The 104,117-nt window shown below is 46.0% G+C and overlaps 7 protein-coding genes and 2 long non-coding RNA genes across 18 annotated transcripts; 3 read left to right on the forward strand and 6 right to left on the reverse strand.

The window, feature by feature from the left end:
* Window positions 1–6,070: 6,070 nt before the first annotated feature.
* On the reverse strand, window positions 6,071–12,054 carry LOC110365095 (uncharacterized). Its single transcript, XR_010472304.1, has 2 exons — window positions 11,986–12,054; window positions 6,071–7,756 (listed from the first exon to the last, which is right to left on the reverse strand). It is a non-coding gene; the product is annotated as an uncharacterized LOC110365095 (long non-coding RNA).
* Window positions 12,055–17,600: 5,546 nt separating this feature from the next.
* HOPX (HOP homeobox) lies at window positions 17,601–25,858 on the forward strand. 3 transcript variants are annotated; one of them, XM_005510975.3, is made up of 3 exons: window positions 17,601–17,897; window positions 22,532–22,707; window positions 25,147–25,858. In XM_005510975.3, the coding sequence occupies exons 2-3, from the start codon at window positions 22,564–22,566 to the stop codon at window positions 25,222–25,224; spliced, it is 222 nt and encodes a 73-aa protein (XP_005511032.1). In that variant the 5' UTR covers window positions 17,601–17,897; window positions 22,532–22,563; the 3' UTR covers window positions 25,225–25,858. The 3 variants fall into 3 exon arrangements, with proteins under 3 accessions (XP_005511032.1, XP_021154776.1, XP_005511031.1); XM_021299101.2 differs by lacking the exon at window positions 17,601–17,897 and adding an exon at window positions 20,863–21,064; XM_005510974.4 differs by lacking the exon at window positions 17,601–17,897 and adding an exon at window positions 22,187–22,283.
* Window positions 19,851–22,028, reverse strand: LOC135579365 (uncharacterized). Its single transcript, XR_010472303.1, has 2 exons — window positions 21,853–22,028; window positions 19,851–21,744 (listed from the first exon to the last, which is right to left on the reverse strand). It is a non-coding gene; the product is annotated as an uncharacterized LOC135579365 (long non-coding RNA).
* A 1,349-nt stretch (window positions 25,859–27,207) lies between the features above and the next one.
* Window positions 27,208–37,080, reverse strand: SPMAP2L (sperm microtubule associated protein 2 like). 3 transcript variants are annotated; one of them, XM_065061548.1, is made up of 9 exons: window positions 35,776–35,945; window positions 35,314–35,347; window positions 33,078–33,128; window positions 31,965–32,087; window positions 30,510–30,647; window positions 30,090–30,210; window positions 28,886–29,011; window positions 28,200–28,375; window positions 27,208–27,606 (listed from the first exon to the last, which is right to left on the reverse strand). In XM_065061548.1, the coding sequence occupies exons 1-9, from the start codon at window positions 35,819–35,821 to the stop codon at window positions 27,492–27,494; spliced, it is 930 nt and encodes a 309-aa protein (XP_064917620.1). In that variant the 5' UTR covers window positions 35,822–35,945; the 3' UTR covers window positions 27,208–27,491. The 3 variants fall into 3 exon arrangements, with proteins under 3 accessions (XP_064917620.1, XP_064917621.1, XP_064917622.1); XM_065061549.1 differs by lacking the exons at window positions 35,314–35,347; window positions 35,776–35,945 and adding an exon at window positions 36,942–37,080; XM_065061550.1 differs by lacking the exon at window positions 31,965–32,087.
* Window positions 36,080–43,256, reverse strand: ARL9 (ADP ribosylation factor like GTPase 9). Of its 3 annotated transcripts, none has more exons than XM_021299082.2 (4): window positions 42,260–43,256; window positions 41,290–41,458; window positions 38,368–38,543; window positions 36,080–37,262 (listed from the first exon to the last, which is right to left on the reverse strand). In XM_021299082.2, the coding sequence occupies exons 2-4, from the start codon at window positions 41,303–41,305 to the stop codon at window positions 37,083–37,085; spliced, it is 372 nt and encodes a 123-aa protein (XP_021154757.1). In that variant the 5' UTR covers window positions 41,306–41,458; window positions 42,260–43,256; the 3' UTR covers window positions 36,080–37,082. The 3 variants fall into 3 exon arrangements, with proteins under 3 accessions (XP_021154757.1, XP_064917624.1, XP_064917625.1); XM_065061552.1 differs by lacking the exon at window positions 42,260–43,256 and adding an exon at window positions 41,836–42,181; XM_065061553.1 differs by lacking the exon at window positions 42,260–43,256 and adding an exon at window positions 40,077–40,151.
* A 219-nt stretch (window positions 43,257–43,475) lies between these two features.
* On the reverse strand, window positions 43,476–59,643 carry SRP72 (signal recognition particle 72). Its single transcript, XM_065061545.1, has 19 exons — window positions 59,462–59,643; window positions 58,340–58,460; window positions 56,451–56,574; window positions 54,589–54,732; window positions 53,720–53,831; window positions 52,534–52,565; window positions 51,798–51,922; window positions 51,649–51,706; window positions 51,325–51,456; window positions 50,820–50,948; window positions 50,224–50,296; window positions 49,611–49,675; window positions 48,522–48,617; window positions 47,953–48,056; window positions 47,289–47,366; window positions 46,500–46,637; window positions 46,211–46,248; window positions 45,734–45,893; window positions 43,476–43,729 (listed from the first exon to the last, which is right to left on the reverse strand). The coding sequence occupies exons 1-19, from the start codon at window positions 59,568–59,570 to the stop codon at window positions 43,555–43,557; spliced, it is 2,013 nt and encodes a 670-aa protein (XP_064917617.1). The 5' UTR covers window positions 59,571–59,643; the 3' UTR covers window positions 43,476–43,554.
* Window positions 59,644–60,584: 941 nt separating this feature from the next.
* On the reverse strand, window positions 60,585–66,272 carry LEPROTL1 (leptin receptor overlapping transcript like 1). The gene is made up of 4 exons (XM_065061554.1): window positions 66,058–66,272; window positions 65,537–65,612; window positions 64,059–64,245; window positions 60,585–63,012 (listed from the first exon to the last, which is right to left on the reverse strand). Exons 1-4 carry the CDS (start codon window positions 66,071–66,073, stop codon window positions 62,896–62,898), a joined length of 396 nt encoding a protein of 131 aa, XP_064917626.1. The 5' UTR covers window positions 66,074–66,272; the 3' UTR covers window positions 60,585–62,895.
* SARAF (store-operated calcium entry associated regulatory factor) lies at window positions 66,220–75,171 on the forward strand. Of its 2 annotated transcripts, none has more exons than XM_065061547.1 (6): window positions 66,220–66,571; window positions 66,998–67,173; window positions 68,267–68,657; window positions 71,669–71,777; window positions 72,625–72,743; window positions 73,167–75,171. In XM_065061547.1, exons 1-6 carry the CDS (start codon window positions 66,442–66,444, stop codon window positions 73,190–73,192), a joined length of 951 nt encoding a protein of 316 aa, XP_064917619.1. In that variant the 5' UTR covers window positions 66,220–66,441; the 3' UTR covers window positions 73,193–75,171. The 2 variants fall into 2 exon arrangements, with proteins under 2 accessions (XP_064917619.1, XP_064917618.1); XM_065061546.1 differs by having other exon boundaries at window positions 66,413–66,571; window positions 71,672–71,777.
* Window positions 75,172–87,281: 12,110 nt separating this feature from the next.
* REST (RE1 silencing transcription factor) lies at window positions 87,282–103,798 on the forward strand. Of its 3 annotated transcripts, none has more exons than XM_065061543.1 (4): window positions 87,282–87,469; window positions 88,681–89,591; window positions 95,113–95,196; window positions 98,294–103,798. In XM_065061543.1, the coding sequence occupies exons 2-4, from the start codon at window positions 88,691–88,693 to the stop codon at window positions 99,985–99,987; spliced, it is 2,679 nt and encodes an 892-aa protein (XP_064917615.1). In that variant the 5' UTR covers window positions 87,282–87,469; window positions 88,681–88,690; the 3' UTR covers window positions 99,988–103,798. The 3 variants fall into 3 exon arrangements, with proteins under 3 accessions (XP_064917615.1, XP_064917614.1, XP_064917616.1); XM_065061542.1 differs by having other exon boundaries at window positions 87,289–87,469; window positions 88,678–89,591; XM_065061544.1 differs by lacking the exon at window positions 87,282–87,469 and adding an exon at window positions 87,820–87,834 and having other exon boundaries at window positions 88,678–89,591.
* Window positions 103,799–104,117: the final 319 nt, after the last annotated feature.

Consider the following 104,117-nt stretch of genomic DNA (forward strand, 5'->3'; position numbering starts at 1 on the left):
CCTCTCTGCAGGTGCTGCCGGTGGCGGGCAATTACCTGGGCAGCCTCTGCTCTGGCCCTGGGTACAGCTGTTTGGAGCTGTAGAGGTGCGGGCAGAGGGCAAGCACTGGTCCCTGGGCTCCCAGCCTGCCAGGCTCTGCTCCCTGGCGGCATGCTGGTGTCACCACCTCAGGCTGGCGCCTAAGCGTCACTCCCCACAGCAAGCACCAAGGCAAAATCAGAAAACCCAAGACTGGTGTAGAAGGGTGCAGTCCAGAGTGGGTTTGGAGGACCTTCTGCAGGGAGGGGGTGTGAGCACCAGGGCTCCGTCCTTTCCTTCACCTGCCTGTGGGGCACGTGTGCACATGGCCTTTCCTACATTTATTCCCTTCTGTTCTGCTGAACACCTCTGTTTTCTGCACTTTTTTTGAAGTAAAATGTATTTGTTTTATCTCTTGGCATGTTGGTAACATGCAGACCTTTGATCCAAGGCAAGTGGAGGCTCCAGCCCTGGCTCCGGACAATGGGTCTGTCAGGCTCTGCTGGGCAGCGGCTGCACAGCACACTTTGTGCCTGGTGAATGGTCACAGGTCAGTGGCTTTGGTTTTGAAAAATTATAATGCTTTTGTCTTACAGTTCCTTTTAAGGGTCAAAGCTATCCCTATCTTCCAGCACATTCCTGCTTTTATTCCCTTACTGCAAAGACCAATCTTTGAGGGAGGGATGCCATGTGTGGCACAGATTAGGATAAAGCAGTCAGTCACATGGAGATATGAATACGTGGATGGAAAAGAAAGATGACCAGTGCCTCCCAAAAAGTGATCAGTTGCTGGTGGAAAATCGATTTTCTCTATTGGTGGCAAATTAATTTTAGAAAGTTCCTGTGTGCTCCCAGCTGTTGTCTCCACATCCAAATCTGGAAATTTTCACTGTTTCAAATTGTACCAAATGCCAAAGCAGTTGCGTGCTATCCATGAATTAACAAGTGGATGGAAACTATAAGCTGTTTCTTTCTGTATTTCTATTTTGATAACTAACTGTACTTGCAAGGGAACTTTAACCACTCCAGTCTTGCTAGTAGTAGAAATGTTCCTTCAGTATTGGAAGAAAGTGTGGATAGCATTGTATTTATTTTTGCAAAACTCAGAAAAAATAGCTGCTTTTTTAAACACCACTAAATGAAACAAAAATAAAAAATAGCATGTAGACTTACAATTATAATCACACTAGGGTGCTGCTCCCAGCATATGAATGCTTAAGTTATAATCTTAGAGCTGACTTTAAATCTCCCTATTTTCCTGCATATTTGAAAAGTGGTGAATTCAGTACTGTATGTAATTACTCATTAAACCTGCCCCCAATATCTGTACTTAATTTTCTGTAAGTTAAATAGTTCTGGCAATTCCCACAGGTAAATTTAACAGAAAGTTTTGTGAGGAAGTGCAGATGTATGTCACAGAACCTACTTCTTTCTAGTCTTACCCCAGATGAGATACCTCTCGTTCAGTAGAGATCTGCAGAGAAGATGGGTGGAATGGTTCCTGTGCCTGGGAATGTCTAGAACACGTTAGAGCCTCCAGAGATGAATACCACCTCACAGTAACTGTCCCTACTGTCTATGAAGACTAAGGGAGAAGGATTACTATGTAGGAGCAGAAGTTTCCTTATCGTGGCCTGAAATAATTTTGACAGGCATTTGATACACTTTTAAGTAATGTTTCAGCATTTCTTATAGTGTATTTTATTATGAAGTTAGGTTCTTTCTTTACGTAGTGCCATCTTCTCAATGTGCTTTGTAATGATGAAAACTAAAATGTAGAAAAATAAATTACTCTCAGTACTGTCAACTGGATCCCTTCAGAGCTGAATATAAACCATCACTTTGTATGCTTTCCCAAATTCAAAAAAAAGGAGGGGGCGGGAGGGGGAAACTGTTGCACTCCAATTTGGCATTTATGAACCTTTGTAGAAAAAAAGTTGGTGTCTCAGAATTTCAGTATGGTGGATTTTGTGGTGCACATGGGACAATACTAGAAAAGCTTGATCATATAATATCTTCATCCTCACACAAAAAAAAATCCTTTCTCAAACTCAGGAAAAACAAACAAAACCCCACCAAAAATACAGTAAGGTACCCCATCTGGGCTTTTATGAAGCTTTATAGCTCAAAAAGTTGGTGAATTTCCATATGATGGGCTTAATTTTTGTTCTAAGTTAAAATTGTACGTTACATTTAGGACAATGCTGGTCTTATTCCTATGAAGAACAGGACTCACGCTTCTACAGTAGGACTCTAAGCCTTCCTATGATGCCTTAGGATAAGGCTTACTTGTATGAAGAGTCCTCACTCTTATGGTTTAATCTGATTGCCTTTCAAGACTGGGGATCCTAAAGTTCTCTTGGGTGTGACAGAAATGTATCAAAACCATCATGCTTCCACTGAAACATCTGAGACTCAAAAAATATTGCTGGCTGTTGAAACCTGTTGTCTATTGGAGAACATGTATCCAAAGGTGCTGGCCATTAACAGTCACCCATGAGAGACTTCTCTCTTTCTCTTAGGTACCAGTGTAGTGTTCCTATATTGTTCCTATATACTCCTATATAGCCTCTCCATTTGTCCTGGGTGGCACAGAAACACAAGCAGGAGCAGAAGGGAGAGATCTGACTGGTCTAACTGGGAGACGCATGGTCTGAGTCATGTGGGACACAAATCAGAACAAAGGGCTTGAACTTGTGGATTTCCATCTTGTTGCCTAGGCGGCAGCATTCATTTTCTTTTCAATCTCATTTTATTTTGTTCTCTCAGCAGGGGTGTAGGAAAGACTTTTTATTAATAATTATCATTTGTATGCATAAATGTTCTGTCAGTACTGGGTTTTTTTCATCTTTATTATTAGTGTCATTGATAAACAGTCAACCTTATTTACTTGACAAAGATAACTTGCTTTTTTCCTGATCATTTAATCAAGTATGTTTACTGAAAGAGCCTCTACAGTACACCATTTATTCTGTGGGCAGATGCCTCATAGATGAACCTGTGGCATCCAGTGCTGTGCATTGGGTTCTGTATGAGCTTCACAATTTTCTAGCTGGTCACGTAGCAGTTGCTTCATTTTCTAAACCCTAAACATCTATAGAACCAGCATCAGTTTCTGGAGAGAATGTTCTTAGCTACATAACCTCAGAAAAAAAAAGTAATTTTCCTCTGTGATTGAGTCTCATCTTTGCATTGAAGAAAAATTAAGTGGTTTTTTTGTCAGCTGCTGAGAAATTATTCAAGACCAGGACCAGGAGTGCGGCAACCAGGAGGGGCAAACAGGGGTATGGCAGTTAGCATGGCAGCTGTAGCACAGCACGTAGTGCAGACAGGACCAGCAGGGAGGACCCTGTCACTTCAAGTGGAGGCTGCAACCTGCTAGCAAGGAGCTAAGAACAGCAGGAGGGGTGGTATCCACCCAGCAATGGGCTGTGCCTTCAGCATCCCTCGCAACCCTTTCAGCTGCAAGAGCTGATGCAACCACCCAAACTGAGCTCACAAGGGAAGATGCAGCTGTCCAGGTCTCAGGCCACAGAGCATGCCCGAGTTTCTGCTAAGGAACTGACGGCAGCAGTGAGCTCACCTGTGGGCGATGTGCCCAAGAGAAGGAGCTGCTCAGCCTGGTGACAGAGCTTCGGGAGGAGGTGTCCAGGCTGAGGAGCATCAGAGAGTCAGAGAAGGAGACTGACTGGTGGATTCACACTCTATCATCCCTGAGGTAGAAGCCATCCATGGCACTAGAGACAAAGAACCCTCTACCCTCTCACCACAAGGCTGAAAGAGGAGACCCAGGAGATGGGGGAGAATGGAAACACATTATTGCTCGGGCCAGCAGGCAAATAGACCCTCAGCCTGTCCCACCTTCCCGGGCGCCTGTACACAACAGGTGTGTGGCCATGAAACTGGATGGGCAGAAAACTATGTTGCAGATGAAGGCCCTTCTGAGATGGAGGGGACATCTAGTGAACCTACGCCTCACATTAAACATCAAACCCATCAAAGCCACTCATGTTAAGACAAAAAGAAGGGTAGTTGTCATAGGTGATTTTCTTCTGAAGGAAACAGAGGGCCCAATATGCTGACCGGACCTAGCCCACAGGGAAGTCTGCTGCTTCTCTGGGGCCAGGGTAAGAGATGTGACTCAACATGTCCCTGAGCTGGTAAGGTTCTCTATTACCCACTATTGGTTCTTCTTGTTGGCAGTGAAGAGGTAGTAAAGAGAAGTCTAAAGGCAATCAAAAGGGATTTCAGAGCCTTGGGGCAGCTGGTCAATCAGGCTCAGCTTGTATTTTCCTCAATCCTTTCAGAAGCAGGCAAGAATACAGAATGGAACAGGCAGGCCCAGCTGATCAACACGTGGTTCCAAGACTGGTGTCATCAGCGGAACTTTGGGGTTTTTAACTGTGGATTGGTCTATTCTTCACCAGGTCTACTACTTTCCTCTCACAGAAGAGGAAAAGGGTATTTGCTCAGGGACTAGCAGAGCTGATTGATAGGGCTTTAAACTAGACTGGAAGTGGGCAGTACCAGGCCAGTCAGAGACAAGCCACAGGATGGCATACCAAAGCTTGAGGAGCTGCATGACAGATTGTTCAGGCTGCGCCACGAGGTGAAGAGCACAATCAACTACACTTCAAGTGCTTCTACGCTAATGGACACAGTATGAGGAAAAGGCAAGATGAGCTAGAAGCCTTGGCCCAGCGCCAGGGATATAATTGGCATTATTGAAACCTGGTGGAATGAGTCCTGTGATTGATGTGCAACGATGGATGGATACGGGCTGTTCAGAAGGGATAGGAAGGGCAGGAGAGGTGGGGAGGTTGCACTGTATGTAGGGGAGGAGCTGGAGTACATGGAGCTGGCAGCTGGTGATGGCAAAATTGAGAGCCTCTGGGTAAGGATTAAGGGACAGACAAATAAAGTGGATGTTGTCATGGGTGTCTACTATAGGCCACCCAGCCAGGATGATGACACTGATGAGTTATTCATTAACGAACTCGGAGACGCCTCTAAGTCACCTGCCCTTGTCTTTATGGGGGGCTTCAACTTGCCAGATGTCAACTATCATACAGCTGGTACAATCAGGTCCAGAAGGTTCCTAAAGCATCTGGCCAATAATTTCCTTGGTATAGGTACTAAGGGAACCAACCAGGAAATGTGCTTTCCTAGGTTTGCTTCTTACTAACAGAGAGTCTCATGGGTAACCGGTGGCTGCCTTGGCCACAGCTACCACAAAGCAGGCAGGTTTAAAATCTACGCTGACAAGAGGAAAACTGCCAGCAAGACCTCAACACTGGACATGAGGAGAGCAGACTTCTGCTTGCTCAGAAAACTACTTAGTAAGGTCCCCTGGGCAAAAGCTTTTGAAAGTGCTGGGGTTTATCAGTGTTGGTCACTTTTTAAGTACAACCTCCTAAAAGCACAGCCAACCTAGCACTGCTAGGTGAGTGTATTTCAAGGAAAGCAGGTTCTGGAAAGCCCTGACGGCCTGGATGGTGCTCTCTTGCCATGCAGACAGGAGCAGCGTGGTGATGGGGATATAGCTCTCCAGTGGGCTCTCTCTGCTCGGACCCACTGTGCCCACCCCATTGAGAAGGGTTCCCTGTGACCAGGCCATAGACTGAAGAAACAGAAGACATGGCCCTACACTAAGCTCTCTCTGCAGAATACCTTACTAACCAGGACTAGGTCTGAGCCGAGAAAAGAGCCTTCGAAGAAGGAAGAAGAGTACACCCAGGAAAGCCACACTGGCTGTACATATCACCAGCCAGGCAAGAGATGGGCACATAGACACTCGGAACAACACAAAGGCAATCCCACAAGCTCTCTTTCTGCTTTAAATAGCCTCACATTGGCCGTGAGCCCCCAGGACCTGACCTCACTGCCGATAGGAACTGGCACCCCCAGCCTCTTGTGTCCCACATACCACTCCCTTCCAGCAGGACAAGGAGCAAACACACATGCTGCAGGCAAGAGCAGGAATTCCTTAAGCAGTGGCGCAGGGACAGCTTTTTTGGCTCAGGTTTGAGGGATTAACGGCACCGACTCTCAGTGCGGGTGAACCAAGAGACATTTTATTTCAACAAGGCACTTACATTTATAGTCAGTAGCTGTTGTACACGTGTTTTAATTGGCTTATGCCAGCTGTTCACGGACTCAAAGCTTTCTTGCGATTGGTCTACTTAATCTTTCACGTGCTCTAGCAGTTTGGCTAACACATTATAAATATATTTTCTTGTACAAAAACGGTCTGATTTCTCATTCTATTTTGGTCAAGGTCATTCCAGTAACTCAAGATGACTGTCTGTAAGATATTCCACAATTTCCCCTTTTTGTTTTTCAACTAGGCATAGACCTTTCATAGCTTTTTCTACTGTATGTTGTACACATTGTAAGATACAAGGGACAAGCATTAATATTACTAATACAACCATCAATAGAACTAGACCATTTTTTATTAGATCCTTAATCCATCCTGTAATACCCCAACCATGCAACCATTCGTCTAAACCCCAGTCTTCACAGGTTAATTTCTTGGTCATATCATCTAACCTTCTAAACGCTTTGTGAATTGATTCAGAATGATCAGACAAGTTCATGCAACACATCCCATTAAAATCTTCACAACCGTGTCTTTCCGCTAACAACAAAAAATCTATGGCAGCACAATTTTGAAGCGTAGCATGTCTAACTGAATCAACGTCTGCTAAAAGCCCAGACAATGCTGAGGAGGTGGTGTTAGTCTGTTTTGCTAACCAACATCCTAATTTGTTAACCATATTCAAAGCATTTGCTACTGTGACTCCGGGTGCAAAAATGGAGGCCAATACAGTTTCACTCGTTCCCCAAAATTCTATATTATCCTTACAATCTTTATCAAAGGCGTGAATACTTCTTTTTCCTCTTTTAGGCATTAAAATGGTTGATGTGTTTGGAGATAATAAGGTTAACCTCCCTAAAGAACATGGCCCTTCTTTTATGTGGAAAGGAATCCCTTGCCAGGCTCTATTGCCACAAATTAAAAATTCCTGGGGGTAATTTCAAAGGGGTGTTGGTGGCCTTAGATACATTGGGACTGGTATAATTACACCAAAAACTCTGATTGTGATATACAGCTGATCAGGCGTTTATCACTTGCACAAGAGAGGTATTTTTTCCTGAAGAATAGAAATATAGACAAAAATCCATTTTTAATGATCCTAGTAACTCAATTTCTTGGGGTTCCAAACTACCCTGTGGTAGGTCTACGACCCAGCCATCCCAATTATTTGTCACATTTTGACCACCAGCCAGCTGCCTCTTGTTTTCGGGGATAGGCCAGGTGTCTAGTGGAACACCAACCAAACATGTTGAAAAAGGATTGCCTGGAGATGCAGTAGCTAAACAGGGTCTTGACCTGTGATGTTGGCTAAAGTTATCCAAATATTAGTCTTTGGTTGAGAGGGAAGCCAAAAAGCATTGCTTAAGTCCAACAATACTAAGACAATCCTTACTACACACTGTAATACCCACAACATCATTGGCATGCTGTATAGATAATCAGAGAGGCTACGTTACATTGTCCCAAAGGGTTGGGATTAGTCAATTTTGGATCACCCCTCGTTGTTGTCGTCTAGCTGAAGGTCAGATAACAAATCAGTTTCACCACCAGGTGCCGCTTCTGCTTCTTCAACTGTTGGCTTGAGCTTCTTCAGGAATGGTCTGACACAACGTGCTGGCAACCACTGCGAACCTTGATCTGTAACGAGACAAGCATAACTTCAACCCCATGTTATCAATAGATGTGGCCCTTCCCATTGGCCATTAACTAGCGATTTGACCATAACTAACGTAGGTTCTTTCTGATTTAGCATGTTTTGGGTCATACTTGTAAAGTGTTTCACTATGGGGAATTTGGGCTGCACACTTAGATATAAGTGATTCATCACATACAATGCTTTTGCCAATTGGTTTTGTGGTGCGAGAGTGGATCTGAGTAACAAACAATAGGTGTCTGCGAAGCTGTAATACAGTTTACAATGATACAAACATTTCAAAGTGCTGCCGTTGTGAGATTTCTTTCTTGTAGCAAACAGGTTTGCACCTTCCAAGCACATTCTTATGGGACATGCAACTAAACAGAATTATCAGAAAATGCTATTTGAGCTTACAAATTATTTAACAAATCTTGACCCAGAAGAGGTATAGGGCTCTCTGGCAAATACAATAATACATGTTAAAACTTTGTTTCAAATTTGACAGTCCACTGGTTTAAAAAAATGGCCTTTCTTGCTTTCTTTCCCATGACCTCAAAAACTATCACGGTGAATTTACTAAGAAGTCTCTTACAACCAGTTAACCGCCCCCCCTCCACCACCTTTTTTTGTTTGTTTGTTTAATTTCCCAGCTTCATAAGAACTACAGATCTGCTAGGGATGCCTTTACATTTCACCCTCAGACTTCTTCATTCAGTGTTACAGTTCTCCAGCAGCAACATAGCTTGGGGTGGATGCAGGGGGGGTGGATAAAGCCTGTCTTTCGCTACTTTAGCAGCGGACGGGCAGGTTTTTCTATTTTTTTTGTCCTTTCTCTTCTTGCTGCAGTTTAGACACAGCCGAGGCCACACAGGTGGCGTAATTGCTGGTGCTAAGTGGGAGCTGCCAGGCCCTGGCAGACTGCTGGGTTACAACGAGCTGAGTTTATCTTGCAGCTTGACACAGGCCTGAAATTTATGTTCAGGCCTAGGATATTTTGCTTTTTTGTTTTTCCATTTCATTCCAACCATAATACACCCCATATGCAATTCCAATTAGCTCAGCAATAGTTACTTTCCTTAGCTCCATGTACCTTTTGCAATTTCTTAGAGGTGTCAAAAACCAGCACATTAACCATCAATACATTATTTTCATTTTCCTAGATCCAAATCCGTTCATATTCTAATGACCTTTAAAAACAACCTCTTCCAAGTTCACATCCATCATAACATTTAGTTTCCTTTCCCATATCTCCAACTATCCCATAAATTAAATGCAAATCAGCTTTTAACAACTTAAATTATTTTCTGGTCTTAAAATTATTGGATAACCAGAAGAACAAATTAACTTACAGTACCATACTTCATCCCCTTTTTTCCAAAGTTCTGCAGAACAACATCAATTGCAATAGAGCACTATAGCTCAGACCATAAAATTACTCTAATGTGTAAGGATGCATCCTAAGGGGGAGCAAGGTGGTATTTTAGTAGCAGAACCGGTTCCCATTTTGTAATTATCTCCCCAAACAAAATTCTTTTGGCACCAAATATATATATATATGCAAACTAAAATACTGAGCTCAGATATGCAAACCAAATACCGAGTTCAAATATTCCAATGGATCACAATTACACTAATTCAAGACAATATCTCGATTTTTGCATTGCACCTTTGAACTGCTTACTGCCCAGCCAGGTGGAGGCACCACTGGGTCTCCCTGACAAAACAGGTCAGTGTGCGCTGGAGCCCCATTCGGCACCTGCCTCCACCACCGCCGCAGCAAGCTGGACTGGGCAAGGCTTTTATTAGTGTCTCATCTGGTGTGCTACTACTGTTATTCCAAAACCAAGATTCTTTACCTGGTGTGCATACAAAAGAGCAAGGTTTAGTATGCCAAGATGAGACACAGCCTATCACGGAGTTGCACAAGTCTGAATGCTGGAATAAAGTTAGCATGCTAGAAAGAAAAGCAACAGCTATTACATACAAAATCTCACCACCACATTCATGCAGCAAAGAGCTAAATTACTCATGGTCTTCTGTATTATCACAAAAAGCACATTTTGAGTCCATAGATTCTCATGATTTAACAGTATGTGAACTTATTGTACCATATAACAGGCAAAGACTTATTAAAACTGTAATATGCTTAAACAGATACCTACAAAGAAAATGGGTTAATGAGGAAAACATCTATGACTACTGTGTTATCAGTTACTCTTTTTTCTTTTTTTTTCCCTCTTCTTGCTTTAAAAACAACATTAATTACAACAAAGTGTTATACTTAAAGGTACTTAAAGGTTCTATTATCTGCCCAGTTTCCCAATCATCTAACTTATACAGCAGCCACCACTGATTTCAATATTTCACAAGATCCTCTTTCCTTATGTTTCCAGGTGCTTTCCTATGTTTTAAAACACCTCCCAATACTGATTTATTAAGAAACATGACTGAAAACAGTCATTTCTGACCCCATCTCATAAGTAAAAGCCATAAGAAGAGGGAGGGAGTCGGGGGAAGCACAGGGCTGCTTGCAGCATGAGTGGGAAAAGTGGGAAGAAGGTTTACAGTGCACTTACACAATCAATACCACAAAGAAACAACTGTAACAACAACCAATAATACAATTAACTCACATTCCTGACAAGCTGCTTGATTTTCGGAGAGGCAGTACACAGAAGCATGTAATATGTACTGTAAAACTCACAGATAACATGTTGATAGTAAACACTAGCATTCTCTACTGCTACTTTCAACGTTAGTGCTTCCTTAGCTTCTAAGATTTCAACCTGCCTATTGATGGCCTCTTGAAGACTGTCAATAAATTGCATGTAATTCTCATTGGGACCCTGTTTAATAGTCGTAAATTATTTGGCTGCTTTGTTGGTTTCAGGCACCTCTGTCATAGCTTGATATGCAAGGTCTGCTGACTGCCTCAGGATTTCAGGAACTAATTGTGCCTGTAATTGTGGTGTGCTGATTAGTGTCTCTTCCAAGAGTTGGGGGATACCCGCCCCTTTCAACGAATCCCCATCGTTTCGTCCTAAATTATCTATAGCTGTTGCCTTGCATAGGTCTAATTTTGCTTTTTCTTCATCTGGATCAATTACTTTTATATTGTTCCTACCATGAAAGAAGTTTGAGACATTGAACTTATCCAGATTTGTTGGATCCTGCAGTGTCATGATGTCTTGTCAAGTAAAGGGCTCATCTGTTAAAAGATCCTTGTAGCTCTTTGGTTTTATGTTCAGCTGCTCAACTGCCTCATAGGCAAACACATTTCCAGTTGTCTTGATGGCCACAATATGGGAGTTATTGGTGAATACAGTGAACAGCACTGGACAGAGGTATTTACCTTCACTGTTTTTAGCAAAATTCAGCTTTATAAGTGATTTGGCATTTAGCTTTTCTCCTGTGAATGGATTGGTTCCATATTTCTTTATCCCAGGAACAATGCTCAGTATATCAATCAAAGACTGTCCCATCCAGTGTGCAAACTGGGTACTGTGAGAATGGTGCAGACAAACCCCAGAATGTAAATGTTCTGCGTAGCTCTTTTATCAAGAACCATTGAAATGAAGTCCATGCGTTTGGCCCCTGATCGTGCACTATCACAGGAAAAGCTAATGTGGCATCAACGTCGCCCAAGTCAATCACCTCTTCTTGTAACAACCACCATCAGATTCACAGATCAAAATCATGCTCTGAATGGAATGGCAGAGCAATAGGGACGGTGGGCTCCTCTTTTGCTGCAGGGTTGGTATCAAAAGGTGGCAATAAAGGTTTAGAAGTTGCCATGCGATGTATAGTCACATTATGGTCTGTTAGGTCACGCTCAGAATCTTTTTCAATTATATTGATACTTAACTCCGCACGCTTTTCTTGGTCTTTGCTGACATCTAATGGGGAGCTCAAAGATTGTCTAGCTGCTCCCGCTACTTTCTTTTCTGCTTGTATAGCTTTAAGACCACATTGTCATTATTTCTTTTGCTGCAAGATCACCTTTGGAAGCAGTTTCTCAAATTATAGTCCCTGCCTGTTCCCAAGTGTCTGAATCAAAGACTGCTGCTACTGTTGTTGAAGCGCCATTTATTTTAAGCCATTTTAACATTAGTTTAACAATACACTCTTCATATTTTATTCCCCACTTTTGTAAAATTTACAAAAATAGTTTCACTATAGCTTCTTCTTCTACAAAAAATTAGATCCCATATTTAACTATCCAGCCGCTCACCTGTATTCGTTATACAGTGATTACTCAGGTGCATTTTTCTCTTCTTCTCTTCTCTTCTTCTCTTCTCCCCTCCCCTCCCCTCCCCTCCCCTCCCCTCCCCTCCCCTCCCCTCCCCTTTCTCTTCTCTCCATTTCTTTTTCTCTTCTGTTTCTTTGTTTCTCGATCAGTCCAGCTGCTGAGATGATCATTCAGCTGGAGTCTCTCCAGACGCTCGCTTCAGCGCTTTTTCGACCCTATCACGCTGGGTTCACCATTTGAGGGATTAATGGCACGGACTCTCAGTGCAGCTGAACCAAGAGACATTTTATTTTGGCAAAGCACTTACATTTATAGTGAGTAGCTGTTGTACACGTGTTTAACTTTCTGTTTTAATTGACTTATGCCAGCTGTCCACGCGCTCAAAGTTATCTTACGATTGGTCTACTTAATCTTTCACGTGCTCTAGCAGTTTGGCTAACACATTGTAAATATCCTTTCTTGTACAAAAACAGTCTGGTTTCTCATTCTATTTTGGTCAAGGTTGTTCCAGTAACTCAAGATGACTGTAAGATATTCCATACAGGAGTTTGTGCTTGTTTGAGCCTGCTGGGCTCTCCCATGGGTTGAGCACTCTCCAGCTGCTTGCCTGTGCAGCACAGCACACTCCTCCTCCCTGGAAAGTACCTCCATCCACCAGCCCAGTCACTCCATCTTGAGAGGGGTGAAAGGAGCATCATCCTCCAGCCAGGAGTCTCTCTGCCAGACATGTTGGACACATGTCTGACACTGGAGTGCCCCAGCCTCCAAAGCTGGAGCAGGGGGGAGTTCCTAGGAGCAGGGGATGTCCCACTGCAGATTATTTGCTCCCTGCGGCAGTGAGGCTGCCGGAGCAATGAGGGAGCCAGCCACAAGCACCTCTGTTGTGCTCACCCAGCTCTCCCCAGGGCCAGCCATGCAGAGAAGGCTGTTGGCAGCTAGCACCCAGGTAGCTGTGATGCCTTTGTCAGTGTTGACTTCTCAAGAACAGCAAAATCCAGGTTTCTGAAGGGGAAAGCATTTTAAGTTAATTTCACAGGGCCCCTGAAGCCACTCTCTGACACCTGGCAGACAGAGCAGAGGGCCCGTCTCCATTACAAGCCCTTCCCTGTTCACTGTCACTCTGCAAGTCATCTTGCTCATCTGCCAGTGCCATGGGAGCCTCACAGGTGCCCCTGGGCCCTGCAGCGATGTCCCATCAGCTAGTGGTGTTGGGGTCATGCCTCAGTGGGCACCCATTAGGGCAGCCCTGTGCCACCTGCCCAAATCGGTCTGACAGAAACCTGAGGGACTGCTGTATGCCAGGTACCTCCCGCAGCTAGAGTACCCTCCCTGCCCCTTGGAGCGAGCAGCACCTGTGGGCTGCCCGGCCTGGGACAGCACAGGGGAAAATGTGGTCCTTGTCCCCCACAGTGATGGCTGAAGAAAGCGGTTGGAATCGAAGGCACAGCTACAGGCTGGTCTGTGGCCATGCTCACCAGCTATGGTCTCTCATTCTCCTCAGGGCAGGCCTTTGGGACAGCCTGGCTGCAAATGGCATGTTGGTTGCATGCTAGTGGTCTGGCAGAGCTCATTCCTCCTCCAGGGAGGGATAACGTCCTTTCATTGACCTGTATAGAAATATTTGCGTCAGGACTTCCAAAACTAGGCAGCTTCAGCCTAGAGGTTCAGACCAGGAGGGAATTTAGCAGGCGTTTTCCAGCCTCTCACCTCTCTGAATCATCAAATCATAGAACAGTTTGGGTTGGAAGGGACCTTCAACGGTCATCTAGTCCAATTCCCTGCAATGAGCAGGGACATCTTCAACTAGATCAGGTTGCTCAGAGCCCCATCCTGCCTGGCCTTGAATGATTCCAGGGATGGGGCATCTACCACCTCTCTGGCCACCTGTGCCAGTATTTTACCACCTTCATTGTAAAAAATTTCTTCCTACTGCCTGGCCAGAATCTCCCATCATCTAGTGTAAAATCATTACCCCTTGTCCTATTGCAACAGGTCCTGCTAAAAAGTCTGTCCCGTAGAAAAAGCATGGCCACTCGAATCTCTGGAAGGGTACTTGCTCCTCTTCACACCCCTCTGGCATTCCAGGAGTAGAGAGCAGATCTGCGTGCCTCCTCTGGCCTCTTCCCTGCCTCTCCCCAGTGCCAGAACCCACATTTTCCCGGGCTCACACAAGTAATGCCCTGCTGGCTCTCTCCTCATGCTAGGGCACGTTCTGCCTACAAGCAATGGTAGTGCTGCTGAAAAGCCTCCTGGCAAGGAACTGCATGTATCAGCGCCTCCTTTAGTCATTTTGAAACAATCTGATTAGTAAGAGGGAGAAGAGGGAGGAAGACTGTACCCCAGGCACAGATTGCACATGGAAATACCAATGAGATGACACTGTTCTCTGAGAAGTTTTGGAACAAGTGGAGAAGCCATAAAACACCACAGTTTCCATCCACGCATCTGTATCCCACGGTCAAAAAAAGGCAGGGATCTTATTGGAAGTCACCTCTGATTCGTATCTGTCTGGCCTGGACCAGTTCTGATGCTGAGGAGAGACAGGCTGAACCTTGCCCACTAAAACAAAAGGAAAATGCATGAAGGAGGGCACAGCTGAGGCAGCTGCTGAGCCCAGGAGGGCTGCAGGCAGCCCTGCTCCAGCAACATGGTGACGAAGAGCTGCCTCTGCCCTCCTCCTTCTCTTCCTCCTGTCTGGAGCATGATCTGAGCAAACACTGTGTGCTGCTGGCTCCTGGGCTGCAGCTAGTGCTCCTGCTCTCCCAGGGAAAAACTGATCAAAAGATCCAATCATTCAGTCAGGTTCTTCTGTTTTGGGGTATTTGACAAAAGCAATTGTTGGCTGCACCCAGCAGTGTGGCTGATCCCTTATGCTATTCTGGGACAAGAGGGTTTTGCAGGTAGACATCTCATCTGATTAGATGCAAGAGTTATCCTGTGAGTCAGTGCTGGCTGGTTAGGAAACTCTTCTACAACTGAAGGGAAGCCAAAAAATTCTGTAAAGCCTAGTTTCCAGCCACATTTTCTGGGTTAGTAGCCAGAAATCCCCAGCACATCAGGGGAAAAAAAAAAAGGAAAATAAAACAGAAGATTTTTTTGTGGTTTTCCTTTGCATTGTTGTGCTCAGGGGAAGAAGGGAAGGTTTTGCTCTCTCTCTCTGACAGTTGTGTTGTGGGGGAGTCTCTGGAACACACACCCTTTTTAACTCAGATACTTAGAAAAAGAAAAAAGTCTCTGCTTAACACCCAGATAAAGAGGTGCTGGTACTAAGCCTTATTTTCAGGAAGAAAATCATGGCAAAATTCATGAGAGACACACACATGCAAAGGAGGCAGCATGAACGAGTCAGAAAAGCTGAATTATATCCCATTCTCTCCTGATGGCTTGGCAAGTTGCTTCCCCCCTCTCCTCTTCATCTTTTTTTTCCATCCTATCTCCACAGAGAATTAAAGGGAAAACATTTGGGCCAAGATGGCCATGAGCTATGTGTCTGATGTCCCCACAAAGTGACTGCAGCCAACATGTTGCCATAGTCCAGGCACTGGACTATTCAAGCCTCTGAGACAGAGGTCCAGAGGAGTGGAATGATGAACACAGGCTGCAGCTGCCAACTCCTCACCATCAGCGTCATGCAAAAGTGTCAAATGCACATCACAAACAGCTGTATTTCTTCCCTTGTAGGGAGGAAAACTCTGTGATGGACCTGGATGTACCCTGCATTTTGTTCTATTTAATCTAACTCTCCTGACAAGGGGACAAAACTCCAGTACTCTGATCCTCTCCCAGAAAAAAAGAAATAGGGTCTGAAGGATTTCAGGATCAGAAAAGCATCAGCATTTGCCAGCCAGACGCAGATTCCTGAGGTGACTTTCGCACTGTCACTGCAGGACTCGTAGCAACTCTGTAGCCATTTCAGTGGCAGGTCTCAGCCTGAAACACGTTGCTGCCAGCACTACCAATGCAAGCCTGGGCTGGGTTCACAGGCTAAGGAAAAAGGGGTTTTTCCACATTAAAGACTTTCTCTCTGTTGACAGTAATAAACTAGGGAAGAAAGGAGCCGATCCTGTTCCTGTGGCCAAGGTTACTCACATTTTGTAATGCTTGGGACACCTGCATGGAAGAAAATAAAAGACAGCATTCAAACACAAGAAAATCTTTCTGGGCCACACTATCTTCCCACCTGTACTGTCTCCAAGAGTGGACAAGAGCAGGTACCAGGGCAGAGCATAGGCATGGGGCAGGTGAGCAGCAATATCGACCAGAGCTCACCCAGGCTTGTGGCAGTATGCAATTTGGGGCCTCTGGGTTCAAAATCCAGGGCTGTGCCTTGCTGCAGGGGTCTGCTCCAGCCCCCTTGAATGCACCCTGATCTGCCCAGCCCACAGCTACTGGAGCAATCCCATTGGACACGTCTTCCAACCCACTTGCCCCCACCCATCGCTACCCATGCTCCTGTCACTTAGCACCAGAGATAAACAGGGCATATCCCCTTGGCCGGCTGCCTGCCCAAGGCATGCAGGATCAAGTCTTCTCCCAAAAAGCTCCTATAGCAGCCACCAAACAGCTCGACTTGGTTTATCAGGCAGTGAGGCTGTTCGTGTAGCAGAAGCACTCTTGCTTGATCCACGTCATCCTGCTAGGAAAATTGGCACAGGTCTGCCTGCCCTTTGGCGCAGATCTCTTCACAATCCCCTTGCCTTGGCCTCTGTCTCCCCCCACATTACAAAACCACTCAATCTTCAGGACAGTTTTGGCTCATTACTAAACATACGGCAGGTTTCTCGCCTGGGTTTGTCCAGCCACTTCTCCCCAGGGCGAGAGCTCCCTGCCCCTGGCTCCAGCTAGCTCCACAACTTTTTGCATCCAGTGTCAGTTTTCCTTTTGCTCTGGCAGATAATCTCAGCCATCGCAACCTGTATTCAGTTTCTCATGAACCCTTTCTCCAGCCCCTCTGATTTTCCAGCATCCCCTTCCAGCTGTCTGTGAGCTGAGAGAAAATCAGCTCCTCCCCACTGCACCCCACCCCACAAGATGCCTCTTTTTCAGCTGCTGTCTAATGCTTCCAGCCCACCCCACTGGGGACTGCAGATTCCCAGTCACTTTAATCGAGGAGAGTACAGGTCTTTGGCAGAAGAGGATGCCCTGTCCTCCTCCCCATCCCCATCCCCAGCCAGGCTCCTACTCTGTGCCCCTGTGCACTTGGGTTGCAGCAGCAGGCTAGATCCAGGACCCAGCCCTGCCCCTAAACCCAGCCTGGCAGTATCACAGGGCTGATTAAAGCAACAGCAGAGTCAGGAACCTTAAACGTGGACAAATCATTTGCAGCAGACTAAAGCGAGATGAGAAGCCAGCCCTGCACAGCAGTGAGTGCCTCCATCAGGGAAGCCAGGAGCGGGTCTCCCCGCAGCAGGGGAGCTGGATGCAGCCTGGCCGAGGGGGCTGTGCTGGAAACCCCAGATGAGCAGGCAGGCTCAGCAGGAGTAAGATGAACAGCTGAGTGTGGTTTCTGCCACACCCTTCCTGCACCCTTCCTGCACCCTTCCTGCACCCTTCCTGCACCCCTGCAGGGAACAGTCCCAGCAGCCCTCACCCAGGGCCCATAGGACAGCATCCCCCAGCCCAGAGCGTGGTGGGATGAGCCCTGACGGCTCCCAGTGCCACCCGTCCAGAGAACCCCACAGCCCGTACAACCATGAGTTGAGCTCTGCCAAGAAGAGTGGATGCCAAACCTGAATTACCAGCCCAGAGAGTGGCTGTGGATCCCAGGAGCTCCTGTGATTTGCGGCAGGTTTTTCAGGTCCCCGCCTGTCACACACACACGCAGATACTTAAGCAGTCACCCAAGGACCTGCAGGGTTCTTGTTTTACACACCTCTGGTCCCTGCCAGCTCCAGGTAAGCACAGGCTTTGAGCTGGGGGTGCTGGGGTGGATTTGCAGTTGGGGATGGGTGGGGGGATGGAGGGAGGAGCCGACCTGCATTTGCTGATGCTGGGGAGGTTGGAGCAGCACCCAGCAGGGCTGTGGTGGGAAAGCTTCGTGGCTGGGGCAGAGAGAGGGGCACACAGGCTGACAGAGACCCCAGGGACCTGCCTCTGCTTCAGCAGCTGCTGTGCTCTTGTTTGCTTTGTTCCCATTTTGATATTATCTTCTAAAATGCTTAACGGGTAGTTTACAGGATGCATGACAGGTGTTTTTTCCTTGTTTATGATAGGGTCCATTTTATTTTTAAAGCCTCCATCCCACCTTATCCTGTGTGCGACGCTGACTGATGTTATCCACAGCCACCCCACAGCAGGAGGCCAAACAAAGCTCAGGACAGGACACGGCTCTGCAGCAGAGCAAGGGAGGGCAGGAGGGTTCATTTGCATTGAGAACTGCTATTTTGATCCCTGCAGTGGCAGGAAATAGATGCAAGCTAAAACCAGATGCGGATGCTTCCAATCGCATCCCACCCCTGACAGTGGGCAGAGCACTGGGGAAGGGGTCAGGAATCCAAGCAGTGGAGATAGGACCCCATCAGCTGGGCAGGAGCCACTGCTCAAAGAGCTTGCCAGGGGCTTCGAGTGCAGTAAATTGTTTGGAAGCTGCACAGCCAGCCAGCCAGCTATTGTGTCTGCCATTCAAAAAAAACAAAGCTGAGCAAACAGAGATCGTGTCTTTTCTGGAAAAGTGGCTGCTTTCTGCCTGGATGGTAACTGCTGACTGCACTAGCAGTGCTGGGCAGGCACGCTGGGTGACAGAGGGATGTCCTCTCCCGTCTCAGGCCGGAGCTGGGAGTCCTGTTAGAGACCCCTGTCTCTGGGGAGCTGGGTGCAATGATGGGACATAGGCAATACAATTGCAGAGGGCGGTCTCTCTCCACCCCACAGCTCCTACCTCACATCTAGGTCAGGTCACTCAGAGCCTTGTCCAGCTGATTTTCAGAGATCAGCAAGGACGCAGGTGGCCGCACATCTCTGGTTTCTCTCCCAGTGTTGGATTCCAGCCCACCATGAAGACTTTTTTTTTTTTTTCCGATATCTAATAAGACTTTACCATCAACCACTGGCTTTTGTCTGTTCACTCCAAAATGTCCCTGGAGGTGCATTTAAATGTCCCATCAGCCACACTAGAGCTGCTCACAGCCCCTCGCAAGCTTCAGCCGGTGGCTCCTCTCACATTGCTCCACCTAAAACCAAGACAGTTAGTCATAGTCAAGTGTGAATTTCCCAGGCCTCTTTAGCTTGACATGTAGGACAGAGCAGGTGTCACTGGTGCTGTGGTTTCACTGTGACAGTGCATCTGGCATTGTCATTTCTGCCTGGGTGAGTAACCCCCTGCCACCACACTCTCATCCCTGTGCTGCCCAGGGGACACAGCGGTGGGCACAGGTATGGGTCACAGAGATGAATGGCAAACACAGCCCCCCAGCTTTTCTGAAAGCCAAACACATACTTTACATCCTGTGTACTGAAAAATACTTTTTTTTTTTTTTTCCTTGAATGCCTGCAAAAATTTAGGCAGAAAAAAGCAGATAGCAGTGGTGCTTTTCAGCAGCTGAGCAAAACAGTTGTAGTTCTACATATTTCTGCCAGGCTTAAATAAATGTAAGCAAGAAAATCACCTCTGCAGTACAGGGGAGAGGTCCTGTGCAGCCTGAAAGCTGGGCTCCAAGGCTGGGTTTAAATGGGGCTCCATTTAAGCGGCAAGTGGGTAAGTTGTAGTCCAGTGGCCAGCTGGGACATTTTAGGGACTCCTAGTGACCTCAAGACCTGTCATATACCCCTGATTTTTAGCACCCAAGACATGCCAACACTGCACAGGGCCATGTGGCTCCTGAAAACCTCCAAGGCCCAGTGGAGTGATATGTGGAGACCTGCAGAGCCCTCTAGGACCCCCAGGGTTGTGACCTTCTTCTGAAAGCCATCTCACAGCCTTGAGAAGCAGGAACTGTTCCCCTTCCGGAACAAAGGTAGAGGGGAGACAAAACCATCAGGCATCACATCCTGCGTGCTGGGGCACCCTGAGCTGCCAGCAGGTAGAAGATACTGTGTCCTACGGGGAAACGCCTCAGGAACCTGGAGATTATCAGAAATAGAAACAGCTGTGAAGATGAAACATGAAAGTTGAAGCACGTGTTCCCTATGCAAATCAATGCACACGCGTTAATGTACATTAATGCAGCAGGCTGCAAATAATTATTTAGAAACCACCAGGACATGTTGCTGCTGGTGGCCCAGGCTAGATGTATGATCCAGAGGTGATGAGAGCCCTGTGGTGACTGGGCTTTCTAGGAGAAGGATGGGTAGCTCAATGCAGTGCTGAGGAGAGGAAGGACTTGTGGCCTGAGCCTGGCCTCGCCTCCTCTTCACTTTGACCTCATGGAAACTTGGCAGTCACAGTGCTGGAGAGCAGCACCTCAAGTCCAGGACATCTTCTCCCCCTGCACCATTTCCAAAGGTTTCCAAACGCCCAAGGTAGCCCCAAAGTGGCCGGGTGAGCAACATTCATCTGGCCCCCACCTGCTTACATGCACAACGGACTGAACTTTGTCTGCCCCTTCCTATCTGGCCACCTCTGAGCTGAGCTGATGCCAGGAAAGCCCAGGCAGCTGTTGCCACACCACTTTGCAGACAAGGCCAGCTCAGCTTGCAGCACCTGGAGTTAAAGATGATCAGTCCCCAGCCCATTCAGGGTGGTGGATGATGCTGTCTATCAGCACACTCCATGACACTCAGAGGTGCCTTACACAACCACTGTGTTACAATCAGTATTTACCAAGTGACTCAAGCAGAGTGGGCTGTTTCACAACCAGCCCTGGTCTATTTATAAGCCCCTACTCAAATGACAAAGGATCCTTTTCCTTAGTCAAAGCAACCTCCTGCAGACAAGGCTCAGTGGGGACTTTCCTTTTTGAGGTAAAGCTCAAAGAAGAGGATCTCTCCAGCCTCTCATGAACAGGAGAGCTGGCTCTCTGCAAGCTGCAAGGCAGTTTTGGAGCGGAGCCCCCTCCCAGCAGTTCCATCAGCAAGTGAGAGCCCTGGGGCATTCAGTACACCCCAGAGTACCAAGTGGGTTAAGGTGAGTTCTCCATCAGCCAGGAAAGCAGCTGGGTTTAAAGCTACACAGTAGGGGTGCAGTCTGGGTTACAGCCCAGAGCCAAAGGGAAAGAGAAGCTGGACTGCGAGATGCAGGCACTGCAGGCCTGCAGCTGAGGAGGGGAGCTGTGGCCCTGAGGAGTCCCATGGCTGGCCAAGGACTCCTGGCAGCGCTGGAGAGCCAGCAAAACCAAATGGCCTGTCTGACAGAGATGGGACAGGCAACTTGGACAGCAGGAGAGTTGATCAAGAAAGGCCACATTTTTGCATCCAGCTCCTCCCCTGCCACCACCCCACAGCTTGGTTTCGGAAACAACAAGATGATTCAGTGTCAAGGGACTTCTGCATGCTCTGTGGGGGCAACGCCTTGTGTTTTAGTTGGGCGAATTGGCAGGCTTGACCTTCTCCCACAAAGGAGCAAACTTGTAGCCCTGCAGAAGAGAGATATGGGACTTACCCAGGATGTACTTACTTGTTTTGCTTGTGCTTTTTTGCCAAGTCTGCCAGAGATTTGTGCAAAGCACAAGTGGAACAAGTCTCACTCTGGAGGAGAATGTGGGCTCCTTGTTTCTGCCATTGCTGGGAGCATCTAGCACCGATCACAGCCAAAGGCAGTGAGGGCTTGGGCAATGGACATGCACAGGGTACGGTCCTGACCCTTCACTTACAAAGCAAAAAACAAACCATTCGGCCATACTCAAGAACAACATTACTAACTGTTTATGCCCATGGCTGATAATGTGAAATACTAGTCAAAACAAAGCAACTCACCTGCTTATCACCAGGTTTGTGTGAGGTCTGGCCATGCTGCTAGAAGGAGGACCACCAGGACATTGATCAGGAGGAAAAATGGGGTGATTGCTGGGTTCAAGCCCATGCTGCCAAAGGATCCTGCATCCTCTGGTTTGTGATTCCCAGCACAAACTTGCCTGGTGGCTGGAGAGAAGAAAAAACATAAACATACTAGGCTAGATGTCAGATACTGTCCCCTCACCCAGAGGATAAATAAGGCTTTATAACTAATGTCTTTAAATTATCCCCCCCAACATGCCTGTTGCTGTGACATCACTCCAAAGTGACGCCCAGGCCTAAATATGGCTGTAAACAGGAATTGTCCCCACAGGAGTCACGCTGACTATAAATACACCAACGGGGGAACACTAAGCAGAGCACAGGCTGCTATTTCCTGCCAGCTAAGGATGGTGAGGCAGCCCAGCTGGGTTCTGTTGGCGTGCAGTCATCACAGTGGGGAAACCGAGGCAGGAGCTGCCGGGGGGCTTGGGCTCCCAGCTGAGCTCCCTGGTGTGCCTTGGGGAAGAGAGTTGCATCCTGCCACAGCCAGAGGCCACTGGGGAAGGGGGAGCTGATGGGGATGGGGATGGCAAATCTGAGGCTCAGCAAGTGTGGCCTCACTCCCAGCTCAGGCAATGATGCCAGCCCTTCTCTGCAGCACCTGGCCCCATAGCCCTGCCCCACGAGGAGATGACCACTGAGAAGCCAGTGACTCCCACTGAGGAGCAGCTGGAGATCCTGGAGTACAACTTCTGCAAGGTGAACAAGCATCCTGACCCCACCACGCTGTGCCTCATCGCAGCTGAGACCGGGCTCTCAGAGGAGCAGACCCTGGTGAGTGTGCACCCCTCACCCCTGCCTTGGTACCAGCCCTGCTCCCCTGCATGCCTCTGTGCCCCACACACTCCCCCTGCATCTCCTGCCTGTCCCATCCCTGGCTCTCCCCTGCACCCTTCTGCTCCCCACTTCCTTCCTACTGCACGCCCTACACCCCCCTATGCCCCATATGCTCCCTACTTGCACTCTTTGAACACCACATACTCATTACAGCACCTCACACTGCACCCACAAGTCTTCCCTGTAACCCCCGGTGCATCCCCAACCCCACACTGCACCCACAGAGCTCTACTGCACCACCACACCTCCCTGCACCCCATTTATCCCCAAAGCCCCTTCCCCTGCAATCGCTGCCCCTTTGTCGCACAGCCATGGCTTCCCACACAGCAGCCCTGTGCCCCGCTGGGATCTTTGCAACCCCCTGCCCAGGAGCCCCAGCCCAGGCTTGGAGACCAGGCTAGTGCTTCTTGCAGCTAGAACAAGGACATGTCCTGGGGGTCACTGCCTGGCTGTAGAGCCCTGAATATGCAGTTGTGGGTGCTGTCCTTTCCTTCCAACCCACATCTGATAGCCTTGGGTGCCAAATCCACTGCTGGCTTTACAGTCTGAGAAAACTACAATAATTTAAAACACACAGGATAGATTCAGCTCCTGCAGGATGTGCTGTGGGACATACTCAGGCTGTGCACACTCCTCCCCACTGCAATTAGCTAGTTCAGCATCCCCAAGCACAGATGTTAAGCAAGTCTGTCAGCCTCTCCAGGAGATACAGACACCTCCAAATGTCCCTCCACAGGGAAAGGCTGCTACTGTCTGGGACCTCCACTGAGCCCTATGCTCCATTTGGCTGCCTGTAGGCTACTCCAGGCTTCAAAACAAATTCCTTCAGGTAGTAGTGCAGCCATTTTTTTATGCAGGTGTTTTATAAGCTACTAGACCCACAGCAGCACTGATGGGTATAGAAAAGAAATCCAACCCACCGAAACATTAGCAGGATTTTGCAGAGAGCTGCCAAGCCTGTCTCTCCCTGGGCACAGACAAAGGGATATGAGAATGGAGCAGGCAATGCCAGCATTTAGCCTGTCCCAGGGAAGGCTGCTGGTGCAACATCCATTGCACCAATAGTCCTTGGCTGGAGCGGAAAAGGAGACCCCTCTTCTACTGTGCTTTCGTGACAGGCAGGTACCACTGCTTGTTTGAGGCAGCAAGGAGGCAGTACCCCTGAAATACCTTTTCCTCCTTAGAAACAGCACTGCTCCATTTTTATTTTCCTGAAGCAAGTTGTAAACACAGGCCGTATATGCCCAGGACAGCTCTGGAAATGTCTTAAAACCTTTCCTGATAGCCATCTTTTTCCAGAAATACAGGATGTTCCTAGAGATCTGGAGATGAAGGTCATGAGACTGGGATGGTGAGCTGCAAAGTGACTGCATTGCGTATGACAGAGAGAATCACCTCTCCTGACATCTGGAGTGCTTTATGAGCTAGATATAACAGTCATTTTAATAAACAATTTAGTTAAAATGAGATGCAAAAAGGTACTGAGTCAACAGGAGACGGTGGTTTAGGACAGGAAGCAAAATTTTGGGGAGGAGGCAAGGCAGGCAATCATCTGACTGGATATGGTCCAAGACAGTGCTAGAGCGAGAGCCACTCGCAGAGAGCACCGTGCTTCTATCATTACGAACCACAATAGCTTCAAAAATAGCCATGAACAAATATAGCAACAAAATGAGCAGCAACAAAGCAAATCACAGGCACGTTCCCAAATAAAAGGCTGAGCTGTGCTTCCAGCACACAGGAGTTATATCTCGCTTCTGACGGAGGTGGTGTGGCTTTGTCCAGCTGCATTTTACCTAACACTTGAAACTGCAATTGTGTGGAAGTGGCATCAGCAGTTTTGGGAGCTGGCTTAGAGGTGCTAAGTCACTACAGAATAACATAGCCGTGCATATTGCTTGAAGATAATTTTTAAACCATTTTTAAATATCTATTTGTCCTTGAATTTGTTGAGAGTCACTGTGTTGTCCCTCTCATGCTTTCTGAAGCAGGTCAGCTTTTGATTCCTGTCATTTTTGGCCCTGCAGTGATTGTTTCACTGCTCCAGCCATTTAAAAAGGCACCATCCAGCAGCTCCTTAACCAACCTTTGACTCTGCAAGAAAAACCTGGACTCACAGCAATACAATGAGGACACACCCATGCTCTCAAGGTCTGAAGTAAGCAAAAGAAATGAATTTGAGAGAGGTGCAGACATAGGTAACAAGGCCACTTGGTCAGGAGCAGCTGTCCTGCTGCCTGCACTGCCATTAATTTCTCTCACCTTGTCCCATGTGCTGACCACATCTGCACCTTTAGCAAGGTTATTTGGAGGATTCACTCAGTGAAGTGCACTTAATCTCTGTTTTGTTTTGCTTTGGTTTGTTTTATTCTCCAGAAATGGTTCAAGCAGCGCCTGGCAGAGTGGAGGAAGTCTGAAGGGCTGCCCTCAGAAAGCGGGTCTGTCAGGGACTAGTGGATGCTGCTCTGATCCCCATGCCTGCTGGAAACGATGGTGAAACTCTTCAGAGTGGGTTTCTTTGGGGTTCTTCTGTTGCAATAGGTTTTGAGATACAAAGTAATACCCTGCTATTTAACATAAGTTTTATTTAAAGTGTACATAAGCAGGAAAAAATATTATTATATATGTGTGTGTATACAGATTCTGAGGGCTGCATAACCTGCCTAGTGATTCCCATCCATATACAGGGGTTGCACAGCGCAGGGCAATCTCATGCCCTTGTCCCAGGCTTGCATAAAAGCTGCCATGAAAGGTTCAAATGTAGACTGGAGAAAAAATATTTCTTTTCCTACTGATCCCCAGAGGCAAAGTATGTGTGCTAGCTTTAATATACAAGTCAGCCAGAGAGAAGGTACCTGGAAAACCAGATGGGTTGTTCAGGTGATCCTGGTTAGCTCAAGATGCTTGAGTCAGCTCTGGACGTTGGCAAAACAACTGCCTACACCATAAGCAGACCAAGCCAAGTCCCCCTTGAATGCATTTCTCACATTTCTGTTAAAGGCCACCTAAGGGAAAGAACTGGTCTTTACTGGTCTTTATTTTTTTTTTCTCCCAATGTGTTAATAAAAAACAAAGTTTTTGATGGGAAGAGCTGTGTTATGTCCCTGCTTGTGCTCCCTGCCCCAGTGGCAGGAGGCAGACTCCTCTGGGAGGGCAATATTTCTCAAAGGCAGCTTCACTGGGCACCTTGGGTTTTCCCTCTTGCCACAGGGACCACCCACAGACACAACTAACCTCCTCTTCTAGGGCACCCACAGGTCCGTCCGTGGCAGCCCACACAGCCCCATGCACAGCCCAAGCCCTGAGGTGGCAGAGGCTGGTGATGCTCGGGTTGCCCACAGAGGTGGGGAGCAGATCCCAGCCTCCTTCTGGCCATTTTCAAGCCTGAAGGATGCAGTTGTGCTGGGGTGCTTGCACAAAGCCCAGACTCTCATCCATCCTGGTAAAGGACAACGCACGGGCTAAAAAATAACCAGCCCTGTTGCCAAGTGACCTTACCTCATTCAAAAGGGTTCATAAACCCTCTGCTCAGTGGATTATTGAATCAATTAGTGGATCCTCTGATTAATCCTCTTCTGGTTTGTGGTCACCTGCATCTACTCCTTTGGAAGGACAATCAGCTTAACACAGGGAAACTTAAGATACACTGGCACTGAAACTACCACACGCTTTCATTTATGGCTTTTGTCCCTTGCTAGAGACCATCTCTCTTGCCTCAGTATCTCCAGCCCATCACCAGTGGTTAGATTGCCAGCGCAAAGTCCACCAGACCCACAGGAAACAGATAAAAGCAATCTTTCTGTGCCACATCCCACACAGGCTGTGTCGTTTCCCTGCAATGCCGCTGCCAAACTGACTTGCCCTCAGACCCAGCTGGAGCTCAGAGTTTGTTCTGCGGAGTCTGGCACCTAGATCTGTTCTCTTCTTAGTTTTTGCCACATGCCTTCTCCCTTACACTGAGGGGAACTCTGCTTTTTTGAGTTTGCCTACAAAAATCTCAATGCAGAGCTCCATTATTTTGTCGAGGGTCACACAAGTGAATAACTGAACCGCACAGATTTAACCCATCTGTAAAACTTGTATGACAGATGCATACAAAACAAAGGTCTGGAACTGCCCGTTCTCCTGGCATTTGAGAAAATGGGCCCCAAATCCAAGTCAACTCAACTCACATGCCACCCCATCATTTCCAAGATCAGTACCAAAGCTTTGTACCTTACCAAATCCAGCCCTGGATCTGGAATTTTGCAGTCTTTTGTGTTTCTACTTCTGTCACAAGCACAAAACTTTGAGTGTCACTAAGATCTCTAAACTTTAGCAAAAATTTTGAAACCCAAGCTAGGAGTTGTGTTGCATCAACCTACTACACATCGTTGGCTTTGGTTTGCCACGCTTCTTTATGTGAAAGAACAGTTCCTGTGCTGTCTTCTCCTAGCAGTTGTTTCACTACTTCTTTATTGAAAAAAAAAAAAATAGTGATAAGATAAACTCCAGACATAACCCATCCTAGGGACAGAGTCTTCCCACATTAGGTCAGATTCTGCTCACTTCCCCTGGGGACTATTTTGTTCTCAAGGAATGCCCATGTTCCTGTTGGGTGCTGCCTCTGTGCCATGTTCAACTAGGTTTTCCAGCCACAGCACAGCCTGAAGAGGGTGATGATGTTCCAAGGGGTGATGACAGCAGCCAGCATGAGCAACAGTCTGTGTTTCTGTGGGAGCTCAGCGCTTAATTGGTTGAGCCAGCTCTTTGATCCGAGGAGAACAAATTGCCCTCTTAGCAGTCTCCTTCACAGTGAAGGCATCTGGGTTGAACTGAGCGAAGCTCATAGGAGGCCTGGAGGAGAAAGGACAGAGCTGGTCAGTTCTGATGGGAGCAGGGGAAGCTCTTAAAGCCACCTGCCAGCTGACACACCTCTACCTGGGCCCTGCCTTTCCCTGTCAAGGGAGGACAAAAGCAGTCATGCCTTCGCTGCCATCACCATGACAGCAGTGAGGATCTGCCCCATCCCTCACTGAAGCTGTCACAGCCACTACAGCCAGGGCATTCCCTCACCCTCTGTGAAACATTTCCTGCAGCCCAGGCTGAGGCCAGCTGCATCATGCTGGTCAACATGAATGTGCTGCACTGTGCTACGTGTCAGCTGGTTACTTTTTATAACTGCAATTAATAATTAAGTAATAAATAAGTAATTCCTACTGGAATTAGAAAGTTCCTATTTCTTCTCTTTTTATTCTCCTTCCACATCAAAAATGCTTTTTAAACCACAGTTCATGTAGCATTATCACATCCAGCCATACAAAACCTATGCATTATGGAAGAGCAGTGGCTACATCACAATGGCCAAACCCAGATCAACAAGGTGCCACAGCCTGCACAAAATGGGCTGATAGTTGACCATTCCCCCACAGCAGGGAAGCAGCACCTACCTTTTACAAGGCTGAGCCAGTTCCACAAGCCTTGGTGTGGCCACTGCTTGCTTTGCAGCCTGTGTCACTGGCCACTCAGCACCCCGCATGGGCACAAAGTCAGGATGCAATCTTTTTGCCATAGCCAGCTCAAGGGTCCGAGGGCTTGCAGTTGCCTCCTGAGCAAACTTGGAAACCTGTGGAAGAGTGGGGAGAAAGGTCCTTACAGATGCTCCTGGCATTCAAGGGTGACCAGCCTACAGTTCAGTGTACCCAGGTTCACTGCTGCTGACTATGCACAGACGGGACATGATCCTGTCCACAGTTATGTTTGGCAACAAACAAGCTGTGGAAGAAGAAAACCCCTGCCTGGCCAGTCCCACGACCTGCCCTCTGGTCTCCTCTTACTCTTAGCCCTTTGTCCAACCCATCCTCCAGCCCTAGAAAGCCCTATTAGACACTTGCCCATCTCTCCCCATCCCCACAACAGCAGGCTAAGCACAGGCCTGCCCACCTGCTGGGAACCAGTTCATGCTCTGGGTGGAGGATGAATCCTGCTCTCCAGCCCAGGAAGCAGCTATATCAGCCTCATGGACAGCAGCACAACCAGGGCTGCCATGAAGAGAGTCACCAGTGACTGGGCACCCAGTTCCCTCCTTTCTGCCCAGCGTCCCTGCCATGCACAGTCCCGGGTGATGCTGCCTCACCGGACGGATGACAGCTTCAGGACAGATGTTCTCATAGAAGCTGGATGCCTTCACGACCCGGGGCCCTGCGAGACACTGTAACCGCGAGGACGATCTGGCCAGGACGTTTGTAACCTGTGTTGGCACCTGCATGGGTTCAGAATGGGGGAGGGACGTGCAGACACAGAGCTTCCCCACGGCAGCCCATGGGGATGCACTCCCTCTCCAAAGGGACAAGCACCCAGCACCCTTCCTCTACAGACATGGTCACAAGAAGGAGCACTCTTACTTTCCCAGCACTCATTATTTTTCTTTCATCCAAACTACAAGGTAATCTTGATGCTATTGGGATTTGTATGTCTTCACCAGTATTGCTTTTTTCCCCCACTGTCACCCACTCATAGCCAGGAGAAGCATGCCTGTAATGAGAGCCTGTGTAGCCAGGTAAAAGTGCAGAGAAATTTCTTCCAGAGTAGAGAAATGTTTTTCATATTTATCTTCCAGACTGCATCAAATAATCTCCTTGCTAAGGAGAGATGCTCAGATTTCAGGGTAAAAGTGCTGGTGCAGTTAACTGCATTGCTACAACAAATGTGATTACTGCTCCAGCACACAAGACTTCTTCCTCTGTTTTTCACAGGGTTACTGATGCCAAGGCCCACTCCAGCACAGCCTCCCCTATTTCCCAGCCCAGTGACAGAAGCCAGAAAATTTAGCCTTTGTCATGGAAATGAGTGTAATCTGAGATTGCCCCAAGCCCTTTCACCCCTGCCAAAGCAATGACCCACGTAAAAGGAGCAAGTTTTGAAAAACATCTCTAAATTAGGCTTCTGGCAAAACTCAAAGCATACATAGCATTCGCAGGCTCACCCCCCCTATATACACAGATACGAGCACAGCTGCCCAACTATAAACGGGACTAGGAGCTAAACAGGCCATTCCCACCAGGCTTCTCCACTTTCCCAGGCTGCTTTATCAGGGGATGCAGCCTCAAGGCCTCCCTTGGCTCTCCTGCTATTCTAGACTGCTCCAGCCTGGCTGTTTTCTGTCTCTCAGCAAGGAGATTTTCAAAGACAGCACCTCACTCCAAAGAGGCAGTTTCTCGCAGTAGCTCAGTCTCGAGCAGAAGAAGATAGCTCTCCCTCCCACAGCACACACGGGCATATCCAGGGGCAGGACACAGGACAGTTTGCTGCATCCAAGTCTCATTCAAGCACCTCCTCACCTCTCTGGCCGGCTGGAACTCTGGGTGCAGCATCTTTGGCTGGGCAAGCTTCTGGATCCATGGGGTGGCCTTATAGTTCATTGCAGCTGGTGACACAGGCCACCCAGAGGACTGGCGAAGTCTGGAAGCAGAGAGTCATGGCACCACCACTCACAGATATTCCCCCACACTGGTTAAACCAAACTGCAGCTGGGCTGTTTAGGCCTCATGTGCTGCAGCAGAAGGTAGCTATGTCTTATGGTCACTTCCAGTGTAGAACTCATCCCATGAGAGAGTCCAGAGGTCCTGATCCCCTGGCTCTGCATTTTGCCTTCTGTTATACCCATCCTCTGTTCCCATATTTATTACTTTGAAGCTACACTGATGCTACAAGACCCAAGGGCCTCCTCATAGCACTCTACAGGTTTTCTGGCCTCTCACCTTTGCTGCAGGTAAGCAGGATGGCATTTTTTAGGTTCAGCCAGCTTCAACAGCCGGTCAGAAGGTAAGCCAAAATTCACTAGCAGAGGACGCTCCCAGATGGTTGATTCCCGTCCACAGCTATACAAGAAGAGAGGTCTTGAGGAACAACACAGAAGAGTTAGTAAAAGGCAACTGGCAGATGGTATCCTAAGACTGGTTAAACATCTGTGCCTGCTATATGTACGAAAGCTGGCAACAGTGCACATGGAAAGGCCATGAACAAATAGGCATTTACACTTGAGATTTCCTGACTTCAAAGGTAAATGCTGTTTGCATAGGCAGAATCCTCTTTTAAGCACCCTCAGTGCATTGCTTTCAAAGTCTAGGCCTTTCATTGGACCATGTCAAGAAGCCAATCTACAACACAAACCTGGCAGCATCTCTGTTGTTCAGCTCTGCCAATTTAGAAACCCCTTTGTTGCCATGGCTTAACAGCACCTTATGCTCTTGCAACTCCTTTCATCTTGGGATCTCCCCAGGCTTGCCTAGTGCATGCTTATCCAGCTTTCCATGAGCCAAAGCTGTTGGCAGATGCCTGTCATCACTAGAGAGGTGAGCAGAAAGCAGGAAAGACTGTCAGACAGACACTGTCAATCAGATACAGAAGCTCTCAGGAGGATGAGAGCCCCTGAGTTGTTGACAGTGGCAGAGGAGGGAAAACTACAGACACCAGCATCTTGACAACCCTCAAGGTAGAGGAAAGCCAGGAGTGCAATGCAGTTTTATCTCCATTCTCATGGCTGGGACTTCTTACAGGCTAGCAACCACCATCCTGTCTCCAGAAGAGCTACAGATGAGTTGCATCAAGTAAAGCGGCATCACCCATCTCCACTGAAGCTTATATTTTTTACACCATTTTTCACTCCTATTCCCAAACATGGACTGCTTTGACTGGTTGTTCACCATGCAGGAACAGCAGAGGTTTAACTGAAGGCAAGAGACCTGGATTCCCTCCAGCCAGCAGGATGCTGTGAGATTTCTCTGTTCGTAGCACTTCCTAACTTTTATCCTCAAGATTTAAGCCAGGCCCCAAGAGGATGTGGGGGATCAATAATTGTGTCCAGGTTCCTGGCTGGACTGCATCAGCCCCAGTACAGACTGGGAACACACTAGGGACACACAGTCCATCTGTATGCACAGGTGCGACACATACATGTTTCTATCAAGGCATTCACACATGCACATGATGACTCTGCTTGCAAGTTGAAGCAGAGCTGTTGGCTGGATTTTTGTTGCTGTTGTTACAGCAGAGGAACATGTTCTCATGTGCCAATGGCATGAAGCTCCCTGTGAGGGAGCCGTGGCAGGAGAGGACATGGCTTCTCCCCTTCCCCTGGAGCCAGCACATCCCCCTAATTAGAGAGCACCATCTGAGCTGCATCCTTCCCCAGGATGTGCTACCACGTCACTGACCTGCACTGGTTCCTGCTAAAATCTTTCTTGGGCTTGGCCAGTGCCACTATCCTTGGGGATGGTTGAGCTGTCGCAGCACCCCGTGAGGGGGTCCAGATTGTCTCTTGGTTTCCCCACACAAGCCTGGCAAGAACAGCAAGGGGGTGAAATTTTAGAAACATGCGCAAGTGTCAAATGTACTTGTTGAGGCCATCATTCCCTACCTGGGATGGGACACACAAATAGTCCCTATGGCTCCCCACAGCAGTAAAGTGCTGTTGCCACCCCCTGACCTTCTCTGGCACTGAATTTCCTAACACTCTTGAGGTGGTTGTTGTCAACTCAAAAAGAAAAGAGCCTTCAAGTGATGCATCTGCTTTTGCAGCTTCCAGTGGATGTGCAGAAAGGGTCATTTCATTACATCTCTGAAACCCCTAGGGGAATTTCATGATTGCATTTTTCTTACCTCACCATTACCACCTAACTATACCACAGATATGACAGTAAAAATAAAAATAATGTTATGGTCAGGGTGTGCCATGGAAAGTGGGTGAGGTTTTGCAGCACATTAGTGGTTATTCTCCTGTGCCCAGGGCAAATTTGGAGTTGCTCATCCCCCACTGAGAGAGAGGCCATGGTGGGAAAGGGTACCAGGGTAGTCAGGACAGGGAAATGGGATTGCAGAGCCTTTTTCAAGCACAGTGACACCCATCCAGACAGTGGAAAAGAGATGTTATCAAGAGACCGTTGCCCTGGCTTGTCAAGCCATAGCTTGACCCCATAATGCAGACAGCAACTCTGTTCCTAAAGCTGGATGGTATCCTCCAGGATACAGCAGCCTGTGGCTCTGAGGTCCCTTGTATCACATCACCATCCTACCCTGCAGCACCTCAGTGGGGCAGCTCAGATGGGGCAGCAAAAGCAAGACTCGAGTCAAGCCCAGTTTTTTGATTGAAAACAAGAAAGAGCAAACTGAAGAGAGTCCCTCATACACTGAACATCTCAATCTGTCTTTTTGGAGCTGCTTCTGCTCTTGAGAGGAAAGCAGTAGCAAGACAAAGGCAAAGGGTCTGCAGTGGCCAAGGCCCCATCAGGCCCCAGCCCTCAGGCACGGCTGTCTGGGCACCTCCTTACCTGTGAGCATTTGCACAAGCTGCTGTCTTGGGTTCTGCGAGTTCTCGTATCCTGTCAAGATTGCAGAAAAGGACAAATGAGCCATTAAACATACAGTTAAACCAACAAAGCACAAAGAAGCTACTGCTGTACTCAAAGCCATATAACACACTCTGGAACCCCCATGCTTTTGCCTCCATCCCTTGGGAGAGTGCATTTAAGGGAGCTCTCTCTCCAAGTAACTTTACCTCCATTCAGTCTGCCTGTGGATTTTTGTGCAATCTCTTGGATTACAAAGACACAAATTTTCAGTTCTGCCCTCACTGGAAGGCTCCTTTGTGACACAGCAGGGTGAGAGGGAAGGTACTTTTCTGGTTAATAACACAACATGCAACTCCAGCAGGTAAGAGATAGATGATCTCCCAGCCTACAGGAGCCCAAGTGAACAGAAACACCTGTTATCAACACCCTTGCGGTTTACTAAAAGGCACCATGGAGACAACACTGTTCCTACATGCCTTTAGGAGCATAGATGAAGACATGTTTTTTATTTATAGTTTTATTTCAGTCTGTTTGGCACAGAGTTCTTAGATGCCATAAAGACACATGAATATACATGGTCTGTGCCCTAGTAGCAGCACTGAAAACATTTTTACTGAATATTCACCAGGTTAAAACTTTTCAGAAAGATCAGATATCACTGACTGCTTCTGCTGATCAAATGTCTCAGGCCTGAAATCCAAGTGCCTAGGAGGTGCTTGTGCTTTCTGAGCCTTTGTACAAAGAGCAAGATGAGACGACACCAGTGCCAGAAGTGCATTGCAAAACTCCTGGTGTCACAGACCAAGCCCATAACTACCCCCTGGGGCTGCAGATGCCTGGCCCCAGCCAGCTGGGGAACAACCACACGATGGGGGCACCTGTGGAAGTGTCCCACCATAGAAAAAGCACAGAAGGTGATAGCCTGGGGCATTACTCCCCTGCTTAGTATCACCCAGCAATAAGACAGCATAGCCCTAAAGAGAAGGGACACCAATAGGGAGGGATGTTTGCTGACAGAAAACAATCTGTGCTTTGGGGACACATCTGTGGTTTCTCTGATGGGGCTGATACTCTAGCAAGGCACTGAGCCCCAGCAAACACTTCCCAGAGAGCTCAGCACAACAGAGACCCTTGCAATGGCCAGCTGCTGTTAGAGCATCCCTGCCACATAATCACTGCAAGATGCCTGCTGCTTTATCTCCCTGTCACGCCTAACCACCGGTCACAACATTGCAAACATGGCTCCCACTGACATCCCACAGAGGGAACCAGCTGCCTGTGGGACTTTGGCTCCCTGCCACCCGTTCAAGACGGGACAAGCTCAGTAACGCAGCCATCATTTCAGGAGCCAAAAACCAGTTTTGGCTGTTCATTCCCAGGCAGCTCCCCAGAGGCTCATCCTTACAAAGGTGCAAGGGGGTGAAGGATAACCCCACAGAGGTCCCCTCAGCCTAGCTGCATGGCAGAGCTGGCACCACCTCTGTAGGCAGGCTCATCGCTTTTCCTCCATTGCTGGTACACTACACAGATACAGACAAATCCCTCACAAATTGCAAGTGGCCTCAGTGCCCCGCACCACTGGGTTGGACACTGCTGTGAAAAGCTTGCATTGCCAAGGGACAAGTCACACATATGTCCAAATCAGGTCCCTCAAGTCACTCAAAAATTGTTAAGTGTTATTTTTCTGCCAGTTACCAAAACAAAAACAAAAACAAACAAACAAACCCCACAAACATATTTTCTACTTTTTTATCATAGCAAAAGCTCTGGACAGACAGGCATCCCCACAGAGGACAAATCAGCAGCTCTGCAACTTGAAGGAGTTAAGCCAGCTCATTGACAAGGGGACAGCCCCAGGGGAGCCTTTGTCATTTGGTCCCCCTCACGCTTCCTATCAGGGAAAACAAGGCCTTGCTGCAGCCAGACACAGGAACACGTCCCCTGCGCTGCCTGAGCTCACAGAGACTCATTGCTTAAGGGGGATCAACTCCCCCTGAGATCAACTCCTTGTAAAGCAAAAGCTGACAGCTTCCCTTCTGAAGGGGCAGGACAGTCAGACATTGCTTGTCATGAGAATCAGGGGAAAGGACAAAAACAGGCATCCTTTCCTTTGTGTGTTTATCACAGTGTCACCTGCTGGGTGTAAATCCCCAAGCAAGCCCTCCCCAAGGGACATAGGGCACATCCTGGACACCCACCCAGGAGGGTTTCTCACCTGTCATATGAGTGTGCACACAAGTAACAAGAAACTGTAAAGACAAGAAAAGGTTAATTTAAAAGCTTGGCAACGCCTGCAGCCTGGGCTGCAAAACAATCAGAAAGCAGGTGTGGTTTGTGCAACTCCTTGGGATACAACTGCTTGGCAGGTATTTGTACTATTATTCGCAATGCACACGAAGTGCTGCTTTCCGGGGGTGCTGGCAGCCGCCAGGGATGCAGGACGGAGCACCCCCGGCACCGAGTCCCCTCACCAGCATCTTCCTCCTGCGACGACCTGCGAGCTCTGACATCCTGAGAGTCTCAGGGGAGAAGCGGCTGTACGGAACTTGGACTCTGCCGCAGTACAGAACAACCCGCCGCGTTTTAAAGCGGGGGACGGGAAAACCAAACGTGCGGGGACACATGCGCAGGCCCCGTCCCTCCCTCCTCAGGCCTCCCCCGCCCCGTGCCCACGCACCGCCCCGCGGCCCAGACGCCGCCATGAGGTGCGCTCCCGTCGCCATGGCAACGGCGGCGCCCGCGGCCTCCCCGCTCCGCAGCGACGCGACGCAAACGGAACCGCTGCCGAGGCCTCCGCTCCACCGGAGAGCGAGAACCCGGCTGCCAGCGGCAGGCCCAGCCCCGGCGTACGGATCTGGGCAGCCGGCCTCCACAGAAGGGTGAGAAGAGCCGTTTAAGAGCAGCCGGTGGCTGCCCAAGAAAGGCCTGCAGGGTCCGCTGCTGCAGCTCCTTCTTCTGGTAAATGAAACCCAGACCACTGGTTTAGGGTAAAATTGTCTACTTTATGCGTTCGTTCCAAAGGGCAAAACTGTAAAACCCTCATACAATAAAAGCAGTTGTAAACCAGGTCCTTCACAGAAGTGCTCGGATCCCGGCTCACATTCTTGGAGTACAATTACGAGGACACGGGGAGAGTGATGATCCTCAGCAACTTGTCTTGAAATCACTTTCAAAAACCAGAAATCAAACAGAAATCATTTTCAAAAAACAACAAGTTTTTCACATGTAAGAGTGCTTACTTGAGGACAACCTGGCCTAAACCAAAATAAGCCGCTTATCCTAATGGAGGAGTTTCCTAACTTTGATACCAATTTAACTTAAATGCTTTCAGTCACTACCTTAAATTACAGTTTTGGTTTTTCTCCCCGTAGCCAAGAAAACAATGTCTTACTGCTTTCATTTTCTTGTCCTTACCCACCAAAGAAGTAGTAACCAATCCAGTTTCCAGAGATCACTAATGTGCCACTCTCTTAAAAACTGGCTCAAATACAGTGACAACAAAAACAATCACTGTCAAAAATACTAGTCGCAGCCCTTAAATTTCTGACACTCAAGGAGTGAGGTCTCATTTTTAACAGAACAACACTGTTAATAAGGTTCTGTAACACCTGTGGAGTAAACATATTTCAATTTAAGCCTGAGACATCAAGACAGGTTAAATTCATTGCATACAACTTTGTTCCACTGAAGTCAATGTTTGATTCCTGCTTGGCAAGAAGCCATCTAAGCCATATACTCCCTTAATTCTGCTGTCTGAGAGACTAATTTTCCCCTAGTAACAGGCTAGAAAATAGACTACTTTTCAAATGCATTTTAAAACCACTATAAATTAGATATTCTTACCAACTAGGCATCATTTTCAGAGGAATTCCACACCCACAAGGAAAAGATATCTGTACATCTCAGTCACCACGCAGCAAACTGACCATATGCTAACACCTCATCTCCCTCAGCTGCAAATATCATGTTGTAGGAAAGGAGATGTCACTGTGCTTCCAGAACCAGCTGCGCTATCAGCTCTTTGGCATCCTTCATGCTGGAGGAGATCTCGGAGCCATCCTCTGCCACGTGGGTACCGATCAAGAACATCTTCCTCTTGTCCCCAATATCAGACAGTGCCAGAGCATCGTGGATATCGGTGATGCAATATGCACCTTCAAGGTCCTGATACAAAAAACCAAAATGAGCCTGTTAGTTGCATGAGGTAGTGGCACCATTCCTGCTTTGAGCCATTGCCTTTGTCCAGGGAGAAGGGTCTCAAGGCTCTGCAGGCACCAGTCTTATGTATCTTCTATGAGATCAAGTTCCCATGCCCTAAAATACTTGGAGGAAAAAAAACATTATTATCCTTAAACTAATTTATTCCCAAAGAAATATGGGTACAGCTCTGTTTCTAATAATCCCAGTGTTTCTGATAACCTGTACAAGGCAGACAAAAGTCTTACTGGCTCAAGACCCTAGGCATCCAGCAGAGTCATAAGAAGAGGTCAAACGTGCAACAGTCAGTCCCAGCATACCTTCTCAGCCACCAGCGCTTCTGACTCTGGGACAGAATCAGTAGCAGCATTTGTATTTGATGAAGCCAAAGCCTGTGCTTTGTGTTAGAGAGTAACGCAAACGACTACTAGTAACATGCTTAAGTTACTAGCAATTGAGGAGGTAACAATGTAGAGCAAATCAAGCACACAGCCCTCAGAAAATCAAATCTGGGCTTAAAAACCCTGGGCTGTTCTGTTCTTGAACTGTGAAATAGGCAAATTCTACTTCAGGTACAGCACCAGTCACTGGCATTTTCACAAAGATCTTGGGAGAAAGCACTGCCTTGTGAAAAAAGCTTACCTCATCCTTCAGTAGCAGCAGCCTTACACAAGCAACCAATCAGACAATGTGAACACAAACAACAGTGCTTCACTTGGTGGCTGCTTACTAAGTAAAGTGGCACTTCTAGACACATTCAGAACAGAAACCTAACTCCAGGTCTAACTGTGGTCTCCCTTACAGCTGTCAAACCCTGCAACTCTACAGTTTTCAGCATTATTTCCACCCACAGCTTCAATCACACTGTCTCCAAGCACAGGAGCCACATCTTGCAGATCCAAAACTCGACTTCAGATAATTTTCTTTTGTGGTCAACAAGGTGTCCCAGAAGGACCCCCAGCTCCCAGTCACACAGCCTCCTTTTAAGGCATGAAGCCTCCTTTGCAAGGCTTTGTTGCTGTTTTCAGACCCGCTGCCAGGCCCAGCTCAGCTACCAGCAGGGAACTCTTACCTGCTTGTTGGCCAGAACCACCACTGGCAGGGTGGAGTTGTTCTGAATCATTTGATGAAGCAGCTGTTTCGCCACAGGCAGTCGGGCATGATCTGCAGAGTCCACGACATAGATCAGCAACAGCACTTTGGGCAGGTACATCTTCCAGTACGAACGCAGACATTCACTGCCCCCGACTGGAAGAGAAGACAGCACCACAAGATTCACCAAGTGATCCAGGCAGCACTGCTCCTAGAGGTGCAGACGACAGGCCCTGGGCCGAAAGACCAAGGTACTTGGGTTACCAAAAACTCAAAAGGATTTGGTTACTGTATATGAGACTGGAAATAGCTTTATTTTCCCCAGTCAAGTCCCATACAGGTATGTGTGTATGTTCTGAGGAAAAAAAAGAAATACATTTTAAGCTATTATTTTTAGAGAATTCTGGGTTCAGTTTCTTTATAGTTGCTTTCTGCTCTGTTGGTTCTCGCTCTTAAGCTAGTAGGGAGATTAGGTTCAGTGTCCATAAACACCATGTGACCTACCACCACATACACACCTCATCTTAAGACAAAGCAGACCTACAGTTTCCAAATAAGAAATTTAGCTCTGAGGTGGGAAGAGCTCTGATCAGTTTTGTATGACACTAGGGACTAGTTCAAAACTCTCGCAGCTTTCATACTGTCAAAAACCAGAGGTGATTAGGAAGAGAGAAAAATCAAGTCCCAGCAGACTCTTCAGGCATTCCTTAGGTGATGGGAGAAATCCTTGCACAGGACAAATTTCTACCTGACTCCTTCTCTGCTGGATACAGAAGAAAGCTGTCCACCTTCAAAACTAGGTCTTATAATAGTTCTGTGCTGAAAGCATATGCAGCAAGGTGCCCCATCCGGGAACAAAAATAATGTGTTAGTTTGCTGAGTTTGATAGGAACAAGAGTAGCAACAGTATATTAAGTATTTCAAATGTGTTTACAGTTCTCCAGGTCTTCTCCTAGGTACACTGCAGAACAACTCGCTCAAGAGTAGTAAAGTACTGGGTGAGTCCCCCAAATGCAGCAAGTTTTCATAGCAATGTTCCTATAATTGTCTCCTGCCTGGTATAGAAGCTGTTTTCAAAACTGACTTGCTAGTCAGCCATCTTTTACTGCCCTCAGTGACTTGGGTCTGTTTCAAAGCAATTTTGCTTTCACGAAGGCAGAACGTAGTTTCCAGAATGTAAAAAAGGAGGCAACATTTCCCATTAGAGCGTGCCTGGTCTCCTTCAAGAGCCCCAGCATATCTGCAGGCAGAACTGCAAGTATGACACTGTCAAAAGGAGCCAAAGGGCTGTGACTGACACGTCACACTTGGGGCAGATGCCTCAGGTTCTGTATGGTGACGTTGTGTGGGCTCATCAGTGTTCCCTCTGTTAAATGCATTCATGCACAGCATAACCCAGGGGTCAGCAACCTCGCAGAGAACATTTTTATTTCCCAAACCAGTAGGAACTCAGCAGAAACCAGGAGCTCCTACCCCTCGCAGAGGCAAGATGTTACCCACTTATCTATACCATGGTACAAAGAAAAAGACAGAATAGTTTTCTGTCTATCTAAAGCCAGTAAAATAAAAACCCTGCTGTCTGCTGATCATCTTGTGCCTTGTGATCACAGCACAGGCTGCTAACCCCTGGGCTAGGAGACGGTACAGACTGGTTCAGTAACCAGATTAGAGAGCCACGCACGGATTTACCTGGCTGAAACTGGCCTGAGACATTTCATTTCCCATGGGTCATATCGCAGCCATCACATCTCAGTCACTACCAACCTGGACCAGAGAGGGAAGGACGACTCAGAAACAATAGGTTCTGCTGTGGGGTGCACTGCGCCCAGGCCATCCCTGAGCAAAAGCAGAGATACTGCACGTTTCTCTAGGCTCTGCTGCGCAAAGCACCTCCCAGTAGGTAACACAGGTGTCTCACACCTACTAGGAGAGAGGCACAGACCACAATCATCTCTGGAGAGATTATTTTCCTAAGACACAACAGAGATTCGTACAGCAGTAGGACTGGGAATGAAACTCGGCCTTAGTGGCCTCATCCTCACATCCTGAAGACTTACCTGGGAACAGCACAACACCTTTAGGCCTGCTGACAAAGGTATGGAGGCATCTATGGGCTAGCTAGCTGCCAACTGAGCCAGTTGAGCACTGGTACAGCACAGTGCAAAAATAGCAGGAGGCAAAGGGCTAAAGGGCTGCTTCTGTCTCCACAGAGGGCTGGCACCGATGAGGCTGGGATGTCAGCTCTCTGCACCAGGGAGTGACCTGACTCCAGGGCCTCTACCTTATCCATCAGCTAGCTGCACCTAGAACAGCTCCGACACCCCAAAAACATCACAAGAGGTGCTCTCTGCAGGCAAGAACAATACCCAAAGATCAGTGCTAAGGACACACAAAAAAATTAGTGAAAACCTACAGACATGCAAAAGCCATTAAAGACTAGAAAATACCACTTGTGAGGTTTTTGAATAAAAACTGTACAAAGCTTTTTTCTTCCCCATCTCTTCTTCCACCTGATTATTTATTCCTCTTCTGCTCTTGCCCTTTGCCAGGTATGAGCACCAAGGAGAAGCTGTACAACACATAACAGCTACGGACCAGGGCCTACTGGGGACACCTCTGCTTTGGGCTGGTTTCACACAATCAGGCTTGTTAGCCTTCTCTCGCCGGGAGCAGAACTCCCTGGAGGACAGGCCTGAACAAACACAGATGCCCTCTAACACAAGTGTATCACCTCCTTCAAGAAGTGGGGTGGGAGAGCAGAATCCACAAGGAAAAACTAATCACAACTTCACATTATCAGAGCAGGCATGAAGGAATACGGAGGCTTTAAAATAAGGGCCTGATCCCAAGGGCACAGGATAGTAGCTTATTTTACATTCCGTACTAAAACGGGTTCACTCACTCTCCAAGAACTCCATCTGGGACTCTCCGGTGCTGACGCAGACAGCGTTGAAGCCCTCGGTGGGAGCCAGGCTGCGCTTGACGTGGTTAGTTGCCAGGCAGTGGAGAACGCTGGTCTTCCCAGCCCCATCCAGGCCCAGCACCAGTATCTGCTTGCTGTGTCCTTTACCCTGCAATACCGCGACAGCACACTCAGGCAGGGACACGTGCAAAGTTTCGCAGGGGTGGGGGAAAGAAGGGGTAACTGGGTCTGGGGGGAACAGCAAACGCCATTTCACGGTGAAGAGGGAGCAGGTGCCTGCTGGGCAGGCCAGGCGGAAGGAAGCCGGGGACACCCGCCAGCCCCGGCCCGACCGCACGCAGCTGCGGGGGAGAGCGCGAAGAGCGGCCGCGGCCCCGGCTGTCCGCCCCGGCCTCAGGCCCCGCCGGGGGGCCCGCTCGCTCCGAGGTGGCCGGGGGCGGCGCGGCCCGCCAGAGGCCCAGGGCGGCCTCGCTGCCGCTCGCCGATCCTGCGGCCTCACCCGCCGCCCCCCCCCGGCTCCGGTACCTGATCGCCGGCGCCCAGAGCGGCAGCAGGGCAAGCAGCCGGCAGTGCGGCCCGTCTCCGCAGGCGGGCCCAGGCCCAGGCCGCGCCGCCCGCGGCGGCCAGCGCTGTCCCGCACAGCACGGCGAGCCGCAGGCGGGTGTCCATGGCCGGCCCGCACCGGCCCGCTGCGCGGCCGGACACACGCACAGCCCGACACACCGAGAGCCCGCCCTGCAGCCCCAGTCGGCCGCACAGCTGCCCCGGCAGCCCTCAGTGCACGGCTCCCTCCCCCGGCTGCCGGGTGCTGTCAGGCCGAGAACGCCCTAGTGCCAATGAAGCAGAGCCAGCCGTTTCGCACTCGGCTTTTCTGTTAAAGGCAGCCTTTCCCCACAGCGGCCGCTGCCCTCCCCCGCCACAACGAGATTTGCTCCCAGCTTGCTTCTACCTGGGCAACTATATCGGGGAAGACAGCCAGGTCAAGACTTGAGCAGTGGTACAAGGTAGCATTTCCATCTGGTCAGTTTCAGCCAGGTTTCACCAGAGACCCATAGAAGGCAGAGTCTGGTTCTCCTCCAGATCACCCTCCGGAAACTGTATCACTGCAGGATAGCACTCACCGTCCTGTACTCACCAGCTGCTGGCTAAGAGGGGGCACATCACCCAGACACGCCATTTACAACAATCCTTTCTATTCAGCACACATTTGGCAGCAAGTGACTCTGCCAGGCATTCATAAAGCTGTTTTCTCTATCCTGTGTTCCTTCTCAGAGCACAACACATATTCAGGCCCCTACCAGATGCACCCATTGTACAGTCAAAGTAATAAAGACTGGATTCTTCCTGGTACATTTTTATTCCACGGGGACTGAGGTGTTGGGTTTTGGGGTTTGTCTGGCTTTGTTTTTTAAGCTACTGTAACATTTCCCTTGCTCCTCACCTCTTCAGGCCTGTAAATTGAGAAAAAAGCTTTTGCCTTTTGGGTTGACATCTGACAGCTCTCCCCAAAATGCTATTTCTATCCACTGAAAGTCTACATATGGAAAAATGTTTTTGCTATATTCAGATAAAACCAGAAGTTTCAAGAGATTTGGGGGATACCTGTGGGGTGCTAGGATCTTCCATCTCACCACCAGCTTCCACTGGACAAGGGCAATGCAGCCCACCACCACAACCCACCACTTTGTTTTAGCTCACTCTGGTTTTGCCAAGCCCACTAGAATAAAGCAGCTGGCTTGTAGAAAAGGGGACACTAAATCAGCCTCACCATGCTTTTTCCTAACAGTCTTTTTCTCCCTCTTCAGATTATCTTCTGTGTAATCTGTGCTGTTTGGTGGTCAATAACTGGGATGAGACACAAAACACAGTGCTTGCATCATGCATAAAGACATTGTCAGACAAATCTGTTAAAGACCTTAACTAACATACACAGGAGGAACACAAAACTACATTTCAATAAGTTCTTGGTTATTCCACATCTTTTAAATGTTTGGCAACATAGACGGATTTCTTTTTAGGGGCTGCATTTGAGTTTGATGGCAAAGCCTTAAGTCACAATGGGGAAAAGTGTGAGGAAGGCAACTTGGTGAGCAGACACATGGTGCCTACACCAGCCCATCGCCCCCCAGACCACTGACAGGCACAACAGAGATCCGGATGCCAAGTGTCTTTCACCAGCACTTGCTTTTGACCTTTATTCTGCCACCAGCATCACTTGTTGAGGGAGGTTACATATCCTGCTTTTTACCACCCTCCTTTAGCCCCTTTCTTCTTCTTCTGTTGCTGTTTCTTCTTGGTGGCTGGGGCACCAGCGGGTTTTTGGTGCCTGGGAGGGATGACGTTACTTGTGGCTGATACAGCTGCAGCGCTGCCGGGCCGAGGGGAGGTAGGTGGGCTGCTGGCAGTCCTGCTGGCATCCCTGCAGGGGAGATGAGAGAAAGAGATAACATGTGGGTTCACAACCACACGCAAGATGTAGCACCACTGCAGGAAGCTGACAGACAAAAATAACAGCTGCCCCATAAGATAGCATCAGGTAGCATTATGTATGGGAGAGCACTCATGCAAGGAGATCTTAAACAAGCTTCAACATACATATTATAGAAGGGCTGAAGGGTAATGGTAACATGTCTCAAAGGGTAGGCAATCACCTTCTAACTGATGTTCACTAGATAGTATAAGTCCCCAACAACAAAAGCAAGGCTAACTTTTGAACAGACAGGTGGGTCAATGGGGCAGAGTCAAGTTGGAGGCCTGTACCTAGTGAAGCGCCTCAAGGATCAGTACTGGGACCAGTATTATTCAATATATTCATCAATGACTTGGATGAGGGAATAAAGTGCAGTGTCAGCAAGTTTGCTGATGACACCAAACTGGGAGGGGTGGCTGACATGCCAGAAGGCGCTGCTGCCATCCAGCGAGACCTGGACAGGCTGGTGAGTTGAGGGGGAAAAATTTAATGAAATATAACAAGGGCAAGTGTAGAGTCTTGCCTATGGGTAGGAACAACCCCAGGTTCCAGTATAAGTTGGAGAACAACCTGTTAAGAGAGCAGTGTAGGGGAAAGGGACCAGGGGGTCCTGGTGGACAGCAGGATGACCATGAGCCAGCACTGTGCCCTTGTGGCCAGGAAGGCCAATGGCATCCTGGGGTGTATTACAAGGGGGGATGGTTAGTAGATTGAGAGAGGTTCTCCTTCTGCCCTACTCTGCCCTGGTGAGACCGCACCTGGAATATTGTGTCCAGTTCTGGGCCCCTCAGTTCAAGAAGGACAGGGAACTGCTGGAGAGGGTCCAGTGCAGGGCAACTAAGATGATTAAGGGAGTGGAGCATCTTCCTTACACAGAAAGGCTGAGGGAGCTGGGTCTCTTTAGCTTGGAGGAGACTGAGGGGTGACCTCATTAATGTTTATAAATATGTAAAGGGTGAGTGTCACGAGGATGGAGCCAGGCTCTTCTCACTGACAACAAATGATAAGACAAGGGGCAATGGGTACAAACTGGAACACAGGAGGTTCCACTTAAATATGAGAAGAAACTTCTTCTCAGCGAGGGTGACAGAGCACTGGAACAGGCTGCCCAGGGGGTTGTGGAGTCTCCTTCTCTGGAGACATTCAAGACCTGCCTGGACACCCTCCTGTGTAGCCTCATCTAGGTGTTCCTGTTCTGGTACGGGGATTGGACTAGATGATCTTTCGAGGTCCCTTCCAATCCCTAACATTCTGTGATTCTGTGGCAGCTCCTGCAACACAAGAGAGGCCTTCAAGGCCTCCACACTCAGGTACTGCAAACCCAATATCCTTCTCCTTCCTCAACAACAAAGGCATCTTTGTGCCAGCCCTCCTTGTAAACACTGCTCAAGCTGACAGTGCCACAAAAGGCTTCTGTTCTGAGAAAGCTGTGTGCAGAGAAATTATCAGACAGAACTGGCAATTTTCTACTTTGCTGTCATTTTAGAAGTATTTCCTTCTTTCAGATGCTATTAAGTCACTATCTTGCTGTCAGGCCTCACATACAACAATAAACTCTGATTCCAGCTCACATAATCAGTGTCAACTTAGAAGTATAGTGTTTTCCCAAATCATGGTGAGTGTTTCTCCAGCCACCCAAAGACTTGAAAGCAAAGAGCTTGAGAGAAAGCATGCAAAATTCACGTCATCATCAAAGCAAAGAAAAGCACATTGAAAGACTATGGGAATTTTGTTTGCACCTTGGCACCTTCAAGCATGCCTATCATTTTGGTCTCCAGCAACCTATGAGGATCTTTGGAAAGAAGGTTCAAGTGGCAAAGTACAGTTTCACTTGTGCTACCCATAGTTGGTAGGTGGTTCTGGTGCCAGAACCACAGAAAAGCAGCACAAACCCAACCCTTCCAGCCACCCAGGAGTGATTCCCCACACCAAGCCCTGAAACTAGGTACTTACAGTTCAGAGGAGCCAGCTGTTGTCGAACCCTGAGTCCCCTTGCCAACCTGATCCTTCTTCTTGCCCTTCTTCCGTCCACGATAGTAGGAACGCTCTCGCATTGGAAGCCACCGCTCAGGGTCAGGAGTCACCTTGGGGTCATAGTTCTTAGGCAGCTTTCCTGCAGAACATCCAGTGCCAGGAAATGAGATTGGGGCCACCACATCGGAGAGGCATCACCGAGGGATATACATGGGATGTCAGTAGCTAGGAAACACAAAAGGCCCAGCAACCCACATAATCCTATCAGGGTATTGCTACCGCTTCCATGGAAAAATGCCCCATCCAGACAAGCTATCATGAAGATCTAGGTTCACAGGGACACAGTTCCAGTGAAGAGCTCCAGCTCCTGGGGAGCTGAAGGGTGACTATTTGAAGAAACAATCTGGTGAGCTCTCCGCAGCTGTGCCGTGTTAACAGCTAGGAAATGTAACTTACCCTTCTTTTTTTTCTTCTTCTTCTTTACGTCCCCTTGTCTGAAAAGTAAGAAGGGAAACAGCCACTGTAATACAGCATGACAAGTCAACTGAAAACTAGCTTTGGAAGAAGCTAAACCATTCCCCATCTCTCTCAAAACTTGTCTACTGCTACCTGAAGCTCCTTCCAGTTAAACAGTAAGCTCCCTTCCCACACCCTGCCTTTTATAACAAAGCCGTCACCACACCAGGTAAGGTTCCTGTGCCACCCCGAAGAATGGCTGCACCAGAGCTACAGCAGCCCAGTTTACCCTTGCTCCTTTTGCTGGTTGTCTCCAGTGAGCTTCCCAGCTTTCTTCCGAACATAGGTTGCTCCATGGGAATTCTCCAGCGCATCAACATCTACTTTCAGTGACATGGTGTCCAAGGAAGGCAAGTGTTTGCTAAGACTGCAAGAGAAGAGTTCAGGGATGCAAACCAGCAGACGGCAAGCAAAAAGATAAACACCCAGGTTTGTCCAGATAGCAATGGGCAACTTCAGCTTGAGCAAATTCAGCCTGTTAGCAATGCAGACACCAGACATGGGGCTAGTTCCAGCTCTCTAACCAGCTTCCTACACAAGCTGGAATGAGCCGCTTAATTGCCATTTGCCTCATTTTCCCCCCTTTGATATGGTGACAGAAGCAGCAGCTTCCTCTGAAAACTGGTCAGGGTGGCAAAAGCAGTATGAGAACCTGATATTGTGGGTCAGTGACAGCTTAGCCACATTTTATTTAGCACAGTCCTGCATTACTACCACAGGCTTAAGATTCCAATAGAAACGATGGAGAAGCTCCTATTTTTGGTTCCACCTGGTCTTAAGTTATCAATTCTGAGAGAGGAGGACAAAGACAAAAGGGTCCTGGGATCCTGCAGTAATCAAACCAATCAGGGAAATAATGTAGCTCCAGATAACTTGACCTGGATATGCAGTTATTCTGGAGATGTTCCTTGCCTTTCTTCAGGTGAGAGTGTGTCTCAACTCCCCACACTGCTGAAATCCAAGGGAGCAATGCCCAAACACCTCTTCATTTGCTCTGACACCACCAACAAAAGGATACACTTTAGCTTTTTCAGGGTCCACCAAGGAGTAGGCAGAGATGAGCTGTGCCAGAGTATGCACGTCTTTTGGGTTTTGCCTTTGTAGGGGGAAAAAAAAAGGTCCAAGTTACCAAGGTACATACTCATCCCTAAGACTGTTATCACCATGCAGTGCTTGCTGCTGCAGCATAGCTGCTGTCTGTGGGGAGAGGCACATCAGTCTGTGGTCTCCTACAGAGTACATCACAGGTATGCACAAAGGGAGGTGTAGACATCTCTACAATATCGTGAAGCTGGCAATGGAAGACAAAAATCCCTCAGGTCCTAATAGCAAAGGCAAGAGAACAGTGTCCCCCAGAAAAAAGTGCATAATAAAAACTAAAACCAGCCGTGCTTTATGCAGCACTACAAAAAATGATGCATCCCAGACCCCAGTGCAACCTCCACTGAACACAAGGGCTCTCTGGCACAAGTCAACCAGGTTTTCAAGTGAACATTACCTACAGATCAAATTAATGATCCCCCCGCTCTTTCCCACATATAGGTTTGAATTGGAGCCCCTGTGCAAAAGCAACTCTAAAGGAGGGCAACCAGTCAACCAACATTGTCAGGCACTGCCTAGCACCAGCCAGCTTGCAGAGGTCTCTGGGTGGAGACCTCCAGTTCAGCAACCACCCAACTCACTTCCAGAGCTCTTCCAAGTCGCTGATCGCTTCTTTCTTCCTGCCATGCTTTAGCTTGAAGTTGGCAGCTTCCCTTATCAGTGACAAATGGACAGGAGACTTTGACTGAAAGAGCGAGCAGCCATAATTAGTTCCTCATTATTGCAGCATGGATCCTAGCTCTAGCTGGCTTTAACCCTCCTGCCCTGGCCAAGGAGAACTGAGTTAGCACACTGTCACGCAGAAAGGATTAACACCTTTGCACTCTAGGATGAGGCAGAACTGCATGGGACAAGGAGCTTGCTGCTCCACAATGTTTTCTCATCAGGGAGAAGGCCTGATTGCTACATTTGGGCACCCATTGTCCTTATTCTCCTCATCTAACACGAACTGCTGCTCCCTGTTTGCAACCATGTAAGATAATGAAACAGGGATAAAAAGAACGCTCACAAAACAGGAGATCGCAGGTCTCCAGTACTCCAACTGGATGAGCTGCTGCTGGGGCTGTGTAACAACAGGTAAAGCTGAGCTGGACTAGCTAGAAGAAACTGGGACAAAGCTTTGTGCATTAGCTCCTCTGGTCTGACTTGCCTGGAACTGCTGATACCACTGGATAGCCTGTGTGAAGACCTCGATTGCACTGTCAATGTCCTCTTCATGACTGTACATTGTTACCAACGCAGACACCTGCAAACATTCAAGAGCAGCTTATAGCAGATCCTCACAAAAGCTGTGTATAGACAGAAAGTTAGCAGTTAAATGATGGGATTGCTTAATAGACTCAATGTGTGTTTGGTGCTCTGTCCCTAAAAAACAGCTCTGGTAATGATCAGGATACCCAGGAAAGGCCCTCCCACCCTGGTCCTTCCCAAAGAAATGTCCCCACCAATCTTTCTCCTATGGTACAAACTTAAGGCTGCATTCACAGAAAGAAAGTTCTTCTCTTGGCACTTTCTTGGCTTTCCACTGGATGCAGTTTCATAAGAAACTCTTTTTCTTCCCCCATTCTCCATCTCAAGAGCAATGAGGAAAAAAAAGCAGCACTGATGAGATGATACACACACCATCTGCTTGTCTACATACCAGTCACAATCGGAGGTGACCCAGTGCAAGGAGCTGGCATTAATGACTGCCCCCATAAATTACTCTGATAATTGGCACTTGCAATTGGAACAGACCTACAACTGTCAGCCTCTGCTCAAGAGGCTTACACTGTACACTTGAGTATATTCAAGGTCATTACACTTTTCCAAAAACTAGATGTGGACATGTGTGCAGACCGGGGTGATGCTGTGGGCATGGAACACATGGCACTTTCTCCCTAATGCCTGTTGTCCTAAAGCTGCTTCAAAACTTCCAACAGTACATACCAGGGAAGCAGCTGCTGCAGTCATGTTATGCAAGTAAACCCAGGCAATACACAGGTGTGAGGGATTATAAGAGCGGGAGCACAGGCAGAGAGCATCTCTGCTGACAGCCAAAGTACTTCTGCGGCAAAGTTTGGGTCACCTGATGCAAGTTACAATCCCACCTTTGTCCAAGACAAGGAAGATGGGCTCAAATTCCTTGCAGACACTCAGGTCAAAAGAAAACCAGAGGGAAGAGGCAACAGGAAGCAGGCAGTACAAAGCAGTGATACAAGGGAAAAACCTCACACAGTTCAGACTGAGTTTTGCTTACCATACCAGGCTTGTGCTGCAGTTCTTCTATGCTCCTCAGGATCATGCAGGCTTTGGTGACACTGCCTAGAACAGAGAGACGGTGAGGAACATGCTCTGAGTGGCACAGTAACACTTCAACCTGCCAGTGAACTTCCAGCCAAAGGCGAACAATGGGGACATAGCAATTTCCTTCTCAGAATACCTCCCCCCTTTCCAAGAACAAAGGACAGTCTTCCACACAAAGGACCTTTCTGCCCTTGCCACATCCTGCAAGGGTTCAGGAGCAAGTTTTTGCAAGCAGGGTCTTCTCTTCCAGGAGCAACTCTGTGCTGCCTGACTGTATAACAGCAATGGTAGCATCAAGGAGCCCCACATTGCTCCCAAGACCTTCCTGTCCCAGAATACAGTGTGGGCACCTCTGTCAGGGATCTGTGGAGCCTGGACACCCAGACATTAAGTTATGAGCTCTAGCCTGCCATAGCCATATATACAGAACACCCAACTGAAAGCATCTCTGTTCTGCACCCCTGTCACAAGAGTGACTGCAACAAAGATTGCCCTAAAGCCTGTTTTTCTCACCCCTTGTACCACTATTGTGTGCACACTTCCCAACAAAAGACAACACTGAATACCTTGAGCAATTTTTAGCTGGGCCATCGTCAGCTTGATCTCAGCTGCACTGGCAGGGTGCTGGTCTGCAAAGTCCTGAGAGTCAGAGAAAAGAACAATTCAACATATGTGTGGGCACCAGGCTGCTCCTCTGGTGAATCATATCTCATGCTCAGTCACAGCAAGCTGGCAAGAGCCAAAGGAAGCTTTCCAGCACAGGCAGGCTTCAGCACACAGCAGAGGAGGGTCTCAAACTGTGCCAGCGGCCCATGGACCTCTCAGATTTCCACCCCAGACCACTCACTCCCTCCAAAAAGGAGGCTGTTGCAAACTGCTTGCAAGCAGAGCAGCAGAGCCCACTGCTTACCCTAGAAGAAGTCCACTAGAGCTTCCTAAGCATAAAAGTCAGAGGTGCAAGGGAACTATTTCCCTTTAAAAGCAGCATTGTTCAGTTTGGTCTAAATGCTTTCCAGCAGCATTACACCAAACCAAAATAAGCACAGTCAGAGACCCCTGGAAATTTAAACCAAACAAAACAAACTAAGGGAAACAGCACATGAGAACACAAATCACAAGTTTAAATGGAGCTTGGTCACAGTAGTACTCTCTCTCAACCTACCTGCAGAAGCCCCACAGCCTTTGCGTGCTGCTTCTCACGACACAGTTGGGCTGCCTGGATAAGCACAGGCAGCAGATGCTCAGGGCTCTGCGACTGCAGGCTTGCTGACAGCTTGCGGCACTGATCTGCCTGAGGAGTGGGAAGAGAGAATACACTTTTCTCAACCTCTACAAGCACCTAACATACCAGTTGTATCTAAGAGGTGTTAGTGGTGGCTTCCTGAAATGGGTACACAGAACCAAGAAAAAGCCCTCTTAGTAGCGCTTCAGATGCATCTATGAACCCCACACACACCTTACATCTCCCACTCATCTCCACATCATACTCCCTACAGCAACACTCATGTAACTACACAGTTGGCTGTCTGTTCTTTTCAGGATAATTTTTTTTTTCTTCTCACTTGCCTAAACCAACACAGAACTGCTGCATATCCATTTCTGTCTGGTCAAATTCCTGTGGAGAGTGCTGAATCACTAGCTACATACTGCACATCAGTTTCTCCTACCTGGTTAGTGTACATTGCCAGCAAAGCTTTGTTGAACTCAATTGCCTGGAGTTGTTTCTTGGAGAGCTTATGCTCAACACCTTCTGCATTGGTCAGCTTCACCTTTTTCTTTGAGTCAAAGACATTTTGGTCCTGGAGAAATCATACATCATGAGAAGATTTCACTACATTCCTTGAAGAAGAAAAGGCGTCTGGGTCTGAGATTTAACTACTGTTTAGGAAAAAGACTTTCCTGGTTCTAGCCCTTCCCTCCACACAAGCAGAGAATCAGGCTGAGGAACCACCAGAAAGGGCCACATTGAGAAAAGCAAGGTAATTCTATACCTTGTTAATAGTGATGATGTTATTTGCAATGACAGCAAGCAGTCCTACGTCTGTTGGCCTGCAATAAGAAAAGCAGAAAGAGCATTGTTATTAAACAGTGGCCTCTGTACAGATGGAAGACTGAGTATTTGTTTCAGAAAAGCCCTTACTTCAACTTGATTATTTGATTGTAGAGCTGTAGAGCGTCCTCTGTACGACCCTGTAGTTGCATGATATATGCCATCTGACCATGAATAATGGCCAGTTCAGCGTCAATGTCTTCCTCTGTCACATCCTGAAGGAAAATCAAGGCAAAACCAATAAAAGTTGCTGTCTCACCTCTCATTCCCTGGCTTCAGCACTCTGTTGGCAAACATCTATGAGCAATCTCTGTCAGTACTAGCAACAAAGTACCCCAGCTACTACAGGTGAAGGTTGTTGCCACAACACAAATACAAGCATATCTGGGTTAAACCAGGAGAAAAGAAAGTTTCACCTGCTCTTGCAAGAATCTGAAGAAACCCTTAACTTGTGCACTGAAGCTGCCCCTCTGCCTGAACCACCACCAAGTTTCCTATGTTTCCAGCACCCACTCAGCATCTTCATCCATACCAGGGCTGGGTCACAGGGAGTTTTCAGACAACTGTACCAATCCTGTCTGTACCAGGACAGATAACTGTGCAAGGAGCACAGCAGCAGACAGCCTGCAGTGCTAGCTGCCCTTCTGCAACCACCACAACTGCTGCCCCAGCCTCGCAAGCGGGAACCAGCAGCAGTGGCAGCTCTTGCTGGGTACTGCCACGCAGCAGCTTTGGCTATCCTCTGGCTATCAGTGCTACACTTCATGACCACACCCTTGTTCATGCTGCTGCAAAGCAAACGCTTTACAGAACGTCAAAAACTTACAGAGTCTTCTGATAGCGATTGGCGGCACAGCTCTAGAAGGAAAACAAATTGAAAAACACCATTTAGAAGGCTTTAGGGGAAAAAAATGGCGCAGCAGCATAGGGAAACATACACTTTTTTCATGTATCCCTGAAACTTCTGCAGCATTACAAGGGCACATCAGACTACAAGTCTGATGACGGATGGGACTGAGCACGAGGGAGAAGACTAGATGATGCAGAAGAAACACCAAATGTACAGGAGATACTGTCCCTCCCAGAGCTGCCTTCTGAGAGCGGAGTCACACACTCATTCTTCTCTACTGAACAAATTTCCTTAAACTTAGCTCCTGATCTTTTTCATAGGGATCATTTGGCTGCAACTGCTCACCATCTTGGGAGTTATTTTAAGTGCTGCAAGCCTGCAATATTCAGATTAGACTACCCTTTACAAGGCAGCAATTCCATCAATTTTCAATACAGTCACTTCTTAACTTTATGCCATAACATATGCCTCACCAGAACATCACCTGTTTTGTTCTCCAAAGGACTACTATCACAATGCATAAGTTCGAATTACACAAGCTCAATGAATCAGCTAGACGGGAGACCTGCTATTCTAACATGAAAATCAGGACAGAACTGACCTATTTAACTGCAAGACCAATTAGATCAGAAATAAACCAAATTTTCCCAGTTGTTTTTTTTTTTTTTTTTAACACACACACACACACAATTCCCCTTTCATCCTGTAGAAAAAAATTCTCTTTGCAAAAAAAGCTCATTTATTGGCTTATACTAATTTCCTACCTAATTCAGACCATGAAGTATTTCTAATTTTTGTAGTATATATTTATATATATACTAGCAATACCAAGAGTTAGAATAGACGAAATATCTCATGCTTACAAGAGATTACACTAACATCTACCTCAAAAAACTGCTCAAAGGCACTGAACACCTATCAAGGGGCTGTAAAAGAGCCAGGAGATGCAACATGCCACATGGCTCTGGAAAAGAGCTTCAGAGGAATGCTCTTACAAAAGCATCGGTTCTGTCAGGAACCATCTGGAAACTTACAACAAATCCTTCTGTTGGTCAGTTTTTAAATTGTAAACACCTCTTTCTCTCTGATTAAGCGTATTTACAGAGAACAAGTCCCTGCTTCTGTCACACAAAGCTCCCCTCTCACCTGATCATGTTTTTACCTTCTGCTTTCTGTAGTTTTTTCATTGCTTCATTCAACTTTCCTTGCCCAATCAATGCACATGCACTGTTATAACACAGCTCGTAGGTAGCTTCTCGAAGGCCCAAATCCTCCTAGCATGAAAAGCAAATGTAATACCGCATAAACACCAACTGACCTATGCAGATTTGACAGGCGACAGACACAAACTATAGTTTTCGTGTACATTCAAACTATTCCTTGCAAAATAAATTGAGAGGCAATTTTAAAAGAGCACACACCTGGCAAAAAGTCACAGTGCAAAGGATCTTCCCTCACACTGCACAGCAAGGTCAGAGGCAATTGAAAAGGCAGCAACAAAAAACTCCAGCCTGAAACTGGGGACTACTCAGGCTGCTGAAAGAGCACAGGTAAGAACTGCTGCTCTAGAGAACTAGAAAGTGGATCCACAGTGCTGAACAGAAAGCTGAGCATGCTGTGCACACCTCCAAGGAAAAGACTTCTGAAAAAATGAGAACATTACAATCTGCATTGCTCATTAACAAAAATATTCCCAAGCGTGGCTGGGTGATCTGGGCAGTTAAGTTTTACCATGGGCAAGACAGTAATGAGACAGAGGAAAGTGCTGGTCACCACAGGTGTTCTGTCTAGTGCAGGCTCAGAGAGATGCACTTTCTGCTCTGCTGTGACACCTATGTAACCCTATCTAACTCTTCATCCCTCAGAACAATAACAGCATTTATTCTCCCATACAGGGGAAACTACTCAGTGATCTTCAGTACACTCAGAAGTCATTAAGAGACAGAAAACATTTTCATCCTGTTATAGGTCTATGATTCCATATCTCTTATTCCTTGGCTCTTGTTCTTACATATGCATGCACAGACTTACTGGCATCACCTTCTCCCATGTGCTTTGTGCTGCCACAACAGCAGAGAGGTTGGTTTTTCTCTCTTCCTCATACTCATCCTGGGAGTTGCGGATGAGATCCCTATAGGCAGCCAGACAATCATCGTAACGCTCCAACCTGTACAACTAAGAAGGGGAAGAGATCAGCATTCACAACAGTATTTCCCTCTGTGTGATAGTAACTACAGCCTCCTTCCTCCATCCCTACGGACGGGCAGCAGCAGAGCTTCATATGTTTTAAGCTGAACATTAACTGTGGCAGAATGCAAACCCCCCCTTTCTCCCCCTCCCTTCTTTATCATGGAAGGAGTAGGCACATCTCCCTCTCTATGACTTGAGGCTAACAGCTTCTTTTGTTTGGCCCCAGAGCAAAGAGAGTGCTGAGGCACCAGTGAGTAGCTGGGCACCTGTGACCAGTGTGGGGGATGTTTGCAGGCCTCAGGGGCACCCCACAGCCGGTGTGGGGGTGCAGAGAAGCTTCTAGAATGCCTACAGTCAGGTCTGATCAGCCAGTATAAAACGGGACTCTTGTTGAGACTTTGCTGGTTGTCGCGGGTCTCTCAGAGCACGAGCTTAGCCACTGCTGCCAGGAGCCACGGCCCCCCCGCTCCCCGGGACTGAGACTCCACCTGCCTTGCCACCATGTGTGTAAGTAAATTAACCCTTGCAGGATTGCGAGTATATATATATATATATTCCATGCACATTTGCACATGTACTTTCCGTGCACATTTGCACGAGTACTTTAAATTATTTAGTTGCACAATCGCAAGTGTATTTTCCTCCCGTGCTTCCACAATAAGCACGTGTAGTATTCCATGCACATTTGCACGTGTAAGCAAACTAACCCTCGCAGGATTGCAAGTGTATTATAAATTTACCCTCGCGGAATCCAGAGTGTACACTTTCCATATTCACTATGAGTACGTGTATCTCTTTAAAAATAATCCCGCACCATGTTCAGGCAAGTGTGTATTCATCTCGGACTCAGGGTCAGCTCTGGCATTGTTTTGAGTGAAGCCACGTGCATGCACACTGTGGACCGCCTGTTGTATTAGTTGCTGCCCCTTAATTATTTTCCTCAACTGATATCCGAACCCTTATTTAAGTCACTTTGGAGTGTTAAAACCCTGTTTCTCACCTGTTTAATAGAAGTTGCTTTGGATCCTGTTGTCCCTTAAACTAACCTCGGGGTACCTCCGTGACACTAACATTTGCATCTACCTTTAAGGCAAACTCTATAGATTACATCTGCAAGAACAACTAGCGATGCCAGATACCTACATGCAAAGAGCACAGTTGTTCCTCCTAAAAAGCTTTGTTAAAAGCAGTTTACACAATTTTGTCCTCAAACAGCCTTTTTCCAGATTAGATCACTACTCTATAAGCGAGATTAAATGAATGGTCTTTCATGCAGCTGAGAGAAAACAGTCGATTCTTCACATGTGACTTCTTTTCTGCTTCACGTCTAACACCTGAGATGTCACATTCCACAAACCACTCCTGAAGAGGTATCTAATGCAAGCAGATGGCTTAATCACAAATCTCATCAGCTCTCTTCCATCCTCCAGCCCCTTAGCAAGATGGCTACTATCAGGCCAGACCGAGGAAGGCAGAGGGATTCACAAATGTACTGCTTTGGTTCAGTGGCAATAGAATGATGACTCTGCCTCCAGCAACAGGCGACTGAAGCTCCACAGAAGTTGGAACAGTTGAGAACTGTACCTCTCCTTACGTTCAAGACAGAGAAGGAAATTCCGTCCCCATACTTGTCCCGCTTTATAAAGGAGGGACATATTATCCAGCATATCAAACCCCCACCAGGAAGAAAAGCTTGTAATTACCACTTGTCCATGAAGCTCCTTCAGTTTGTCTGTCTGCTGACTGGCACTCTGAATGGTCTTGAGAGCATTTTCAATACGATTCAACCTGTATTCACAGTAGGCCTTCTCAAAGGCAATAACATCACTGTAAGGACAAGACAAAAGCTGAGAGTAGGCACTGTAGTCTTCATTCAACAGTGTTCACCAACCTGAACACACTTGTTTAAGCAGCGCTGATTAGTCACAGACTGCTACATTCCCAAAGAGCCAAACACCAGAGGTGAGCACATGATCCCATATTACTGAATTATGTATCTGTCAAGCACTGAAAATATCTTAAACCTATTTTGTGTTCAACAGAGGAGGAATATGAAAACTTCACCTAAAAGAAGTTCCTTTTTTCTGTTGTTTCCAGACACACAGAATTTCAAATCCTCATGTCCCCCCTCGCCTCCTACTGATTATTCAAATTAAGTGCTTAAAAGTAAAACAACACCAAACTTCATTATGGGACTTCTTCTTAAGGAGAAGGTATATCATTACTGCAAAAGATTGTTATGGCAACCTTTCAAAGGCAATCAGCCCACAAAGAGAAATGAAATGGTATAAAGCACAGTCCCTCTTGTAGTCTGATACTAAGCCAATGGTTACATTAACCTATTTTGAAATATTGCAGCAAACGGGTTTGTTGATGTTAATACAAAACTGGCTTCAAAGCAATCTCACACCAGAAGGGAAGCATTACCAAACAAACGTAGCCTTGAACACTGTGTTCCACCTACCTCCTGCATTACCACCAAAGCCAAAGGAAAATTAATCAGCGATTCCCTTAGATCATCGCTGGTGCCACTTGTCACCAGTCATTTCTCTGTCTATTTAAAATTATCTTGGCCCAGCTGAGTATTGAGGTAGTCCGAAAACAAACGAATGGCATCAAGAATTAAAGCAAAGCAGTGCACCAGCCTCAGTGCAGGACAAGACAACATCAAGGCAGAGCAAGAACCACGGCTTTCCCTGCTCTGCAGGATACAAAGACAGACACACAGAACAGCAAAGCTAAAGAAATCATAGGGAGAACTCTGAAGCCAGTTGAATTTAGAGAAATTACTCCTTCTCCTTACCATATACTAAAAAAAATAAGGTAAAGAACTTAAATTAAACACTTTCCATCCCAAGAAATAAGGAATTTGTGAATAAGGTAATTATTTTTTTTCCAGATATGAACATGAACAATGATAGGCTTCATCACACTGATATGACTACACACTTTTCTGGAAGTTCCTTAACAGGAGCAAAATCTAAAAAAGAAACATTTTGCTGCCAAACACCTCTTGGGTAGCAATTTTCACGCTAGTTGGTGCAGAAAGAGCATTTTTATTAGGAAGAAAATTAGAGTCTGCTTAATGACACACATGGGAAGCTTGACTTGTTTCCAAGGTCCTGATTTTGAGAACACACACAAAGGGCTTGCACCACCCCAAAAATTGAAGCAGTACCTTCATGTGGGCAAAGAAAAACACCCCAAGAAGAAATATGCTGAGACAGCCAAGCAAAGCTAACAGCTCACTGCCACTGGCAAGGGCTCCTCCTTCCTTTATTCACTCCCCACAAGATCTGTCTTCTTCCCTCGTACATGGTGCTCAACCACATCAACAAGCAGAATCAGCTCATGAAGGTGGCTGAAAACAAGGTTAGGGACAATTCCTTCAACAGTAACAGTGAGATGTTAGACTGTCTTCAGCTCATCCAGACCACCTCTCATAACCAGAATAAAGCAGAGTTTCACTGAGAAGCCCAATCCCAACAGTCCTAAGCACCTCCTGCTGCCTATCAGTTCTCTCCACTGAAGCTGCAACAGCTTCTCAAGGACTTGTGGCTTCATTTTTTGTAGGGTACAAGACACAACTCACCTGGTTAACACTTTACTGTGGGTGTTGATTACGCCAAGGGCTTCCTTGAAGTTCCCATTCTGGATAAGACACACTACTTTACATTGAAGTGCAGTCACATCATCTTTGCTGATCTGCAGTACTGGAAGAGAAACCTGTCTCACACAACAATCCAACTCATTATCGGACATATTAAGGCTTTTAAGAGCCATATGTTGTTACAGTTGCAAAAATCCACGATAGAGACCAGTCATGTCAATTTTAAAACGGTCCTGGCATGGCTTGTTTTGGCTCATATCATCAAAGAAAGCCTATCAGCATAAAAGAATCCACCATAAACACTGAAATCACTTGAAGTGACCGCTGGGCTAACATGCCTGGAACAGAGCTGCACCAAAGGAGCTGTACACACCTGAACAAACCTTCCATTGGCATTTCAGTTCCAGGCAGAGAACACAGTGCCAAAACTGGAGTGCCACGTAAAGCACACACAGGAAGAACGGCACAGAACAGTCTGGCTCTAAGCTGGTAGTCACTTCACATGTTACTGTTTTCTGTCAGTGGAAGACAGTGAGGGACGGCTCTGAGACATAAGTTTTGGTATTTGTTCCTTTCATGTGATCCCAGCTCTCAGATCTGCCGGGACAGGACACGAATCCCTGCTCCCTACAAACAGCAAAGCGAGAACATTTAGCCACAACGTGCCCTGTATTGCAATCCCATTTTGGGTGCCAAACTACTGAAACGGCTGGTCTCACTGTGGCCTCTCACTGCCGAGCGGGTTTGCGCTCCAAGCCAGCTGGCCCACACCCCCGCTCCAATTTTCAGGGGCGAAACCCCTCCTTCCTACCACGCTCGACACCGAAGGCAGGGCCCGCAGCAAGGGCTACACGACGCCACAGAAGCACCGGCGGTGCGGAAGCGGGGCCTGGGCGGCTGCCCCGTTAAGCTCCCAGCCGCTTGTGCCTCCCCGCCGCAGCCGCTGCCCGGGCAGAGGCCGCGGGGCTCGACGCCGGCTGGAACGCCAGGAACGGCCCCGCGCCCGGCCGGCACGCAGCCTGTCCCGGCTGTGTGCGGCTGGGCCCGGCGCCGACATGGGGGCGGGGGACCGGCACCCGCGCGCGCGCTCGTTCGCTCACTCACTCTTATTAACGGACTTGAGCGCGCGGGCGAAGTCGCCGTTCTGCCCACAGCGGTTCACCTCGCTCCACAGCGCCGCCGCCGCCGCCCCCGCGCCGCCCGCCGCCGCCATCTTGGAACCGGGAGGAGACACACGTCGGGAGGGCGGCGCCCGCGGCTGCCCCGGAAGCGGAAGGGCCGAGCGCTGCGGCCGCCACGTCGCTAGAGGCCGGGCGGCAGCCCCGCCCCGCCCCGCCGGCAGCGGGCACGGTGCGCATCCTGGCGCCGAGCTGGCGCACGGTGATTTCCCTCGCTACGCTCAAACTCTGTGCTCCGAGACGGGAGAGAGTTCTGCTTGATTTCACGGGAAAACCGTGTGCAGCTGCAGCGGCTTTTCACTGCCGAGTTGCTCAGCTCCACTCCTCTTCCGATGTTTTAACTGGAAAACTTCTTTTTTCAGTTAGTATTTTAACCGATTTCTTTTCCTCACTCAGAATAAACTGAAATAATAATAATGAAATCAACAAATATGAACAAAGAGACCGTGTGTGGGGAGGGCAAAGGGAGCACAAATTCCCATTATTTCCTTTACTAAAAGACTGCCATCAGCCTTCAAACTTCAGAAATACCATAAATGAATACACATATTACAAAGATGTTTTATTAAGCAACATTATAAAGTTATGTCAGTGGGCAAAGATGGCCAACCTGTATAATAGAATCATTTAGGTTGGAAAACATCTTCTAGGTCTTCAAGTCCAACCATTAACCCAACACCACCAAGTCCTCCACTATCCCATATCCCTAAGAGCCTCATCTATGCACTTTTTAACCCCCCCAGGGGTGCCCTGGGCAGCCTGTTCCAGTGCCCAACAACCTTGTGCAGAAATTTTTCCTGATACCCAATCTAACCCCACCCTGTGCAACATATCAGAACTTGGACTTAAAGCACAAACTGAAGATAAACTGCAGACTCAGGATAAAACCAGCAAAGCCAGCTCAGTGCAACCAGCGCAGTGCTGGATGACTGAGCTTTTTATAGAGTAGTGCAAGGTAAAGGACGCATACTTGCTCTTAAGGACTATTGAGTAATATGGTGGCATCACTTCAATAGGAATGACAACCGCATTAAAGAAAAGAAAAAAAATACTTTAAACAAAATACTCTTTTATTAGAGTATTTTTGATTAAACATACAGAACTTAGATTGTTATTTAAAACCTTTTATCATTCAAAGTTTTTCCCTCTAGAAGGATGGTAACTCTATCTCAGTGCATATTATATGGAAGGACCATATCTCTCAAGTGTCAAGGCCATGAAACAGAGCAAAACTGCACGTACTCGGTGTGCAAGCAAAAGTAGGTAACACTGTAATGCAATTAACATACAAAAAAATGCACCACAAATACATACACAGTCACCTCGAAGGCCAGTGATCTAGAAAGTAGCATCACATTGAACAGCAGGCTTAGCAGCACAGGAATGAAAAAGAAAACAGTTCCTGACCAAAAAAAAAAGTTGGTAAGAGATTAAAAGAATTTGTAAAATTCCTGAGTGTTCCTCCTTCACAAGGGCTGCGCAACAGCGCACATCTAGCCACAGGTTTGGAAGATTTTCCAAAGCATCCATTGTGCTGGGGACGGGGATGCAGGAATCTCTCTGAAAAAGGTGATGAAACGAATGATTCTACAGCCCTCGCGCACCTGCAAAGGTCACCACTGCAGGCAGCCTGGCAAAGCACTTACAGCTGCTATAGACCAGCTTCTGTGCTGGGGTCTTGGCAACTGTTTGTTCCTCTACCAGCACAGATAAAATGGATCAATTTTACACACAGGATGACATCAGCAAAGCAGCATGTGTGGGTAGCAACCTCCCTGCTGCCCCCACCTTCTGGTGTAAGTTCCTTAAGTGTTTCATGTAACTACTTCAAATATTCAAGCTTTATACTCTGTTTACATCTGTGCACAAATACTACAACTAAGACCTGCAATTCTGTGCCTTTTCACACTGCTCCACTGCTAAGAAAGGTGCAAGCAGTCATCAGCTTCTAATTATGCACAGGAAGTTTCCTAGACTTTTCATAAAGAGTTGAACAAAAATATAGTCTAGAATTATGTCTGGTCAAGTTCATCACTGCACATGATACACTCACACCTGGTTAACTGGCACTCATCAACCATCCCATGATGGAATGTCTAACAGCAGATTTCTTTAAATGTAAAATTCAGACAATTGAGAGGTACGCAGCAAACTTGTCTTAGCTATTTGAAGCTACATGTGCAATCTTACATAACACAAGCTACAGTTACAGACATAACATTAAATCTTACTAACTGATAAGAACTTAAAAAGTCAGTGAAATCAGTTCAGCCGGTGACCTCCAAAAAAAGTCATGCCTCAACTGCTTTGTGTTAAAGGGAAAAAAAATTCTTAAGCAAGTGTAACAGTTTTAATCTACATTTGAAAAGCTGATTTATTTTATATATATATATATATATATATACACACTATGTATAAAATAAATTAAAAAGGGCAGGGAGGAAATAGCTTTGTATATGCTTCAAATTAACACAGACCAGTAGTTCCATAAATGAACATTTTACCATCTTTGTGGTAAAAAGCTGACACAAAAGTTCAAAACCATACAATACTTATAAATAGAGTTCAAAAGATTTTTCTAAAAAATTGAATTTAAACATCATTTTCCCTTCCTCTACAATACAATTTAGTTTTGTTTGTCATAGCATCAATACATTTACAGTGTATTTTAATGTCACATCCACACAAGAACTGATAACAAAGCAAATAAAAGTGCTAGCGGTGTTAAAATTTAGGACTTCTCCCAGTAACTCTACCTGCTCCTCAGCCTTCCCCTGAAATGAAGGCTATCAACATTCACCACCCAGTTTTAGATAAGGGCAAAAGAAAAATTTGCAACTGGTACTCCCCACCTTGCCTTGCCTCTGCTACAATAGAGCAACAATCTGTTTATCTGGTAAGTGACAATGGTGGTGCCCAATCATATACTTCGGTTCAGCTTGTATATAATTTAATCACCATATTAAAAAAGTTACTTTGAAACATGGTATTAACACTTAAAAAAAAAAAAAAAACAACACACAAAAAAACACCACTTTAAATCTTCTTTGAAACCACGTTTAAATGTTCTTGTTCTGGATTTAAAGCTTCACATAAACACTGAGCAGAAGGATAACAATTTTAAACCAAGAGAGCACCTAAAAAACATACCATAGGTAAAAATGAAATCAATAATCTCTCCATTTCAGAAAAATGTAGAAACCCTGTCAGCAACAGTAGTATACTCATAACGTACAAGGTGAAAAGGAACATCTAGAATACTCAAGAGGCTTTGCTACGCTACTTCTCTTTATTGCCCATTCTCTCCTTTGTATGGATGGCCACTGCATGATAAAGATGCCTGTGATAGTTCTCTTCCTTTCACCACTGCTGCCAGCTGAAGTCATCATTGCTGCCAAAGACCAAGAAAAATCCTAGGATCGTGGCAAAGATGACTGTATTCCCCGTAAGAACAAGTGCACACGCGCCCCAGTAAATCTGTGAACAAGGGGAATTTAGTTAGAAACATTTTGAACTGAATACTGTCAAAAGAAAAGGTAACATCTTAATGTCACACTACAGACAAAGTTCAGCAACAGGTCCATGGTGCAAGAAGGTGATATCTCATTATTTGTTGTTAGGCCAAGAAGTCTGGGTTTACCGCCCCCCCCCCAAAAAAAAATCACCCAATGCACCGTTAGCCAAGCAGCTCTGCAAGTTTCTTCTGGCTGTGTTCAAAGTGCCAGCTAGCGGGCACAGTTGGTTTTCTGTAACATCCAAAAACAGTAGAGCAAGGCTAGGCAACAGCATCAAACTTATCTGCAGCCCAGCTATACTTGCTAATCATGCTATAAGACTTCTTTAAACAGACATTTAAGGATGCAGGCCTCCAAAATGCTGGCAGACATCCCAGTATGAAAAAAGGGGGGAAAGTTTTCCAAGGAGAAGTGGATTGTTCAAAGAGTGTGGCACATTCAAATGGACCAGCTTAGCGGCTCTTGCCTAAAGAGATTTTAGGAAGGTGAGCTCCATGTTTTTCACTTAGTAGTACTCTCTGAAATTCACACAAACAAGGTCAGCTTTTAAAGGATTTTAGTGAGAAGCCATATACCAGAAACAATGTAATGACAACTCAGAAGTTTAAAAATAACCGACATCATTTACAACGAGTTTATTCATGTGTCTTTAGCCCAACTATTCCACAAATTGTCTTCAAAGTATTCTATGCACTTTTATATTTGGTTACTTGCCTGTTACGTTTTCACACTATTTTCTACCTCGTTTTCTCTGCATTGCTTATAGGCTGTCGGGATTTATTCCATGACCACCAGAAACAATTAGCAATCACAACATTCTGCCATGCTTCCCTTTCCAGTAGTTTGTATTGCCAAAAGAACTTTTATTCTGCTTCCGCTGCATGCATCTTAAGTATATATTTATAAAAGTTGCTTAATGCAAGAGAGCTTAGCCCTCAGTATAAAAACATAAAGAACAAAGTTTTCTATACAAAACAAAAAAATATCATAAATGGAAATATTACTAACCAGTTCTGCTCTCGCAAACACTATTGGTAGCCCAAATGCTGAGACAACAATGCCTGTTGTAAGAAATATTGCTAGCTCCTTGCAGGCATTACTTGTAGCATCTGTGTCATCTACTAATCTTCTTGCTATGCAGTATGGGATAGGAGAAAGGATGTAAAAAAACAGAACAAACAGTGGCCAGTACTGGCTGAAAAAGAAAGGAGAAGAGAAGTTAACTTTTAACTTGATTTACTTCCTGTTCTTTGTAAAATCAGTGCCTGGCGTTTTCCCCATCTAGCATCCATGCGCCCAGCCAAAGCAAATCCTTTGCTTTGGAACAAGCTGACATTAATCCAACAGACAACATTTGTGAGCGTCTTCAGCTGACCTCAGCAGTGGCAGCAGAAAGCTCCTTAACAGGATATTCCTAAAGCAAGATTTCACTAAGCAAGCCTAAATCTAACACCACCTCACAAGATGAGCTTAACTCTTGAAGTTTAACCTGTCAGTTTTACTCAAGAATTGCAGAGATATCTTTGTAGACCCCTCATGTCATTTTGCCCACAAGTTTCAGCACACATACATGGAACAGAGTATTCTTCTCAGCCAATACTCAGCTGCCATGGGGCACCAAGACTTTTTTTTAGTCTAAACATAACTAACAAAAACCTACAAAAATTACACTACCATATTGGCAACATTTTCTTTTATTGCTAGATTTCTCAGACACCCCAATGCAGCTGCACATTGTTTCAATGAATTTTTATTGCAATTGTTGGACAGGTGACTGTGTAATGATCTCCCCTCCTAAGGGTTTGTGTCACCAGCCCTGGTTTTGTAACAAAAAAGAGCTGGCATAAGAAAGCTACTCATACATGTAGAAAAATGCAATTCGCAACCACTAATAGAAAAGCTATCAACATGATATTTGATATATATTTAACATTAAATAATTTGATTTAAAATACTTCCTGTAAAGTCAGCAGTTGCTTCATAGCTCCTGGAAGAAAGAGACAGGAATGAAGACACTGGAAGGACAGGTAGCAGCTGCAATTACTCCAGATGCTACATTACCAGGTGTGCTACACAGTCGAGGGTCCACCCGAGAGCCACCAACAGTCCAGTCACCACCAAGTAGCCAAAGAAAACGCACGCACCTCCCTCACAATTGATACTTGCTGTCTGCATCAGGAGATGCTACCTGCTTATCAGCCACAGAGGGATAATACTGGAGATGTATTAGGAAAATGCATTCTTTAACAGTTTGCATCCAGGCCTAGTAATTTAGCTTTTATTGCCTTCAGTTTTATGCTAAATTAATTAACTCCTGGTTGGCCTTTTTTCCCACCACAATCTTTTGAAGCCACACACACACAAAAAAGGCAAAAACCCAAACCCTCCCTACACACAGAGGACTTATCAGTCCATAATTATGAAAGCCAAACTACTTGAAGTAACAGACATGCAAAAAGGAAGCACAAGAAGAGAATGCACATTACTTGTACTGCGGAAGGGCACATCCGAGCATCAGGAACATCAGACCGACTGCTCCCCCAAAGGACAGGCTGATCAGGGCTACAAGGAGAACACAAACCGGCAGCAGATGAAGGTACCAACACACCGTGTAAAACACCCACCACAATCTCCACATAGCGCGGCCGAAGCTCCGCCACAGCGAGAGCCCCCGGGCGGGACGTGACGGGCCGCTGTCCCCTGGGCGGCAGAGCTCGCCGGGGAGCGGCAGGGCGGGCAGTCCCGCGGGACGCTCCGCTTCTCATAGCAGCCCCGGCAGAGCGGGGCCCGTATGGTGCCGCGTCCCCCCGCCCGGGAAGGGCCGCACAGCCCCTTACCAGCCCCCCTCCCTATGAGGGCCTCCCGCGGGGGTGCGGCTTCACCGGCGGCCGCAGGTCCTCCGTCAGGCGGCGGTGCGCTCTGCGCAGACCCACCAGGGGAGCGGAGCGGGCTGGGCCGCCCCACCGCCGCTATCAACGCAACCGCTCCGCCACCGCCCCCCGCGCACCTTTGATGCCGGCCATGGCGCCGCCCGTCCCGCGAGCCGCACAGGCGGAGTGCCACGCGCCGGGAAGCGGAACTGCCGCACGCCAGAGGCCAGCCCCGGGACACGAGCACGCATGCGCCGAACTCGTCCCGCCCGCTATACTCGCCGCTCCGGCCACGTGACGCGCGGTACGTGGTGCGCACGGGAAGGACTCGCGGCGTCAGCTCTGCCCCCTTCCCGGAGCGCGGGAAGCTGCGCGCCGTCACTGGAAGCAATGAACCCTCCCGCCGCGCGCCGCTCCCAAGCTGCCCATTGGCCCTGCTGGCTACTAGGGCGGGGCTTCAGGGAGGCTCCGTAGTGCGCATGCTCTTCTTCAGGCCCCGTTTACTCTGGTAGGCTTAGCCAATGAGAGGCCGTTCCTCAAGAAGAGGGTTGACTCAGCCTAGGGCTGTCATGGCGGCCGTGAAGGAGTCCGCGCTTTTCCTGCTCCTCCTCTGCACTGCTGCGGGCCCCGCGCGGGGCTGGGACCAGCCGGGTGAGACCCGTGGGGCTGGGGTTGCCTCCCTGAGGCCCTCACGGCTGGAGGAGCCTCCAGCCCCTCAGCTGTTCCTCCCGTCACTGAGGCGGGGGCACGGCCGCGGTCTCTCGGTGCCGAGCGGTTTGCGGCGGACGAGGGGGCGCGCCGGGGCCCGCGCCAGGGAGGCGTTTTGGTTTGCGCTGCCTTGCAATCGGCGTGCGCCGCAGCAGTGGTCCTGCTGCGTGGTTAGTGGCGCTTATGTGCTCTGGGACGAACGGCCCAGAGCCCTCACCAAGGAAAGGGGAAATCGCCGCGTTCCCCTCGGCCCGTCTGGTGCTTCTTAAGGCTTGAAGCGCACTCCTGCGGCCTTTGTGCTGGCGGTATTTTCCTGCAAGGGGGCCCCTGTGTCTGCACGAACACTGACCCTTGTACTGCCTGTTGCAGGGAGGGTCTTGCTGCGGGAGGTGCAGGCGCTCACTCTCCGCAGAGGGCAGTTTACGGCGTCCCGGCGGACACCGGCCGTCCCGCAGCTGCAGTGCACGGGAGGCACTGCAGGGTGTTCCCGCGTCCCTGAGGTGGTTCAGTGTTACAACAAAGGCTGGGATGGCTATGATGTACAGGTAACCGTTTAAAACTTGTTATATTGTTAAACGTGTGATGAAATAATCTTCCCTCTGACTTAGTAACTTCTGAAGGAGAAAAGAGTAAAGGGCTGGGTGACAGTTTACTTTGCTTTTTGTTAGAGGACCTTTAACAAAGCTTAAACTAAATACTTCTGGGGGTTGGGTTTCTATAGCCTACTGTAAGTATATATTTGAACTATCCATTAAGGTTATAATGTAGAAAACACTGTATAGCAAACCTTAATTGTTTTTAATTAAAATGTTGCTTGAGTTTATAAAATCAAACTTTTGTGAACCCTTGAGGATGCTCCTGCTTTGGTATCACCGCGTGGATTTCCCATTTTTAGACTAGAAAGGGCTAAAAATATTTGCATCACTTCAGCGCTACCTTGTAAAAAACAAAATTCAGACTTACATTACTTCCTCTTTTACATTAGTATGCCAGTGAATAGTAATGTACTTCTGTTTTGTTAGCTGTTACCTATGCTTCTGCCAATAGACTAACCAGGAATCAAGGCTGAAGATAATTGTTAAAGCTGATACAGTGTTGTAAAAGTGCAGACAAATTTAAATTGGCAGTTGATACTGCTGTCCTGAATAATTATGTTAGAAATTTATTTTTTTTTTTTTCTCCAAAACATGTCACTTGTAGTTGGGGTGATACCTAAGTTCAGATACTTCAATGAAACATATGACTGAGAAATCTGCAAATATTCAACTGCAGAATCACAATCTGATTGTTAAGTGTTGTATTTGAATTCTTAATGATGTCTGTCTCAAATTCTTGATTTCTGTGTGGATATAAATGGAATCAGGTGCACTGGGATCCAGATTTCCATGTTATAGTTTTATAACTGCCATCCAGTTTACATGGGACAGGTGTTTATTAAGTAGCTTTTGCACAGGGTACAGGTTATTTTTAGAAGTATTCATATACCTAAAGAAGGGATACTTGAAAAGAAGGGATACTTCTCCTGTTCAGTGAAGAAACACAAAATCAGCTTTATCTCAGAGTGTATTTGGGGAAGCAGACAGTTGTTTTTATCTCTGGAGCAGCAGGTTTTATTTTGTGTTGTGTTTATTTTTTCAGTGGCAGTGCAAAGCAGACTTGGAAAATACCTACCGTTTTGGACAAATTGAAGTAAGCTGTGAAGGCTACGATTATCCAGATGATCTGTACATCTTAAGAGGCTCCTGTAGTTTGCTCTTCAGGCTGGAGCTGACTGAGGAAGGTGAAAGGAAAGTGAAGAACTATGGAAGCTTTGTCTCTAGCTATGATCAGTTATGGAAGGATACTTCGGATTCTGGTGCTGGAGCAATTGTTATAATTGTTCTCCTGGTTCTTGCTTTTGGAGTGTACAAGCTCTTCCTCAGTAACCAGCAGCCTCAGCAGAGTTTTGGTGACAGTGATGGATTCACTAGACCGTTCTGGCAGAGCCAGCAGGCACCACCTCCTCCTGGTTTTAAGTCCAGCTTCACAGGTAGGGCTCAAAGCCATTTATGGTACTCAAAAGAGCAAGCAGGATTGTGCTGTTTTGTCTGTGGTTAGTGCAGGTGTGATAGACTTAAAACCAGTGTGCTGGCAGTTGACTGGGCTGAAGTGGCTGCAGAGCCTGCAGCCAGCTTTGCATCTTGTTCTTTGTTCAAAAGTGAAAATAAGAACTTAGTTTCCCACAGGCTCTCAGGGCAGGCTGTGTAGCAAGCTGCCATTTGAACCGTTGAAAATGCATGTTCCCATGCTCTGCAAGCCTTCCTTTCATACTCTGTGAAACAGGACAATTGTGACAGGGAAGAATAATTTTCATAAATAATCTGGAAGAGAGAATAGTCTCACACAGGCAGAAACAAAATTATGGCAAGGAAGCACTTTGAAACTTCACAGAAGAGTCTTTCAGCTGTTGAGCTACCTGACCGCTGATTTCATTCACAAAGAGTTGCTGGAGTTGAGTATCATGTACCACTCCTCTGTTTAACAGGTACTTCAGTGTAGTCCCAGTGGTTGAAAGATGTGGTTCCCAGAGCAGAGAACAGTGTGAACTACCATAAAAGTGCAGCACCTGAATCTCCTGTGGTGCCTTTCATCTCAAGTTGGAAATTGAATAAGCAGTGACAAGGCTGCTGCTGGGAAAAGATTATTTTTCTTTTCCCAGAAAACTGATGTCTTTTGTCACTTCCTAAGTGGTCATAGTGTGTAAAGGAAATAAACATTACTCATCTGGTGTCTGACCAACACATTTGACCCTCTGAACATGTGAGTTGCTCACAGCATGGGAATTCAAATTACATTCTGACAAATTGTATAACTTTTTTTTTTTTTTTTTTTTTTTTTTGTGAGGTGGAGAAGGGGTTTTATCAAGTAAATAAATAGCAAGGACTAAATTTACTTAGTCAAAAGCTTAAATTTTAATAATGCTCGTTAATGCTTTTGTCCAGGTTTGCTCAAGCCACTTGGCCAACAGAGGGTGCCAATATAACTGTTTTGGATACCCTTGTGCAGGGCATGTGCAGCAGCAGCAGCTTTCAGATGTACCTGCAGCAGAGAATTAAAAGGATTCTGCTTCTGTATTACTAGTGGCTTTGAAAATTGGTTTCCATATTTCACACTTCAGTGCCTGCATGTGCATCCATGACCTTGTGTGGACATGCCACTTGCCACTGGCTGTTATTAACAGCCCAGTCATGACACAGGGCTCTGTCATACTGGGTATAGGCAAAACAGAGTGAAGAATTACTTTTTTTTTTTTTTTTTTTTTTTTCTGTACTGACTGTTCCTTTCCAATTAATTGCACCAATGCATTTTTTCATTGTAGGAGTCTGAAATCTAGCAAGGGTAGGGCCTTGAAAATATGTTTTCCTAATCATTACTGAAAACTGAGACACTTAAAATGCACATTGGGAGCTATATAAGGCTTAATTTATGCCATTTTTAATAACAAGTGTTAATGATCTCTCCTTATATTTTGAACAGTCAGGAGGAAAACATCTTGAATGTGGGGCCAGCTTGAAAATGTTAAGTGTTACGCTACTTCATGCATTTAGTATCTGCCTTAAATTTTGGCAGCAGAGCAAAAGCATATCTCTGTGTATTTCCACGTGTTCCAGGAACATGTTAGTCTTCAAAAATCTGGACAGTAATGAAAAGTAATGTTGTTCACTTATTGCTGTTAATATGTAATTTGCCCCATTTTAAATCTCCTCAACATGTAGAATATGTTCTGTGAAACTTGTTTAGCTAGCCTGTCTTCGTTGAATTCTACTTTTTCTTGTCAGTGGTTTGATGTGATCCTTAATGTTTACTCTAGATATTTCAACAAAAAATGACTCAGTTTTCTGAGTCAGTATTCAGCCATGCTGCTTTTGAACAAATGAATTGGTTCATCTCCCTGATTAACATCATTTTTACAGTAAATGAAGTATTTTTTTTCTTCCAAATCAGCATGGTTTAATGGGTATATCATCCCAGTGAGAGTTTGTTTCTCCCAATGCATTCAAAATGAAATTCAACATCAAATCCTATGTAGACTTCAACTAGTTATTTAAATTATTTTTTTATCTTCAGTGACTTCAAACAATTCACACCAGTTTGAGGACAAACCAGGCCCTGTATAACTTTTACACACAAAATCTGTGGTCTGCTTTAAGTGGGCATGTTTCAGGAAACCCTAATGTTATCTTCAGTCCTTTCCTTTTATGTTTCTTTATGTGTTAAACCTGTGGTTGAGCTTATTCTTGCATCGTGTTTTTCTCTAGATCAGAAAATGATTCTGCTTTGGATCTGAATTTTCTCATTTTATTTCTAAATAAAAGACATTTGGTTCTGAGTCAGAATGTCAGGTTATGCAGGTCACGTGTAAAACATCTACAATTTTTCTTTCCCCACAACCCACTTGATAGGCTTGCAGTTTCACCAGGCTATTTGTCAAGCTTGGTGACTCATGCATAATAAAAACTTTGCAATGTGATTGCAGTTAGCATGTCTTTTGATAACAAATACCAGACTAGGATTACCAAAAACAATACAAAATAATGTTAGTCATTAGACTGAGCCACTGTTACTCAAACTGTGCAGCTGTTCTGAGTGAGATTAGCAGCAGTGTATTTCAGTGGTTAGTTTACTCTTTGGTCTTATGAACTTGATTTCTGTTGCCACATCTGTTTCTGGCTTGCTGTGTAACTTTAAGTAGATTGTTTGTTATTTCTTTTTCTATTTTTAATCTAAAGTACTTTTTGCTATGTTTTGCAAACATCAGGGCTGTGAAATTGTGTGGAAGTTAATTTTTAACCTAAAACTCTTAACATTAGCATTTGTTCCCATATGATTTTTTGCTTTCTGAACTGTAGAGCCTTTCAAGTTAAGCTTGATCAAGAATATACTGATATCAGGAATTTATTGTCTGATTTTCCATTATCTTTAACAGGGGAGAGTCCTGTTGCAACAGCTAGCTGAGGATTAGGTGCCACTAACTGATATGTTTTCCATTTTCATTTTAAGAAGGCAATGGCTTTGGGACTTATTCCCATCATGGAACCAATTCAGGGCCAGGATTTTGGACTGGATTAGGAGCAGGAGGCTTGCTGGGCTACTTGGCTGGCAGTCACAGGTAAAATACGCACAATGACAGATTTTAAGCATTATGTTGGTGCAAAAGGAGTTGTGGTTTTTGAATTGTTGAAATTAGCCATTTGCTATTGGGATACATTCTTAAAAGTGGTTATGTTCTACATCACCTTAATGCAGTTTTCTCACTTGTTTTTTTTGCTACTGACTTATTTGTTGTTTATTTTATATTTATTTTAGATTAAATAAAGGAACTAGCTTCCTAACTTGGGCTTCTTTTCTTTTAAAAGTCTTTGGTCCTCTATGATTTTTTTCCAGCTGTTTGAAATTATGTGCCTGAAAATGCTGGTGCCAAAAAGTGTAAGATATATAGCTATTTGTAAATTTCAACAGCACAACATTCCATATCTATAGAAGCAAGTAATTCAAATCAGTGAGTCAAAGGTCATGATATGTTAGTCTTAGTGATACAACCTTTTCTAAAGAGTTAACAGAACAGAAGGATGTTTTGTTTTGTCTTACATGGCTGGGATGTAGGTGTTGCCAAAATGTATTTGAGCTTCAGATGTCAAATCTACTTTCTTGTCTGACAGAGTCTAAGGTCAGAATTTTAGAGGGAAAAAATTCCTCATTTGCTGTTGTTAGAATTGCTTATCCTGAAGAACGAGGTTTAACTTCCTTTTGGAAGTCTACAGACATTATTATGACAACACTGTATCTCCTTTCTCTCAGCATGTTAATTACATTAAATAGGGAGATTTCCAGTTCTGAAACAACTGCCTGCTTGCAGTTTTCCCTCAGAGACACACTCCTCTTGTTGTTTGGCATGGTAATTCCTTAGTTTTTCATAAGGGCACTAATGAAGCCTTCCTTCTACTCTTTCTCATTAGAGCACAGTCACGTTCTCCGTATTATGGTATGTGGACAGATCCCACAGCTGCACCTCCAATGAGTGGGCACTCAAGCAATTCCACACAAGGCAGCAGTTCAGGAACAAGAACTGCTTCTGGTAAGGCAAAAGAGCAAGTGTTCTTTATTTTGCTACTTGGTACAGGTGGGCATGTAACAATGTACCTTATTTTTATTTCCTATGGAAGCAGGAGAGCATTGTGGTGCATGAAACTCCCCAGAGACCTATGGTGGGCATGGTACCACCAGTACTGGGTTTGTCTCCATCTACAAAGTGCATTAGTTTAAGGCTTTCCCCTTTGGTGTGCCCTACACATGCTCTTCTCTTTGTATGGAGCAGGTTGCCTAATCTGCAAGAATAGAATATTTTTTCAGGCCAGTCAGCTCAACAGTTGTTTGCTGTTCTACTTTATGTGAATATGTTTAAGTCACCTCATGAACCACCTTTAACCTTTTTAGAACTGGGGAGAGCCCAGTGGAAAGGATGTGGTAGAACTGACACTTTTTTTTTTTTCCTTTGCAGGCTTTGGGGGCACGAAACGAAGATGAAATCCGTGATGTTACTATATATGAGTGATTGAACTAAACCTTCTTGTGTGTTAGCACTTTGGGTTTTTTAGTAGTATGCTTCAGAAGTGGATATGAGAAGAGGTGTGAAGGACTAGGCAAAGAATTCCTCTCTTTCCCCAGGGAAGTGTAGACTCTTACTCTTGTTTAGGGTGTTACAGTTGCTGGAACATCCACTATTTTACAACAGAAGCTTCTCATAAGATCCAAAATAAACTCATCCGAGTTAAGAAGAACGAGGTTACAGTGCCTATATGTGTCTGTCTATGCTTGAGGGATTATGGCAATGGTAGCCTTTCTAGATTTTCAAAGCAAGTAGCTTACTCATGTTCTGGGCTCAGTTCCATTTAATCCAGAATTTCTGAGGTTTTGTTCTTTTTTTTTCTTGGTGGTTCAGCATCTAAAAGGCCTCGTGTGGAATCCACCTGATATTTAAGGGGTGCTGCTCATCAAAACTACTTTTGTTTGTCTGTGTAAAATTCATGTGAACGTTACTGTAAGTGCAATCGGCTACTCAGATGGATGTTGGGGTTTTTACTTAGTGGAAAAGAACAAAACAAGAGCGAGACTAACATTAATATAATGTTTGTATCTGTGCTATGTGACTATTGGAGCCAAAATTTGCAGATCTGAGGACGCTTTATGTTTTAGGATTTATGCAAGTGGCTGTGCAAACCTGGGGGATTTTTTGTATAAATTATGAAAAATAAAATAACCTGAAATGAGATAAGGTAATCCTTCTCTAATTGGACCTTTTCCTGGAAGACTGAAGTCATTTAAATTCAGGTGGCTATGGACACTTTGCCCTCATAACATCTCCAGACTTCTATTTTAATGGTGGATGTTAGGAATGCTCTGAAAACTTCTGATGTGAATGGTCTGTCCTGCTAGATGACCTGTCCAGGACACAGTAAACCAAAGGTGCTCATTGCAAAAGGGAAGGGGGCATTCTTAATCCAAAGCTGGTAGTATCTCTAGAATGTAGCAGGCCCTGGAACTAAGCAGAAAAGGAAATTTTTAATTTTAAATGGGACGGGGTGTCAATTTGGGATTGATATCTAATGGGATGTCAACTTTCCCAGATGTACGTTTTAAAAACAAAATATTGTCAAAGAGTGGGGAGCAGAGAGGCCTTGCTTTGTTTTGTGGTGATATTTTGGGGCTCTGAGAAGTGTCCCATAGTTCTTGTGTGATTTGCTGTGACCTGCGAGAGGCATTGTTGAAAAAACAGAAATGTCTCAGGATTGTGGGAGAGGAGAGAGGGGAAAGTGAAAAATGGGCTGGTTGACCACCAGCTTTTATCCAGAGGCCGTCCTAATACAGCTTAGAGGTGTGCGGGTGTGCACAGCTTTTCCGTGGTGTCAACAAGAAGTCAACAGAACCTACCAAAAAAAGTGTAGAACTTGAGCTGAAAATGTGAAAATCTTGATAAAATTGGTAGCTTGAGGATAAAGTAGTTGTTTGCTTCTCAGAACCACCTGAGGATTGGAGGGGGAAACACCTTCATTAATAGCCTGCTTGATCAACCTAGAAAGCAGAGAAATTACAAAGACTGTAACTGTTGGCCTGTTAAAAAGTCTTACCTTTTATGAGGAAAAGCATGTGATAAATCTTATATTTTTGACCCAACATAGCAAAATAATGTATTTTAAATGTGGAGTTTTTACTTATTTCGAAGTGTACTCAAGTTGAAACTTGTCAGAGTCAATACTTTCTTTACCAACTAATTACATAACAATGAAACTGGATTTTTGCTAACTGGGTGGTTCAAAGCTGAACTTTGCTCTCAAATTATAATGTGTTAAGAAATGTTTTGAACAATGTTTTAACTTGTATTTATCGTTTCTGCATGGAATGTGATTTGATGCATAAACCTGATGAATTACCGTAGTTTCGGAATCTCTTTGTAGGATATTTTTCCCCCTTCCCTTTGATAAAATAAAGAAATAAATGAATAACAAGTATTTTTGTCGTTAAAGCACCATCTTGAGGCCTGCAGGGATGGCACTCTGTTTTGCAAGTTTGGCAATGTCTCATCATCAACTTCCAAGGTGGTGTAATATCAGCCATTACCCCCAGATGCAGAGCTGGTAAGCTGTATATTTTATTTCAACAAAATAAAATGGTACTGGGAATAGTGTTATTTCCTGTATTGGATTTTCAATAACAAAATACTGAACCATGTAAGGAATTGAAGGATTTCTTGTAACTTGGAGTTTCACATCTGAGTCTGCAGAACAGCTCTATTATGGTGGTGAGTTCCTGGTTTACAAGGTCATTAGCTGAAACTTTCAAAAGAAGTTACAATCGCTGCTGCTGTTCCTGGTTGTGGATACAGCAAAACTCAGCCCTGCGACAGCAGCTGACAAATCTGCTACTTATAAAGCATCACTGCTGAACAGAGACATGGCCCACAGATGAGGCAGTTCAACTTCTCGGCAGTGTAATGCAGGGATAGATTGAGGCTTGCAAATTCTGGTATCAAAGTTTCCTTGATCAAAGATCAAGGATGTTGGTAAGGCTCCTGGAGGAAAATAACTTGTGGAGGGCAGCTTAGAGCTCATACTTGTGAGAGACCTTGAGCTTCCTTCCTGAACATCTGATCTGGAAGATCTGAGTCTTCCTTTTTGCTCCTGGACGGGGTTTTGGCAACATCTTCACAGCAACTTCATAGTTGCAAGGGATATGTAAATGTTTAAACTGTTAAATGCTGTTGTAGGGTAATTGCAATTCTACTTGGCACCACGGACTAGTTCTGCTTATACTCTGACATGGCTTACATCCTCACACAAAACTAAAGCTCATTGCAGGAATGAATCTCCTGTTTTTACAGCTGACTTCCCCTGAAGCATGTGATGAAAGAATAAAAGATGAACAGAGATAAGCTTTCTCTATGCCAGTCTGTCTTGTGACTCAGCTCCCAGGTCAGATCTTGGCTGGGTCTGTAGACTGTCATGCTATGAAGCTTGCTTTTTTCTCTGGGTGCAAGGTGTGTGTTAGACTTACTAGCCAGGTGAGATGGTATGTTTTGGTGTTTAGCATTGTGGAGTTTTTTAATATATATATTTTTTTTCTATCATCACTGCTTTATATCACTATGTTCTAAAAGGGAAATTAAGCCAGACAGCACCATTTCCAGAACTAGGAGTTGTTGCACAGAAAAATTGCCAGAATAAAGTAGCAAGCGATGCCTGCCTGCACAGTCATCTAAAAGCTGCAAATGCAGTATTTGTACGCAGACTGTCCACTTAGCATCAACTGCAAGTGTTGTATTTCTCCCTCTTTAGTAAAGCAAATTGATGTTAGTTTTTAATATTTTCAGAGTACCTATCAACCAGTAATTCTAGTACAGAAACAGCCCAGCTGCCTCCAAACTAAACTATATGAGCAAAGCCACCACCAAAAAAAAAAACCCTTCCCAAACCCCCTCCTGGAGATTCAGTCTGTACCAACAGACAGTACTATTCTCTCATTTTGTGTACTGAAATTTATTGTCAGATCCCTTGTTCTCCTTCCATACCTATTGGGGCTGTTCAGGGTTAAGTGCTGTCTGGAAGGGGCTCCAAATCCCTCAGCATATTCTGCTGAAATGTTCTTCTGCAGCTGATTCTCTTGCTTTCCCAATACTGTGTCCAACAACAGTGGTTTTCACTTTCAGACTTTTCCCTTTCTGTTGCAGCTGTGTTTTGCCACTGCTAATGAAAACAATCAGCAGACTCCTTTTGTGGCCTGTATTTCTTATCTCCCACTGTCTTATAGTTCTTTCTGTTCTTGCTGAGTGTCAATGTTTTCTTCAGTAAGGAAGTGACAAGCACTTGCAAAAAGTACATTGAGCTAGGAATGACTGGAGTAGATTGAGATGAAGTCAAGGGAGCAAACTGTCAGGCTGCAAATTGACCTCTTTGGGCTGGATGTCTGTGAAAGTAACTTTTTTCAATCTTTTGCCCAAGAAGCATTTTTGTCAAGGATGCAGTATTTGCAGCTGGGGACTGGAGCAGACTGGTGAACTGGCAGCATGGAGAAGACCTGAAAACGTCCTCTCCGTCCTACCTTAGCAATGACTAAGACTTGTGTAAGCAGGAAGCTGGCCTAGCATGTGCTCATTTAGCCGCTCTGCAGGCATGCCATTGCAAATCCTGCAGGTAGATGTATGTTCACAGTTATCAGCTGCTTCTGAAAATGCCACAAGGCTAGTGCCAAGCACAAGAAAGGGGACTTGATTCTGCACCTGTGTTTCTTTCCCACTGCAGTGTGTCTTGGAATGAGCTGAGAAGGCCAGAAATGGAAAGAGCAGTGAGCAAGCATGATAAAGGGCAGCAAGTTTACACATATACTAGCAAAGCCAGGGTTGCAGGTGGAGCCTTTGCCCCGCTATGTCTTTTCTGTTTGCTGTTCTCACACAGCAGCAGGAAATACTAGGTGGCTCTCAGTTGTATCAGCCTTTTTTACTGGGCTTGAAAGTTTCGTCCTGCATCCCTAAAGAAGTCCTAAGGGCAATTATTAGTGATACACAGTGACACCTTTTGCTCTCAGGACTGTCTCAGCCCAATTCAGTCTTGAAACTGTCCACTGTGAAGCTGTGTGGAGAAAAATCGCTGTCAGCTTAAAGACCAGGTTCTCTTGAATTATCACACAGAGAATTTTTGCTCATTTACTGGATTTGCCTTGACTTCCCTTGCCCTTGGGTTCCTGGTCCCTGCAAGTCATCTTCTGTAGGTCTCCTCTGTCCTTGTTATCAGCATGTGGGCATTTATTGAGGCAGCACTGGAATTTCCAGCAATCTTTTGCTGCTGATGAGTAATGGGAGTTATTAAATCTCCCAGTCAACTCCTGTAGTAATTTTCCTGTCATTTAGCAGCTGCAAATGCATCACATCTTCTTAAATGAGCAGAAGACAATTATGGGTGAGGGGAAAAAAGAGAAAATGAAAAAGCATCATGAATGTTGGAGGTGAAGCAAATAAAATAAAATGTTGTAGGTGAAGGAACTTTGCAGAGCTGACCTTCATCCTGGGAATACTTCACTGACATTGTTTTCCCAGGAGGAGGAGTACTTTATTGTTGCTGTGGATTTGAATAACACCACCAGTGTTTCTGTACCACTCCAGTGAGAGTGGGAGACTTAGAACTCTAACAGACTTGACATTCAGTAAAGTCAGACCTGTTTGAGGCTCTCTGTGGTTTGATACACAGCTTCCAAAGAATTGGTAACAGGAATGAGTGAAGTTACATCAGTGCAAAAGTTCATGTGGTTGTAAGCTTAGACAGAAACAAACTGATCTGCGCTGTTTCTGAAATTGAGGTCAAAATCAAAGTAGGCTGAAACATCTCAGAAATTTGTTTATGTCTTTGCTTTTGGGTCAAGGAGGTGCTATTCAACACAAATTGTCATCTGCTGCTGACACCTGCTGTCAGCAGTAAAGTGCTGTTTTTCTTATGTAGGCAAATTGCATGTCTTCATTGTGACTATAAGAAAGCCAGCCAGGCCCCCTGGGTCACAAGGCAGTGGGACTGGACTCTTGGCAAGCTTGGTCAGTTAATTCTACATGCTCTCCTTCATAACAGGTGGAAGGATTTATTTCCTTTTTAACAAGAAGCTGGGGATTAGGCTGTAACTAAGTGAATGTGTATAAAACTGAAACAGCACAAATGTAAGCAATGAGAGGAAGACCACATTTGAATCAAGTAATCCAGTTGTACCTGAGATATTAATACATTCCCTTTGAATCAGCTGATCCAGCTGTTAAAGAAAAATTAGGGTTTGGACAGATACTTCTACATTGCAAAGCTGCTTTGGGCATAATGGAGAAACAGAACTTTCTGCAGCAGCTGAGGGAGAAACACAACACAAACCATCTCCGACAGCATTCATCTGGGGAGAGCAAGGAGTCCCAGACAGGAGCCAGTGAGCGTTTCTAGCCTGATCGTGCTACTGAGGCATCTGTTCCTCTCCAGTCTTTGTTTGCTCATGCACCTGAGAGGCCTCATGAAGCAATGAGTGCTACCACTTAGCCTCAGCTTGGCAGACCTCCAAGCCAAGAGGCTGTGGGTGCAGGAACATTGTATTTGACCTTTGGACAGCATGGCAGGAGAGGCCCAGCTGAGCTGCAGGAATGTTTCCTGCCCTGGAATGACAAATGAAGGAAGGATAAGGAATGGTCAGCAACAGAGACCTTTGAAAATAGATGTAGGATGCTCTGGTGAAGCCAGCTGACATACTGGAGGGTGTTCTTGTGCACTGTGGTTGCAGCACTCTAAAGGAGCTGCATACCCCAGCCTGCATGTGGCTTCTGAAGACAGTGCGTGCATTCAGCTGCTGTGTCCAGCAGTCCTGACTCTTCTCTTCCTCTCTTCCCAAATGTATGGCCTAACTACACATTTTCACAATCTTGCCAGCTAAGACACACATGCACCTCAAAATACAAGCCCTCTGGTTTATGAAACTCCTTACTGCAGCATGTTTAAAAGGCCAGAAACAAACATGAGATGGAAAGGATTAGGCAATTTTTCAGAAAGTCAACACATTAGTGATTGAGCCATTGTTTGATTTCTGGGTCAAAAATCCCCAGATCTTTAATTCCAGAAGCAGAAGGGTTAATGGTGCCCATCAGTCAGGGTACTGGAGTAGGCAGAGCTTTCCTTGGGGGCAGAATGACAGCTCCTACATCCTTACCTATGAGGACCAGTCCCCTGGCACAGCCTCCTAGTACAGAAAGGTAATGCTAGCTGAAAAGCACTTTTCCCAATACAGTGTACTCCAATTCTGCAAACAGCGTACCTGTAATTGCACTAGTGCTTTTGCTGGTACAGGTGAAAGGAGAGAAGATCATGGGTATTTTGTATTCCTGTCCCAATAGATGTTCTTGGCAGAACATTTAAATGTAGACCAAACTTCATAATAAAGTTACAATAGTTGCCACCCCCTTATTCAGCATCGCTGTTAGAGCAATGATTTGAACACACAGTTGCCCTTATTGCATTCAAGCCTTTGTGCCTTCACACTTTGCAGACAAGACTGCTAAACAAGTTAATTTTTCAAAGATCTGGACGAGGGCAGGTAACATTATTGCCTGTCTTCTTGGAAAGTTTGTGCACAAGACATTAATGTCAAGATTTAGATGATGAAATGAAATCCACGTTATTCTATCTCAAAGAGTGGCTTGATTTCCCACTGAAATCAGGAGAAAAGGTAGAGTCAACATTTTTACTGAACAAAAAGCCAGTTATTAAATACTTCATTTGTTTTTCAAGAGATGGAGCTGTAGTCTGTGCTACATTGCAGTGGCCACATAATGTCTAGATCTACAGAACATAGATTTTAAGATCTCATAGATCTTGACAAATAAAATGTCACTACACCAGTTCACGTTTCCACCCAAGACAGGGATGTTGCAGGAGCCTCTTTTAACCATAGCAGTCTGCTTTTATAAGCCAGGTGAGAACTGTAGAGAGGAGAAATATCTTTTATTAGCATGAAACAGAGCTTGCATTTTGCTTTTTCCTCACTATTTTTCTTCAATTAGCTTTTCCAGTGTACTTTTTCCCATACAATTTGCCTTGCTACTGAAGGTCACTGAATTGAAATGACAACTGCATCTATCCCAGAGGAGGTGTCGGAGCGGGCTGGCTGGCAAGGGGAGAGTTAACAGGATTGGCATGATTTTCCTATTCTGCAGTAGTGGCTGAGGGCCCCAGTCCAGACCCGGAGAAGAAACCCATGGTGGTGGGCACTATGTGCTCCCAGCAAAACACAATCCCAGTACTGCTGGGTCCCCACACAAAAGGCTGGGGGCAGGGATTGCCCTGCGGGGATGGGTGGGATGCGGTTTTTCCGGTTCCTTTCTCACTTTGTGGGCAGAGTTTTGTTAGTCCGAGATGAGCTGCGGAGATACTCTGCACAACCCCATGTTCTTTCTAAAGAAAAGCGTGAACAGGGAGACATTGATAACTGGGGTTTGAGATTGGACTGACCTCCTAGGTCAATCGACAAAGTTGAGAACTATCATTTTGGGTTGTTTTGTTTTTTCCCAGGTGAAAAAAAGGAAAAGAAAATTAAAAAAAAAAAAAAAACAAAACACAACATAGAAAAGATGTTTTCTCGGCTCAGAGCATTGAATTTTCAATATTTAAAAAAAAAATGTTAGGCCTTGCTCAAATCTGGGCATTAGCTAGTATTGTACTGGTGCGGCTGCATCAGTGAAAACTGTTGAAAACTATGCTACAGCCCCACGATTTGCCCTGGGACCAGAAAGGCAAAAACACCGGTGGGGGCTTTGTCCAGCCGGTAAATGGGTGTCCCGTCCTGTGCGGCTTTCCCAGCACTGAAAGCCTCAGCATCACCAGGAGTTTAGCATTTGAAAACGCCTGTAAAACTCCAGGGAAGCGTACAGAAAGCGTGCTTGGGAAAATGCTCATGCACTTCCCTGATTCCCAGGGATTATTTCAGGCTGGTGAAACAATATTTCTGTTGACTGAACAATTACTGGAGGCAAAGTGGAAAGGACACGTAGTTTGTGTGTTTGTTTAGGCTATGTTTTAATTTTTTTTTCCCCACTGTACTTGCACTGGTGCAAACAGCAGAGGCTGGAGAGCTGGGCTGGAGTGAGCAGTGACTTGAACTGATAGAATGAGATTGCATCTTCATGTCTTCTGGAAAAAAGACTGTGCACTGAAGCAGGTGGCAAACGTGATTTCACTGCATCTCTACTTCTAATGCTGGATGTGTTTCAGTTTTACCACATGATTTAGGGCACCCTCCTCTCACTGCTGTCCAATCTCTGACCCCTTTTGTCTGCTACTGGAAAGGTACAGCTCTTGCAGAGAGTCCAGCTGGGCTTTAAATACTGCCTGGTTATCAGAGGGTGAGCTTGTGCTTGCAGCAGGTGTGAGAACAGGCAGTGGGTTCTGTGCTGGGGAAGATACAGCAAAACCTCAGTGAAGGAGGGAATGGAAGAAGAACGTGCTTAATTAAAGACGGGCTGAACATCCCAAATGTGTTCGGCTGAGTGGCACTTGCAAGCCAGCGGGCATAGGAAGCCTGGTGAGAAGCAGGAGTGGGAGGATTGTGGGTTAAACCCAGAGGTGTTTAGGAAAGTTAGGCAGAATTTCTGAACCTGAGGTGAATAAAGCAGACTCTTCCCAGCAGGAGAGTTATTGAAAGCAGATGTGCAGCGTGGAGTTTGTCTTGCTGGGAATGAAGGCGAAACCAAGGGACAGGATTGTGGTCAGAACAGCTGAGCCCCTCTGCACAACCCCATGTTCTTTCTAAAGACGGCCTTCCTCCGCCTTTATTCTTCCTCTTACACAGTATTTGCCCATTACATCCTCTCTCCTCCCCGCAAAATCCCTGTCACTGTCATTTAGCCAGTGACAAAGAACAGGGGCCTGTCGCTTAAGAAACTATTGCTCATCCAGAGAACACCGGGCACACAGTTCCCTATCCGACCATCACCCAAGACAAAAGATGTACCGCTCCAAATCCAGCCACGCCAGTGTAAACTGCTCCCTTGTGAGAAAGGCTTTTAAGAACAGTTTTACCTGTTGCAGCTGCACCTCTGTTTAGGCTGTGGCACTGTAACTCCAAGTACAGCACAACCCTCCCCTCCAAACAGTTACTCAGGCAACTTTATTTGTCTGGTTTGGAAGCCAGGAATGGCTGCAGAGGATTAGGTGCTACATGCCTAGCCCTGACACCCGGCTGCATGGTTTCCAGATGCAAACTTGAGAGGAGGTTTTCCACAGCATTCGGTACCTACCGGCTCTCCCGCAGCCTGAGATCATTTGGAAACCCAGCCACGTAAGTGGGAGCTGCATAAAGTCTGATGGCACAAAATGAACAGGACTTGTCAGGGTGCATTTGTGCCAGGTTTGTGCTTTGAGTCAGACTGCTATGGTGGGTTAGGGCTGGCAGTGGCAGCCTAAACACTGGATTTATTGCTCAGTAAAATCACAGCCACAGCAGTTGGTATTCGGCATATGTTAGGAGCCAAAAGTTATTTTGAAAAGGTGATGTAAAAATAGGTAGAAATCTTAAGCCTGATTACTTGTAGAGAAATGCCCTACAAATAGAAAAATTACTTCCAGTAAGTACTTATCCTAAGTGTCTTTGCCTTATTTGAGCTTGATACTTTGTACTATATGAAATTATGTCTTGAATGAATTTTGCCCTTTCACAGTATCAATCACTACCCAAGAAGGTAGCAAAACCATAGCAAATGCAGTTTATTCTGTGCACTTTTCTGAAAGAGCTAAGATTGAGTAGCTAGGTCTGGATAACCACCTGGAAACTGGTATTCCCACAAACTGACCCTGCATTACCTTCATTTTTAGGCAGAAGAGCTAACATGGCATTTGAACTGAGGCTGCAAGGTGGGATAAGCTAGTGCTACTGACCAAAGAGGAGCTTTTCAGACAGGCAGTTTTAACATGTGTTGTTTTACTGATCCTGTTCACCACACAGATGCAGAAACCTTCATGCTAGGAGGAGGGAGGAGGTGCCACAGTGGAATGGCTATGATTCTGAAAATTTTACTATCTGGAAAAAAAAAAAAGCTCAATTCCTGTCATTATGAGACCCACATCTTCTGAAAGTTGTAGAAAGAGCTTTCTAGAAAGGATTAAAGCCAGAATTTCTGAAATGCAAGTGATGCTGCTATGGCTTGAAATTTTGGCCCATCTGACCTTCAAACACAAGATGTGTTATCAGTAGGAAATGACGCAAAACAGAACAAATTGAGACCTTTTTAAGCCAGCCAGCAATGTTTTTCTCCGCTAGCACCAAAAGGGAGTCCACTCAGAGCACAATCCTGCAAAGTGTGTATGTTGTCTGAGGCTCTGAGTAGCTTATTAGAAATTCAGCAGAGCCTACATTGTATTTTTGAAGCAAATGCTTGTAGGGTCTATTTTCCTGCCAATGAAGCAATTAATATTTAAGTTTTTTAGAACACGGGAACCATAAACACATTTTTACAACATTAACATAGACAGTTGCAACAAATTGGCATATTTGCAGAGTACAAAAGCTGAGAAATCTGGCCAGGCTGGTTTCTGAAAGACAAAAGAGATCTTTGTTGAAGTGATAAACATAAAAATACTATTAAGATAACATTAATAGTGGTGCTTTCAAGGAAGCCCAAGCAATCTGGTCACTAAAACAAAAAACAACAACAACAAAACAGATGAGGAAAACCAGATGGTAAAAAGAAATAATGCTTCCAGGGAATGAACCTAAAAGGTTTGTGTCAAATCCAGTTGTGAAACTATACAGAAAGGAAAGAACCTAAGTTCCCTTAGGAAGCTCATGTCATCTAAAATGCTTTAACAGTTCTAAATGCAGCGTCTGTGTTTTTTATAACAGATGGATGTTAATATTGAAGTATGCTTTCTATTACAAACGCAATTTCAACTCCCGGCTCCCCAGCTGATCCAGAATGGAAACAATCCATCTTAGTGTTAACGTCAAGTTTCTTGTTTTGGCAGAAGTTTTTATTTACTATCACATTTTTGTGCAGACATTAGAGGCTTTGATGTGGATCATTTCTTTCAGGAGACATATTCACTGCAGAATTATTTACATTCAAGCCGCTCAAAAGCATCCCAACCGCAAAATAATTGCTGTAGCCACTTCCGTGTTCCGCTAAGATTTCTTGGGGTGCACATGTGGGATTTTTTGGAAAGCACTGGAGAACTAACACCACTTGACTGCTGGCGCAGCTAAGGAGTGGTGTAACTTGAATTTTAACCTATAAATCTGACAGGGCAGCCGCCAGACTTAAGGGGGTTTGTGAATGGCTCAGACTTGTCTTAAGGGCAGTGGTTCAGCTTAGAGCTCAAAGGAGCTTTTCACCAGGGAGTGCATCTTTTGTGTTGGGCTGGGATAAGGACTGCATTGCGCAAAGAGCTGTCTGCGAATAAGGCAAGGTCTTTGGGAACAGGGGTAGACAGTGGCAATGTTGAAACCACTTACAGAAGCTGGACTGGAAGTTGGGTTAGATTTTTCAGGGCCAAGTAGTCTGAGTCAGTCACATCTGTATCTTTTGCAAAGGCAAAGCTTTGATGTGAATCTGTCCTCCCATGCACTCAAGTTCCCCTGCCTGAAGAGTGGCTCAGAGCTGTAGCCTGTGCTAATACCCCAGCACAGCTGTGGTCCAGGCACCCCACTCCAAACTGGGGGAAATTATTCTGAGAGCAGTGAAGGAGGGGGAAAGACACACAGAGGTTGCAAGAGCATGATGCTTTGGTAAGGAAACTTGGCTGAAGATTTTAGGGCAACCTCTTTCAAATATTAATAAATACATAACATAACAAATATAAATACGTATAAATCCATGTAATAACCTACCTGTATTACAGAGTTCCTCTTCTGGATGAAGAAAATCACAGACAGGTGTATATGGTGGCTGGAGAAAGGAGCTTGCCCTTGGGAACCAGAAATACATAAGTAGGGCCAGTTGGGAAGATTTGCAAGTGTAGTTGGCATTTCTGTAACAGCTGATTAATTAATCTTATAGAAAAAATAAAAAGAAAATTATACAATGAGGAAACTCTTATAGAAATGTAAACTGTAAAGGGTGTTTATATTTTGTTTCAAAAGAGGTGGGAAAGATCAAAACTCCTTTAAAACAACTTAGAGAATGAAGCCTTTTTGAAAGAAAGGTTCTTGGCTTATTTATATGCTTTGCTAAGTTTTACTCAGAATCTTTCTGAAAGCTAGATGTGCCATGTTGTAGTTAAGAAAGCATTGAAGTAGTGTGAGAATCCACTTTTACATTTTCCTGAAAAAAATCCCTGCAGCATAAAACCCAAATCACCACAGGTCTTCATCAGACACTGAAAAAAATACACAAAGAGCTGACTCAAGATGGTGTTTTAAACTGACAGATAATGGCGCATGCCTGTCACAGATGGATTGGCAAGGGGGGGTGGCAAGGCCTGTCCTGTGCACCCCAAACTTCCCGGGCCGGGAAGGCTGTTACTCACCATCTGCAAGTGTATTCATCACACTTTGGGGAGAGTCCTAGAATCTCAGCATTTGAGATACAGACTAAACAGGAACGGACCAGCAATGCCTCTTAGATTCCCCATTTAAATATCTGACAAAACATCTTTATGCTCCTTCAACGATTCCCAGCGTAGTTTGAATTCTCTGAAAAACAAAACCATTTGCTTTCCCCAGTTTCTGCTTTGCCAGCCGGGCTGCCTGCCCCCATCTCTGTCCCTAACACCCGGAGGTGCAGCACTGCTCACTTTGAAGCTGTCTGGATGAAACAAGGTGAGGGTTTTTTGTAGCCTCCCAGTGATGTCAGGTCACTGTGGACATGGCTCCCACTTAAAGGTTTGAGATTTACAAGTCTTCTCAACCTGAAGGATTTCAGGCCCAAGGTGACTTTTCAGATATTAACATCAAGGAGCCACACGAGTGGCCAAGAGAAGAAAAGAATGGCCAGGAAGAGTTTGGGTTCCTCATGTAGGATCCTAATTTATTGTTGATAGAACCACGGCTGCACTGCCTGTTACAGGGACTTGTCACAGCAAGCGGGTGCACAGCCAGGCTCCGCAACAGCAACTTGTTTGTGGCTTGTTTTTTTTTTTCTAGTTTTGGCACAAAGAGGAATCACTGTGGAGCTTGGGGGTCCTACGGTTGCTTGAAAAGCAATACATTTTAAGGGCAATTTGCATAATGCTTGATTGCTTAATTTCCCGCCCCATGCCACGGCCGCCGTGGGCAGAACCGTGAGATGGTCAGTTGAGCTTTATCTTCTGCGAACGGGACACAGGCGAGCACGGCAGTGCAGCGGGGCGGACAAACCCCCGAGTGCTGGTTCGGCTCCTCAGGACGAATCCTCTCCGCGCGTGGAAGCCACGGGTGGTTTCGCCCTCCCGGGCCCCCTTCCCGCGTGACCCCGGTGTCCCCAGCGCTGCCGCTGTCCCCGCCGCCCGCTGCACTCGGGTGGACCCCCTGGCCCCGGCCCCTCCCGCACCGTCCCCCCGCCCCAGCTCGCGGCCGGGGGCGGGGCGGGGCGCGCGGCGCCGGTGGGGGCGGGCGGGGCTGGCGGGGCGGTGCCGCCGCTGCGCGCTGCGCTGTGCTGTGTGCTGTGCTGTGTGCTGTGCTGTGTGCTGTGCGCTGTGTGCTGGAATGTGCGGCGCCTCCCGCCGCGCCGCCGCCGCTAGCAGCACCTCCCCGCCTCGCGCGCGCCCCTGCCCCGCGCGCACCGCCCCGCGCCCCGCAGCAGACGCGCGGCCGGGCGGCCCCGCGCCGCCGGTGAGTGCGGCGGGTCCGGCGGAACCTGGGCCCGGGGGAGGGGGGAGCCGAGCGGGGCCGGGCCGGGCGGGCAAGAGGCGCTGTCCAGGGCTGATCTGCGGCCGGCGGACGGGTGGGGGCGGCCGGGCCCGGCGGGGCGGGCCGGGCCGCGGGGGGATCAGCACCACGGCTAAGGAGCCGCGGCCGCCGCCTGCGCCGCGCCGGCCGCGGGGGCGCTCGCCGGGCCTCTCCGCCGCCGGAAGGCGATACCGCCGCCGGCCGGGCCGGGCGCAGCCCCAGGCCGTGGGCCCGGGCGGAGGCCTGGGGGGCCGCTCGCCCTCCCGTCGCCGGGCACCGGCTGGGTGCGGGCCGCCGAGACCTTGCCGGTACCGAGCTGCTTCCCCCACTCCTGCCCGTCGCGGGGGCGAGGAGGGAGCTGAGTCCTCGCCTCCCGTCCTCGCGGGCCGGCGGCAGGGGCAGCGCTGGGTCGGCCGTGCCCGGCCAGGGCCCCCGGCCGTGCGGGCGAGCCGGGGGCGGCGGCGGGCGGCGCGGGGAGGGCCGCTTTGTGTGGGCAGGCAGAAAATGGCCGCATGCCTGGCAAGGAGGGAGGGCGGCTGCGGCGGGGGCACGGCCCGGCCAGGCTCCCCCGGCCGCCTCCCCCGCCTCCCCTGGCGGATGTGCGCCGGGCCGCGGGGGGGCCGGCGGCCGGGCCGAGCCACCCCCTTTTGTTGGCGGCCTCGGGCCCGGCGTGGTCCCTCCGGCAGCCGGTCGGGGCCCTCGGCGGGGCCCGGCGGCCTCAGCACCCACCGCGGGCGCCTTCGCCTCCCCCGGTGTCTGACATGGCGGAGCCGGCGCGGCCCGGTGTGAGCGGACAGCGCTCCGGCCCGGCGGGCGCACTCGGCGGCACGTAGCCCGGCCTGGGCGCCGTTGGACCCCGCTGTCAGTGCCCCCGGCCCGGCCTCCACCCGGTGGGATCCTGCAGCACACGTAGGGTGGAACCACACAGCCCTTTTGGGAGAGCAAAGGGACTCCCTGCCTGCCCGCCGGGGCTGAGCGTGGTCTCTGGTAGCAGAGAAGTGGCTCACCCCGGGTTCTACCTCCCGCTGCCCCAATGCCTCCGCAAAGAGGTTGAATTTTGTGGTGTTAACTGGACGGCTGCTTGGACAGCACAAAGCAGAGGAGGCTTTTTTGCAACTCCTGTGCTTATGGGTGTTCCTTTTCTCTTCCAGCAGAATTACTGACATGGCAACTCAAGTGCTGGGACAGTCTGGTGGGAACGGGCTCTTTTCTGGCAGTGCTAATATTGGTATGGGACTGTCCAGTGATATGTATGACTTGCATGACCTTTCTAAAGCTGAGCTGGCAGCTCCTCAGCTCATTATGTTGGCGAACGTGGCCTTGACAGGAGAAGTCAATGGTAACTGTTGTGATTACCTGGTTGGAGAAGAGAGACAAATGGCAGAACTGACAACAGTGGGGGACAGCAACTTCTCAGACAGTGACGGAGAGGGTATGGAAGATACCCAGGCTGCAGAGAGTGACCGTGAGGCACCTGAAAATGAGGAATTAAGCTCTCTTGAAGTTCCTAATGTAGAAACCCAAGGTCCATCTGCTTGTTCCCCTACTAAAACTCCCAGTGTGGATAAAGACGTCTCATTGGAAGCACCGGGTACTCCAGAAAGCACAGAGGACAAGTCTAAGAGCTCAAAGAGCAAACCGTTCCGTTGTAAGCCTTGCCAGTACGAGGCAGAGTCTGAAAAGGAGTTTGTGCATCATATCAGGGTTCACAGTGCTAAGAAATTCTTTGTGGAAGAAAATGCAGAAAAGCAAGCCCAGGTGAAGGAGTCTGATTCTTGCACTGCAGAAGAGGTGGATTTCTCTAAGGGCCCAATCCGTTGTGATCGTTGCGGGTATAACACTAACAGATATGATCACTATCTGGCTCACTTGAAGCACCACAACAAAGCAGGGGAAAATGAGAGAGTCTACAAGTGTACCATATGCACTTATACTACCGTCAGTGAATATCACTGGAAGAAACACCTAAGAAATCATTTTCCCCGGAAAGTATATACCTGCTCACAATGCTCCTATTTTTCAGACAGGAAGAACAATTATATTCAACATATTCGAACTCACACAGGTGAGTCTTTCAAATTTTTTTATTTAGGCGTGGTAAGAGTGCGTGCTGGGAAACTGTGATGAACGAAGCAAGCTAAGAGTCTTCAATTTGCAGAGTTCGTTCCACTCCGATAAAACTCTGCACTCTCTTGTCTTCGTGCTACCGTAGAAGTGTTGATTTGTTTGAGCTCCAGTCTGTAGTCCTAGAGGACTGAGAAAATCTTTCAGGGTCCCAAGAGGACCTAATTTTTTTAAGAATGCATGACAAAGTGTGCCTGTGATGATTATCGGGCTCTATAATAAGAAAGCCTGAGGTACTGTAAAAACAAAGCAAGCAAATTGACAAAAGGTGCCTCAATCACGTATGTGGTTTTGAAAATGGTGCCTTCACGCTGAGGTGAAACCTGACTAAGTGGTAATTACAGAGGAGAAAGAGCTGATAGACATATGTGAAGGAGCCCTCCAGCATCTACAAAGTCAGCAGTTATGTTTCTAGTGAATGGATTTCTCTTAATATACAGGGGCCTCGTTTTTTCCCAAGGTCTGCATCACTGCAGTAGCCAGAAGTAGACACATACTTCTCTTGGCCTGTAGAAAGCCCTCGAGGGAGTCTTGCCCGATTTCCCATCTTCTCCTAATGTCAGTTTGTAACCTCAAGGAAAAGCGTGAGAGGCCCCTTTCTACTCTGGTTTATACCAAGTGGAATTGGAGGACAGTCAGTGTTGCTACCATCCAGTGAGCTGGGGCTGCAGGTGATTTAGGAAACACCTTGCTTGGTATCAGAGAGTCTCACCAGCCTCTTGCATGGGGAGTCCCACAGTGTAGCCCACCTTGAGACTCTTCTCTAGCCCAAGGCAAAAACTGGCAAGGGACCAGTACAGCCACCTCGTTGTAGCCCCCTTGCCTCTTTGGGCATGGAAATAGAGTTGCTTTGCCTCCTGATCCCTTTTGTGGAAGTGGGAGGGCAGTTCAGACCTTTCTTGCAGCTTCTCAGAAGCTTTTCTTTCCACCTTGTCAAGGCTTTTGAGGAGAGGGCCAGCTTGCTAACCATCCTCTAGCATGCTGACCTGACTCAGTTCCCCTTTATTGTAGGCTGTGCAAAACACTGGGGAATTTCTCCTTTGAAGTTACGTTCTGTCACAGCAGTGACATGAATGGTTTGGAGGCTTCAGTTCAGTTGTCTGCAGATGTCTGGAAGGGGACGGCTGGACTCTGGCGGCCTCTGGGCTGGGCTTGAGCTCAACTGTGCAGAAGTTTGTGTTTGGCATCTTTAGTATCTGCTTTGATGGGGTTGGGAAGGTCTGCTGGGATTTTTAGTACATTAAGACATATTCTTCTCTTGATAATAGCGGCATGCTGTTGTGTAGAGGATGCAATCAGTTTAAAAATCCTACCTAAATATATTTTTCCTAAACAAGTAAACAAAGATTATTGTGAGTGGTGTTATGAAAATGGTGTGGTTTATCCTCTGGGTTTTTTTCTTTGTGTGTATTGTGGGAGATAACAGGAAAGAGACAAGCTAAAAATAACAAAATAATAGGAGAAAGCTAAATAAATCATCCGGGGAACTCATGACTAAATGAGTGAGTCCGTGCTGTGGTACCTGTCTGTTTTACATTTGTCTCGACTTTAATTTCATCCCAGCTTGTGTTTGTACATGGCATTAGGTCCCCCCTCTGATCTCTGAAAGCTCTTGTTGAGTTCTACAGGAGCTAACCATGAAAGCATGTTTGCTTAGGAAGTGCTCTAACTGCATTTGACCAATTTGTCAGTGAGCTGTATTAATTTTTTTTTTTTTTTAAATCAATCCTGTTGAGCTATGGAGGATATTGTCCAGTTCCTCTTTTCTCCTTTAAAAATAGCGGTGCAATCAAGGTTATTGGTTCTCCAGTTTGCCTTGTCTTTTTGTTAAGCTGAATTTGATTTGAGTGATTTTGATTTCAGCATTTTTTAGTCCATTCTGGTAGTTGTTTCTTTGCTACCTCTCAAGTAAAAAGTTACGATCTTTCAGCAGGTTCTCACTTGATAAAAATCTTTTGCATGTTAGTAGACTCATTTAAGAATGTGCCTTGTTTGCAGTAACGTTGATTTTGTGGGGTAGAGTGTTAAAGCTAAAGGAAGAGTATTAGAAGAATGAGTAAACTGCTGGCAGGTATATATATATATATGCACCAGGCTAAATGTTTCTGCTGGTATTAATGTGTAATCATTTACCTTAAAAAACCCACAAAACCACAGCACACGATCCCCAAACAAACACACAGCCCCCCCCCAAAAAAAAAAAAAAAAGACACCACAGATATTTTATAGTCAAAAGTATTTCAAGACTGTTAACATATAACAGTACTGAATTTAATAAAAACTGTCTGAATAATACTAAAATATCTTTAGTTTTCATTTAAAACTTAAGAAGAATAATTATTGAAAAAAGATGAGAGGGATGCATACATACTGCATTTTATTCCTGTTCTAGAATGTTAAGAAGAAAGTTGAAGTGGTTTGTTTCTTTGGTTTCCTGATTGGTAATAGGTTAAATAACTTCGGATAACTTTTTTCTTTCTTCTGTTTTTTGTACTTCACCTGCCTTTTTCTGTGTGGGAAAATGCCTTCTTGCGGATAATTGGATTCTGCTGTGTTTGAGCCTTCCAGTTTTCTGAAACACTGACTCTGCACAGCGCGCAGTTTCACAGGATCAAGTGCTGCACTGCTGCTACTGGGGGAAGGCTGTCTCAGCTTTCTCCCCATATCCTGGGACTGGTTGATTTAGCTCACTAAAATGGCAGTAGTACATTCCTTTCCTCTCCCCCAGGTTGGTTTTCTGCTGGTTAGTGAACTGAATCAAGTTCCTAAGGACACACAGAACTGCCAGAGCATATGGCCAGCAGCAGGGAGGGGGCTGCCTGCTAGTACCTTGCATGGTGGGAGAAATACCCATCCTTGCAGGTTTGGGGACCATGGGAGGGCAGGCGGAGGTTATCTGCTTGCCTGTTGCACCCATCTGTGTTGGAAAGGAGGTGTCTATGAAACCGCTCTGGAAGATACTTGCAGCTTATGACAGTGCTTGTGTGGAAGGCTGCTGACAAATCTGAGGGACGTTGTGCAGAGGGGTGATTTAAGGACCCTGCAGACAGTCATAAGCTTGTCAGCTGGGAGACCTACACCTGGAAGAGCTTGTCTGCTGCCCAGGAGGCGGTGGCTGGAGATATTCAGGGCCATCCCTTCATTTTCTAACGGGGCAGAAAGGACCCTTTGTGTCAGGGACAGATCTACCTAGACTTGTATGTGCTCATTAGACATGTTAGACCAAGTTGTGACTTGATTTATCCCATCAGCTATCCACACTGCTGATCCTGGAACTGTACTACATGCAAGACAGTGCAGCATTGTTCTCAATTTTTCTATTTTACTTGTTAGAAGCAATTTCTAGAAAACTTAATTGAAAATCATCTGCAGGGCTATATCTAAGATGTCAACTTCAGGCAGTTCCAGTGTTCAGTGCCTAACTTTGGGCTGCCTTTTTTTTTTTTTTTAATTTAGGTTTTCATAGGGAATCTTTCTTGCTTGCCACTGTGTTGGAAGTTCGATGGAAACAGTTTTGTTTCAAGCAGACAGAACTTCTAATATCATTACAAGAAAACTTTATAAAGAGATGATCATAAACTTGTTCACTGATATGGGTCTGCCTGTTCATTTGCATAGAACTGAGTGTCTGCTTAAACTTTTGCTAGTTTGGTGCTTATTCTTTAAGTGTTTTGTGGAGAGGTTTTTTTGGTGGCTTTTTTGCATGTAACGAGCCTGTAAAATTACAATAAAAGTCCTTTGGGGAATAGCATTTTATAGAACAGCCTTTGCAATGTAGTTCAGGCATTTAATTCTCAAGTGACAGTAACACATTTTAAATTAGTTGCATTCATCATACTTTAAATATAGTATGTTTTGTTGCTACGCCCTATATAAAATACCTGAAAGAAAGCCTCTTCCACATTCCTAACATTGTAGGTAACTTTTAAAGATATGAAATGTCAGGTAATGGGAAGAAGACAGGACTGAATATTCCAGGACCTTTAGTCACATATTTTCAGACTGTAAGGAGTCATTTAAAAACAAATCCCATTTATTTATAACAAAAGGCCTACCCCTCCCTTGTACATTACTTAATCTTATTGTGTGTATTGCACCAATCTCCTACCTTTTTTTTAACTGGAAGGGGAGGGAGGGTATGATTGTTAGGGTGAATTTACCTTTAAGCTGCTGATCTACTACAAAACAATAGTCTAAATGTTTGATGAGAGGAAGAAATGTGGGATTAGTCTGCATTACGAAGACCACTTCTACTGCTGGTTTGGCAAAGGCCTGCAGTGGAGCCCCTCATCACATGCTGGCAGGTGAAGGTCTTTGCTGCTGCAGATAGATATGCCTCTGAAAGTGAACAAATAGCCTGTATGTGGAGCTTTTGCTGATGTCCAGGTCTGAGTGATTTGGAAAGCACGTTTGTTGTACACTTCAACTGATGTAGCAAAATACTGCGGTGAAATTCCGCAACCAATAAATACTACAACCAAGTAACTTACTCGTCCCTTCCCAACTTCACTCCTCTCTTCTGTTGGGGGTATCCACCTGAGGCTAAAAAGCATTTTTACAACATGTAGTGGAGACAAGGCAGCCTAGTGTCTGGCTGTGCTAGCAGCTTGGGGCAAACGCCCACGGTGCTTATCAGGACCTGCCTAACAGATACTAATTCTAAAACTGTCTGCGTTTATTTGGGGCTTGTCTTCACTTGTAAAGGATTTTTCAGTTATCATTGTACTGGTAGTTACACAAGCTAATGGTCCCTTGTGGAGTCATAATTTATGACAGGTTAGTTTCCATTAGTTCTCCAGAAACAATAACTCTGCAGGCAGGGGGATTTGAGTCTTCAAAATAAATACTGTGGCTACACTTGGGTTTTTGCTGGCAGCATTGTTTCACTGAGCAGGGCACCACGCTTTTCCATGCTCCAAGCTCATCTCACTCTGCCAGTAGAATTTTGGGAGCAGGGAACGAGTCTCTATCTGCACTTTTGTTCTGGCGAGTGCAGGTCTACTCTGAATGGTTGGTTGTTCCCCATTGTAATCCAAATTAAACATGAAAGTTTCAGGTAAGGTGTAACATGAAGCAAGAACATAACTCGTTTCTTAAAGGGTCTGTATCTTTGGTGCATCTTCAGAGTGCTGGGAGAAAATACTGTAGGAAGGTCAGCTCTGGTGGCGCAGGGCTTGCTAAAGATGGCTGTCCTCATCACCTTTTGCCTGAGGTTACTGTCTGACCCTAGGTGGACATGCAGATGTGCCTCTCATATTCTGCCCCTTCACTACCCTCATTCATAAGGGATGACACATTGCACTGGTCCAGCTTAGGCATATACTTCTCACTGTCCCTTTGCTGAGAGATAATGTGCCCTCCGTACAACTTGGGGATCTGTGGCAGCCTCACATGTATGACTTGATAACCAAGTCTGGGAATCATCTGTGTTTCAGTAACTAATTTGCTGTTTGTTTTTGCAGGGGAGCGACCCTATCAATGTGCTATGTGTCCTTATTCCAGCTCTCAGAAGACCCATTTAACCAGGCACATGCGCACCCACTCAGGTTGGTAAGGGGCAGCAGCAGCATGGCTCAGGAAAAGGGGGTGGTTCACAGAATCACAGCATGGTTGAGGATGGAAGGGACCTCTGGAGGTCATCTGGCTCAGCCCCCCTGCTCAAGCAGGGCCACTTATTCCAGGATTCCCAGTTCTGTCTGAGATGTCATCCAGTATGGCCTGAGCTTTAGCTCCTGTTTTAACAGGGAAGGTTGTCTATATCTGGTAAGGAAATGCTAAGTGTCATTAACAAAAGTGATAATGGGAATATATCTTCTTCTTTCCCTTTTACTCTCCAAGATGTGTTCTGAGGTTCACACAGCTGCCCTAGTAGTCCTCGTGATCTAGTAGCAAGTGCAACATTGTGATGATACAGGAGCAGATTCTTGTCTTAGGTCTGCTGCCATCACTCAGTTCAAATCAATGAATCTGGAAAAATTCTGATCAGCTGAGAGTCTCCTGTGTAATGTCTGCAATCTCATCTCATCCAGGAGTTCCGAGGGAAGCCTTAGCTTTTGCTTAGCACTACAGAAAGGTGCAACATGGTATCTGCTTATGGCACCGAGACACAGGGGAAAAAAGCAAACTCAGAGGGTATTCACAAGTGACTCAGTATTGTGGCGCTAAAAGCGAAACTAGCACTTTTCACTAGCCTTTATTTCCCACTACTGGTCATAAGTTGTGGTGTTACAAACATCTCCTGTTTTCTTTGTCTTGTGAATCTCTTCTTGAATGAATTAATAGCATTTTTGTGAGTTGTAATAGCATAGACGTGTTAAAAACAAGCACAGTTGTCCTTTGTGACCCTCCTAGGGGAGCTCAGGTCAATCTCAGCCTGTGCTTTTGATCTACTAATACCTGAATTGACCAGACCTAGATGAATTCCTAATCCTAGCAAACAGTAGTCAAAGTCTTCTGAACTGTAATTCTTTCAGTTTCAATAGATGAGGCTTTTAATTGTAACCAGAAGGCAGGCAATTTTAACTGTAGTGGAGGGGGGTTTAGACCCATTAAAAATAGCCAGCTTTAAAATGACATGCCCATATTTCTGTTTTAGAATTTTGTGAATGAAATATTCTGCTTCCAGAAACAAAAATAATTTTTGGCTTAATCTCTGGGCTAAATTTGAATTTGCGAATGGTGTGGTCAATATTGAGCCTGGAAACCATTTCATTAACATCTTATTCTCCCCTTGTCTGTGCAAGGAAGTCTCAAATCCAAAGGAGATGAGGAGTGGGATCTGCCCTTGGCCCTTAAAAGTCTGGGCAGGAAGCGGGGAGCTGTGCTGACAGACATGACAGTGCACCTGGGACTCTTGCTATCAGGGCTGTTTTATTAATAGCCACTGTGACTTCTGTTGCATGTCCTTCCACATTACCCAGGCAGCTGAACCTTTTCTGGGGCAATTTCTGGACTCCTGCAGTTCACAGGCTGGCCTTTTAAGGCAAACTGGTGCTGGAGCTTTCTTCAAATGTCAGACAGGGAACAACAGTGGTTTAAGAGCGTACTTCACAGCTGCAGCTGTATTCTTAGCCATCTTGGTACACGTCTTTCCACTGTGCAACAAAACCCCTGCATTTAGTAGAAGTGATAAACACAAACTCTACACATACGACCTTTGAGTTACTCCATTTCACCTCTGAACACTGTGCTTGTTCAAGAACATGTAAGAGAGAGTCTGTTCTTGTCCTTGCTCTACCTGACGTGGAACTGTTCTTTGAAGTGTAGGCAATAATGTCCATATTTGTGAGATGACTAGTGAAGCACATCAAGTGCAAACTTGTGGAAAAGTTTGCCAGGAAGTGAAAGGGAAAAAAGGAAAGAAGGAAAGAATATAGATCAAAGATCAAAGTAGCCCTTCTTTAAATAATAAAAGAGGTGCCGCAGCCCAACATTAAGTGATCTAGACTCTTAAACAAGTGTCCCCATCCTTCCTGCCAGGGAGGCAGCACAGCCTTTTGTGGAGTTTGTAGGAGTGTCAGATCAGACATGTGGCAGCCACACAAACACCACAGTCACAGTGACTTCTTGCACAGTGATCTTTACTGCAGGCTGCTCTCACCTCCTGAGTTGCGCTTGCAGAGGAGCAGCAGGAGTATGGGCAGCATCGGGGCAGTGGGGTGCAGGGCTGGGAGAAGTACTGTTATACCGTGAGCAGACGGGGCTGGAGTGGATTTACAACCTGCTTAAAAAGTGACACGCATTAGTTCTGCAGGTCAGTTTTGAGATGCTGGTTCAGAACGTAGGAGCATCCTAAATTCTTCAGCTGAATTTGCACATGCACAGACGAGATGTTCTCAAAGTATTTCTGGTTTTGAGTTGTTGCAATAGAAGTGTTTTTACTCTTTACTTTGATGTGTAAATGGAAAGCCACTTCTGCTGCAATGGCATACACTAAACAGAACATTTCAGGAACACTTCTGCAAGAATAATTGCAAAACTGTAAGTGCAGATTTCAGTAGTAACCTAATGGTTTTGGACTCCATCTTCTTGGCTTGCCAAGAGTAGCCTGCAGCCAGTGCGTCATGTGTTTGAGACACCATAACAGCAAACCGAATTACCAGAGGTAAACATGATCTGAGCAGTGTGTCCCTTTCACGTGCTTTGCCTTTTGATAGCTTTTTTCCCCTTATTCCCTTTTCAATGCAAACATGAAGTGTGCTAAATCTGTGTAAAGTTGGACTTTTTTGAAAAGTTTGTGTGGAACTGCTATTCATCAAATGTTAACATTTCCATTTTTCTACAATGCATTCAATGGACCAGTTGGGTATGGATTCCATTTGCTAATATTACTGTAGAGAGATCTCTGCCGGTATGTATGCATAGCCAGAACCTGTGATGTTGTTACTGCTTGTTTGGTTTTGGATCCCCTTCCTCCCAACCCTTGCCCCTTCTCTTTTTTTTGTATTTTGTTTTTGGTGTCTTGTGAATGTGTTTGTGACTTGTGAGTTTCTTATGTTGATTTTACTTAATTTTAGAGGGGCATGGATAATTTTTTCTTTTTTGAGTTTCATATTTCTGTATCTGTATTAGCAGGAAGTGATTTCTCCCCCACCTCCCATGCTTAATAATCACCATCATTCCCTTCCGCCCTTCCTTCCTTAGGTGAGAAGCCATTCAAATGTGATCAGTGCAGCTATGTGGCCTCAAACCAGCATGAAGTAACTCGTCACGCAAGGCAGGTTCACAACGGGCCGAAGCCTCTGACTTGCCCACACTGTGACTACAAAACAGCTGACCGCAGCAATTTCAAAAAGCACGTTGAGCTCCACATCAATCCACGCCAGTTTCTCTGTCCTGTTTGTGATTACGCAGCGTCTAAAAAATGCAACCTGCAGTATCACATCAAATCCAGGCATCCGGATTGTTCTGATATTACCATGGATGTTTCAAAGGTGAAGCTACGGACTAAAAAGAGCGAAGCTGACTTTTCTGAAAGCAGTAATGACAAAGTGGAGAAGGAACAAATGAAAGGGGATTCAGCTGCAAAGAAAACTGAGAAAATTGTGAAAGTGGAGAAAAAAGATTATTCAGCAAAGGAAAAGAAGCCAACGAGCAATGTTTATGCAGGCCAGGTGACAACCAGGAGTCGGAAATCGGCTTCGGAAAACAAGGAGGTGGATATTAAAACTGAGAAAAATACTGAGAAAACATGTAAAACAAAGAAGATAAAAAGAAAGGCAGAGGCTGAAGTAACTTCCTCAAAGCAAGAGCCTGCAAATACCTCAGCAGTAACAAAGAAAAAGAAAGCGGAAACTAAACCCAGAGACTGCCAGGAAGCTCAGAAAAGTGATGTTGTACCAGAGGAGGAGCCTAAAAAGCAAAATTCTTGCCTCAAGAAAAACAGAAAAAAGAAAGCCCTGAAAAACAAGCACAGTAAGAAAAGCAGTAAACTCGATCAGGAGAAGATCGAGGATGAGGAGATGCCAGATGAGTGTCCTACCACAGAAGAGGATGGAAGCATGAAGCCTGAGACTGAGGGCAGCAGCCAGAAGGAGCAAGATGCCACTGACACCGTGGTGTTAAACAATGGAGGTGGCCTTGTGCTCAAGGGTGAGAGCACCCATCCCAAAGGAAGCTGCACACAAGACCCAGGGCAGCTTTGTCTGCCAGCTCTGGATACAAAGACAGGATCTGAGGTAGAGGACCAAGAAATGCCTGCTGCTGCAGGGGAGAGTGTAGGCACTGTTGGTGAAAATGAGGAGAGAAAGACGGACAGAGGGGAAGACGCTTGCTCTGAGGAGTCTTCCCATGCAGTGTCTTCTGAAAAAAGCTTGGATGTGCCCATCGATGTGGTACCAGATCTGGTGCCTGAGCAGGAGCCAGAGGAAACCCGTGTGGCAGAAACTGTGGGTCACTCGGACCCGATGGAGCTGACCAAGATGTGCCTGCCAGCAACAGAGCCCATGGGGGATGCTGTGTCGGCACCTGCAACCCCAGAAGGGTGTACGCAGAGCCCTAAAGTAGCTCTGGCCTTATCATCTCCAGATAACACAGCAGTGAATGAATCTCAGGAAATAGATGAGGATGAGGGCATCCACAGCCACGAAGGCAGCGACATAAGTGACAACATATCAGAAGGAAGCGATGACTCGGGTTTAAATGGCACTCGCTCCGTACAAGAGGAAACAAGTCCAAAGAAGTCACAAGGAGCTGCAGACACCACAGTGGCCAGGGAGAACTATGTGTGCATTTTTTGTGACCGCTCATTTAAAAAGGAAGGTGAATACAGCAAGCACCTCAATCGCCATTTAGTCAATGTCTATTATCTTGAGAAGGCAACAAAAGGGCAGGAGTAGAAATAGCTGTGGTTTGGGGGAATCTTCTTTTGTAAGATCTTATACAGCTTATGTACAGATTTTGTAGATTTACTAGGGTTTTTTTTTTAAGTACAGTTTGCTTTAGTGTCTGTATTGGTTTTTTGATTTTTTTTTAAAGTTGAAAATATTTTTTGACAACTTACTGTGTAATGGTGAGCTCACTAGCTTTTGGAACTCTGAACTAGAGAAGGCAGGTAGGGTATATGAGGCTGTGTCCTGTAAAGTCAGTGTAAGCTTCTAGGCTATTAGCTTATGCAATTCTTTCATAAACTGAGTTTTAGGAACAAGACTGTAGTTACCTATACACAAGTTGGATGTTTATAGAGCCATTAGCATTAGTTACTTTCTTTTCTAGCAGCCAACTCCTCTCTCCCATCTTCCCTTCCCCCTTTTTTTTGAGTTCTTCTTGATGTGTCTTGATGTTCAAAGTGTTAAACTACTTGATGATTTTCTACCAGAAAGATAGCTTCTACTACATAAAAGAGCACTTTGTAAAACAAATCAAAGTTGGCTAATGATGAACATAACTGTTTAAAATAATTATAATTGTGAACATACATTTCAGATCCCCTAAGCATGAACGGTGAGCCAAAATCTGGGAGTAGTCCTTCCAGCTTTTGATTGGAGAACTTCTGTCTTGATTAATATCTTAATGACTAGGATATGTAATTGGCTTTGTTGTGGGGGAGCAAGTTTGTTATTTTTAATTTCTGCTTTTTTTTTTTTTTTTGACGATTGTGCTTTAAGGGCTTAAATATTGCACATTGTTTTTGATTTTTACCTATGCAGTTTAATCCGTTAGGAATAGCGCTTGTGCAGTACATGTACACTTTATATATGCATGTTTGGTTTTGTTTGTGTAAGTTTTTTTACTTGGAAACGTTCAGATTTGTTGCTTACCATGGGACAGTTTCCTATGACAGTTTTCTGTGATGCTCTTTACTGCAGTTTTTCTTGTTGTGGTATTGCTAGTTGTGCATGAAGTTGCTGTAATTATGAAGTGCTTGGCTATGTATTTTTGACTGGCTTTAAAATTGTATGGCTCTTGTGGAAAAGGTTACCCATGCAATTTCAAAACACTATTCTATGCTAATTTTTATCATGGAACTGCCACTTCTGATATTTTTAGTACCCATACAGAGTAATAAATTCTGATTTGTGATTTGGGATCATCAGACAGGAAAATACTCACTCTCAATGGAAATGGTCTGCAGATTCTGCAAGTCTGGATGATTTTTTTTTTCCTCCTCTTTTAATTTCTGTGATGGACAGCAGTCCAACTTTATGAGCTTAAAAAACAAACAAAAAACCCAAAAGTAGCACTGATATAAGTACGGTTCATCAAAATCTAGCATGTCACACACCAAAAAAACAAATAAAGATAAATCAACTGGTAAGCAACAAACCTGGCATTAAAACTGTAGGAATTCCTGCTCCTTATTCATTCAAGTGGCATTTAATAAAATCACCCTGCTTCCATGCAGAGAGAAACACATAAGTGATCAGATTGCCATCTCAGGTCTACATGTCATGCCAGGAGTTTTTTTTTGTTTAGAAACAAATTTAATTCCTGGCCCACACAACCACAAGGAGGATTGCATTCTGACTGCTTATAACCAGCCTGTGGCAAAATGTAAACAAAATCCAAACCAGCAGGGAAAAGCAAACCCCTCCAGTCCCATCCGTGCAGCCTCCTGACTGTCATGAGCCACCTTTCCAGTGGGAGCAGTTGGGGGCAGCTGCTCTGGTTGTAAGCTCCAAAAAAGCAAATTTGGAGACAGGTGTCACTGGGAGAGTGGAGCTGAGGAGCTCCAACACTATTTGCCAGAGCACTTTGCTCTCAGTGTCAGCTCTGGAATAAACCCTGCATGTCTGCACATCACCCTCCTCTCCTAACAAACCCACTGCCTTGAATGAATAGAGAGCAACAATGCTACATTGCTTCTGCTTTTGGGAGAGATTGGTAATAGGCGGCCAAAGACGAGAGGGAAGGCATCCCTTGTGGCAGAAATAAATTGTATAATGTATAGTGAGTTTTTGTTTGCTTAGCTAGTGTTCAATCTTTACCTTGGCTGCGACAATCATTGTCAACTGAAGATCAAGTTGCAACTATATTTATGTTAAACATTAAGAAAATAAACCTAGATGAATTGTTTTCCTAAACAACCAGTTGTAATAGCCTTAGATGTATTTTTTTCTTCATAATAGTATTTCTTTTATATATAAATGTCACGATTTGTGAGTGATGTGAGCAGATGCTGGGAATTCCAGTACTGTGTAGAGGTTTTATAGCTCCCTTCATATCCTTGCGAAGAGCCTTTGCCACCTTGTGAGAGACATCGAGGACTTTAGCTATGTTCAAATAAACTTGTGGTCTGGCCTGATGATTTTTCTGAAATATTTTTAAATAATTTTTCTGAAATAATTTTAAATGAAAACAATGGTGTTGGCTGACTTTCAGTCTCTCTCTCTGAGTTGAAAACAAATATGTGGTTCTCTGAGGTACTGTGCTGCGCATTTCTGGAAAGTGGTGAAGTTTTCAATACTTGATCTGACAAGAACTCTTTGAAGATGACAGTCAGCTCCTCTTCGACAGTGTTTCTTACCACAAGATTAGAAACTGAAAATAAGTTATTAACAGATTAAGAAGAAAAAAAGTTTATTTTTTCTATCTGAAACCCATCATTTATTTCCTGAAATACCTAATGTGGGTATAAAACTGTGGTGGAATTCTCTGCCTGATAAGCCTAAGGTTTAGGAGTGCGTTTTGGTAAAGCAGCAAGGATGTAATGCATTATGTGTACCTAAAATATTAGACATTGCTAATATTGAGTAAGTGAGGGGGGAAGGCAGGTCAGGTGACCCACCATATAGGGTGGTCTTACATTGCTGTATCTCCCTTTAAACAATGCCTTTTTAAAGTCTTTTTCAATATTCTTAAATTATTTTGTGTTGGTTTTGCCAATGCTAGCATTTTTTGTGTTTCTTGGCAATAATACCCGTATGACACGTGGTTGGAAGGATTAGCACAACGATAGCCCAAGGCTGCCAGCCCTTGGTTGAGCAACGTGGTGTTTCGGGCTTTTACTGCATGAATCTATACACGCAAAGTAACTGCCCTGAGGCACGATCTAGAATTGGGTAGCTAGGCATTAATAATCCATGGTATTGTAGTTGCTGTTTCTGGATTTTTGCGATCTAGATTGGAACTTTAGTCCTTTAAGGAAGAAGAATGTTTAACAACTGACAGGCCACTTGAGATATGGTAGTGTCATTGATTTCAATAGATTTAATTGATTTCAACATATTTAATGTAGCTGAAAGGTATTAAATCGAATTCAGGAGTTTTCTTTAATGTCAGTTGTGTAGATATGTGGCATGCGTACAATATTAACAGAATCCAGATAGCTAACAGGATTGTTTTGTGTGTACATACATTTTCCCGCCACTCTGAAGTTACTAGCTAACAAACTTTTGTAAGCTGGCATGGAGACATGTTTATGATGTTTAGTTGCACCATGTTTGATGCTTTTACAGTGCAATACTTGTATTCTCTGAATTAAACCAAAGGTATTTTTTTCATGCTCTCTACTGTAGTGCATGACAGTCTTTTCTACAGTTGTAATAGATGTAAAACAAGCCAGACCGTACATCCTGTTTTTGCCTAAAGCATGTATAAGAAGTCTTTTGTCCAAAATGTAGTATAAAGTTAAACTAAATTGCATTATATTAACCCTTCCAAGTGTATTTTCCTAAGCATAGTTATGATTAAATAAACTTTATTAAGGAACTTGCAGCTTCTATGTCCCACTTATTAATGGCCGTGGAAGCCGTTTGTAACTACAGGCAGGAGCAGTGCAAGCATCGTTGACAAGGCTCTTCACGACCTCAAGCCAGCATGGTGTGGGGAGCCAGTATGTAGATCCTGTGTGTGTGCACACAGACGGGACTGCAGACAGGGGCAACGGCTCTAGAAATAGGTTTTTTTATTTCAACATATGGTATTCATTTCCCTGCCTGCTTCAGTGAGGGCAGTGCACAGGGGGGAGAGGAACACGTATGAAGGAGGTTCAAACTTCATGCTGCGCCTCTTTGTGACGGGGCAGGAC

The sequence above is a fragment of the Columba livia genome, chromosome 4 (genome assembly GCF_036013475.1).
Source record: "Columba livia isolate bColLiv1 breed racing homer chromosome 4, bColLiv1.pat.W.v2, whole genome shotgun sequence".
Classification (NCBI taxonomy): domain Eukaryota; kingdom Metazoa; phylum Chordata; class Aves; order Columbiformes; family Columbidae; genus Columba; species Columba livia.

Coding starts and splice junctions, on each gene's coding strand:
- REST (XM_065061543.1), top strand. CDS start 88,691: ATGGCAACTCAAGTGCTGGGACAGTCTGGTGGGAACGGGCTCTTTTCT. Junction 89,592..95,112: donor ACATATTCGAACTCACACAG/GTGAGTCTTTCA, acceptor TTGTTTTTGCAG/GGGAGCGACCCTATCAATGT. Junction 95,197..98,293: donor GCACATGCGCACCCACTCAG/GTTGGTAAGGGG, acceptor TTCCTTCCTTAG/GTGAGAAGCCATTCAAATGT.
- SARAF (XM_065061547.1), top strand. CDS start 66,442: ATGAGAGGCCGTTCCTCAAGAAGAGGGTTGACTCAGCCTAGGGCTGTC. Junction 66,572..66,997: donor GCGGGGCTGGGACCAGCCGG/GTGAGACCCGTG, acceptor TGCCTGTTGCAG/GGAGGGTCTTGCTGCGGGAG. Junction 71,778..72,624: donor TACTTGGCTGGCAGTCACAG/GTAAAATACGCA, acceptor CTTTCTCATTAG/AGCACAGTCACGTTCTCCGT.
- LEPROTL1 (XM_065061554.1), bottom strand. Junction 64,246..65,536: donor TGTGCCCTTCCGCAGTACAA/GTAATGTGCATT, acceptor TTTCTTTTTCAG/CCAGTACTGGCCACTGTTTG. Junction 63,013..64,058: donor TGTTTGCGAGAGCAGAACTG/GTTAGTAATATT, acceptor CCTTGTTCACAG/ATTTACTGGGGCGCGTGTGC.
- ARL9 (XM_065061552.1), bottom strand. CDS start 41,979: ATGGACACCCGCCTGCGGCTCGCCGTGCTGTGCGGGACAGCGCTGGCC. Junction 41,459..41,835: donor CTCTGGGCGCCGGCGATCAG/GTACCGGAGCCG, acceptor GCGGTATTGCAG/GGTAAAGGACACAGCAAGCA. Junction 38,544..41,289: donor CCAGATGGAGTTCTTGGAGA/GTGAGTGAACCC, acceptor CTTCTCTTCCAG/TCGGGGGCAGTGAATGTCTG.
- SPMAP2L (XM_065061548.1), bottom strand. CDS start 35,821: ATGGCGACGGGAGCGCACCTCATGGCGGCGTCTGGGCCGCGGGGCG. Junction 30,648..31,964: donor TTTAGCAGGAACCAGTGCAG/GTCAGTGACGTG, acceptor TTGTTCCTCAAG/ACCTCTCTTCTTGTATAGCT. Junction 30,211..30,509: donor CCTGCTTACCTGCAGCAAAG/GTGAGAGGCCAG, acceptor CTCTGCTTCCAG/ACTTCGCCAGTCCTCTGGGT.
- HOPX (XM_005510975.3), top strand. CDS start 22,564: ATGACCACTGAGAAGCCAGTGACTCCCACTGAGGAGCAGCTGGAGATC. Junction 22,708..25,146: donor TCTCAGAGGAGCAGACCCTG/GTGAGTGTGCAC, acceptor TTTATTCTCCAG/AAATGGTTCAAGCAGCGCCT.
- SRP72 (XM_065061545.1), bottom strand. CDS start 59,570: ATGGCGGCGGCGGGCGGCGCGGGGGCGGCGGCGGCGGCGCTGTGGAGC. Junction 54,733..56,450: donor AGGAGCTTCATGGACAAGTG/GTAATTACAAGC, acceptor TCCCCTTCTTAG/TTGTACAGGTTGGAGCGTTA. Junction 43,730..45,733: donor ACAGCTGGCTCCTCTGAACT/GTAAGTACCTAG, acceptor TCTCCCCTGCAG/GGATGCCAGCAGGACTGCCA.